General features: G+C 40.4%; 4 protein-coding genes across 4 annotated transcripts; all 4 read right to left on the reverse strand.

Moving 5' to 3' along the window:
• Positions 1-3,534: 3,534 nt before the first annotated feature.
• On the reverse strand, positions 3,535-55,422 carry antxr1c (ANTXR cell adhesion molecule 1c). Its single transcript, XM_074663937.1, has 18 exons — positions 54,819-55,422; positions 39,365-39,436; positions 36,348-36,419; positions 36,188-36,269; positions 36,068-36,098; positions 35,902-35,975; positions 35,691-35,759; positions 34,242-34,322; positions 32,534-32,594; positions 30,228-30,326; positions 29,920-29,989; positions 22,416-22,494; positions 18,893-18,988; positions 18,651-18,689; positions 17,212-17,310; positions 16,928-17,095; positions 15,533-15,613; positions 3,535-6,151 (listed from the first exon to the last, which is right to left on the reverse strand). Exons 1-18 carry the CDS (start codon positions 54,974-54,976, stop codon positions 5,897-5,899), a joined length of 1,686 nt encoding a protein of 561 aa, XP_074520038.1. The 5' UTR covers positions 54,977-55,422; the 3' UTR covers positions 3,535-5,896.
• A 1,378-nt stretch (positions 55,423-56,800) lies between these two features.
• Positions 56,801-59,975, reverse strand: rbp3 (retinol binding protein 3). Its single transcript, XM_074663692.1, has 4 exons — positions 58,708-59,975; positions 58,305-58,495; positions 57,907-58,049; positions 56,801-57,510 (listed from the first exon to the last, which is right to left on the reverse strand). The coding sequence occupies exons 1-4, from the start codon at positions 59,899-59,901 to the stop codon at positions 57,185-57,187; spliced, it is 1,854 nt and encodes a 617-aa protein (XP_074519793.1). The 5' UTR covers positions 59,902-59,975; the 3' UTR covers positions 56,801-57,184.
• Positions 59,976-61,409: 1,434 nt separating this feature from the next.
• On the reverse strand, positions 61,410-64,178 carry irbpl (interphotoreceptor retinoid-binding protein like). The gene has a single exon (XM_074663779.1). It carries the CDS (start codon positions 64,176-64,178, stop codon positions 61,410-61,412), a length of 2,769 nt encoding a protein of 922 aa, XP_074519880.1.
• A 3,771-nt stretch (positions 64,179-67,949) lies between these two features.
• Positions 67,950-78,615, reverse strand: LOC141785451 (uncharacterized). The gene is made up of 6 exons (XM_074663780.1): positions 78,195-78,615; positions 76,070-76,962; positions 75,537-75,714; positions 71,044-71,189; positions 70,654-70,975; positions 67,950-68,866 (listed from the first exon to the last, which is right to left on the reverse strand). The coding sequence occupies exons 1-6, from the start codon at positions 78,478-78,480 to the stop codon at positions 67,950-67,952; spliced, it is 2,742 nt and encodes a 913-aa protein (XP_074519881.1). The 5' UTR covers positions 78,481-78,615.
• Between the last annotated feature and the right edge of the window lie 65,564 nt (positions 78,616-144,179).

Consider the following 144,179-nt stretch of genomic DNA (forward strand, 5'->3'; position numbering starts at 1 on the left):
TAATTATTTACCCGCAGATGTCACTGGTGTTTCAGTGTAAAGTGTGACCCTGTTGACTGGTGACTCTCAGCCGTTAATCACCGATACTGTAGCCTGAGAGTCACCAGTTAGCATGGTCGCTATTAACTCCAAAACACCGGTTGCTCTGCGACAGTCAAAACTTGATAGACGTTGCCTCTGTTGTAAAGTGTCATTTCCAAAAACTGACCGCAGAATAACAACATTTTTATGTTGATGATAGGTTGAATTCAGTCTTTGAAAAAACGCTAACTCATCTGGATGAATGGAGCTAAATGCTGCTTCTGTGGCCAAGATGCATGTACACCTGTATGATGACGTAGACTGATAATCCCTCCATACAGCATCATTGGAATGTGGTCAACATTTTTTCTTTTTACCCCAGAAACATTCAAAAACAGTACAACCATTCAGCTTAATCAATGTAGATTTTCAAACAGCCACATATTCACATGTTGTCAAAATCCCTGAATCTATCTTAACACTGCTCCAAATGGTCTGTTCTAAAAGAAGTACATGATTTTTTCCGATCTTTGTAAGAAATGATGAAGTCATTGCTTAAGGATCTTCAAATGGGTCATGACACGTTGGAGGGGCGGGCCTCAAACACCAAGGTCTGCCCACAGCTTTGGTGTTTAACAGGCCTACAGAGGGCCGGCCAATCAGAGAGAAGGGCGGTTTGTGGAGTAAAGAGCCTTAAAGAGACAGCAGTGGAATTTTTTTTTAAGCGTAAATCCTGAGGAACTACTACTGTGGGATACCAAAGGGACAGTGTAGAGCTAAAGCCTCCAACTTGAGCCAAAAAGAAACAATCAAACATTTACATCACAATGTTTTATGAAGTTAGGTGTAGGTGTGTAAGAAGTGTATATTTTATCAATCCTGACTTTTTTTGCACAACATTTTGGAGCTTGGATAGACCATCCTCTTCTCGTCTGTAGAAGTATCACTTGTCGTACTTCATCATTCTTTGGAAACTATGAGTGAACATTCAAACAGTGTTGCTTTATGTAATCTCAATCCTTTTATCCTCGTTGCTTCTGTTCTTCTGTTGATACATCCTGACAACGCCATCAAAGAGAACCACAGTTATAAACAGCAGAGTACAGTAAACACAGTGTGGAGACATTATGTAAAATCATACTGTAAGAGTGGTTCAGCTTGTTTTTCTACAGTCATGCAGCACTGAGTCAGGATAAAGACAGAGAAGAAGCGTTGTTTTCAGAGTCCCAGCTGCTGTTTTTTGAATTGTTCAGCTCTCCCTACATCAGCATGTCGGTATGGAGGACTGACTGCCCGTCTGCCTCATTTTCTCCATTTTTCTGATTCAGCCCATCCCTTTCAACATCCCACATCCTCCTCTCCTCTGCATGCAGAGGGGAAAAACGCAGACTCCACAGTAATTATCCAGCTGGAACTGCTCACTGGGCTTTTCTAGCTGTATTAAATTCATTACCAACCAGAGAAACACACTTTGAATACTCTTTTGGCGCAGAGTGTGTGTTTGTACACATCTGACAACTTGATTATTGGATACACAATGGCATCCCTTGAGCTGAAATGGGATGCTCAGATACACTCCAGCACACTTCAGTGACAGTCCAACAGTGACTTTATTTCCTACCTCTTTGCTGTCTCCAGACAGCGTGGGAGGCGGAGGTCGAAAGGTTAGCATCTTGCTTTTGACCGGAAGGTAGCCAGCGGTGAACCCAGCGGTGGAAAGAAGTATGTGGGGGAATTCACTGGAAAGCACCGTTTGCCTCCATCAGCAAAAGAAGCCTCAGCAGGATTAAAGGATCAGGAAAATTTGTCTTAAGTGGAACTACTGTTTCTTGTTCTCTCCACCATAGGAGGCTAAGTGGAGCTAAGTGAGAAGAACTTAGTACAAGCAAAGTGCATCACTTGCTATCTTCATCTTTACAAAATATTTTTTTCTCGTTCCCTTCATTTGAAATGAGTCCTGTAAAATCAGTGATAGCCTTTTATATAACAGGAAAATCTGACATGTATCACTTGACTTGACTGTACAGCTCTGGTGTCAAAAGCAGTGCTAACAAACTAGCTAGCAGGTCTTACACCCTGTGTCCAGTATGTGTTTAGGCTTTATGGATTGAATGTGTGAATCTAGCAGAGGTTTTTTGAAAGTTAATCTGCAGAAAGCAAACAACTATTTGTCTTACTTTTTTCACTAAATGCTAATTCAAATAAACCACCTTACAAACATTGCTGGAAAACAACTGACCAACAAAACAACTCAAGATATGGCCATGATCCAACCCTAATCCAAAATAACCAACCAACAAACCATCCAGCCATCCAATCAACCAACCACATATGCTACATATTTTTTCCTACCTCATTTTTTGCGATATGGAAAAAAAATAAAAAAATAAAGAAAGAAAGTTACAATAAGCGCCATTTAGCCATTCAGAGGTTTCATTGTCCTGGCCTACCCCATATAGGCCCTTGTGATATCATGCATTGGCTTCTGCAATTCCCTCCTAGCAGGCCTCCCTGCGTGTATATTTAAACCTCTGCAGATTACCCAGAATGCTCTCTTCACTGGCTTCCAGAAGCACCTCGAATCAAATTAAAAGCTCTTCTTCTGGCTTACAAAACATTGACAAGAATGGCTCCTGCCTACCTGGGGTCCCTCATCCAAGTCTACACTCCGTCTGGTCCACTACACTCTGCTTGTGACAGACGCCTGGTGCTCCCAGCCCAGCGCAGCTCCAAATCTCTAGCCAGACTCTTCTTCTCTGTTGTTCCCAAATGGTGGAATGAATTACCTAACTCTATACGATCCACAGAGTCCCTTTCTACTTTAAAAGATGTCTGAAGACTCATCTGTTCAGGGAACACTTAGGCCCTTAAGCTGACCCTTCTCCTCTTTGTCCTCAAGGGTAGAATGAGTCAGAGGGTCTGAGACTCAGCTCATATGATTTTTCTTAGCACTATTACTGAATGTTGTTGAAGATTGAAGCATTCTGTTGCAGCAACTAAATGTAGTTTGTTAGCTTGTTGATAATTCTAGCTCCCCCCCCAAAATAGATAAATAAATAAATAAATAAATAAATAAATAAATGTAGCACAGTTGGCGCACTAACTAGGTTTTCCTTCCGTCTAAATTCTTGCTTGTGTTGTACATAGCTTTAGACAAAAGCGTCTGCAAAATAAGACTGTAAACTGTAATATTATGAGGTTATGACAGTATAAAGGTATTCTGGTTTAATTCTGACACAAATGTGGGCAGACCCATTTACAGGTGTTGCATTATTTTCATATACATTGGTTAAAAGCAGGAACTAACCAATCAAAAGGCAGTTAGCCAAACTTGTTTGTATGCTGATTTACACTATCTAACCTAGTAAAACTGGAACTGTGCTAGGACACTTGATAGGCATTTCAAACCCAGGTATATCACCTGGCTCTAACACAACTCACACACAGAAACTCTCAGGCAGAAACTTGAAAGTCAATCTTTATTGATACTGTTATAAAGTTTCATGTCAACCATCAGGTAAACACCATGGTCTTTAGTGTTTGCTTCAGCACTGCTGTTCAAAAGTGTAAAAACACAGATTATCATATTGCATCTGGCAGCTTCAAAATCTCATTCAACCTGCAGTATTGCTGCTTTTATTTTGAAAATCTGTACCTGGTAGCAACTTTGTAAAAATCAGAACCCCATCAGTCTGTCTCTGGGTTATCTTTCACACCAACATCTGTTTTCTCTGATCAGAGACGAATGGCAAAAAGTCCAAAGTAATTAGACTTTTATTACAATACAAGCGTTTACTTTTAATGTGTTGGTTTACAAAGACAAAATATGATCTCTTACAAAACCACTGCTGTAAAAGTACAGTGTGAAGTAGCTGGCATTTGGCTGAACAGATTTGGTAGGAATCAAAGATGACATTTATGTGTTAGTTTAAACTAAGTATCATCTTCTGAATTTCAACATCATTTCGTTTCGATGAGCCTTGAAGAAATACAAACTCAGGTAAAGAAGAGTTTGTCCAAGGAATAATCTAATTTTTGCTTATGAATAATAAAAAAAAATATCTTCAGTTTGATGTTTTACTCAATAGTTTCTTTTAAATGTGTATGGATGTAGTCATGTTAAAGGTATTTTGAATTTAATAAAAAATCATCATGGATTGTTTGAAACACGAGTGGAGCACCGTACGCACCTTTACTTAACCCAGCTCTAAGGCACTGAGATGACATGAATGCAGGAACTAACACAATAGTACACAATAAAGCGGAATGACACACTTCAAAATAAAAGCATAAAAAATCAAATGAGAAAAGAGAAAACAAACAAAAGGCAAAGGCTATAAAAAGAATACCAGCATCCTTTTCAAACTTAATTTCTACACCTAGAAGGAAAAACTCACTGCTTTCTCTCAACTGATGATGATGTGTACATGTAGCTGTCAGCATCTGCTCAGCTGCTGGTAAGAAGCTGTGGAGAGACAAAGGCACACCAAATTTGACTATTCAGAGTTTTTTTTTTTAAGACACCCAACTTTGAGTCTGACTAAGCGGAGCTGGGGGGTTTGAAGAAAGTTTTTGTGTCTAAATTCTGCGCACAGTGTCCGTCTTTGTGGTTGGACACCTTGTCGATATTCAAGTACTCTCCTCTGTTTCTCTCGGGGAGTAAAATAAATTAGATGCTCTTTGAACTGCCCTGCAGTTGCAATGTGACCGGTGATGATAAAGCTGAAGACATAAAACACACATATTAAAGTACAGTATCAGTATAAGATTGAGTATAAAGATCTTAGATGAGACATTAACCTGATTTCTGATTGCTCAACACTTTAAATGTTCAAATGCAAACAAAAAATAAAAACATACATACTGTAGTTGGCCAGCAGTCTATGTGCGCAGATACCAAAAAATAAAAACAAAAATATATATTGCTGTACTCTAAATTTGACTACATGAAAAGTGTTTACGGACAATATCAAAAGCCTCAAAGGTAACAACCATTGTAACATTCAAAGACCATCTCATACACATATTGTGGACATCCCTTTCATTTAACATCTACTATTCACACTGGATTAAAATGTAATAGAGCAGTTTTGTGCTGTTTCCCAAAACTTACATTTGTTTCTGGATCAAAGAAACATTTTGGCACGGAGAGCAAGTAACACAATCCAAAATTACACGGTACTCAAAGACTTCTCAAAAGTAACAGACATCAATTCCCAAATCTCTGACTCACCCTCACAGCAATGGAGAAATAAGTCAATTTCAAAGTTGCTTATAGTTTTAACTTCACTCAAAACCTTCCTTTCAACTCGACTCTTGACAAAATTGGCCTATCTCAGTAGTTGATAGAGACAACAAAGAACTTTCATCCAATTTGCTTCCACTTTGGTTCTGTGGACTTCATGTCCCTACATGCTTTGCTGTCCAGCAACAATCCTCTTTGATCTTACAACGCCAACACTAGGTGAAGCATTTCCCTAAGTCACCTCATTTCCTGTCTGTTTGAGCCTGAATGTGGAATAAAACTGCTCCTTCAAAAAGTTTTGTTGTTTTAGCAAGAATTTAAACTCTTTGGTAAATTACTCTCTCCAATTAAAAAAAAAATGGTTTTAGGTGTTGTAGTATTTCTCTGTGCTATGTAGGAGCATTTCAACAACAGACCTTCACATTTACAGTTTGACTCGACATTTCCCAGAACAAGAAGAGAATATAAAAATGACTGAGGTTCAAACACCGCTGGTCTTTGGCTTATAAAAGGATTTTTTTCTTCGACAGTGACGACTGGAAACTTTCAAACTGAAAGAACCGTTCTGAGCAACAAGTCTGTGACATCAAAGCTGGGGAAGTTGGGGTTGGAAAGGTTTGCTTTCATTATTCAAAGTCGTAGGGTGGGCGGGGGGCGCGATGGTGGTGGACAGGGTAACCCTGGGGGTGTGCGGGTCGGTGGCGGCCCTGGTGGGACCTGTCCTGATGGGGGTGATCTAGGGGGAGGGCAGTCAGGGGTGGGAGACTGCATAACAGATGGGTAGTCCGGTGGTGGGGGAGAGGGTGTGTGGATCGGGGTGCGAGGTTTGGCCTTGGCAGCTGCTGCTGACTCATCTTTCACTCTTGTGAAGTTGATGCATCGACCCTGAAAGAAAAGAAGAAAGAAAACATGAGAACAGGCTCAAACATGATCACCGTGTTTCAAAATAATCTATCACAGACACTGCTGTATTTAACCATGAAATATTCTCATCTTTCTTTGTTTTCAGAGGATAAAAATTTTCTGACATAACTCTTCCAGAAGCTTTGCATCATGTGAAAATTGAATTTTTCGACACAACAAATTTTGACCAAAGAGCTACTGTACTTTTCCCAACATTGGTTAAAGGTAGAGTCTGCAGGATTTTCTTTACAAACTTAAACTTTTACAAGAATAATCCTGCTCAATCGTCACTTCTGGTCCTCTACACATTTGTGTCAGTGTCTGTGTCTGCCTCAAACCCTTTCCTCAGCCCGTATGTTTATGTTTTAGTTGTTTTGGGACGTTGCTGGGCAAACAGTAAGTGTGTCGACCTCAGTCCATCACAGCACACCCAGTGCGCAAGTGACTTTGTGTGCTGATTAGTGAGTGGAAGCTATCTCAAGCAGCTATGGTGGTGGACGTAGCAAGAAGCAAGAAAAACAACCAAATGCCGAAGGAAAAAAGTTTTTTTCTAAGAGAGGGTGAAGCTTGGCTTGACTTTCACTTGCTTTCTGGCATTGGGGGAGCAGCACAGGACAAAGAAAGATGACAGTTGGACTCCTGCTAACCAGGTATGTGTCAAAAACCGTGATTAGCTTGTGCTAACATGCCAAGTCAGGTGCACAAGTCTCGAGTCTCTCCCATGTGAAAATGCGATGCTGCAGGTGATAGTTAATCTGGTGAGCCACACTCACAGTCAGAGGGTGTAGGTGTGTGCTGCTGCTGGCACTGAGCCAAGGGGGAGGAGCCCAGTTTGAATGTTGTGTTTACTAACAAGTAACAAAAAGACCTGCACACCCTACCTTTAAAGTCGAGTATTCTTAAATATTACTGTGCGTATGAAATGATATTCAATATGCCTGGAAGATGTTTCAGTATGGGGATGTTAGCACAAACCCTAGCACTTAGCTTAGAGCCCTTTTTACCATATGTTCAAGTGAACTGTGGATTTATCATCTTGCTTAAAATGCATTGTTACACATATAAAGCACCAAACATTAACATGAAAATGCAGCTAAGCTTTAGTGTTGGTGGTTCTGTTACTGTTTTTTTATTGTGTCTGCATCGTGTGTGTCCTGCTTACACTCCACTTCACACTTTAACTCAAGCTTTTATACCCCCACATCAATCTTCTCAGGGTATTCCATGATCTGTCTTGACCACTGTGACTTGTACCAAGGTTCCTCTAATTCATGAGACCAGAGGGGAGGTTAAAACTCTGAGAAAAGATTCAGGTGTGAGGGTTTCATGCGTGACTGGATGAGGTGTGGCCCAGGGGGTGAAAGGTTGCAGTTTATTTGAAAAATTTACCACCACAGAGCTGACTTATCAGACTGTAAAACAAATGAATTTGTTCCGGCAGAAATCCTAATTCTCTCCTGAACTACTCGTAAAATATTACAGAAACCACGAGGCACTGGATTTAACAGTGGACACTGTTACCTCAGTAACTTGACCCACTCTGGCAGACAGATTAGAGTGAAGTAATGTTAATCTGCTAAGAACCAGGGACAGTGTTCAGAGCAAGTGGTGCAGGGTACGGCTGTGTCCAGTGTTGTACAACTTTGAAAAGCATTTAACTTAAAGTAACTCAAATTATACAGACAGTAGGAAAAAACCTCACTTAGACCTACTCTGTTGATTCAAAGAAACATTATAAAAGACAGAGTACTTTACACTGCAAACTAAAACCATTGCAAGTGTTTGTCTTTTCATTAGTTATAAATTGTCTTTTAAGATTTCATATGAGCCACATTCACCTCACACATTTTTTTCAAGATATCAAATAACAAGATACCTGAATTGCTTGTAAAAGGTGGAAATCTACATATGTGGCTAGAAAAAAAACACCTGAATACTTGACAAGTTTTTTTTTCCTAACACAATGGCAAAGTGTTACTCCTTACAAGAGATATACTTAATACAATACATGAGCACAGCTCATAGCTACTGTGAGAGAAAACTCCACAAGTTTTAGAAAAACAGAGCAGACAGGACAGGAATCTAGTAGCGACTGACACACTGCGGTCTGGCAGCACTCACCAAGTCTGTTCATGGATGAAAAACACTTGAAGAAGGATGTTTCAGAGTTGGGAAATCCCACTAGATAAAGTTGCGCAAACAGCTTTCTTTGGACAAAAACACTCAAAACTTGGGCTGCACTTTGGCTCCGTCAGGTTGACTTAAAGAGAGTCAAATGGATGATCAATTTCTTACTTTTCAGCTGGAAATGTTTTCATGTCAAGACGTAAAACTACAGATTAACAAAATAAGATGCCCAAACATGTAGGAAATCTTAGGCTGAAGGTTTGAAGAAAAGTTGTTTTGGGACATAAACTACTTTGTATTCTTGTCCAGAATTAAAAGAGAAAATCAACTCTGCTTCCTTGTCTGCATTCAAAACATCAGCTGGCCAAATCTGAAAAGCAAAACAGCTGGAAACAGTGGCAGCAGAGCCGGAAATCAAATGTTTTTATGTACACTGCATAAAATGAAGCCCAAACACATGATAAAAAGACTCAATTTAAGCTAAATTTAAAGATCCCTTGCATTTAAGATTATTCTGTAAACACAAATTAGAAAACAAAAAAAACTAAAAAACTAAAAAAAAAAGTTTAATATTTTTTATATCTAAATCCAAGAATCCAAAAAAACATATCTTTGCCCCACAATTTGAAGTGTAAGGAAACAGAAGTAGTAAACCTAAAAATCAGTGTAAACTCGATTTAAGACAAAAGGCTTCAGCATGTTTTGAGTCCTTGTGCAATGCTAAGCTAGCTAGCTGTAAGCTCTTTGCTATAGATTCATGAGAACGGTTTCCTATCAGACTCTTAAAGATGCTATGAGGAAGATCTGTTTTGATTGCACTCCCTCGCCCCCTTGTGGCCCGGAGTCTCCGCACACTGTTGTAAATCACTTTTAGCGAGGCGTGTGTTTGTTTTGGAAATAAATGGAGATCAGATTGAAACAAATTTTCTTTGCTCAAGACAACTTTTTACTGGATACGATGCGTCAAGGTAAGGTATTTATCAGTAGAGTTACGTAGCGCTACTGTTTGAAATGTGACATCAAGCAAACGTTGTAGCAGCTTGCTATATGTAGTGCTATCGGCAGCCCAGTGCTCTGACATATCTGTAGGCCAAAGTGACAACAAGTAAAAACTGTCAGTTTGTAAGTAGTTTAGTAGCCTTTTCTATTTAACACAGCTGGCAGCTAAAGGCTAATTAGCCTTTAGCTCAGGCTCTATCTCTCTCCTGTTTATCTTCCTTCTTCTCTTCTCTCCTTTTTTGTCTGACAGTTAGGCTCCAGTGTCCACCATCACTACAAAATTAGTCATTAGTCTTCCCACTACTAAACTTCATCAGCCGGCGTGGTGTTGTCATAGAGACCTAGACGTGCCGTAAATCAATCTGGTCCTGGACGAACTGAACTGGAAGCTTAAAAGGAGCAATTTGAAATAAACTGTAACCAGGAATATTGGTGGTGATAATCTCATTTTAAAGTGTGGGTTACGATTAGGCATATACCTAGAAGAGAGACTTTTTCAAGATCACTTGAAGTTTAAGTAAAAAAAAAAAAAAGATACACATCTGAAAAAATTGCTCCATGTTGCTCTTTGCTTTTTTGAATTCACAGTAAGAGCAGGACTAAGGACTAATCTGCGATCTTTAACCAATCTGGTGACAGAGACTTTTTAAAACACCTTCATTGCTCTGTGCACACAGCTCTGTGGTTTGAACCCCCAAATATTTCCTTGGACCAAAAAAGGGCACCCGCTTGTTCTTTACCGCTGACCTCCTCCATGTCTACAGTCTCACCGAGGCCATTAAACTGTCTCAGCCTGGCATAACTCTGTGTGTGCGTGTGTGTAAGACATAATTGGTCAGTTGGTGGAGACAGCAGTCGTTGGCAGCTGTCTGCTTAGGTATGACCTCATGTCCTTTAGCCTCCACATCGCTCCTGGGGAGGTTTGTTAATGTAAATGAGATGGAGAGAGCAAGCGTGTGTGCAGGAGTGTGTGTGTGCCTGTGCCTCACACTGCTCACTCTGACGTCAGTGTAATTGGATGTGGTTTGGTGACACACTCTTTCATAATGGATAACTGCTGCATCAGATGTAGATAACTTCATCCCTGTGAGCCTGGCTGTGGTCAGTCGCTGGTAAATTATAGGGTTGGATGTGTGTATACATATATACAGTATGCACACACACACAAGCATAAGAGAGAACGGCAGAATCAAAGAAACCCACACACACACATTATGCTTCACATGGTACAGTATGGAGCCTATGCTACACAAGTATGAGGAGAGGTGACTGGGTTCACTGAAAGGAGACTGGGAAAGAGTGTGTGTGTATAAACACTGCAGAAGGAGACATCAGAAATAAGGAGGCTAACGACCAAACTGTACAGGGTTGACCCAGCCTGGTCTCAGGGGTGACATCTGTCTGTTTCTGTGCTATGGAAAACAACATGACTACAAATGAGCGATGAAACATCCACACTGCGCTTGGCAATCTCTGTCTCATATAAGAAGTCTAAGCAGCTGCCAGCTTTAGGGTGTGAGACTTTCCTCCATACGCTCTGTTTTGGGTGGGATTGTTATAGGAAATTTGACATCAAATATCTCTACGGGTAACAGCGTGAGAGAGGGAAAGGCACCTTCCTGGGCTTACTCCCACTCTTTTGTGTTTAAAATAAATTATTACACAACCTGGAGATGAGCTGTCCTGCTGGCCTGGGGCATGTTTCTGCCGCCTCATTACAAACCACAAATGACTTGAGGTGAAGACATCAATTGAGCAGAAAGACATGATTTCCCTCGTCATGGAGAGCGTATGTTTGCAGCCTTTGCTAAAAAGCTTACCCAACTTTAATATCTGTAGAATACATTGAATTCAAAACCCTTATTTGTTTAGACTACCAGTTAGCTGGAGCAAAGAACTGGGATCTTGAGCAGATCCAGCCATTAGCGATGAAAATATAATGTTTGTGCTAATGTTTTTTTTTTTTTTTTCATTTCTGTTTACGTGGGAGCGGCATGCACAATTTGAATTTGTTGGATAGTGGTTTTCCAGGTAGTTCCCTGGACATATGACGTTTTGCACCTGCCTAGCTTTTATTGTGTGATAAGTAGACAGGAACTCATCGCTCGGTGCCAATGTCCTCAATTTTGGAGGATCAGTGGTTGGCCCATCCTTACATATGAAACTGATCTTGTATACCTCTGGGAAGGTCTGACAGCCAGCCATTGTTGCTTTTTGCTCTAAGACCTAAAACTCAGGACACTTTATTGGTTGTTTAAGTTAAAACATAAAGATTTTATTGTGTCAGGTATTGTTCAATGATTTTCAATAAAATAAGATTGGAACATTTCAGTTATATGCTGTCAGTTATAAAAATAAAAAATCGGTATTGGCAGATCAGGCTTTTTAAAGATCAGTGATTGGCCAGAAAATTGTGATCGGTGCACCCCTAGTGACAAGTTAATAAGCCAATTTTTGGCAGTCGTGTAAGCAGCTAACATTATGGTCAAATGAGCCGCTCCATTATGGTAAGTTATGACTAATGGTCCTGTGTGTGTGTAATGACTGGACGTGTATATGGGCCTGATCCTACAACATGACGGGTAATGAGAAAAGGAAGCAGGACCAACATGCAGACACTCTAAAGAACAAAAAGGCAAAAAGCTTACTAAAGGGTCTGTGAGGTCTATCCAGAAAAGCTAGTGTATCTGGGATGAAGAATCTATTTCTCATGAGCACTTGCACCTACTGTTGTGAGGATGTGACTCTTTCTAAGGCATGCGTTTGTTTCAAAGCAAATGACTAGAGAGCAGATATTCTTTTTAACACTAATTTTATTTGTTTAAGGCAACTTCTTGCAAAGTGACAAGGTAATGAACTCATTGATAGTTACGTAGTGCTGCAGTCTGAAACGTGACAACAAGGAAACTTACTCAGTTTGTAGCTTAGTTTAGTTGCCAACTTTACTGAGCACAACTCACAGCCTAATGATCTAAGACATGTCTGTTGTGTGTAATGTTAGTGAAACTCTTTTACGTTGCTCCAGTGCTCATCCAACAACTCCGACCTCACCAAGCAGAGCTAACGTAACCTCACTCTTCATTTTACTGATTAACTCTCAAGTTTGAACAGACCACTGCAGAATAACTGCTGACTGCGGGTTGGAATGAACATTATCACAGATTAGCCCGTACTCTCACTATTTAGCTTTCTTCTGCTCTTCTGTCCTTTTTTTCTTTTCAACAGTCTAGTTCCAGTGTCCACCATCACTACAAAATAAATCTTATTCAGCAGAGAAAGACACGGATCTCTCCTCTCACTACTGATAAACTTTGTCATCTAGCTGGTGTTTTCATAGGGACTTTAAATGTAGACAGACAACTACTTAAAAAAAATGCATTACAAAACATAAAGAAACAAAAGGAGCGAAAGGAGTGGAAGCACAAAGAGCACTCCAGGCAGGAAACACACAGGAAAAGATGCAACGAGACAGAAACTAAATACACACTGGGTAACGAGAAACAGGTGTGAACACAGGTGTCACTAACGAGGTACAATCAAAGTGGAGAGAAACAAACAAACAAAGGCAGGAAGTAGAGCATAGCCTGAAACATAAAGAGCAGACTTTCAAAATAAAACAGTCAACATCTCATAGAGAAGGAAAACAAGAACATAAGGGTAGAGAATGACAACACAACAAAGGAAAAGACAACTGCTTGACACCTGAGGAACTAAGCAGGAAAGATTCTTAAGATAGCTTAATAAAAACATCACGACACCAGTGTTTTTTTCAATGTATTCCTCTCAGGGAAAGCTGTGCGCAAGTCTAGTTTCTGTTTCTTTTTTAGAGCCAACAGAAAGCTCTTAAATGTGGAATTCCTGTTTAAAGACATCATTGGAAATTTTGGGCTAATAGGGCATGGTTTTTAATGAGAGCTCGGGACGGGTCTGATCAGCAGGAGAAGCGGCTGCACAGCACAGGAAAAGGAAAGCGGAGGAAACAACGGGTAATAAAAGAAAAAATAGATTGGGGAAAGGTGGTGAAATGTGACGAAGTAAAAGGTGAATGAAGAAGTTGATAATGAGGAAGAAAAGCTAGCTAAAATAGCAGAATTAGCTGAGATTTTGTAACTGTTGTACCTCTGGGAGCTGTAGTTGCTAAATGCAAAACTAACAATGCTAACATGCTTACAGTGACGTTTCTCACATACTGATATTTTTATTGTTTGTTCTTAGATACTGGAAAGTTTAATGATGGCTAGTAAGCGCCAGGAGCAAAGTGCCAGCAGATTAATGAATTGGGAATCACTTAACAAAACTAACTTTGCTTTCTGTTACAGAAAGATTTAAAACATCCCCAGAGAGCAGTTTGTACTCAGTGAACTCTCATCCTCACCCCCTAGCTAACCCTTATCTGTGGTTTATTGATAGAAAGGCTCTGAGCAGTTAAAACTGAACCATGTGGCTGATTTGGGATAAAGCGAGAGAATTTTTATCACACCAAAAACCTCCTATCGAGCTAAAAGGATGTATCCGGGTGTGAGCTGCGGTTCTGCTTTCTATCCGATTTATGGCGTTTAATCTAAAGCAGGTGTGAGAGCGAGGCGGGCTGAACGGGAGGGAGACGAGCCAGCGGAGGTGTTAGCCAGCCCAGAAACACCAGAGGGGAATGAGACAGAGAGACAGACCAGGGGAAAAAGAGGGCGGGATGAGTAATGGTTACAGATGACTGAAGCATTTCAGTGCTGTAGACGCACAGGAAGGCTTTTCAACTGACGGCGTGGAACATAGTGTTGGGTTTCTGAAGATTTTCTATTTTAAGGATTTGATTGTCAAACAGGACAGGGCAGGTTTTTGATGGAGTCATGACAGCTTTGGCCTCATTTTGGCTGTTTGCCCCCCTCTTATAACACACACCCTGTGGTCATTGTGACCCTGATGCCCTGTCTATGCAACCACAGCTGGTGTGGCTGCGTAGAATTCTCCTTTGCTTCTATACTGTTGGTAAAGTTTGAGATAGGTTTTTAGGTAGGTTTTTATTAATTCAGAGTTCTATAGTAGAATACATTCACCGGCCACTTTATTAGATACACCTTGCTAGTACTGGGTTGGACCCCCTTTTTTCTTCAGAACTGCCTTAATCCTTTGTGGCATAGATTCAACAAGGTACTGGAACCATTCCTCTGAGAGTTTGCTCCATATTGACATGATATCATCACACAGTTGCTGCAGATTTGTCGGCTGAACATCCATGATGAGAATCTCCCGTTCCACCACATCCCAAAGGTGCTCTATTGGATTGAGATCTGGGGACTGTGGAGGACATTTGAGTACAGGGAACTCATTGTCATGTTGAAGAAACCAGTCTGAGATGATTCCAGCTTTATGACATGGAGCGTTATCCTGCTGGAAGTAGCCATCAGAAGATGGGTACACTATGCTCATAAAGGGATGGACACGGTCAGCAACAATACTCAGGTAGGCTGTGGACTTTAAATCATGCTCAGTTGGTACTAAGGGGCCCAAAGTGAGCCAAGAAAATATCCCCCACACCATTACACCAGCAGCAGCCTGAACCGTTGATACAAGGCAGGCTGGATCCATGCTTTCATGTTGTTGACGCCAAATTCTGACCCTACCATCTGAATGTGGAGCAGAAATCCAGACTCATCAGACCAGGAGACGTTTTTTCAATCTTCTATTATCTTCTATATATACAATCTTCTGTTACTTCCAGCAGGATAATGCTCCATGTCATAAAGCTGGAATCATCTCAGACCGGTTTCTTCAACATGACAATGAGTTCCCTGTACTCAAATGTCCTCCACAGTCCCCAGATCTCAATCCAATAGAGCACCTTTGGGATGTGGTGGGACAGGAGATTCTCATCATGGATGTTCAGCTGACAAATCTGCAGCAACTGTGTGATGCTATCATGTCAATATGGAGCAAACTCTCTGAGGAACGTTTCCAGGACCTTGTTGAATCTATGCCACCAAGGATTAAGGCAGTTCTGAAGGAAAAAGGGGGTCCAACCTGGTACTAGCAAGGTGTACCTAATAAAGTAGTAATTTTGTCATTACTCCCTTGTCTACTTATGTCAGCCACTGTAACAGAAGTATTACCCCTGTTAGGGAACAATCAAGCATTCTTCATCTTATCTTGTATTATGATATGACCTCTACACACATATGCAGTACAATTGAAAACATCAGTGTCACAAGTTTTACCACAGACATATGGAGTTCTGATACTCACATGGTCACCAGGCTGGGGTCTCATCAGGGAGACCTGGTCGTACCCTCGGCGAAACAGAGCCCAGATAGCATCTAGTTTACCCTGTGCAGGAGAGAGGAGAGGAAGGAGGGGTTAAACAGCTTGTTACATCTGGACACCAGACTCCTCCACACCGCTGTCCGTAACTTAATAAAATCCTATTAATACTGATTTTACTGTATCAGCAAACATTTGGTCTGTGGTCCTTCAAAGCCAAGAGTCATCAGGTTTTAATCCCAAACTAACACTCCAGCAGCTGACTCGCCTGATTGGTTCCTTCCTCTCTGGTTAAAGGTTGATTAGTCACTACGTCATGTTTTGCTTGGGATGTGATTAATTTAAGACATATGAACTTTAATTCTCTGTGAAGAAAGCATTTCTTATTAATAAAAACATCAACCTACCAGAGGGAAATCATAAAACTGCACAGGAACAAAGTAGCAGATTATTTCTAATGCAAAGGAAAACAATTGGGATCTTAGCAAAAACAGCTGTTTAATCTGGGGTACAAGCAGTTCAAGAACCTCAGTGATAGAAAGCTTCTTGAATTGAGAGGATGAGAGGATTTTTCTAAGACCTTGCATTTGCAGACTTATGAGAGGAAGAAATCTTGAATCAACCGACCAAAGTAACCAAACCATTTAGACATGTTTGTTTAAAGGCAGAACTTTAAAGAGATATGCTACAAGCCAAACACAGTTGTTAGTGTAAACCATCAACTTTTTTTCATACTAACAGTATGATTTTCTCTTTGAAACACTACAGTGCTCTACAAAGGCCAGACTCACACTCACAAACAGTATTTTAAGCAGTTAGGAACTACCTCCTAAAGATAACAGTAAGTGCAGCTACTGTATAGAAGACCAGTGTTGCTGCACAGAGCTGTATTATGCTGTAGATTTGAAGCACAAACAGCCCTGACGCCACTTTTAACAATGTCTCTCTGTCTGGACAAAATGTTATATTACTTTGGTTATGTGTGGACATTGAGAGTTGGGGTATTTTGTGCTCATGAAACTAATGATACACAAACACGGCCAGATCAGGCCTTATTGCTCCCTGCTGTCTTGTGAAAACTTTGCCATCCACTTCATGATGCTTTTCATGTTTTAACCTCTCTTGAAGGAGTCCGGGCCTCTCTGTGGGTTGAGAGAAATCTGCAGACCACAGTTATTTGAAACTCACTGGGCAAGAGCTCAAAAATGCTTGGCGGTCGAACTGTAAATAGGGATGAGTTTTAAATTCCTGAAAAGCAGATATTTGGTTACAGACTGTGGTCTGCCTTCTATAGGAGATATCACAGATAAGTCAACGTAAAGAAAATATTCTAAATATGCACAATCTGCTGGTCTGAAGTAGAACTGAGTGTGTGTTTACCCGGATGGGTGAGTACCACTTCCGGTTCTGAGGCGCCTTCTTGTTGTGAGCTTTCTTGGGTTTGGGCTCGAAAGGCTCGTACTCCTGCTCAGGCATTTTCACCACAGCGTTCTTTGGCTTCTCCAGCTTAGCCCCTTCCTCTGTGGAGCCTTTTCCTCCCCAACGCACCTACACAGAACAATCACACACATGAGTTTAAAACAGTTAAATGTAACCTGTTCAGGCCTTATGTTTCTAAGCTCTTTAGATTGTAGATTCAGTTTTGTCTGTGTTCATCTGGTCACCTCCATCCTCTTGATCCCTCCGATTCCTCTTCCTCCGTAATAAGAGGCATCCACAGTGGGCCACTTCTTCTTGGGTAGACCGTCTTCATCATCTGACTCCTGGAACAAAAACGTACTTTATCACTTTATTTCACATGTACATTTGATTAGGTAATGACTTTTTTTCTCCCATTCTTAATGATAGAAGGGTTAATATTAGGGATGTCCCAATAAGGTATTTTTGTCCCCGAGTCTGAATCATTTAACTTTGAGATTCTGCTGATATCAAGTCCCGATCCAATACTTCTATTCTGATACATGGCACCCCCCAGCAGCTTAAACCCCATGTTCTGCTCTACTTTATGGCATTCAACCAATAGTATCACTGTTGTGATGTCATGCCCTGTTTCTGTGTGGGGTTGAGACGGTCCGACTCACCACACAATGGCAGAAGTACTAAGACGTTATTTTTCCCATTTGTTTTCAACTATTATAGATATAGTAAACATGTGATATATATATGTATGTATGTATATATAGATAAATACAAACATACACACAACTGATCCTGATCGAGATGTAATGTCCGATTTCGATTGACCACGTGATCGGCCCCAATTTCAGATCATGTGATCTGATCTGGACATCCCTAGTTTGTATTATGATATTGATGGTATCTCCAAGTTACAGCAAAGTAAGTCAGTCATACAGAGTTAAACTTGATCAACTTTCAAACTATTTTCATCCTACTGATTGACTTTTTTGGTTGATCATTTTAGTATATTCTTTTTTGTTTTTCCCCTTGTCTGCATTGTCTTTCTAGCTGTTCACTGTGACTGATGACAGCGTTGAAAAGATCAATGCATTTTTTTTCATTTATTTTTGCAGTGAGAAATATTCAATACAATTTCGTTAAGTGTGATTCACTACCAGTGACCTTCACTGACCCTCCCTTGCTACTACATCGAATCAAACTTTATCAAACCCCCAATGTGAGCTGAAGGGTAGGGCTGTGTTAGCTCAGTGTAAAAAAAGGGGAAATGGGGGGGGGGGGGGGATTTAGAAAGGTGGTGATTGGAGATGGCTGTCCAAGTGCTGTGCTCGTCTAAGACCATATAGGAAATAAGGGCTGTAAGAAACCAGGGACACAATTGTGAGGTTTTGATAGTAGGGGGCCCATAAGGATTGAATGGGGTGGGGATGCATCACAGGATGTAAAAAGAAAGTGTGAGAATTTACAACTCAGCGTGTTCTGATGGAACAAATCACTTCTAGAGTAAGTCTCGACAGGAGCTTCACTATCTCTAGACATGCATGTGAGGTGATCACCGAGTACCGAGTACCCTGTGGAGATGCCTGTGCCCTAGGAAACCCCAGGAGGAGCCGACTCACTGCCTCAGTTTATTCTACAAACACTGGATTTCTTTCAGTTTTGTTGGGGTATAAATATTCTGACTTACCGGCTCAGGGGGAGGTGGTGGAGGAGGCTCTTTGATCACCTGTAGAAGAATAGCAGACACATCATTTTTAATTTTTTCCAAATCACATATATCACATCAGCGATTCATCTCTCAGGGGACCTCTTCTTGTGTTAAGACCTTATTAGGTGCTTCAGACAAACCCGTGTGAACTCTGAACAATTGCAATTCCAGTGTTGCTTTTTCAAATTGCCCACTTCCTGAATGTAGCTGAAGTTTCTTACCACAGTGCAGCAGAGAGGCCAGAACCACCACATGAAGAGCATGGCCAGCAGGAGGAACAACACCAGCAGCGTGATCAGGAGAATGGTGCCATCAAACTGGAGAGCAGACACAGCAGAGAGGGACCATATGATGAATTAATGCTACACATATAGAGAATAAAACAAACAAGGAAACACAATCAGAGAGTGGATTGGGTTTTCAAACGTTGTTCCCAGAGCAGCCGTGATGAAAGTAACAGAAGTAGGAGCGGCACTAAAAACCTAACTGGTATTACACAGAAGAGGAAGCAATATGCAGTAAAAGCAGCAATAAAAGCATGATCATAATTGTGTGCTGGATCTCCGTGTGACTTATTTTCCATCCTCTTCAACACTGTCATAATAAATATTCACGTTTTGTTTTTCTCGATGACAGGGGTTAGTGTAATGCGTAATATGTGATCCCTGAATGAATCCATCAGTTTATTCGCCCACTTTAAGGCAGGCAGACGTCCATGAGCCAAACATGGTTCCCATTACAGACCACAGATGAGGATCACATGTGGCCAGACTTTCCCCTATCTATCTTGTGGCAAAGACAGGGGGGGGTTGACTGATCTCAGCAGTGGGGTCTATCAGAAAGGGAGAACCAAATGTCTCTCTAAGAAAGCTCACCAATCAGCATTTCTTTATTTTTAACTTTAACCAGCTGACGTGGGATTTTTGAAGTAATGGTTCAGCAAATTGACAAAAAGACCAACACAGACCACATCTGCGTTTTGTCACTCTTGAATATACAATGAGTGTTTTTTCTCGTGCTATACGTGCAGATTTTGTCCACAAAGGCAGGACACTTCTTGGAACAGTGCTTTGAGGAGATTTGTTGCAGGGTTGTGGGTTTAGCTTATTGTTTAAAGCTCCAGGCCTTTCCATCTCACGTTAGCAATTTGTTAAGCCTCCTCAATCCTTAGGTGACCCCAGCCTATATGGTTTAGATTAGTGGCGAGATGGAGTTTTAATTACAATGCTTTGTCTAATTGAGCTCTGTATGTCCTGGACCACAACACAGCTGTTTGAATATACAATGTTCCCATGGATACCACGTCAGTACAGCTTTAAAGAGTGTGTTTTCTTTCAGCTGGGTGGGAGTTTTCTGTGGCTTCAGTCCATATGTTCCAGCATACGTGTTTTATTTAGTTAAATTGCTTTAAATTGTCTTAAATTGCATCGTGTTCAATCTTGGTTTTAAGGCACTGCAGCTCCACATGGCTTCACACCCTCACAGCGTTACACATTCACACACCTTAGAGCTACAGGAACTGCTCCAACTGGCCATTACAAGATTCTCCTCTTTCACTTTCTCAACCAAAACGTTGAGATTGAAGCATCAGTCTCTCGGTCATGAACCTGCTCCCCTAACCTTAGTCCCCTGCCCCCCCCACAGGGCTCAGAAGGCCTTTTTAGGGTGGATCGCCTCAAGAAACCCTGCGGTTTGGCTCCCAAAAAATGGGGGAGAATAACAAAATGGGAAAAGGGAAGATGAAAGAGAGTGGGAAAAGTAACTGCAGAGAACAAAACAGCAGACTTCTAGGAAAAGTGTGTGAGAGCAGAGGTTGGAGGAGACAGGAGGGGCAGATGCTGGAGAGGACGGCAGAAATGAAAACCTCTTTTATCATATTACACACTACATACATCTCTCATGAAAACCTTCAGTTGAGTTTTTAAATTGAAAAGCTTAAACATTTGAACTTCTTATACCGACAGTATGTGAGTGATTCTATAACTAGAGGTACATTTCATGTCCGTGGGACATACTTATCAACTTTATGGAGTATTAATTTCAAGTAATGACCAATTTTTCAGTGGGTCATTTGTGTGATGTTTCACTTTTATTTAATACCATCCATCCATCTTCTGCCGCTTATCCGGGGTCGGGTCGCGAGGGCAGCAGCCTAAGCAGGGAAGCCCAGACTTCCCTCTCCCTAGCCATTTTGTCCAGCTCTTCCGAGGGGATCCCGAGACGTTCCCAGGCCAGCCGAGAGATGTAGTCTCCCCAGCGTGTCCTGGGTCTGCCCGGGGTCTCCGGACGTGCCCTGAACACCTCACCAGGGAGGCGTCTGGGAGGCATACTCATCAGATGCCCGAGTCACCTCAACTGGTTCCTCTCAATGTGGAGGAGCAGCGGCTCTACTCCAAGCTACTCCCATAGAGCTGAGTTTCTCACCCTATCTCCAAGGGAGAGCCTGGCCACCCTACGGAGGAAGCTCATTTCAGGCGCTTGTACCCATGATCTTGTTCTTTTGGTCACTACCCAAAGCTCATGACCATAGGTGAGGGTGGGAACGAAGATCGACCGGCAAACTGAGAACTTTGCCTTCTGGCTCAGCTCCCTCTTCACCACGACAGACCTGTGCAAAGTCTGCATTACTGCGGACGCCGCCTGTCGATCTCTCGCTCCATCCTTCCCTCACTCGTGAACAAGACCCTGAGATACTTAAACTCCTCCACTTGGGGCAGGATCTCATCCCCGACCCAGAGAGGGCACTCCACCCTTTTCCGGCTGAGGACCATGGACTCGGATTTGGAGGTGCTGATTCTCATCCCAGCCACTTCACACTTAGCTCTGAACTGATCCAGAGAGAGCTGAAGGTCAGGACCACATCATCTGCAAAAAGCAGTGATCCAATCCTGAGGTCACCAAACTGGACCCCCTCGACACCCTGGCTGCGCCTAGAAATTCTGTCCATAAAAGTTATGAACAGAATCTGTGACAAAGGGCAGCCCTGGCGGAGTCCAACCCTCACTGGAAACAAGTCCGACTTACTGCCAGCAATGCGGACCAAGCTCTGGCACCGGTCGTACAGGGAACGGACGGCTCGTAACAAGCAGTCCGACACCCCATACTCCCGGAGAACCCCCCACAGGACTCCCTGTGGGACACGGTCGAATGCCTTCTCCAAGTCCACAAAACACATTTGGACAGGTTGGGCAAACTCTCATGCACCTTCGAGGACCCTGCTGAGGGTTTAGAGCTGGTCCACAGTTCCAAGGCCAGGACGAAAACCACATACTCCTCCTGAATCCAAGGTTCAACTATCATATGGACCCTCCTCTCCAGTACCCCTGAATAGACCTTACCAGGGAGACAGAGGAGTGTGATCCCCTGTAGTTGGAACACACCCTCCAGTCCCCCTTCTTAAAAAGAGGGACCACCATCCCAGTCTGCCAATCCAGAGGCACTGCCCCCAGTGTCCACTCGATGTTGCAAAGTCATGTCAAACACATCAGCCCCACAACATCCACCCTAATTTTTTTGTAACTTAAATATTTAAGAATTCATTAGATCTTAAGCTCGCTAACTAATGAATTAAATACATTCCAGTTTTATCATTTGCAATCAAATAGAAAATGAAACAAAAAAGCACATATTGTTTTCACTTTTTGTTGACCTAAACTGTTGAATTGTAGAATCACTCGTTTCCTTATGAGAAATAACAGGCAGTGCTGATGCAGGTTAAATCCATGAACATGGGCTTCCACTTACACACTCTGTTGTGGTGATGTGCACGTTGCTGCTGATGAAGGACAGGCCGTCGTTCATGCTCACCTGGAGGTAGATCACCCTGTAACAAAACAACAGGCACACAGGAACAGTCAGATCACAGTCTGCAACGAGCATAACATTAGCATTTGATAACATCTGCACACTTTCTTCCAAGAGCTCAGTTTGTCAGACCAAAATGATGTCATCTGAACTTCAGCTCACACTGATCGTCACTGGACCGCCTGCGATCTGTGAGTGGGTTTTTTAGAAGTGAATATGTAATTTGAAAAACCACAGAGCTCATGGGAGTATGAGCTGTACTAGATTATTTTGTGAACAACAAAGCGACATCTGGACTGATGCTTGCATTCAGCTTTTTGGTCTCAGGTTGCAGAACTTAAGAGAATAATATTGTGTCTGCCAAAATGGCTACCTCTCTCCATCCAGCAGAAGAGCTACTGGGTAAGTTGAGACGAGTGACTTCTATTTATGAGGCCTGTTTAACTTGTAATTGAGCAATTTGAACTCAAATGAACCAAGTACAAAAGTTTTCCATGGTGGTTAAAACAGGAGTGAGAAAACACAAACAAACTGTAGGTGTGATCTTTTTACCCGCTGAGCTGCACAGCAGCAAAGAGGTCGACTTGAGATAAATTAACTCGAAATGGAAACACAGAGAAAACACAACCTGCTGGTTGGAAATTTGTTTTTATGATTCTGGGCAAGTTGTGTATTTTTCCAAGACATGACACCATACTAATGGCACGCTGAGGAATGAGAACAATCCTCACCGAGAGCCATTTTCAACCCTGGTCGGTAATCCACACCTGATGCTTCTTAAATTCAAATTTCCTTTGCAGAATGTAAAAATAAAACCTATTTATTCCATCTAAAACAACAAGGAACAAACTCTGTCAAAACATGTTTTTTGCCAATTCTCCAGTCATGCATGACAGAACTCTAAGGGAGCTCTTTGCCTCGAGGAGTTTTTGGAAGTGCAAGAGACTTTCTTGATGGTCTGAATCCCTTCCTCCTCCGAGTGTGGAAAAACAATTCTGAGAATTTCATGTGACCTCCAATGGCCTCCTTGGAGCCAGTCCTCATTCAGACCTTCAAAACATGTAGATGAAAGGTATTCATTAGGAAGCCCCGCCCCTCACAAAAGCTCTTGTTTGGTGAAGGACCATGAGCTCGTGAATGAGGTCTAGAAGATGAAAAGCAGGCCACTACACTGATAAACTTGGCTTCACTCTGACTCAGGGAGCTGTCAGTCTAGTTCAGAGAAGCAGAGAGTGTGGGTGGAGGAGAAGGAGAGTGGGGTCAGTGAGTAAAGTTCAAACAACAGCTTACAGACCTTGCTGACAACACAAAAAGCTGGAAACCAAGGGGCTGAAACATCAAAACAAGCTTCAGGCCCCAGAAAGGGCGGTTTGTGTTTGTGTTTTGATCCATATCTGTGTGGTTAAATGTAGACGTTTGAGGACATACAGCTGCACACAGCACAGTTTGCTCTTTAAAGACTGGATGCAAAACAACGCAGAGATAAACATGAACAGGCTTGGTACAAAAGCCATAAATAAAATAGCAGTGACGGAGCAGGAAACCACAGAGAATTTAAACATTGTTGCAGAGTTTGCTGACCCAGGCATGATTGTTGTTTAACATCTCCTAAAACTTTTAAACCTCCTTTCCTGTCCTTGGCACTCAGCCTCAAGAGGATTTAACAAACACAAGACAAGAGTAGATATTTGAACTAGGTCACAAATATGATCTTGTACTTTGAGGGGCTTTACAAGAGAGCAATAATTCCTTGATGGAAAAAGGACTGGTTTTATGTAAGGTGATGAGGACAGTAAGATTCTCTGGTTAGCACTCATAAACAGGTGAATGTCGCAAAGTAGCATAACTCAAAGACAAAAAACTACAATAGAGGAGTAGGGCTGTGTTAGAGGATATATAAAAAAACAATTTCAGAATTGATTTGAGTGAAGTTTTGAGAAAAAAAAGTGAACAAGAAGATGAGATGAAACCAGACTATAACTTATAGAGATGTAGACTTTCTGATGTCACCCATTTGTTCTTGATGCAGAGTTTAGGAGCCCATAAAAGCTAACTCAACCTAAATCTGTCTGAGTTAGTATGAGGTGAAGAGGTGGGCTTCAAGCCTCTTCCCAGATGGCTACAATGTGCCTGTCAAGTCAGCCATGCCTTTATATGGGTCAACTTGTAAGTTAAATAAATTCAAAAAATAACAAGTTGAGGAAAAAATCTCTGATCTGAGGCCCCATTTACACGATGATGTTTCATCTTAAAAATGCAAAAACGCAGTGAAAAAAATCAGCTTTTACACAGAAAAGCCAAGGGACTGAAAACGCTGTATTAAGCATGCCAGGCCTGTAGGTGGTGCTATAACTGTCTCTTCCAGAAGCTGCTTTTGGGAGATCTCACCGAAGTAGAGTTGAGCTGATCATATGGTGGGGGATACTAAGTGCAAAAGTGGAGCAACAGATGCATATTTTGTTGAAAAACAGTCAGCAGATTCAGCAGATTGAGCAGCACAAGCACAACACCGTAGTTCACGAAGATTGTAACACCAGTACTGTTGTCCTGTTGTATGTACTCTCTCAAAGCGGAGTGTGATGTCAGCCTTTCCACTGAAAACACCGGCTAACTGTTTACATGGCAGCGGTGTTGGCAGTGTTTCAGAAAAATCTCACTCTGGAGGCCGTTTTCAAAAGTTGTTTTAGGTCAGCTGAAACGCCGTTTCCATGTAAACGCAAGGCTGAAACGCAACAAAACTTTTGCGTTTCACCCTAAAACCGTTGTCGCGTAAACGGCCCCTAAGCTAGAGAGATGAGCAAAATGACCAAAACTGCCTTTATGAACAGGTTTGTAAAAAAAAAAAAAAAAAAGAAAATCTTTTGAATGGGTGTGTATTTGGTTTCTGGTGCTTCTGGAGCCATCCCCAAGTGGATGCCTAATGAACTACAGTTTTCAGTACTTCCAAACCGGCTTCCTAGTCAAGACTACTGGTTGCAATTTGGGAAAAACTCTTAAATTTAATCTTATTTGAATAAATTTGTCGACTTAAAATGATGACGTAATACTTTTTTGAAGTCATAGTTGTACAATGTAACACTGGGCACAATCAGACTCAAATGGGGCCTGTGGATCAGCTTGTGACGTTGTCCTCATCAACTGAGGACGATGGTTGCAGCAAACTTGGTGTCATACAGTCTCTTCAGAATCCAAATTCTCATAACAATCTGATACTGATGTTCTAACAGACTGGGTTTTCAGGTTCAAAAATAACAGTGAAGCTAGCTGTAGTGAGGTTTTAACTTTTTTTTCACCTGAATTTAGGACTTGTACTTTTGTATTTCCATGATTTTACTTTTGTTAATATGATTTTTTTTAATTTTCATAATATGGCTTTATTCTAATATGTCTTTTTTGTCGGCCCTAGTACTGTACAGTGATAAACCCCAAAAACCTTCGAGAAAAATATGAGCGTCAGTATGACTTAACGTTAAGTGCTCCCTCCATAAGGTGGATCTGGATGGGTTGGCCTAGATTTGAGTTAAGCTTCACTGTCACCCTGTTTTCCTGCTCTACACTCATGACCTGTAACTTCAACCATAGAAATATAAGAAACAAAGAAATCACAAAGGAAAAAATGTGATACTACTCAGTCCAGCAAAGTCCAATCACCAGTAACTTGCAGACTGTAACTCCTAAGAGTCAATCGAATTTGACAAGTCTGTTTGTAACTGATGATGAAAATGAGGAAAACTGTGATTCTAAAATGGAAAATGGCACGAATATAATGACGTAAATAAACTACCACAGAAACTAGTAGGAATCTGTGGATGTGGGAGGAAATGTGGGTTGTAGGGCACACTGTCTGACAGCTGTGAAACAAGGAAACAAACCAGACACACACACACACACACACACACACACACACACACACACACACACACACACACACACACACACACACACACACACACACACACACTTGAACTGGACATGCAGATCGTCTGTTGTCTGCTGCTGTGGGTCAGTCTGCCTCGAAAGAGGACTCATCAGTCAAACTCTCAAAAGGGTAATGTGACATAACCTGCATGACTCTTTTCTTTACTTAACAGGCCAAACATAGCCTGCATGATGTCACGTCTAGGATGACAAATGTGTGAGTGCAAAATAAACCACAATGCAATGCAGCAAAGATGAAAGCAGGGTTTGGAGTTCAGTGAGGGAAGAGCAGCAACATTTTTCAACAAGCTACTAAATGCAGTTGATTGTCAAAGCTTTAATAGATGCTAAACAATCAGAAAGTATGACCTGGGTATTAAGAAAGAAGCTCAAGCACCTTCAGGTTTTCAGCCTGCAGACAAACATGTGGCCACAGACTTGAAAGGACCTGTCTGCTCGCTGCTTGCCTTTGATCAGCTAGAAATGGTCAGGCAGGCTGTTGAAAGAGAGTGGAAGACTGACAGGGGATGAAAAAACAGAGACAAATAAAGATGGATAGAAAGAAGTGAACGGGCTGGCAGACAGGGGAAGTAGGGGGCTGGAAAACAACCAGGAAGGCAAAACAGTGGGGGGAGAAGAGCCACCGTGGCACTGAAAGTCAAGGCAGAGGTGGAGAAGGAGGGGGAAGGGATGAAAGATCAGTGTGGGGTTGGGGGGATGAGATGGAAAGTTTGGGGAAGTAAGGAAAGAGAAGAATAAATATACAAAAGCAGGGGTGACCAGGCTTAAGGGGAAGTTTAAGAGAGGTAACAGGACAGCGTGTACCCTCAATTTTACAACCCTTCTGTCAGAATGTTAAGTAGCCTCTGGTCATCACTCAAGCTGTTTAAATCTTTCCCAAAAGTAGCTTTAATCAAATCCCTTTCCTTTCCACCTTACTGCCAATTTAAATGTTTAAAAAACTGTAAATCAGATTCATAACTAAGGACACTATAAAGTGAAGGAATCTGTGTCAAAGTTATACAACTGACACTATTTCTGTTAAAGAAAGTGTGTCATAAGTGTCATCTCCTCCCACTCTTTCTGTCTCCATGTAGTTTAGAGTTTATAACCACTGTCCGCTGAACCCTCTCCTTCGTGGCCTGTTGTACTTTTCTCCTCATAAAGACTTTGGTCAGAGAGGTTTGTGGATTGTTGATTTTGGAGGCTAGTGTGGCTCTAAATGGAGAACACGGCTGAAACAGAGTGACCCTGGTCACGACCAGAAAGTGAATGTTTGAATTTAGTAACCTCAGATCTCTTTGTGTTTTCAATCTGCCACCTGAGTCTTCTGCTTCAGACATCCAGAGGACACAGTAAAAAGACTGAGTCAGGCATGCTTTAGTCCCAGAGAGCATGTTAAATAACCTGACACTGAGGCAACAAATACAAATCAGTATTATCACCTCCCGGTGGTCAACGGTAGCTGAGGTCAGACCGTTTGTTTTCTGATAGGCAAACAATGAAGATTCTTCAAAATCATGAGCAGCAAAGATTTGAGAAGCTACAAAAACACCCAAGCACCTATACGTAAAAGTTATACGCTGCAGTTTTATGGAGTCAGAAGATTTGGTATTGAAAAAGAAATTTGGCATTGTAGAAAAAGTTGAATTGAATCTTAAAAAAGGAACTGAAAAACAAATACAGACATTAAAAAGGACACTATTTTTGAGGATTTTTTTATGTTAAGTATTTTTTAATGCCAATATTCAGATATGTTTTTACATTTTTGTTTATTTTTGAGCATCACTGGTTTTTAGTTACCATTCTCTTTTTTAAGTTTCAACCTACTGGCAGTGATTTGACATGGAGGAGTGGGGATTGGGGGCGGGGCTTGGGGCGCAAGAACACACTTCCAGGTTTTCAGGAGAGGAGAGCGGCCTCTGTCGGCTACCAGCAACTTCTTGTCCCTGCGGCTGTTATCACACCTTGGTCAGTAATGTGTGCAAGTTCACTTCGAACTCCTAAACTGCCAGTAAGTCTGTTTCTCTGGGTCGGTATTTTTAGGATCAGGCAATGACGCTATTTTCTATGCTGCTTTCCTGCTGTCGTTCCTCTCTATCTACTGCTCGGTGTCTGTCCCTTTAGTCGCGAACACTGGTCTTTGACTTTATTCTAGACATTTCCACTTCATTCTCTTCATTTCGACTTTAATCTCGATGTTACTCCATCAAAAATGAAATCTTGTCGAAATGATGAGAAAAAAAAGTCTAAATAACCTGCCCTGATGTTTACCAGTAGTACACCAGGTACAGTCAGCTCCTCAACAGCCACAGGGGTGACTGACAGACTGCCATACAGGAGCCTAGACGACAGTCTTCAGGATCCCTGTATGTGTGACAAGGTCGGTCTTTTACTTTTTTATTGCATGTGGTGTTTTATGACGTGTGTATTATCAGCTCATTGGACACCGGGGTGTGTGACTACAGGACAGACACCGAGCAGCCGATAGCAGAGAGGAATGACAGCAGGACGGCAGCGTGGAAAATAGCGCCCTCACCTGATCCTGAAAATTCTGACCCAGAGAAACAGACTTACTGGTGGTTTGGGAGTTTGAGGTGAACTTGCATTCCTCACTGTCCAGTGTACGATCACAGCCACAGTGGCAACAAGTTGCTGGTAGCTGACAGAGGCCGGTCTCCTCTCCTGAAAACCTGGAAGCGTTTCTTGCATCCCAAGCCCCGGTGTTTTGAATATGGCTTTGTAGGCTGCTGCATGCTTCACTAGCCAGTCCCTAACTTTGTTAATTGTTTGCTGAATTCTTTTTGTTTTTGAGCTGCAAAAAAAAAGTCAAAGGAATGTAAAACCAAAACCCGAAGAAGCCTAAAGCTGTATCTAAAAGTTTTTCGAAACAAGGCCTCCCTTGATGCAAGAAAAATTAACTCAATCCAATGATGATTGATGTTTACATATTCTGATAGTTGTTGCACCTCAACTCTGTCTTTGTCTTGAAACCACAGATTTATCAAATAATGGGTTGACCCTGCCTTTGAAAGCTGGGACAGACTCCAGTTCCCTGACCCACAAAGGGAAAGCAGCCCAATTGATGGATAGATGGATGGGTGGGAGGACTCCCTTTAAATTTCGAGGTTTCTTTCTTGCCTCACATATGTCCATAAATGTCAAACACCAATTGTTTCCAGTTGTTTTCGCTGTTCTAATTCAGGACAGAAGTAGGGCAAATGCATGAAGGGTGTACCACTGCATGTGCTGGCAGAGCTACACAGCCTCTTATATTTTGCTAAGCTGCACTGGGATTCAGAAGAGAGGAATGTGGCCTGAGATAGGGATCATAAAAAGAGCTAACGTATGGCAGGCTTCTCATGGGCTGTGCTTATACACGCTTGTATGCATACATGTGTTTCTCTGCGTTTGTGGCAAAGGCTGATTTAAGACCCAGCTGAAAGATGAGAGGCACATCGTTTGGCTCAAACCCCTGGAGAAATGTGATGTATTTCTATTAAAATACAGTTAAAGAAGCACTTACTTCCCAACTTCATCGATGACAGGAGCTGGACACAGTAAGAAAGTGTTTTCTACACCCGCTGGCTTCTCATCTAGAAGTAAAAGAGATTACATTAACTTCTTCAAATGAAGACTTTTTAGGTTTGAACTGATATGGTTCATTGAACATGTGTTACTGTGAATTACTGTGACACTTCAGAAGGTATTAAATACTGAGACACATATGCTACCAAAGACTACTCTTAGACTACTATAAAAGACTTATAAAAGCTCAAATAAAGGTTGTTACATGCTTGTTATAGATCAGTTTGCAAAAGCAAATGTACTCACTGATTGTTATAGTATCATTGATTTTGAAGCTGCAGAGCACCTGGTTGATGTTTCTGGCATGGAGAAAACCATTTCCTCTCACCACCACCTGGAAAGACTCTGGTTACACAAAAAAAGCAAAGAACAAATTATATTTCATGCTCATGTTAAACCAGAACGTGCTTGCATTTGGTCATACATAGATTTTCCCTGTGGTTAATTTAAAACAAAGATGGAAAAAGGTGTTAGGTTTGAAAATATTTTAACGTGAGGACAACTCACAAATGGGTTCTGTTTTAAAATATGGCCCAGAAAAACAAAACAAATGTAGAATGTTAAGCTTATTTAGCATATAACTAGACTACTTGTTTAACTCACTGAATGAATTGGACCCTGGACTTGATCCTGATTCCTATATCTGCCTTGATTGATTCATCTCCTTTCTCTCCCGCAGGAGTTTCTCTGTATCAGTTGGTCTGTACATGTCAGGGTTGGCTGCTCTTTCCTGTGGTGTTCCTCAGGGTTCTGTCTTGGGCCCTATTTTATTTGCTTTGTATTTGCTTCCTTTGAGCCACATCATTTGCAAATCCAAAAGGTGCTTCTTATCATTTTTATGCAGATGATATACAGCTGTATGTGTCATTTAAGCCTGATGACACAGACAAACTTATCGGTATTCCTTGAATGTTTGACCGCCAGTACAGACTGGATGGCTCATTACTTTCTGCAGCCAAATGGAGATCCTAATTATTGGCTCTGACTCTGTGGCCTCCAAGGTTTCTCAATGTACTGGTTCCCTCTCTTCTGCTGTCCAGTCTAAACTCAGAAATCTTGGTGCCATATTTGATCAGTCCATGTCCTTCAATCACCACGTAAAGCTGTTGTCCCGGTCATGTTTCTTTCGTTTATGAAACATTTTTAAACTCAGGTCTGTTGTATCTCATCTGAACTAGAAATGATCATTCACACCTATTGTAATTCACTTTTCACCTGCCTCAGTAAATCCCCCCTCCACCATCCTCAATTAGTCCAGAATACCTCTGCAAGGCTCCTGACTAAGACTAGTTGGACGACTCATATCATGGCAATTTTAGCTTTATATTAAGGTCCTGTAATAAGCATTAATAAGACCTTTGTAAATACTTATAAGATGCTTATTAACATTATTATTTGTGTATAAGACTAAATAACTACTTAATAAGTGTTGTATAAGGTCATTGTAATACTTAATGCAAGACAACTTAATCTATAAGCTATATGGAACCTAACCGTGACCCTAACCCTCTTTGTTTTTTGTCTTCTGCTTTTGTCTCTCATGAGCCCTACCCCAGCCCTTCTCCTAAACCTAACCATTCGGGGTCCCATGCCTAAACCTAACCTGTGGGGCCTAACGCCTAACCCTTACAATGACCTTATAAAACACTTATTAAGCAGTTATATAGTCTTATAAACTAACAATAATGTTAATAAGCATCGTATAAGTACTTACAAAGGTCTTATTAATGGTTATTACAGGACCTTAATATAAAGCGATATCTGATTATCTTTTTAATTGTTTGTAGTCCTTGCTGTTTGACTACATTTTTTATCATTTGTGTGTGTTGTTATGATCTTATGTTATATGTTATATTTTCTGCAAAGCACCTAGTGACTCTGTTCTATGAGAGGTGCTACACTAAATCAAATTTACTTCACTTACTTTATACTCAGCTGTGTATTAACAAATGTAACTGAGTCTGCAGACCTAAAGAGAACAGTTTATCTCTCACTATTGCAACAGACTGAAGACTAATGCTCTGTTCAAGTGAAATATTTTTCCTTGTCAAGAGTGAAAGTAATTCACTGCCTAATAAAAGGCAAAAGCAGATGTGAGGAGCTGTAAAAGTTCCCTCTGCTTTTTCCAACAGTGTTTAATTCAGCCCTGCTTTTATCTGTTCAGTGGTGTCTTTTAATGCTCATTTAATGTCGCTATAACTGTAATAATCTTCCTCTTGGCAGGACACTAAAGAGTGTTGTCTACTTGACATTTCAGTACGATTTCAGCACTGCCAGCCCCTCAAAGTCGATCCCTTTAATGATGCCTATAATATTATTCCCAATGTTGTACCCCGTCCCAGCAGATTTCCTGTGGGTGACCTGGATGCCCATATAAGGTCGACTCTTAGCCTGGGATTGTCATTACTGAAGGAGACACGGGGAAACTGGGCACTCAGTAATGAAATTAACAATCTCATAGAAGTGATTGGTGGCTGGTGCTGCTGAATGATTTAGGGACACCCACTTCAGTGTGTGTGATTGTGTGTAAGTGTGTGTATTCAGTGCCCCACCTCCTGCACACACACTGGAAGGCTCAGCTGCTAATATTTCAATGCAGGATTTCTTGATGATCTGGAGGGAAACAGAAAGAAATCAGGAATGATTTTTAAGCACTGATGGAGAGAAAGTATGAAACACACATGAGAATTCTGTTATCGTCATTTTCTTGTAATACTAATTAACATGCCTGTATTCTGAATCAGACCTGGAAATCAAGTTTCAGGAGCTCCTTCTGTTTCTCTTTTGGTCTCTCATGACAAGGCAGCTTGGGGAGTGGATATCCATTTTCTGTGCTTTTTTTTTTTTTTTTGATAAATTTGAGTTTCATTCAGTTGAAGAACTGTTTTTCCTGGTCAGTATTACCACAGTTACTTTGACAAAGTAATCAGATTACTTCTTTAAAAAGTAACTTAGTTACTTTACTGACTACTTGATTTTAAAAGTAACTAAGTTAGATTACAAGTTACTTTATTAGTTACTTTCAGCAGCTGCCGACAACACCTGCAGCTGCATAATTTGTAATTGTGCGAATGTGATTAAAATTAATAATATGATTCTACATGTTTTGTTTTAAAGTAACATGCAGACATTGATAGTTGTAAAACATGTCATGTATAATTAAAAAAAAAAAAAACATTTTATACATTTTGAATTTCAAAATACAGCAAGAGAAAGCTTTTACAGTACTATTTTGGTGCACTGCAGCACTGTTCAGTTAAATTTAGATCTAAATTATTTTCTTTCTAAATGCTTTGTTTTAGTCTAGTTTGGTTTTCATCAGTTTCATTTTTTAAAGCTGTAGTCTGTTGATCCTGTATTTGTAATACTTGTAATATGTAATATTTGTAATAAGCAAAAATACATGTTGCTGAAGTGTGGGCTCACATAATTCTTAGTACCCTGCTCGGGGCACCCCAGTCTAAAAAGTCTGGGCACGCCCCTGCTTGCCATTGGGTACCTTGTTGCAGCCCATGTCATGTTGCTTTGCTCCTAAACGGATGGATTTATGCTAAACAGAGGGTTCAGCTCTTCGAATAGAGGGAGTTACGGTGAAAGACAGGACTCACCTTTCCCCAGGTAAAAGTCACTTCTTAAGTTTTTAAGTCCGCAGAGCGCTGATCTCTCTCTGATTGGTTCCGAAATGTTTCAAATCTTAAGCAAACTGCCAGCACAGAGTGAATAATGAACCGTAATAAAACAGTCTCAAAACAGTGACTGTGTTTCCAGCTAGAAAACAGCATCTCTCCTCTCCCCCTTCTGTTTACCTTTGTGTGCTGGCTGCTATTACACCTGAGTTGTTCACATGCCGAAAACGTGATGAACACGTGACTCCCATTACTCCCCAAGACGCAAAAAAAAAGCAGATAGATTTTTTCACAAGAAAAATGAAATGCTTGTTCGAGCTGTACCTTTCAACTAAAAACTATTTCTTGGCTACAAATCAGAGCAACCTTTGAATTCTTGTTTTGTGAGAACCTTTGCAGTGAGGGAGTCCAGAGCCACACGCACGGCTGCTCCCAGCGTGTTCAACAGTTACAGTAACTGTGTGTTTTGCTCTCTTGACTCATGCTGACATCCAAGTCAGTATGAAAAGGTTACTGTGCTAATGCAGAAAAGATCAAATGTAAATAAAGGTATGTAGAAGTCTACACTGCATGTTGGTGACTGTACGCTTCAGGAAATCTACCCTGCACCCTGCACAAGGAAAAGTTTATTTACCGAATCAATGACTCCGCGGAGAGCGTGGAAGCCGCCCAGCACAGGAAACACGTGCTCGATGGTGTCTGCAATGGTGGCCAGCTACACCAGGAGAGGTAGAGAAGGGGTCGTGTCATTTCTTAAACAGCAAAGAATTCAATACTCAAGAACTAAACGTGAAATAACTCAAAAAAAAAAAAAAACTACAGCAACGCTCCGTCACTTTGCATTTCTGGACAAGCCAAGTCTAGCCAGTGCAAAACAACTTTTGGAACTACAGACAGACAGATATGCGTAAAAAGAGCCTGAAGTCTGTGAAGAAAGGAGCAAAGGAACTAACCAAAAAAACATTTAAGTTTTAATCATACATTGTATCATCTACAATCAGGTAACAGGGCCATTTACAATCAGTCAAATGGAGCCTCGCTCAGGGGTCTGCAACCTTTGCTTTCATAGGAGCCATTTTTCTTCAGCTCACCTGGATTAAAGTCATTCAGGAGCCACAAAATCTACTTTATCTTTACAATAAATACTATAGAATTCATAAATAAGTAAGATAAAAAAATAGATGAATATTTTTTTTAAATAAAGATGAAAAAAAGCCAAAATATATGAGAGTAAAGAAATCTTTCAAAAATTTGTAATTTCAAAAAAATGTCCAAAAAAAAATCAAAATATTCCAAGAATTTTTAAGGGTTTGCAAAAAGGTTTTTTTTTTCAAGTTTCAATCTATGCAAAAAAAAGTAAATCTAAAAAAATCGCTTAACTAAAAAAAAAACACTATTTTAATATTTTTTTTTTCCAAAATAATGGAATGTAAATGATAAGCAAAAAAAAAAAAAAATTTGTTTGAGTTTCAAAATTTTTAAAATCTTGAAAAAATAGATTTTTTTTCTAAATTTGAAAGAATGTCAAAAAAATTGAAATTCAAAACATACATATTTTTTAAATTGAAAGCTTTGTTGCAAGAGGTGATCTATGATTAGTTCAACAAAATGTTTAGTGTTACTGTCTTCAATCATCAATACCCTCTGTAACAAAAATAAAAATTCTTTATTTTTTCAATATTTTTAAAGCTACAAGGAGCCGCTGCAAAGGAGTCAAAGAGCTACATGAGGCTCCAGAGCTGCAGGTTGAAGACCCCTGGCCAAGTTGAACTTGAGAAAAACAATGTCTGGTCATTGGTGGTCCTCCAGCCCATTTCTATGTCAGCTCTTAAACATTTTTCATATTCATCACATGACCTTGAATCTAACTCCACATCATCATGATGAGGTGAAGTAATAAGTGTGATTCAGGGCTTTTCCCAAGCTGAGCCATGTGTGTGTGTTGGCCTGTGAGGCAGCTGGGGTAAAAATCACCTGTATTAGTTTTCAGGAAGTTTTAAAACATGGGTAAGACAAATTACACAAGAGTAACAGAGGAGGTAGAGGTAGGAGAAAGTTGGATGAGAACTGTTAAGATTGTTACCTGCGTCTCATTGAAATCTTTCACACCGACACAGTACACGATAGCGCCAAGAGACCTGGCTCTCTCTGCCTGTTGAGAGGAAAAAAAAATGGCTGAGCTTATTTCCTGAAGAGGTGAATTCAAGCAATCAAAGTATTTCTGCCTCTAAATGAGCCATGCTAACACTAAAAATGCAGCAGTTTCAGGAATTCAATCTCAGCCCAAGGCTCACCTCTTGCTGTGCGGTGATGAGCTGGTGTTCCTGTAGCTCTCCATCTGTCAGTGCAATAATCACGCTGGCTGGGCCTGGAGGGAGACACGCAGACATAATTTAACCTTGACATCGTTTAACCCTGACACGTGGAGATTTTTACTCAAATACCTTTTTTTATACTTACCAAAATTCTCTTGGTTAATCTGCTCATTTGCCTTGAAAAAATATATTTCCAGAAACATGATTGTTAGAGATTCAGTCCTTACTTGTGGTATAGAATTGAACAAACAGATCATATGCTCACTCTTTGCAATCCAAGGTGCATGAACGTGTCTCCACCAGGAATCTCTCTTTTCAAGGCGTTAAGTCCTTTTCTAATGTTCACCCTGTAGAAAAGGAAGACAGCTGTGGGTTTAGCAGCTGCTAATGAAAACACTAATCTACAGTATTATAGCAGTTTGTACCTGTTTTCTGTCAGTTTCATGATGGTGGATGCTCTGGAGGAGAATGTAATGAAGGACATCCTCAGCATTGGACTGGAAGAGAAAACAACATCAGCGCTGTCATTATGCAGATCACATGTTTGCACTGTTTGTTTCCAACTGTGTGTGTCAATGTGTTATCCATAACTGGTCCAGATAACATCCTGCCAAATACTGATTCAAAACATGTCAGAACAAATATTTTCATATTGTGTGACATCAATCACAAATATCAGGTTGAAGTTATTCTGAGACATGTTGTTTTCCTCAGAAACATGAAATAGATGACAGTCTCCATCAAAGTCTTCAAACATTGCTTAAACCATGAACTACTTGTGGATGAGCTATTGCACATTCTTTCAGTTGACTGGAAGAATGTTTCCATTTTGGATTCAGATCAACACTTCACCCAACAATAAGACAGCAGAGGACGCCGTGAAGGAGTTTGTCCTGTTGTGTGGAATTCTGTTTGCGTGACAATGACCTAAATGTTGACACTCAACCTGCGTCAACAATCCATTGATGTGGAAAACTTGTTATCTCTGTTTAGACATGACCAATTATATTTAGGAAGAAGTTAAACACACACAGCTGCCTGAAAATAATGTGTTGAGGAGTTTTTCAGAGAAGCAACTTCAGGTTTTCACGGCTCAAGACTTTCTCATGTTTGTTTAAAACAGCAAGTATGAGGAGTATGTGTTGTTTCTGTGTTATGGTGAAACCACAATGCTCCAGGTGTTGTTGTGGCTCTCAAACAGGACGGACAAAACAAAACCACCCAAGTGCAGAAGGGCAGTTTTTCAGTTTCCCTACACCAACCACCACTCCTAATCCTTTAAAGCTGAACCGCACAGCCCCTAAAGTGAAGACACTGTTGTAAAGTGATACTTCAAAACAAATTTTGATGGTTTGCCAAAAGTGTATACACATCAAATCAGTTACTGAAACTGAAGAATGTGATTGTTTTATGAAAAATGGATGATGATTTCATTTCACTGATTCTATTTGATACCAGCAACATGTTTGTAAAAGTTAGGACAGAGAAAACAAAACACTGAGAGAGCTGTGTAATGCTAAAAAAACAGCTGGAAGAACATCTGCCATCTAATGAGGTTAATTTTCAACACATTGTGACATGACTGGGTATAAAAGAGCATTCCAGGAAGACTGAGTCCCTCCAAAGTAAAGTTAGGTGGAAGATCATCACTGTGGGAGAGACTGCAAAAGCAAATAGTTCAACAGCTTCAGACTACATGATGTTCCTCAGTGACAGATTGCTTAGAATTTGGAAATTTTTACCATCTTCAGTACAGAACAGCATCTCAACATTTAGAAAATTTGGAGAAACCTGCACAAGAGAAAAGGTCAAAATCAAATACCAGAGGGTTGTGATCTTTGGGGTCTAGACTCTGTAGTGGAAATCACTGACTGAGCTTTAAAATCGCTTCCAAAAGCAATCAGTTATCCTGATGTTCACAAAGTGTACTATTCAATATGGGTGCACCAATCTTTAAAAAGCCTGACCTGCTGATACCGATTCCGGCCAATACCGATTTTTATTTTTTATAACTGACAGCATATACCTTCAGTGTTCCAATCTTATTTTATTGAAAATCATTGAACAATACCTGTGACACAATACAATTTCTATGTTTTAACTAAAACAACCAATAAAGTGTCCTGAGTTTTAGCAACAATGGCTAGCTGTCAGACCTTCCCGGAAGAATATAAGATTAGTTTTATATGTAAGGATGGGCCAATCACTGATCTCCCAAAACAAAGGAAATCGGCATTGATTGATTGGCCAACTGGTGCATGTCTACTATTCAAAGAATAAAACACATTTGTTTAGGTTCCATTTGTTAGGGACAGGTAAAGTTTACATGGCAGGCTTAAAAAAACCGCCATTCGATGCAAGCATCATATGATCTGTAGTGGATGCTAATTTGCTACAACCATTGCAAGGGTTATTGAGACAGGATAAGATTAAAACAGGGGTTCCCAAACTAGAGGTAATAAGAATAAAAATCTGATAACACTTTCATATTTTAATCACTATTCTAAACATAAATTTAAAATATAAGTATGTTTTTTTATTTATTTTTTTGTTTGTTTTAGCTGTTTTTTTAATTGTGTCTTTTTTTTACTCATATTATCATATACAGGTGATCAATGAATATCATACATGAACATATATGGCATACACCTTCAATAAGCATTTTTCTTATCAATGTCCATTCATAACTCGTTGCTGCCCCTTCTACATGAATAGTCTCTTGATGGATTTTAGACTAACAGAACTGGTCACTGTTGGTGAATTTCAGACTTTGTTAAGGGATCGGGAAAGAGCTAGCCTTGGACAATGCGACTGTTTTAATTCTTGACTGCTTCTTAGTTTGTTTTGAATTGGTGTTTCCAGAACGACTTGGCTTTGATGTGCTGATGTCTGAATGTATTTGTTATTTTTATTGTGTAACTGTCTGCTGCTGCCATGCTAGGTCCCTCTTCAAAATGAGATTTCAAATCTCAATGAGGCTTTTATCTGGTTAAATAAAGGCTTATAATAATAATCATTATTATTTTATTCCTATGACTCTCTTGTCCTGCACAAAAGTAACAACTCTTATATTATGTATTACACTTCAACCTCTATGAACAGAAATAACTTTAGTTCACACAAAGCAAGGCATTTCTCTTGGACCTGTAGTTACTGTCTGTAACCACACTGTGTCCAGACGTCAGCTTCATCACTGCAGGGACAGAGGGAAACACAGGCCTGGTTGCTGAATGAGTTAGCATATGGCCAGTTGTATCTGTAGAGACATATTTCTATTTTACCAGGGTGACTGCTGCATAAAGTATGTGTTTCTCTTCAGTGATCTACAACCCCAGGCTCCAGGAAGTTGAGGGCAGAAGCAACAGGACTTTACAGTGTTGAAACAGTTTCAAATGTTACAGTATCCACTTCACCAATGCACTTTCTCAACTAACTCACTTACCTTTTAAATTTCTCTGCTAAATTCTCCACAAAGTAGTAGATTTCTTCCCAGTGATTCTTGACACTGCCAGACCTGAAGAGAAGAAAAGGGAATGATCAAAAACAGCTCTTGCAGTTTGTGTACTGGGTCAGTATGTTAAATGACACTGCCAGCATATAATAATTAGCATTGGTGAAATGATAATACAGTGAATATCTTTAAGGTGTATTATCTGATAGATACACATTGTTCATTGAACTAAAACTCAATTCCATGACTGAAGCGTTGCTCAGGCACACACTAACTTACATATGGTGGATCAGTCACATTTAAAATACAGCTTTGTTTGCCAAAAACAACAGGGGGTAAAATCATCAGCTCCACAACCTGAAGAACAAGCTGTTCTTGGCAAAACACAACTGTTAATCCTGTTACAGCAACTTTACAATCTGCCGCAGCCATTTGTGACAAAAGTTATATACCCTCAAGTTCTATAACCCGCCTCCTGCACAGTCTTAATTGCTATTAGCTGCAAAGCCTCAACATTAAAGGAAGTTAAATGTAAATTTCACATTTGAAAATAGCCAGTCTTTTCTTCTCCATCTTTTGTTACATATTAACCCTTCAGGGAGATGTTTTTAACAATAACCTCCACCAGGTTACTAGAAGCCAGTGTATCTAGCCCCCTTGGACTGGATTTCAGAGGCAGAGGGAGTGATCCAGTGTGATATTTGGCATCCTCCTATACCCTGAATGAGACCCTGGAGGCTGAACACAGAGGTTCTGATCTCTCAAGGGAACATCCATAAAATTGGACCAACTCCCACTGAGCCACCTTCATTTCCCCAGGGCAGACTGTGAGCATCTGTGTGTTTGTGGTAATTTTATTATGTGTGTGCTTAAGGCGAGAGGGTTTCCGGCATAGTGTGACCAGTCAGCAGGTCAACAATTAGCTAATGAGCAGGCCAAAGAGATGACACATGGGAAATGAGCTAACTGGCTGTGGTTACATCCCAGGCCTCTCAAGAGGCTGAGGCTTACTTTGAACAAAAAAGTGTGAGGCTAACAGAATGTTGTTTTAGGTGTTGACTGATGTAACAGCGTTAGCAACACAAGAACCGGCCGGCTTGGCGTGTTGTTGTTTCATAATGAGGCAGAAAGTCAACCCCCATATTTATCCACAAAGTTTACATTGGTTACAGTTTCTGGAACAGCAGAGCGCTTTTAAATTGAGTACATACTGCACTTTTATAAAACTAACAAGCACTGCATGGAAGACAGAGAGAGTGTGCAGAGCTTTAAGGCCAATTTAAAGTGGACAAACTGGCAAGTTACAGCTTTCAGGCCGTAACATGATGCTAATTAGTCAAAAAGACAGCTGTAAATTCACATTGAAAGTCATTTTGCTCGATATTTTAGAGCCTTGGCAGATAAGTTAGCATGACTACATTGAGTTGATGCACCACTGAGTAAATTTTCGGGCAAAGACATTGTGCTTAATGTACTAAATATCTATCATGATCAAAACGCGACAGATCCAAATACTGAACCCTGTGAAACTCCATTACTAATCTTAATCATGCTTGTGATTTCACAGCATTTGATTCTCTACAATTGTTTAACTCAGGAGTTATGTGTGGTGGCCGTTTGTGTATGTGCCACTTGGCTTTCATTGTGATATATCAACGGATCAGACGGTTTATTTTATTCTGCTGTTGTGTGTAGTGTTTCCGTTGTGTGTGTCACCAATCAAAAATCTACAGAACAGGAGCCGTTTTTTTTTTTTTTTTTTTTAAATTACAAATGGATTACTGAACAACCAGCAGTGTGTCTAGCATAGATATATGTATAAGAACGCTAGATGTCTTAAGGCGGGGTCAGCAGCATCGTCACCGGCGGCCATCTTGGGACAGTGGACTGCTCTAGTGCGCTGTACTGCAGTCAGAGGTAAGGTGGGGGATTTACTCACTTGAACACTGTAACTTGCTGAATTCTTGACAGATTTAAAAATGGATTGGTTGATTACAAACTTTATTAGCATGGCTACCCATGGACTAGGGATAAGTACCGAAGTAGTTACTCTTATAGGCACCTACTGATTTCTGTCAAAAGTACCGAGTACCGGTTCACATAAAATCAAAAGGTATCATGTTAAGGAACCTAAATGCATCCTTGTGGCTGTGAGGGAGTTGAAGAGTCAGTGGTTTTCCATGGTGGACATGAACACAGCATTGCAAGGTTACACATTGAAGAATAAGTATGTTAAACTGATTTTTTTTTTATCTTTTATTGTAAAAAAAAGATATTTTTTAGCACATAAACACAAAAAACTCCTGAAAATTGGTACCGTTGAGTGCCGGTATTGATTGCCAGGTACCGGGCATCGGTACCGTATCCTTTCAAATGTGAAAGGTACCATCCCTACCATGGACTCAATAAAATGTATATTGAATTCAATGGTTTTAGTTATGTTTAAGTATGCAGTAAAATTAACTACATCTTTGATGTTTATAACAAACCAAGTCATTTGAAAATCTGTTGAAAATTGAGCAATTGACAGTTATTCCAAAGTCCATACTCCACTGACTTTAATGTTATGAGTGATTAAGCAGCCCTGTCCCTAGATGGCTGCCATTGTGACAAAGTTGCTTCCCATTGACTCACAGCCTCAGGAGCCATCTAGTGTTTGTATATATCTATAGTGTCTAGCAACATGTTCAGGGACAAATAGGCAAGCCTGGTCCCAAAAGAGTTGGACATCACAGATTGGTTATTTTGTTGCCTTTCCCAACTTCCATAACTGGAAACACTAACTATTGTGTCTTGTATTGTACCACTTGGTGGAAACAGTGAGATCGATCTATCCTTCTCTTCATGGCTCTCTCTTGGTCAAACTTTATTGACGGAGCCAGCAAATACAGATGGCCAGTGAATTTGGTGAGGCTTGAAGCTTTAGACGTGTGAGGGAAGTTTTTCCTTAGAACTGTCATGCTTGTACACTGTGGATTACAATGGGTTTCTGTAAATGTTATCACCGAGAGCATTGTCAAGATTTGGAAGATTTTATTGAGTGACATTATTTTGACTGTGATATGGTGTTATAGAAAGATATATTCATTTAAATGTACTCATCCATAGCTCTGGGATCCTGTGTATGAATGGGATTTGGTACAATCTGGAACGGGTGTCAATGGATACAAAACAAATAGGTGCAGGATAAGACCAAATTCGTTTTAATTTCCGTTAAGAGGTTAAAATTCTTCCAAACACTTCTACGTGTCAATGCAAGACAATCCATGCAATGGATTGTATTTTAACTAATAATTTAATTAATGTAACCTTTACATCACTGCATGACTCATCAGTTGAAAACAAACAGTATGGGAGTCGGTGGAAGTCAGTGAGAAGCTGGGAACCAGACTAAACACTGGCTCTGTTTTTCTAGCTTACCTTATATTTGTAATAGCTCCTTGAAAACACTCACATATCTGCTGGAGTTCCATCTAGACATAATAAACAGATTGAACCGCTTCATGCTGATGAGACTTCTCTCCTTCCGTGACCTGATAGTGTAATGTTTGCTCAGTAAATTAGATTAGATGTAGCAGAGTGAATTTCCTCATGTTTCAATAAGGATGTTTTGCCTGCGAACCTCATAATTTTCTTCAAACCCAGCACTTGAAATAGAAATGAATTGTGACTAATGTTATTTGTCTGCAGCTGACTCAAGGTTATACCCTTCTGTTTTGTCTTTGCCTGGCAGCAGTGGGAAAACCATTGTGCCAAACTGAGGAGAAAACATCGCCAAAGAATAGCAGGGGAATTCCCCATCGTGCATCTAAAAACTCTGTCCTGCCAAACAAGAGTCTAAATGCTGTTTGGTTAACTGGAAAATGTAAGTGTCATACAGTCAACTTCTCTTCCAAACAGAGATTTTCCACTTGATAAAACTTTTGTTATTGCACAACAGCAAAATAAGGATGTCAACCAGGAGTTATGTTTGCAGATGTAGAGCTTTTTTGGCGTTTAACCCTCAGAATAAATGAAAAACTACATTTGGATGCATTTTAAAAGGAATCAGAACAAAGAACAGTAGCGTCCCTGATGAAAAGGAAAGGCAGCACATGCTCAGATTTAATCAAACACAAATCTTAGGACAATAAACAGATTGATTGTTCAAAAGGAAGGCAACATTTCCAGTGGAGTTTTGAAGCATTAGCAGAGCAATGCACTGCTGGCTAAGTGTTAGCGCCCATCGCCACCCATCCTGGAAGAATCCAGCTCTAAATACAAAAGCAACACAGAACAATCATTATGTAAGATCCAAATGCAGAGAAACTAAACACCATAACTCAGTGATTTCTCTGTTAAATCCAGTGATAACTTGTTTCTCATCATCAGGCCTTAAATTCATGTGAGGCTGATTGCAACAAAAGGACAGGACCTTTCAAGGGATACAAAACTTTCCTGAAATATAAAAAAGCTTGGCTTGGAGTAGCAGCGATGTTTAGCTTGGATGTTCAATAAAATGTGCAGCGCAAACAGAAATAGTCACATACACAGACAGACTCTGACCCAAAGGAACAGCAGGAGACAATTTCTTTTTGTAAATTGTTCCATTACAGCAACAGAGTAGGGGGAAAAATTAATAAAAAAAGTCTGTTTCAACTTTCCATCAGCCCTTGTAGAGGTGTTGGGATCATTCTTGACTATTTATTTAACATGAGGGTGAATCTGAGGACTCCCACTCTTGGTTTTAAGCTGCTTATCTATACTCCTGAACCACGATGGTTCATGTTTTCTTTGGAGCTGTCCCGTTGTCTGAGGTAGCAGCAGTCGTGGGATCGAGGCCTAGCTTGCAGTTTCTCTCACCTGTCTAAACAGTGCTGGGAAAGGAAGTGGTCGATTTCTTTCTGTGATTCTAGGTGAAACTATTACATGCGGTGCTTTGACCTCCCTTGAAACGTTTGATCTAATTTTAATGATCTAAGTTAATCTCTGAAGTTGAGTGGTTTGAGGTTTGGACTCAGAGAACGCAGGTTTGTGAGAGGTGAGAGGCGTCAAATTTGCAGACAAAGTCATCAAACCCAACAGAGGTTAGCAGAGTTATGTCATAGAAATCACCAACGGCTGATGATTTGCTGATGGAGGGAGCAGGGAAAGGTAAAACTGACCAATAAGATTTTATTAGATGTGTTAGCTCTGGTGCAAACTTGTCTGCCTGGGGTAACATGCCAGTGGTTCGATGATAACTTAAAGTATAAGGCCAAGCTTTATCAGACAATGTTTTGCTTATTTGACATGAAAGACAGGAAATAGATAAAGATTATGCTGATTGTTCAAACAGCCATTGATACATCAAACAGTTTCTTTAGCTTCCAGCTAGTGAAGCTAAAGTAAAGATAGTGTAGATTCCTGTTGCTGCTACATGGCTGTATTAACATCAACACAAATTATCAACTGTTTCCATTCAGATCTTGGGTCCGCCAGGAAGTAATTCGCATCATAACTGCTCGGTGATGCTGAACAGAGGAAACACACAAGACAGAAAGTACCCCTCAGGATCCAAGAAAAGCAAAAGAATATAAACATCTTCAATCACTTTTCAGTAATGACTTTATCTGCTGACTAGGTCACTTTGCAACAACTGGGTTCGTAAAAAATGAGACAGACAGTGTGTGTCAGTTTGACAGTGTTTGTGTTGGAGAGTGAGTGGTGGCTGTGTGCCCAGAACCATATGATTGTTTCATTAAGCATGTTGACCAAGTGGCTGTTTCTGCATCGATGACATGGACTGTCTAATATATGGATGTAGTGCCCGTGATGTCACCCATTTGATACAGAGTGTTGACGTCTCTCTTGTCTTGTCTATATTGAAAATGCTGAACTCAACCAAACTTCGTACTGGTTAAGTTGATGTAAAGAGACAGGCTTTAGACTCTGCAGACAAGGTGCCCACCCAGTCAAGTTAGAAATGGCCTCACATGGGCAAAACTTGTGTTTAATCACTTCAAATTCATCCCTCTGCTTTGTGTGCTGCTATTTAGACCCAAGTTGTTTTACAAACAAGGCTGTAAACATGATTATTTTGGGAATAAAACCTCATTTTTGTCTTGGTGTGTATGTAGTTTCTGGTGTTTCTGCATCCAGCCTCTTGTGGAATCTCTAAGAACTTCAGTTTTTAACACTTCTGCTCCATTCATTCAGACCCTCTGACTACAGGTGCACTGATCACAATTTTCTGGCCGATCACCAATCACCGAACTCTGAAAAGCCTGATACCGATTTTTATTTTTTATTTTGTATAACTGACAGCATATACCTTCAATGTTCCAATCTTATTTTATTGAAAATCATTGAATAATACCAGTGAAACCATAAAATCTTTATGTTTCAACGTAAACAACCAACAAAGTGTCCTAAGTTTTAGGTCTCAGAGCAAAAAGCAACAATGGCTGGCTGTCAGACCTTCCTGGGGGTATATAAGATCAGTTTCATGTGTAAGGATGGGCTGATCACTGATCCTCCAAAATTAAGGAAATCTGCATTGATCGATCGCCCAAATGATCGATCGATGCATGTATACCTCTGTCTGATTGATGGTCTTCCATTTAGCTAAAAACTACATACATAAGATTTAACCTAATTTTAACATTAGATAACATGATCATACAATGAAGTATAACTGTTACAGACAACAGCTATCATAGTTTAAAGGACACTACCAACTGAGGGAATTATAATCTATTTTATCATGTTTCACAATGCTGTTGTGTATTATAGGTATCATTAAAATATTTGACCGTAGGATTACAACTGGCTACTGTTTTGATGGTGAATTTATCAGAAATTGGAGAGTGGTTCTTTAACGTTGCTGTTTTAAACTCAAAACAAACCACTCTTAATTCAAGCCATATTTTAGTCTTGGCTTTAAGAATAACCATTGTTAATGTCAGACGGGTGATTTTGTTTTGGAATGTAGTGAGGTTACTATAGTGACATGCTAAGAATTTGCTTCACCATTTGGTGGCGGGGGAGAAGAGAAAAAGAAATGAGGAGAGAAGAAGATAAAGTGCTCGTGGGGAAAGGTTTGAGGTAGAGTGGCTGGAAGTATTAGAGAAAAATCACACTGACTAAAGAAACAATTGGCCAATAACAGGGATGTTTTATTCATTTGTCATTCTAATGCTTCAATTTTCAATCTTTATTGAACAATCAATAATAAAAGATTAATTTTAAACCATAGTTGGTAGTATGTGATCTGTTATCAGGCAGAGAAGACAAAGAAGTTCAGCCACAGCAAGAATACAAATGCCTGAACATATGGATTTTTTCATTATAGTAGATTAAAAGAGCATTACTGCAAAACATGCAGCTTATATGCTGAGAGGAGACAAGAGGAGAGACAGATGTGATACCATCATTATCTAAGTACTGCGTAGCATTAAATGAGATCATATTGAGAGTTACCACCCATACAGGCCATAAAAGTTTGGTTTCCTGATTAATGAGCTGAGCTGTGACTGTGGTCAAGTCAGTCATCCCTTGTTTGGGAAGCTGGGGGTTAACTTGTTAAAAAAGCACAAGTGGCAGATGGCGTCTTATATCATGGCTTTGTTTGGAACATTTTAGAAAAGAGATAAATTGTATGAAAGCCGGTGTTTGGTTAACTTAACGGGAATGATGCTGAGCTAGGACAGGTGTGTGAATATTAGGAGGACTCTGCTTATTCTGCTGGTGTCAGTCACTTGAAGCAAACCCTCTAACCCTGCTTGCCTACAGACTGTCATCTCTGCGTTAGTTTAATGAATTTTGTTCAGTTGTGACTCTTTTTTTCTGAGTGTTTTCTTACCTTGATCTGTTGGGGGCAAAACTATGGGTAGACCTTGGTGTTTGGGGCCCACCACTGCAACTTGCCTGAGCCAGTTAGGAGGTCTTTGCATGATGACCTCATCACTTCAGCAAGCCTCATGGAGGTCTCACGCTATTTTAAGAACTGACTGTTTTAAGCAGGAGTTTTTACAACAAATGAGTTAGTAGCAGTTTGAAAGTATGCATGTTTACTATGGACACTCAGCATTGTCCCAAAACAGCACGTCACCCCGCTGTTAATCTCTCTTCAGTGGCTTCCAGTACCAGCTCGAATCAAATTCAAAGCTCTTCTTCTGGCTTACAAACATTGACAAGAACGGCTCCTGCCTACCTGGTGTCCCTCATCCAGGTCTACACTCCTTCTGGCCCAGTACACTCTTCTTGTGAAAGACACCTGCTGCTCCCAGCCCAGGGTGGCTCCAAATCTCTACCCAGACTCTTCTCTGTTGTTCCCAAATGGTGGAATGAATTACCTAACTCGATACGATCCACAGAGTCCCTTTCTACTTTAAGAGATGTCTGAAGACTCATCTGTTCAGGGAACACTTAAGGCCTTAATCTGACCCTTCTCCTCTTTGTCCTCAGAAGTAGAATGAGTCAGTAGGTCTAAGACTCAGCTCTTGTTGATTTTGTTAGCACTATTAATGAATGTTGTTCAAGGTTTCAGCAATTAAATGTGGTTTGTTGGCTTGATTATTCTACATTATTATTAAAAAAAATTCCTGTACTTAATGGCAGCATGTTCCATATAAAGTGCTTTCAAGTAAGACTGAAGCTTAAGTAAAAAAAATAAAAAGAACTTCAAAAAAGGGCCCTGCAATCCAGAAACATTACCAAAGGATATTACAGCTGAAGCATATCTGTTTGATATTAATCCATTTCCAAATAATCTCTGAAAAAAACTGTTTGTGTTTCGGTTATTTCTCACACAATAGCACTCTAAACTACCCAACATGCACTTCTGTCCTCAAGGGCAATGGCATGACGGCATGTGGGAAACAGCTCCATCAGTGTGAAGGGCTTAGCGGCTCTCAGCTTCGTTCTCACGGTTCAAAGTATCAAAGAAGGAAAACTTGAGGAAAAATCCCAACTCTGCTCAGGAGGCTGTCTGCATTTCCAGCTGGAGCTACCCACACCACCCCAGTCTGCAGCCAATGATGGTGCTCCAATTTAACTGACTGGGCACAAGGATCTGTTTGTTTAAAACCACTAACCTACTTTTACAGCCTCTGCAGAAGTCAAAAACTTTACTGGGTGATTGCTGAGCTAATGCTGCACGTCTATTCCACACTGGGAGGACTTTTTTAAGAAAAGTTTCCTTTTTCAGATTTTCTTTATATACTGTGTCCCTTTATTTTTGTAAGCACTTAGCATTGTCTCGTGTAGAATACTAACAGAAGGTTCGAATTAAGGCTGGAGCTGTATTCATCCACTCTAAAACCTCTTGTCTAGTTTTGGTCCCTGAGGGATTCAAGACAGCGTGATAACACTTAACAAGACGTTCCTTCCTGCTGAAAACGGCAAAGCAGCACGCTCCAAAAGACAAAATGACAAGACACAGAGCAAGTGTCATTCCACAGCTACAACGTATTCTCAAGCCAGCAGAGCTCAAATATTTATGGACTGCAGCTGCAGTTCAGATTTTCCACTGACTTGCCAGGATTCAGGCAGCATCACCCAACGCTCAACCGATGTGCCAACCTGTGACATCACCATCAACAACAACAAAGCACTGCAGCCGTGATTAGTGTAGTCTTCACTGTAAAGACTGAAATATGTGTATTTTGGTTGAGGTTTTTCTAATAAAGATCATTATGAAAATAATGTGACACTGATCTGTGGTGAGAATCTCCAGGTCTTGGAATTAAGACAAAGAAGACAATAAGGTGAAGCCACTGAATAGAGGAGTCTGTTGGAAACAAGACAAAGGCATGAAAGGAAACATCCAGTGGAAAATCTTTCAAGACTTCAGCACCAAGAGGACTGTCTTAAAGGCAACATGCTGTCTTCTAATTTGTTCCCAGTCAGCATGAAAATAATTATCAGCTTGAATCCTTTTTAAAGAGTTAACATTCGTGTTCTTTTCATAGTGTAGGTAAATTCCTTTCTGCTATCTGAACACACCCAAATCCCCTCCTTCAGCGCTGTCTTCCATATAAAACAGTGAGCTGCAGCTGCCGCCTGCTCTGAGTCAGCAAAAAATGCATCCTTGTGTGAACATAAGGAGCAGTATGAGGCTTAGACGTATATGCTTCAATGATAAATTATCCAACATGATGCGTGAGAAACTCATCAACTCCTGGCTGTCAAAATTTGGGTGGGTGATACACTTTAAATTAATGTTTTGAAACTGAATTTATTTGCTTTAAAACTGTAGTTAACTTGCCTGAAAATTCAACTTTGTATTACTTCCTTTCAGTTTGCACAATCCAGATTCAGTTTTACAATTTCATTACATTTCAGAGTGGCATGACCCTTTTGTCATCTACGTCTGTGTGGAAGAGTAATCAAGCAATGATTCACAGAAATCTTCTTTATGTATATGTCTAACATTAGTTTAATCGTATTTTCTTTTGACAGGGTTGTTTTTGTGTTACAAGACTTCAGGACTTAATAACTGGCAGTAGGCATCTGTGCTAAGGTGCTGGTATTTGTCGTTAGCTTTAGATACAATAAGCGAATTGACTGAAATTTAAATTTGTATTTTTAAATTCAAGGAACATAGAGATACATTTCCAAGTATGTTTAATGCAGTTTCAGAGCAACTGAATTTGGTTTAAAAACATTACATTCAATTTCAGATCATGCTAATCAAACTCTATATGGTTAACGTCTTTAGTCCAGACCATATGTCACAACAATATTCACCAACCCTCAAGGATTCATTTGGTAAATGTGACAGCACTGGTGAGGTGTTCAGGGCACGTCCCACCGAGAGGAGACCCAGGGCAGACCCAGGACACGCTGGGGAGACTACATCTCTCGGCTGGCCTGGGATCCCCCCGGGAAGAGCTGGACAAAGTAGCTAGGGAGAGGGAAGTCTGGGCTTCCCTGCTTAGGCTGCTGCCCCTGTGACCTGACCCCGGATAAGCGGAAGAAGATGGATGGATGGATGACAGCACTCTTACTTGTTTCAAGAACATCAATGGGGTAGAAAAAAAAAGTTGAGTAAAGAAGCCTTTACAAGTAGTTGTAGTTAAAAACTTGTTTCCTGTTCTGTATTAATACACATGCTAATAATTAGGCCGCTATAACATTATGATATGCATTAAAAGTGGTCACAGTTGCTTCTGGCCACAAGCTTTAATCCAACTAAAACGATGAAAGGCATTACTGTTTATTTCGACTGAAAACACTGAGAGCTGGTATACAACTGAATAACACATAGTCTGAACTTAAGAGACAGAATAATCCATTCTTCTGTTGCACTTGTATCATGGTCAAATCCATGGACAGGACAACAGCTACCAAAAGGAGAACCAAAACCTTTCAGAATTCCCCAGTGACTTTTTGCAGTGTCAGTTTCAAACTCACTTTCTGATAAGTTTAGTTTGATAAGTTTGATGCTTGAAAGATGATTAATCAAAAGCTCTGATGACATGTGGCCCCTTGTAGCGTCTTCACCAGATTATGCTGGAAGAATGTATTGTTAACTTAAGTCCAATAGCTCCAGCTGGTTCCCTTATGTCACTAAGGAAGTATTTTTGTTTTTTAATAAGGCGAGAAAAAGAGAAGAAAAAGGGTAGAGTTGGGCATTTAAACCAGTAATACTTTTTGATAGTCATTATTCGCAGACATGCAAACTGGGGATGAAAATCTTACATGAAACTAGGGTTGAAATATATTCTTCTTTCTGCTTAATATGAATTATGATATAAGTAGTCAGTACAAGACAATTGGAGTGTGCCTCTATGAAAATTAAGTCATACAATCAAAATATTATTATCGGTCTTTAAGTCTTTTTTTTTCTGTAGTAAAGTCACTCTACCTGAGTTTTGCAGTTAATCAACTACCACACACGTTATCAGTCACATAATTACACTCATGACTAAATTACATATTCTCAGTGTCTGTGTGTTAAAGACAAAGTTTGACACATTTATTTAGTTCCAGTTCTGCTGGATTGTGTTGCAGTTTCTCCACTCTGACGTGGTAACAGCTCCACTTTTTTTTAAGGTAATGACATGTAGGTCTGGAGGGCATTGAGGATACTTCGGCTCGCTACAGCCCAAATTTTCCAAACCCTGTCCCAGATGTCCCAGATTCAAACTGGCAAACATTCAGTCATTAGCCCCTTGACACTACAGAGTGGAGCCACCCATTTCCTTTCTGTCCTACATGTTGGAGCCATGACTTCACAACACAAACCTTTTCTTCTCATTACTGCTGAAATCACGACTCCTTTGGCCAAAATGTTTGCCATTCTCCATAAAAAGACCAATCCCGGCCCCATCAAGTCAACAATATGTTTATAGTTCTTTTCCAGCTAAACACTAATTTATGGTTTTACCACGGTGCAGATGTTTTCAGCAAACCTGGAACTGTGATCCAAGAAGATGGGAATATCAGTTTCTTGGTCTTCTACTACTTTGGCCCAGACAAAACCACCTCATAAAACACAGATGAGATTCATACCAGCTGTACTTGCTATTCCTGAGAGATAGGCATTTATGCATTTATACAATTACACAGTCACTGGGTGCTGTGTGATGATTAATCAGATAGCTACCACCTGTTCTGCAGGGTGCCTTGCTCACTGTGCTCACAGTTGTTGTGTACTTATGTTATGCTACTTACTGGAACCTAGCATGAATGCGTTCTTCTTCTGTTTTTAATTAGCAGTTAGCAAACAGCTTTCAGAGTGGCTACAGTAAGCATAAGCCAGTTGCAATGTTAGGCCCAGAAAAATAAAAAGAATGTATTTAAAAGGAAGGAAAGTAGTCACATGAACTATTCAACTCTTTATGAATCAACAAAAATCAAAATGTTGGACAATCATGACTCATCTCTATAACAATGTCAATAAGAAGCAATGTATCCTTGTCATGCTAGGAGTGTGGCTGTCTTCACAACCCACCATCACCTCTCAATGACAAGCCACAACCCAAATGTTTAATGTAGAGGTAGTTGTACTTGCGTTTCACCATGCTTGTTTTCCATGATAAACAATCTTACATTGATGATCTTCTTTACTATGAAACAAATGGTGTCACTTAACATTTCTGGGCATTATCGCTACCTACTGTTCTGGAGTATGAACAGATGGCACTAAGTGAAAAAAATCCCCTTGACAATGAAAGCACAGGAGCTGAAACAGAAGATAACTTTTTTTTGGTCTCAGGCAGAAGCCACTGAAAACAGGTCCAGGACCCACTTTTGGGTTGCAACCCACCAGTTGAGAAACTCTGGTTTATATCATTTGCCTACTAGCCGAGGTATCCCCTTGTCACATAGACACTTTTCTATAATATATTTTAAAAATTTAATCTTATGAACCAGATTTCATTTCTCTACTTGTCAGTTTATCTCCAATAAGAACTTTTCAACAAGCTAATGCATTACTGTTAAAAAATGGAACCTGAGGTTGTCTGTGTATAAAATCTTGTTGATGTTAAAGTTACAGTGGAATTAGGAGGGCAGGTTAAAATCTTTCCAGTTGGTTTCAATATATATTATTTTGGGGGGCTATGGGACATTAGCACGTATGTGTCAATCTATGGAAACAGCCCAAAGCTGAAACCTTGCTGTCTCTAAGAGCAGCATAGATGGTTGAAAGGGGGTCATCAGAGGGACATTTTGAAAACACAAATATCAGCTTGTGTAGAGAAAACAAAACTTTCCATCGGGTTGCAAACGTTTGTTTTAAAATAAACTGACGAAAGACTTACAATGTGAATTATTCTGTCTACCCTGTTCCACTGAGTGTGTTGTTAATGCTTTAAGACAGGACACATTGAGCACTTTGCAGGTCAGTGTCCTCTGCTCACCAATGTACTGAAACCTCTTCCCACACACTTTACGTCTTCCATATGGATCAGCTAGGGCAGAAAGTTAAGAATGTGTCTCATAAAACCCACTCAGGCCTGAGGGATGGGGTTGTGGGCTGGATAAGACAGGTCTCTAATGAGCTCCTTCTTGTTTGAAGTCCAGAACCAATGGCTAAACCTTGTTAGTCACCCTCAGAGAGGGCACCAAAACACCCAGACAACCTAACAATGGCATCTGACATTGGAAAAAAACATGTTGTGGCCTACTTTACATGTGTCAGTGTTCTCTGCTCACCACAAGTCAAATTCAGCCCCCCACACTATGCTTCGTCTCTACTTCTACAGGAGATATATCAGAGCTGCTAGTGTTTACATAAAGGTATGAACACAGATGATTATATGCAGTGATTTTTAGACGCGGCTTTCATTGTAATACATGCAAGACCACAACTAGAATGAGATATCAAAGAGTCAAAAGTGATGAAAATCTGTATCAACAACAGGCTTTTAAAGGTGCTGCGTGCAACATCTTGTTCGCCAAATTAAGACCACATTTTCCATAAATGTTGCTGCTTCCTGTCCTTTCTTGTTCCCCCCTCCTCATTCTTGGCATAGCTCCACCAGTGCAAGATGAAGGATAAGAGCTGAAACAGCAACATGCTTAAATCCAAATCGACCAACTTCTGATGAACAATGCATATAGAATAGTGCAAACCTGTTGCCCTAACTTTGTTCTTCCAAACATTTTTAACCTGTTGCTGTTACAACTGTGGTAAGTTGTTTGTTAAAGCTATTATGTTTTAGTGGTTTCTGACTTGTACACTGTGGATGGTCCCTGCATTGTGTGCAATGTAAGTTCATTTACAGTAATGACACAGAAAAGTAGAAACTCTTGAGGTTTTCTCCTACTTTTCTCTGGCTTCTTTTCTTCCAAGCTAAAGTCCAGGTCTAAGATGTCACACACAACCACAACATTTTTCCTATGTGGGCGTAAGGAGAGTGGAGATGAAGGAGGAACGGTAAGCAGCCACTGGGCAAGGAGAGGAAAAAGTCCTTTTAGCATAGCTAGGAGGGCAGGAAAAGCTTATTAGTCATTATTATTTATTTCTAATTTTAGGGAATAGAGGTTAGATGTAGGGAATGTGTCCATGTTTCAGTTCACGGCAAGAAACAATAAATGTATCATCCAAATATACTGCACTCTTTCTGCTTATTCAGCAAACTGTACTCTGCAAGTCAGCGTCACTGCACGCGCACGCACGCACGCGCACCAAAACAGATGCTGTTCTGCTAATGACCAATTCAGGAACCGTTTGCCCCCTTATATTTTCTTCTATTCACGGAAATTTATTACCAATACGGTAATTTTGGTGTCATTTACTTCGCGTTTAATGAATAAAAGGATTAATGAGATGATTCGTCTTCAAATTCAGACACAGACCACGCAAATAACCTGCAATACAACCCTATTAGAGGTCACAAGTAAATGCAGATGTTAGCTTATTTGTATATTTGGCTTACTTCTTTCACAAGCCAAACCCCTGCAAGCTAATACTCCAGTGCAGTCAATATCACGCCTTAAAAAATACATGACAGTTTAAAGATGTTTCACTTACTTGTCAAGCACAAAATACAGGTCAAAAGCGCCCTGACAGGAACTTTCCTCTTCCTCTTCGTCCTGCACCTCCGGCTCGGCTCTTGTGGATGGAGAGGAGAGCAGAACTAATCCGAATAAAACCACGATAACACGCATGTTGAAGAAAAAACGTGTCATGGCTGGTCCTTAGTGCTGAAAAAGATAATTCCCTTTATAAAGAAAAAAGTACAACAGGCAGTGCTTTAAAGTCTCCTCACATCCCAGAGACAGTTCTACTTCAGGAGGCAACGATGCAACAAAGACAAAAGAAAGGTTACAGGCGTCACGTCTCTCTTATCTAGAGTCTGAAACCATGGCCACCAGCATCCCGGTGGGACAGCTTTCTCTCAATTTAGATTGATTGGGGCAAAAAGGCGAACGCTTTACAGTCCATATGCGGGTTGCTGACGAAAAAGAAAAGTTTAAAAACACTTTGCAGACACTAGTCCAAGTAGAAGAAATTAATAAAATGAAGGAAATGAGGTCTGAAAAAGCTAAAAGAAGCTGGTAATGCAGAGCAACGTTTGCGCCGGAGGAACTGGGAGCCCGGGGGACAAAGTTGGCTGAAATGGACCAGGTTTCATATTTCAAACTGAGGAGGAGAGAGAAAGAGGGAAAATGGGTCAGGATGCCTTTTGCGCCTCCCTCACGTGGAAGACTGGCGCTTTTCGCGGGGAATTGGCGCATGGGAGGATGAATGTCACATTTAATGTTCCTCTGAAAACCTGTAGTCTTTTACATGCCACTTCTACCCACGTTTAACTGTGGCTGGTCCCTCATTTATTACTACAAGTTTGTTTACTTGTCTGTCCTGTAATCACAAGGGCCATGAGCAGCGCCATCCTGTGTAATTACAGCATCATTGAGGCGAAATGTAAGGGGAGTGTGGTACTCTGGTTAGCACATTTACAGGATACAACTAACATACTGATTAACAAAATGTGTTTTAGCTGTTCATCAAGGAGTTCATCCACACTGTTTTTAATTTGTACTGTAATTTCAGAGGATGTGGGAACTCAGTAGTTAAATAAAATGGTTTCTTTTTTTTCTCTTCTCTTTTTTCAATTATCAGTTAAGTAAACAAGTCTGCTGGTGCATCAGTTGGGGGGCATAGTGGACAACATAAACTTCTGTATTTCTCTGGAGCTTGCCGCTTGATTAAAAAAAAGTCCTTGCAATGTTACCATCAAATTCTTAAAAGATGTCAGTGTTGACAGGCAGAGATGAGGCCAAAACTTTTTGGCCTTCTGATTAACAGCCATTGCTTGCTTCTATGTCGATCAACCCAACTGTGTCCATGATGAAGCAAATATGTTACTGCAAGCCTAATAACTTCACAGCTGCATGAATAAAGCAACCCATTTTATAGTGTCTATGGTTATATAAAAGAGACACAAACCAAAGCTGTTTTTTTAACCAGGATGTAAACCTGTTTGGGTCTGTTCCCTCTCTATGGGCATAGGTTTTCAAGTGGACACACAAGGAAATGCAAATTTCGGCACTGACTCCATAAAATAACAGGGAAGGTTGCTGCTGGGTTTTGCCTCTGAACTCCTTTTATTTGCTTTTGATTTATGCTATACTTGCAGTCAAGTAATGACTTGTCACTCCTGTTATTGTGTATTTTCGGTTGTTCAACTTCAGTTGTAATTCAAAAGTGTATAAAGAGTGAAAGACTCAGTTTTGTTTACCAAGACTGTATGGTTCTTAAAACTAGAACACTTTTTACACTGGTGTATTCTTTTATGTCATGTGTTGACCACTAAAACTGTCAGCTGTCGTAAACAAATATATTCCTTCTTTATCCAATTTGACGGTTGCCCTCTGCCACAAAGTTATTGCCACTGATACACTGACACATATACATTAAAAGTAGCAAAGATGCACGACAAACACAGGCTTTAATTTAGTTTTATTTGTCTTTTTGTTATTGTGTTCCACATCTTGATTTGACAAGTACCAACAAGTGGATTACAACACAGAGGTCCAAATCAGAATTATCAAGCATGATAAATTTGTGACTTACCAAAAATTATATCATTGATCTTTGCAACAAACTCTCATGCAGAATAAGCCCATCAGTGCTATTCGTTTTCAAAATCTTTCACTGTTATTCTCAACAGAATTTGAAACTTAAAGTAAATCCTTCTGTTGAACCTTTGCTCTAGATTAAAAGCAGGCTTAAAAGGCCAAGGTCTGGAGATGATGAATGGCAGATTAAACTTTGCACCTTGTGCTTAATCTACATTCCTTTCTTCATAAACTTTTCTAGAATCTAAATCTTGTAACCATTTGGCTGCCGAAGCAAAAGTGACTGTTTCAAAATGCCCTGATGTAGTACAGGTTTTACTTCTGGCCTGCCAGGTGCTTATTGAAGATGCCCTTGGCTGTACCGAGAGCAGCATCAGCTGCCACAGGTATGTGAGGTGTGATTCCAGTTCCCTCCCAGGCTGGCCCAGTGGAAGTGTCAGAGTGGATCGTGGGGATGCTGAGGGAGACGCCTGTCTCACCAACACTGAAGATCTTGGGTGGGTGAGAGGACCCAGCTGTGGTCTCTCCAACAATCATGGCACGGCCGAGCTTCTTCATGATGTAAACAAACTCCTCTGCAGCACCAGCGGTTGCGCTGCTTGTCAGGATGATCAGGCTCTTCTTTGAGCCATACCTCACACCTGAGGATGAGTAGAAGATGGAGGTGGAATAGAGTAAATTATTACTTACACACTGAAGTAAGGAATGTTCAACTGGTAGGAAGGTCTTTGCTATCAGAACTTCTTTGTTTGGGGTGCAGAAATCAGACTAAGGTTGGGCCTAACTGCTGGGAAAAAAAGCCTTGCAAACTCAAAATAGATTTTAAATAACCCAGAAATTAACAACAATATCTAAACAACTGGCAAATTATGTTTTACATGAGGTTTTATTCCAGATCTGTTTTTTATCTCCACCACCTTTTTTGGATATGTCTGGCATCTCACCTGCTAAATGCACTTGCTAACTCTTTCCTCATCTTTAGTTTACTAGTCAAATGATCAAATACCAACTTAACAAGTGTTTTTGTTTGTAATTACCAGTGAGCTCAGACAGGGACAAGAGCTCCGTTGTGGTGCCGGATGGTCTGTCGTACAGCTTATCCAGAACAATCTGCTTGTCAGCATCAAAGAAGTAGGAGCAGAAGCCTGAGATGGCTGTTGTTGGGCCGCCAACATTGTTCCTGCAAAGCCAGTTAAAGAACAGTAATGAAACAAAACCCCACCAAAGTAGCTTTGTATTGATGCAGGCAATGAGGTGTAAGTAGACCAACCCTTAGAATAGAACTCCTAACTTATCCGGACTAAGTCAGACAGTCTAAGTCTTTTATTTATAGATGTGGACTGATGAGCTTTAGCAGATTTAACGGATGATTTGTTTTCCATAAAAAGGACAAAGTGAATTTTAACTTGCTCCATCCATGAGCAGGAACACTCACCTGAGGTCAATGATCATAGCATCAGTGTTCACGACTTTGTTCCAGACATGCTCGACGATAATCTGAGCAATGGCCTTGACCTCCTCAAAGTCTCCGAACATGTCGAAACGCAGGTAGCCAATGTTGTTTTCAAATACGTCAGTTTGAAATGAGACTTTGATCAGCTCAATGTACATCTCTGGGGTATAATCCTGTAGGGTGAGTGACAAGACAGCACAAACACAAATAGTTATTGCTCATTCTTATTGGCTGACTTCATGTTACAAACGTATTCTATAAATATATATAAAAAAATATTTCAAAGTTTGACACAATGGCAAAAAAAAATTGTAAAAGTGTAAACTTGAGCCAATTAAAGACACATTCAAATAACAGCCAGTACTCTTGTGTACAATGATCTCACCATGGGGGGCAGGACAGGTGTGTCACTGGTTGTCTTCAGGCTCTTGTCTCCTGACAGGGTCTTCAGGTCAGCTGATAGCTTGGCCTCCAGACTGGACTTGGACACAACCAAGCTGTACTCACCGTTTGCCAGAAGCCCCTTCAACTTCTCTGCCACTTCAGCCCCAACTTCTTCAAAGGCATAGTTGTCAGCAATCAAGGCTGCTGACCCCTCAATGATGGCAGGGACTTTGGCACGGAGGTTGACAATTTTGATAGCTGTTGCGAGCGCGTCTTCAGCACTCACTTCGACTTCAGGGGTCACACCTGTAACCTCCCAGGTGGAGCCAGTGATGGGATTGATGGTCTTTGCAGTTGGAATGGTTACATAAAAGTCAGTGTCGCTTACTTTGAATTTGTCCACTTTGACAGAGCCCCCGGCAGTCTTCTCACCAACAATAGTGGCCCTTTTAAGACTCTGGAGACTGTAGGCGACATCCTCAGCAATGCCCCTGGTGTTCTTGCTGGTGAGAATGATGAGAGGCTTGGTGACACCATATCTCTGTCCAAGAAGCGTTGTCATAGAAAGCAGCCTGGAGGTGCTGTCTGAGGGACGATCATACACACTCTCAATATGAATCTGAGGCTCAGCTGCGGTGAAGTAAGACACAATGTAGGGGATTCCTGAGATGTCCCCAGTGCCAGTGTAGCGCAAATCAAAGATGAGAGCTGAAGTTGGCAAGATTTTATTCCACACCAGTTCTACAAGCAAAGGGCCAACCTTTTCAGCCATCTCCTCACCAAGAATGTTATCAATCCTCAAGTAGCCGATATTCCCCTCCAGGATGTCCAGCTTGATTGAGTTCTGGAGGACAGCGATGAGGTGCTCAGGGGGCAAAGGCGGCATCTCAGGGGGCACTGCAGGGACATAGTTTGGCTCATAGGAGACCACCAAGCGTGGGTCGCTGATTGTGAGCTGAAATCCAGCACTGAGGACACGTGCCAAGGATTCCCCATCTGGGATGTTGAGAACCTCTGTGTTGCCTCCAGCTGCTTCAATCGCCTCCTTCATGCCTGCCAGCTTCTCTGGCGAGCAGTAATTGTCCATGACGATTTTTGCCATATCGATGATGACATTAGGAGGAAACGCAGCATGGCTAAAGAAAACATTTCCCAAAACTAATAGAGATGCCACCAGAAGGACAGACTTCACCATCTTTGTAGGTGTAGTCAGGAAAAAGCGACTAGATGGAAAGCTGAAGTAGCTGAGCCAAACCTCCTTCTCCCAGGAGGTTCTTTGTCAAGTGGCTCTGTTTTGGCTGGAAGGATTCTGTTAACACACACTTAAGAGGATTTGACCCACAATAAACCTCTAATCGTATTATCCTGAGTGCCTCTGTATGGCAATAATAACCTAGCCAAGTGGGTGTATTAGCAAGGAGTGCTTGCCAAAGATACTCAGTTTAAATTAACACAAAGTGTTTTAAGCACCTATTTAAAGCTAGCCTGGTTATGAAAATTCTACATTCAAGAAAAAAAATGTTTAACTGGTAAGAATACTCAATTAGTTTTATTATTCACTGTTGAGGTCATTTATTGATAACCTGAAAGTGTAAATACTTCACAGATTAAAGTGAAAACATTCAAAGAAAGCTACCAATTGACACTGGTGTCCCATGAATTTCTTTAATGGTACATTTTTTTTCCCATTATTGTTTATAGAAAAAATCAGAAATGATTAAAAAAAACACACAAAAACAAACAGAAGCTTTTACTATTCACAAATAGTACATATAAACATGCAGTGGTTGTCTTTCTGTGGGCTGCTGTTGAAGTGAACAGAGTCCACTTTTATATTGTTTGGGACTTGCTCCCTCTGCTGGATGTTTGGTAGCAAAGAAACAGAACCATTAGGCAAAAAAGAGAGAAAAAGTACCACATCACAATGTCAGATAAATAACAGCAACGACAACAACAACAACAACAAAAAAATAAATAAAAAAAAATCAAGAAATTCAGAAAAAAAAACAATTTAAAAACAAACAACTCAACAAAATTAAATACATCACCTCACACATACATAATGTTCAAATCAATTTAAGCATTAATACAGCAGAGAATATATTTTAAGAATAACATGTGGTCTTTAACCACATGCTAACCAAAAAAAAAAGAAAAAAAAAAAAGAAATCATGAAGCATAAAAAGCAACAGCTTAAGATTTTAAGTGTCATTACCAACACGAAAAAGGAATTCACTCTAAGCAGCAATTTCGTAATTAGTGAAGTAATTAATTGGAAGTTGTTTGCTCACAGGACTCACATGCTGTTCTCACTATAATTAGCCTGTTGTAATGTCAATGGGTTATCAGACATTATATCCTCTTAAGCTTTCCAGAGGTATTGGTTTAATCCACAGCTTATGCTATAAATTCCCTCCTGCAGTGAAACATTAAATCCTTATAAATACAGGACTAGTCTGTCTGGATGAATACATCAGCTAAAGCTTAAATGCAAAAGAAATCTGTTGGAAAATATCAATAGTCCTTAAATAAAAGATTTTTCACTAATAACATTACAGAATACCAATGAGATTATAGGTCCAGCAGTTTAAAGATATTAGCAGAACATTGACAGTATGGCTAGTTAGTATATGAGGACGCTGTTACCTTGAAACAAAGATTTGACATCACCTCTTATATAAAACGAGAACACAACATGAGGGATTACTTTCCCTGATCTCTCCTCAGGAGCTTTGCTGCTATGATTCTTTGTGCTGCAGAGAGAGCGTCACTGGCTTGGACACTGACGTGAGGCTCAACCCCTGAAATGCTCCACATTTTTCCGGTGATTGCACTCAACACAACCTGATTAGGGATGGAAGTGTACAGAACGCTCTCCTTGATCTGATAAGTTCCACTTGAAAGAGAGCCACCAATTGTTGCTTCCCCAATGATTGTGGCCCTTTTCAGATCTTTCATGACTTGTATGAACACTTCAGCTGCTGACCCTGTCATGTGACTGGTGAGAATGAAGACATCCTTGGCAGGGCGATACCTTTGACCTATTACTTTAGGTAATGTTGTTACCTCTGTTGTGTTATTTGTGGTCTGGTCAAAGACTGTGTAAAGATGGTGCACGGTTTTAGCATCAAAGAAATATGTGCACAAGAGGGGAATAGCTGTTGAATATCCACCAGTGTTGTACCTCATGTCAATTATGAGGGAATTTGTGTGTACTATCTTGCTCCACACTAGTTTGATCAGCTGAGGTCCAATGGCTTTTAACACTTCTACATCTGCCATCATGTCAAAACGCAAATAGCCAACATTACCTGGTAAGAGCTCAGTTTTAAACAAGGCCTCAATCATATAACCTGCTTCTTCAGCAGTTGGGATTTTTGGGGCATCATGATGTGTCTCAGGCTCGACACTGCAGTGGAAGACATGGAGGCGGTTATCACCTGTAGTCTCCTGGAGGTCTGCTGTTAACTGAGCCGCCAAAGATTCATAGTCAACCACTGACCAGTACAGCCCCTCATCCCATTTGTCCAAAAGTTCCTTGCCTACCTTCAGTCCGACTTCATGGATTGCATAGTACTTTTCAAACAGCTCTCCTGTCCTCTCTATGAGGGCCCTGAGCCCTTGGTGAAACTCTGCAATCTCATTGACTTGGTCCACAGCTTCCTCAGCCAGCACAATGGCATCAGGTACAACACCACCTCCCAGCCAGCATTCACCATCGTTGTCCAAAAAGTTAATGAAGGGTACAGTGATGATAATATCTGTCCTCTCTATTGGGAATGCCTTTGAGTGCATTAAGTTACCAGATGTAATTTCCCCAATGACTGTGCCACGATGTAAGGACTGTATCAGGTAAGCAAACTCCTCAGCAGCACCTGCTGTATGGTAGCTGGTCAAAACATAAACACCACGTTTAGAGCCATAAGTTGTACCTGTTATTTCAGGAAAAGTAAAATATTCCATTGATACATTCTGAACTCTGTCATAAATTGTGAAGAAGTGATGTTTCTCAGATCTATCTTGCAAGTAGGACAATATTAGGGATAGAGAGGTTGATGATCCACCAGTGTTAAAGCGCAGATCGATAATCAGATTATTCGTGTATTTAAGGGGCTCCCATACCTTTTTGGCCATGAGCCCTTCGAGTTGAGCCAAAGTAGACAATTTGACAAACTTGTCAAAGCGGAGGTAGCCTGTATTATGTGAAAGGATTTCCACTTTGAACATTGTGTTGACAAGTTCTTTCAATAATTCCAGTTGATCAGGTGCGTCATAAAGCTCAGGACCCTCCTCCACTTCGTCAGTATTGTCCTGAACCAGTTGGATGATAAGTCTTGGATCTTCAGACACTGGCTGGAGTTCCGTGTTGAGCCTTGCAGCTAGGTCCTCTTTCGATATCACAGAGAATAAGTCTGTTGACTGAAGACGTTGCTGAATGCTTGGAACCCTATCTGTGAAAGCGTAGAATCTCCCAATTATATCACAGATACTCTGAACAACTTTTGGAATTGTTCGCCTTATTGCGAGAAGGGACTTGGCTTTGGCAACAGCTTCCTTGTTGTTGGCATTGACAACTGGGGAAACTCCATGAACTTCCCAGCTTTGGCCTGTGATAGGACTTATCGATCTCGCCACAGGAACTGTAATGTAGAACTCTGTTTGAGCAATCCTTATCTTTTGGACTCTTATTGACCCACCAGCTGATGTTTCACCAACAATAATAGACCTTTTAAGGTTTTTCAAGATATATGCCACTGCCTCAGCAGCACCTACAGTACGCCTACTGATCAAAATAATCACATCCTTGGTCCCACCAAATCTTCTCCCTCTTACTGATGACCCAGTCCAAAGTTCCCTGGATGTATTTGAGGGCCTGTCATACACAGTGTCGATATGAATATGGCTCTCAGGGTCTGAAAAATAGGATATTAGAACGGGCACACCAGACAATTCTCCAGCTGTACTATACCTCAGGTCAAGGATCAGTGATGAAGTTTCGGCAGCTTTGTCCCAGATGTTGTCTCTCAACCGAGAGCCAAGTTTTGCCAGTGTCTCTTTACCAATGATCCGATCCATGCGCAAATACCCAACGTTATTGTCAAAGATGTCCAGCTTGACAGAGTTTCTCACCAGCCTGGACAGCTGATCTTTGGGGAGAGATGACAGGGCTGGTTGCATCGCTGGCACATAGTTTGGCTCATAAGAAACAGTCAGCCTTGGATCATTCAGTGCCCCTTGTACTCCAGCTGTGAGCACCGCGGCCAATGTCTTCTTGTCTGAAATCTGCAAGATTTCTCCACTGTTGATGGCTTGTTGGATGGCTTCCTGCATCCCAACCAGATTCTCAGGGAAGCAATAGTTATCCAAAAGAATCTTGGCCATTTCCAACACTAAAGCAGGCTGGAATGTTGAGCTTACGGTATTTAAGAAGAGCACCAATAACAGCAGTGGTGCCATTGCAAACGTCTTCATTGTTACCTGTGGAAAGAAAAATACACTGTCCTCTCATCACTGGTCTGTGATAGTTCATTTATCTGTGTCAACTTAAGAGATTCTGTGTTTTTTTTTTATTGTGGGAGGGAACACTGTCTTTGTCAGTTTTTTTTGCTTCAAGTCAACATAAGAGGCTTTTGTCCCAAACCTTTAATCGCATTATCTACTATGCTTCAACATGGAGACAATAGCAGACAATAGTAGTTGGTCTGTGAGTGGCTGTGCTGTCCTTCACTTTTTCCCACTGTCAATTTTTGAGTTGCTATGATTATTTAACCCTAATACAGCTGTTTTCTCTTTGTCCAGGATATAATGTACCTTACATGATTTACCTCAATTTTAAATAACAGTGTTTTACTCTGACATTAACTACTGACTTCAGCACTGTGAAATCCATGTTGTATTGTATTTGTCAGACTAACATCTCTTAAGATTTTGTTTGTTTCACATGATTAACTGAAAAACTTGTCGATGTGGACAGACTGACATGAAACTGAATCAAAAACTCTGACGCTGTTTCTCTGACTGTGTCTGTTATGAAAGCTGCTGCTGGTGTATTTTGGTACTGTTGGTAGCTTTAGAGGTCATGTCTGGGTCACTCCACTAGTGACATGATTACGGATTGTACAGTTTGTAGACACGTGGCACAGCCCTCTCAAAGCACATGCCAAACAGGGAAAAAAATTATAACCCTTTCTTTCTTATTGGCTTTTTCCTTTTTCCTGCACCTTCCTATTCTATTGACCTCAGATGTGATTTCTTGTCAATATTTCTTTTCACACACGTGTAGAAACGCAAAGGCTCAAAGGCACACCCTGGATATATGTGGTATGAGGACATAACCAAAATTTTTATTCAACCTTTCTCTTTGTTATTAACACACACATTATTATCTCACCAGCAGTGAAGAAGTTCATTCAACTCTTGCTGCTCAGCTGCTGGATTTTTTGTGAGTGAGAACATCCTAGAGATCTCTGTTTTACATTATAAGCTAATCAAACTTGTTTAACACGCCGGACACTAATCTGACAAAGTGATTTCCTAAGCATTTTATGACCGTAAACTTCTTCCTTGTCATAGTGAACAGATTTTGTATCTGCCTTCAATCCTGTCCCTTTGCAAAGGGTGATGGTTGTTAGAGAAACGATGCCCCCTGGCTGTATGCTCAAGCTACCACATCCCAGGTATCTGAAGCAAAAAGCACTTGCCCCTGTATTTGACAATTCAATCAGCCAGTGGTTGTGTTTTGCCTTTAGAAAATTTTTATAATTGAAAACAAACACTGCAATCTTATTCATGATGTTTTAGTCATGGTTTATGTCTTTGAGTGTCTTACAGAAGTACTAAGAAGCAAGAATGTGTGTTAGTAACTTTATTAAATATTTTGCAGAAATTCTGGTTGAACTTATAAATATATCAGCTTTATATACTGAAAAACTTATGAGATTTACAGTTCCTCTTATATGTAAAGCAACATCAGAAATGCTAAAAGATGAAAAAAGCAGGAAATTATATGGAGCTAGATACTGAATATATTCCATATTTATAATAATAATATATACACAGCTTCTACAGTAATTTACAAGTTTGTGTTAACAAAATTACTTGATCGACAACTCCAATTGAATGTCACTATACTAATGTTGGATTATCAGTTATCAGCAGGACTGAGGTTGAGTCATCAAACTGAGAAGTCAGGAGCCCTTACCAGATCTATTTATGGCACCCCCTAAAGGATCCTGGCAGTAACTGTCACTAGGGATGGGTACCGAATTAGGTACTTTTATAGGTACCGACCGAATTCTGTCAAAAGTATCGGGTGCAGATTCACGTAAAATTAAAAGATACCATGTTTAGGTACCTAAACACATCCTTGTGACTGGGATGGAGTGGAAGACTAGGTGATTTACCATGCTGAACATGAACACAGCATGGTAAGTTTACATATTGAAGAAAAAATATGTGAAATGCAAAGAATTTACATTTCATTATCAAACAAATTTTATTTTATTATCAAATAAACTGATATTTATTACAGCATAAACACACACAAAAATACCACAAATTGGTACCGATGAGTACCGGTACCGATTGCCAGGTACCTGGAATCGGTACCGTATTGTTTAAAATGTGGAAGGTACCCATCCCTAACTGTCACTGAACAAAACAGCACGAGTGCACATGCAGCCAACATTAGCTCCCTCTTGCCTGAAAAAGAATTGGTTATTTTGGGGAAAAATAGAGAAAAGAAAGTTTAATTAAAAAGTCCTAGTGCTCCTCTTCATCTTCTCAGTCTTATTTCAGTCAGTGCTCCAGTACAAAGTTCAGGTCTCAGTCCCAGTCATGACTATTTGTGGCAAGAGCTACAAGACCTTTCTTTCTAATGTATGACCTTTATGCATTTTTTCACCAGCCCTCTTGCTGTAGGGAACTATAAATACGAGTTGATCATCACCTTGTTCTGACAAAATTTAACAGCTAGCCATTCAAATTTGTACACAGAGTAATACATTCTAATACATTCTCTCTCTCTTTTTTTTGTTAAATGAAGCTCAAATCATAAGGAAATATTTAGTTTTGGTCTGTTTATCTTTTCTTTGTGTATAATACAAATACAGGACAATCCAATCTTGTTTAAATAGCAGGCTAACAAACTGTGGTTAAATCATAAATATGCTAAACATAAATTACAGGATAAAATATATAGTGTTACAAAATAAAATATCAACATGCTTTAATTATCACTGTGCACATGCCCATGATACTATATTACAACCAGCTAGCATGCTAACAGGAGTGTAAGGGTGTAAGCAAATGTGCGTTCATGCAATAAAAAACAACAAAAAAACCCCAAAACAAATAAAAGACAAACAAACAACAACAAAAAATAAGCAAGCACAAAAGAATCCAAGAATAAGACACTGTCTATCCATATTTCACCATTTCATAGCATGCTTACTTCCCCATCATACCAGCATATTTCAAGTTAACACACATATGAAGGTGCTGAGGTGAGAGCTACAGTGCTATTACACCTAGACTGCATTATAAATGTGGTTTGCTTATGATCAAGATCATTATGGGTGTACTTCTGATTGCATTTAGCGTAGCTTAGCTAACATGCAAACATGAATATCAAAGTGATTTCTATGAGCTAGCATGCCAGGGAGATCGTGAATATTACAAAGATCATAAGTGCATTAACAGTCCCTTTTCATGATAATGATAAAGCAGTATAGCTCAAAACATCACTGTTAGCCTATTCAGAGTTTCTTTTGAATGGTTTAATTAATGTTATTCTAAAGAAAGAAGAATAGGGATTTATGCTGCATTCCATTTGTACTTGGAAGTGGGAATTTCCGAGTTCCAAGAGGGGAGGCCCAGCTGGGACGCCCCTCGAGGTCAGAATTTCCGATCTGTAACTCAAGGACCCACACCAGCCCTGAGTTCCCAGTAGGAAATTCTGAATTCTGGGATAAACAGTAACTAAGCTCCTGTAAGATTTTTTTAATTTTAGAATTTCAGACCAGTGTTTGCCGCAATAAATCAGCCATATATATAGTATTATTCAATGTTTATATACAGAAATACTGCTGTTATGGCAAGTTTTTCCGACTTAGCAACTGAAACTCTGAACTCAGAAATGATGTCACTCTCACTCCCGACTTCCCAGTTCTGAGTACAAATGGAATGCAGCATTATTTGAAAGGACGCCATTATAATCACAAGATTAAGCCCCGTCCTTTCTTACTACCTACAACCACACTCTGCCACCTTCATCTCCTCATAAAGGTATCTTATAGTGAGGCGTCCATTCTCCTTATACATCACTGTGATGGGGTCCAGTTTGATGGGGACACAACAGGCCATGCTTGCCTTTTTAGGGTCCCTGATGTTCATCAGAGTCTGGATGAGGGCGTGTTTTGATGGAGTTGATTCATCCGTGAGTGGGTGGTAACACAGGCCTCGACATTCATAGGCGTCATATTCTGGAGGTGCAACAATCCAGCTGTCCCAACCAATGTCTCCAAAGTTGACTTTGAGGGATGTCCTCTGGCAGTATTGCCTCTCTGCTTTTCTTTTCTTACGGCCTGGATGTTGAGCTTCAGGGATGTGGTTAAAGAACTGATCTCCTCTGTTCCAATCAGCTCCAGAGTGTAAGATGGTTTCTTCTTCATGGAGGATCATCTCTCTCAGTTCCTTCTTTTTCTCCCTTCTTCGGCTGCTGAGATCGTCTGAGAAAACTATTAAAGCCGCTGAGGTGTTATCTCCGACAGTCATGCTGATGTTCAAACAGCCTTCCCCTTTCTCTTCACTTACAGAAGCCTTGCAGTCCTTCCTGTCAAACACCACATCAAAAAAGAATCCTCCATGGCCTGACTTGATCCAGTTTTGAATCGCTATCGTCACGTCAAAGGTCTCCCATGTGCTCTGTGAGCCTGTCACCTCTTTGCCCACCAGTAGCTGGTTTGTGGATGTGAAATTACCGTAATCCACTTCATAGACTTTGACCGTGGCCTTGGATCCGCTTGAGTTGACGTATGATTGAGGCTTTAAGAAGAAGAGCTGTAGTTCAGCCGTAGTGATCTTCTCATGCCTGGGTATGCTGATGTTGAAATGCAGTCTGTGTTTCATCTTGGTGCCGTTTGTCACAGAGTGAGTGATATCTGTTGAGGAAATACATAGAAGTTAGGTGGTGACCATATTTTGAATCAATGCCAATTTGAACAACAAGTTCAAGTTAGAAGTCATTTGCCTCACTGAAGTAAATCCCCAAAATGCTGCTTTTGTTTTACTTTCAAGTTTCTAATGTTGTTAACATCTGAGCCACAACATTGGGCATAATCATCACTGGATTCTAACTTAGACATATTTGTGTTTTATAGATGTTTGTTGTGTCTCGAGACAGAGCTTGAAATAAAAACTTTTTGTTGAAACCAGGATTTTTTGGACATCTGCTTGGAATCTAGCTAAGCTGTCACCTTACTTTAACAAAGGATGAGTGCTACCCTTGGTATTGCTAGTAAGAGCAGGTAATAAAAAAAGTCAACCAGCCAACCAAACAACTAATTAGCCAACCAGTTGATCTACTACAAACCAACTGATAGGGATGGGGATGGGTACCGAATAAGGTACTTTTATAGGTACTGACCAAATTCTGTCAAAAGTACTGGGTACTGATTCATGTGAAATCAAAAGGTACCATGTCTAAGTACTTAAATCCTTGTGAGGGAGTGGAAGAGTAGTTTTCCATGCTGGACATGAACACAGCATTTCAAAGTTATATATTGAGGAACAAATGTGTTAAATTGAAAAAAATAAATATATTTTATTATTAAACAAATTGATATTTTTTCCATATAAACACAAAAAAGTACCGAGGATTGGTACCATTGAGTACCGGTATCGATTGCCAGGTATGGGGCATCAGTACCGTATTGTTCCAATTGTGAAAGGTACCCACACCTACCAACTGACCATGCTAACTTTTGATACCAGCACAAATACTAGCTTGCCAGACAAATCAATGTCCCCATCAACCTCAAACAACTAAGCTAGCAATGCTAACATTGGAATTTAGCGCAACATTAGCAAGCAAAGCTGGTTACAGTTCTCTTGAAAATGACTTAGCCTGAATAGCACACGTTTAGAACAGAATAGAATAGAATAGAATAGAATAGAATAGAATAGAATAGAATAGAATAGAATAGAAAATACTTTATTTATCCCTGAGGGTAAATTCAGGAGTCACAGCAGCAATCAAGAAAACAAAAGTAAGAAAGTGTATAGAAAGTGCAAAAAGGTCCATAAGAAAATAGATGATGACAGCTTGGGTCTGATATGAACTTACGAATAGGAAAGAGTCTGGGTTTCAGAATCTTAAACAATGCTATAAGTGTTTCTTCTTTCTGAAGAAAAACTGTCCGATACCAATGTTTACTGGCTACAAGGCTGTGAACTACTCCAGGTTCAGCTTCAGTGCTAATTTTGAAAGCACTTCTCTTTGCCAACATCAGACCTCTTAGATGTTATTTACACAAACAAGTTGTATCAAATGAAAAGTATGAAATTCAAAGTCTGTTCTTTTTTTTTATCTTAAAAAGGTGGTCTTTTGAGGTAAAATAATACAGTCACAGCTGTAGAAGCAGTTGCGGTAGCTACACACAAGGAGATGCTATGGTTACTCTAGATCAGTGGTTTCTGATCCTGGAGGTTAGGTCTGTTATGAAGGGTCACATGCAAACTTTAATAAGTCTAACTTGTATATATTCTTACAACCTGTGTAAACATGAGACTAACCTAAACATACAACTAATCCATACATTTAGGATGCAATTTTTTATTACTACTATATAGATACTTCAGTTGAAAAGGTTAAAGGCTGTCTTGCGTTTCCCACCCATAAGCTTAAACAAACTATAACACATTGAATCTCTCCACCTTGTTTCTGTACCTTGCACTGTGAAGCTTCGTATGACATCAGACTGAGGGATTGTCGAGCTGCCTGAGGCGTACTTGTTGTAGAGCTCCATCATGAACTGAGGAGGCTGGATATTGCTGTGCTCTTGAGGAACATCCGATAAGTTTAGCTGCCTTAAAAAGCCTTCCTTCATGGTTCCTAAAAGGCTCTCCATCCTTGCTTCCTCGTCCTCTTCTTCCAGAAGGTCTTCCTCTGACAGCTGGGAGTAGAATCTCTCATCGTACTCGCTCTGGATGTCATTTTTGAGAGGTTTACATGTGCAGGACCCGATAGAGACCAGCAGACTCAAACACACCTGAAACAGAAATGATCTGGAGCTTGGCATTTTGAAATCAGATTCTGTCCACACCACTGAAATGTCACAAACTTTGTCTCTTTTCCAGCTTGAAAACAGACTTTGTGGTGGCAAGGATTGGAAATGGAGATCCCCAATGAAAGGACCACAGTTCTGATGTCCGCTCCCATGCTCCCAGAGTAAACATGGGGACTTGTGTCAACCAAAATAGTAGCTTGGACATGCTTATCACTGTAAGTGATGCCTTCTTTAAAGCTTTGTTATCATTATGGGGCTGGCTGCTAATGAAGACACTGTAAACACTTGACGGCGATAATGAGGGAGGAACTGGAAACTGCGAGGTTACGACCAGCAGACATTTCCATGAAATGAGTTTTCCCAGGTTTTGGGTGAAGTGTTTGGATTCAGTGAAAATAAAAGTTACAGAAGAACAAGACAACAAGCCCACATCTTCTTCTGAATGTTGTTTTTTTCACAGCCTCGTGGTTATTTTTATTTTTACCTTATCACGGTACATATCGGAACACACACATGTTCCTGATAAAGAAAGTTACAGGAATGTGCCAGAAAAATAATCAGTGACACATTGCGGAGCAGAGGGCAGAGTCAAAAATAGAAGTCACACATCGAACAAAAATTTGATGTTGAACTCTAAACACATTACTTGCTTGTTATGTCACTTATTGTGGAAAAGGATGCCATGCACAAATACAGATTTGAGGTTGTTGCTGCCAGTTTGTTTAGAGGTGTGCTGATATGCAAGGTATGTAGAATGGGGAACAACAGTTTAATGAAAAAAGTATCTGTTGAACTCTGACCTGACACTTGACCTATGTTGGCCTATCTTTTTCTTTCTTTTTTTTTTCTTAGCCAAATTGCTAAATGGCTTAACAGTAAGGGCTAAAATGACAACTTGCAACTTCCATTTCTGGCAGATTTACTAGTAACCACACTGCAGGTTATTGGCACCCAACCTCACGTTCTGATAAATGCGTTCATCAAGCATTATCTTGTTTATTATGAGAGACAACCTTTGTTCTATAAATACACCCACTGGCCACTTTATTAGGTACACCTTGCTAGTACTGGGTTGGGCCCCCTTTTGCCTTAAAAACTGCCTTAATCCTTGGTGGCATAGATTCAACAAGGTACTGGAAACATTCCTCAGAGAGTTTGGTCCATATTGACATGATAGCATCACACAGTTGAGGATCTCCTGTCCCACCACATCCCGAAGGTGCTCTATTGGATTGAGATCTGGGGACTGTGGAGGACATTTGAGTACAGGGTCATCAATGACCTTCTGGTGGCAGCAGCTACTGGTTCCCCATCTCTACTCATCCTTCTGCCCCTTACAGTTGCTTGTGACAAAGTTGACCACAACATTTTTCTTCATCACTTGTAATCCACAATTGGACAGTCTGAAACTGCACATACCTGGTTCATCCCCTACCTTACAAACAGAATTGAACTCGCTGCCCTGGGAAAAACACGGTCCCACACCCATAATGCTACATGTGGTGTCCCTCAGGGCTCTGTGTTGGGTCCCACCCTCTTCACTCTCTACCTGCTCCCTCTGGGTAAGCTCATCAGCAGTCACGGGGTTTCCTACCATTGCTATGCTGATGAAGCCCAGCTTAACATAAGGACCAACCCCATCTCCACTGTTCCTCTATCCATATTGACAACCTGCCTGGAGGAGATAGAGGCAAGGATGAAGCTCAACTTCTTCCAGTTGAACTGAAACAAAACAGAAGCCATTCTAGTTGGAACACCACATCAGTTCCACTCTTCCACCATCACCAAGACATCCCCCTCTCCACTTTTGTCACCAACTTGGGTATCAAAATTGACCCACAACTAACCTTTGACACCCACAACAAGCACATCTGTAAGACCTCATTCTACCACCTCCGGAACATCTCCAAACTCGTCCAACACACACCCTGGCAGATGCAGAAAAGCTCATCCACGTCTTTATCTCCTCCAGGCATGATTACTGTAATGCACTCCTCATAGGGATCTCCCGTAAAAGGCCACAAAACTGTCGCTCACTGGATATTTTCTCTTTTTGGGACCATTCTCTGTAAACCCTAGAGATGGTTGTGGGTTAAAATCCCAGTAGATCAGCAGTTTCTGAAATACTCAGACCAGCCCGTCTGGCACCAACAACCATGCCACGTTCAAAGTCTCTTAAATCACCTTTCTTCCCTATTCTGATGCCCGGGTTGAACTGCAGCAGATTGTCTTGACCATGTCTACATGCCTAAATGCATTGAGTTGCTGCCATGTGATTGGTTGATTAGAACTATGCATTGATGAGCAGTTGGTGTGCCTAATAAAATGTATGAGACATTGTAGAAATCCTGAAAACTGCAGTAGCTCAAGTGTCTGCTTTAGACTGGCTCTGGAAGTAACAGAAACCATGTTCACATCAAGCCAAAAAAGACAATTTTCACAGCAGAAATAAACATGTTAACAGCTAATCTCTACCAAAAATGACTAGATAAGATTATCTCTTTTGTTTCACTATCAGTTTCCTTCTGAATCACACCAGTGCTGCTTTCGTTTTACAAAGACCAAACACTTGGGAAGGTTTTCACGAGTAGATAGTGTTACTGTGATAATCTGTAAAATCTGAGGGACATGGGAGCAGAACACTACACAGCACTGCCAAGTAGAACAAAGACATGATGATGGTGGTCCTATCTGCAACATCCTGCATGTCACAGATGGATGGTGGGATCTGCTCTTCGTTTCTGTGGGGGGTTTGAGCCCCAAAGCAAAGTCAGTGTTTCTGGGGACATTGACATGAGTCTGGCATATTTAGGATTTTTTTTTGGGGGGGTCTTTCACGCTTCAGTCACTCAGCCAGAACTTGGTTTATGCCAAGTTTCATTAAAATGCTTCCCTTGTGGCCAACTCAAGAGTTCCTCTCTGTGGAGTCAAGCAGTTATGAAAGCATGAGTGGAGTAAATAATGAAGGCATCAGGAGAGAAACAAACAGAGCAAACATGCTCTGAGATCTGAGGACTTCTTTAATACAGGGCTTTACAAGACAGCCCTTTTCTTTTTCTGCATTCCTGGTTGTTCATCATAAAGATGGAAGAAACGTGCCTCGTTGCTCCTTCAAACTGGTCATGCAATACGCAGTCAGTAGTTACCAGTTAACTGAATTTGCCACATGTGGACTGAAATGATGTTGGTTTCACTTAACTGGAATGATATGAGACTGCATGTTATTTCTTTTCCTATTCAAGTCAAATTTATGAATCTGTGAGGCTGGAGCATAAATGGATCTGGTACTTGGGAAAGAGACTGTTGGCTGTGCCATGGGTGTGTGAATGGGATTAAATAAAATTGATGGTCACTTAACTCAGCATATTTTTCCATCACTTTATGAAAGCTGGAGTTAACACTAGTTATATTTCAATTTACTTTAGCCTCAGTTCTAGATATTGTCTTCTCATTTTTATGCAGGGCATTGGGAAAATATTAGTTATGTAAGAAGTATGTTTGCATTTTATTTACCACCTCAAAATAAAAGTGAGTCCCTGACAGTATTTACAATTTATTTTATTTCCTCACCAAGCATACAACATGTTACTTAACTATTCACTTCATTATATTAAACACATGATAATAAGAATTATTTATACATGAAACTGAATATTACAAACTGTACATGCCAACTCTGACAAACAGTGCTCGTGTGTGAAAGAAAAATACTGAACAGCCACAAGAAAATACTGGAGTTTTTCCTTTCAAAATGCCCAAGTCCCTTAACTTTCCCATGATGCACAGCAGGTGGCGGCAGAGCACTGCTTTTCCAGAAACAAGCCTCACTGTGCTTGTAGTACATAAATCTTATCTGGTGTTTAAGTACACACATCACACACAAGGTATAAACAAAGTATTAAATCTTAAGGAGATATAACCTTCCATGCATGGAAAACACCTCATGCTAGTGTAAGAAGAGGTGTTCAAAAACAACACGTTGTCACTTAATGTGACACATCTCTGAAGAGTCAGTACGTTTAGTTTGCATTAGTAGACACCGTAGATACAGTATTTACAAAACATGAGTTGATTAACTTGGTTTCCGTCATCCTTCTGGGTCTTTTACTCTGTGAGTGGTTTGTCAATTTGCAGTCCAATCCTAGACGCGCAGTCAGAGACAGATGGTTCAAAACGTTGTTGGACTCCAGATGTTGAGCTTATAAAAGGGTTTTAATTCTAAAACAGCCTAAATGTGCTGCAAAGGACTGCAATACTTCTCAAAGGATCAACAGTGCTGGTACAGTTTGTCTATTTATAGATATCTGGTACCATCACATACTTCAGCTTGTAGTAAGTGCACTTCGAGACTGCTTTTGGATTAGACAAAATACACATTCAGCATAAAGTTCTCAGACTGAGACTCAACTCAGATCAGTTCATCATCACTACAGTCCTCCTCCATGTGGAAATGCCCTCCTGTACAGTATGTCCAATGTCTTAATCTTCTTTGAGGAAAATGCCCCTCCTCCCATCCCCCAGTTCTGGCCTTATCGGCAGGAACAAGTGTCCACAGACATGCCGGGGTAAACCTTCAGCACCATATTCCTGTGTGGATCCAGGAAAAGAACGCTGAGCGGACTCATCTTCTCTGGTACACAGCACGGTTCGGGGACACCAGGGACGATTCCCACGGCTCGGACGATGCTCTGGATGGTGGCGTGATTGGATGGACGCACCACCTGGGGAGACAAGTCATCATGAGTTCAGAAAGAGGGGTGGTACAAACCAGATTTTAACTAGTGCTCAAAAGAATGGATAAATACTTCTTAGACATTTTTTTTTACTTTAGGTACTGAAAACACTTTGAATGGATTGATATTTTCAATTTCCCAGTCTTAATATTTAAAATCTGGTTTGATTTTTGCAGCTCTTTGCATCATTTTAGGATAAAGAAGCAAAAAATAAACCCTTTCTATACATAGGAAAGTGCAACTGTAACTTGAGAAGTTAACACCAGATGTGATTCAAACAGTGCGGCAGTCATTACATATTTTTAAATGTTGATAAATCTTATAAGAGGGATGTCTGGCTCACTTTTGGGATGGGGAATCCACAGGTCCCAGCACAGTAGAAGGCATCGAACGACTTCGGTGCCAAAACCCACTCGCTCCACCCGATATCTGCGAAGTCCACCCTGAGGTACCTCCTGGAGCAAACCCTGGGCTCACTCCACTGCCTCCTCCTCGCCTTTTTCATTGTCCTCTCGTCGAAGCTCAGCACCTGGGGTTTACTCAGGCCCTCGCTGCTGTCCTGACTTCCCTGCTTCCTTCCTGGTTTCACTGCAGCTTTGGCTTTGGCAGGGAAATATGTGTTCTGCCACAGTTCATGATTCTTCAGGGAGTTAAACTGGACCTCTGGGATGTCATTTGTTTGGATCTGGAGGTGAAGCTCTCTGCGGATCCTGGAGGCAGATGCTGAAGCTGCAGCTTCCCCTACAGGGAAGGAACCGTACCGCTGCAGAGACATGGCCACACTGTTGGGCTCATCTATCGCTTGATCATCAGCGTATATAATGATAAACGGCATATTAGCTGGAGAGAGGCGCTCTCTCTGCTGCACACGGGCTGCACCAGACCCCAAATCAAACTCCACTGTGAAAACAAGCTCCTTGGCTTCCCTGGTGTGTTTTACCACCGCTGTTACATCCTTTGTTTGCCAAGAGCCTTTCTTGAAAGGAGCCAGAGTTACGTTTCCCAGCGGTGTTGCAAAAGCAGAGTTTAGGGTCAGTCCGTGGAAGAGAAGCTTCTGGGAGGCAGGGTTAGGATGCTGGAGGCCACTGGACGGGTGGCGAGGCCTTCGGAAACGCCAGGGTCGCTGGTTTTGGCGGGGTCGCTTGTAGAAGTAATGGAAAGAGGCAGAAAGGATGAGCTCGGAGTCTTGGATGGAGGACAGGTTGAACTGGAACACCTCTTTGCCGTGTGAGAATCCTGGGAATTGGTGAAGAAACAGAAAGAAACAGGGATGATAAGAAAATAAAAGTTATTCACGTTGAAGTTTAAGACAAAGAAAAGTTATCATTTCTGCTGCTTTTCCTCGTATTCATATCGGCGTCAAAATGATGATGTGATGCTCATCCAACCCAACAGACGTCCTGTCAAACACACTTTGTGCTCATTCGCCCAAGAACATCAGCACAGATAACACAGGAGATCGAGTTGCTGCCTGGAGAGTTTCCCCCTCTTTATCATTTCATTCTGGCACATTTAACTGACACAAATAACCACACCGTATTCATCTTCCACAAAATGTTGCTCAACACATCTGACTGACATCTGCAGCAGCATGGAAAATATTAAGCGTGGCACGCTTAAGATCCTGCCTCATGCATGACCCTGAAGCCTCATCCTAGATCGCTGCACTCATGAAGTTCAAGCTTGTCTCTCACACTTCCACCGCCACAGCCTGAGAGACAAACACAGGACCGGTCCAGTCTGTTGCAGACATATGGAAATGCTTATAGCAGAAAGAGCTCCTCTGAGGCTTTTCCCTGCGCGGCCAGTGTCTGGGTGTGATAATAGGCTCTTGTCTAACACCTAGGTTGTTTAAGCTACTGGGTAACTAACAGCACTCTGGACTGAGAGTCCCCCAGGTTAGTAAATCACAACGCTGACAGAGTAGAGAGGTGAAGATGTTTCACCCAAAGGGAGCAAAGGCTGCTGGGTGATTGACTTAACACCTGCACTGAAGATGTTAAGATAATTCTACTAATAAGACAAATAAAAAAATATATATATATTATGAAAATAAAATTCTGTGGAGTCCGGGATCTGGGCAAAAACACATTCATCATGTTTTATTTGTAACATATTGTAAAAAAAAAAAAAAAAAAAAAAAAAAAAAAAAAAAAATCCACTTTCAAGCAAAAAAAAAAAAAAAAAAAAATTGAATAATAATAATAAAAAATCCTTATTCTTTTTATTTATTTTACACAGTTTGTCAATTATAATTAGGGTTAAATGTGGCAAAAATGTCAAAATAATAAGCAATCAAAATGTTCCAAAAGTAATAAACTCTTATCAGCCATTAAAATACAAGAAATTAAAGGATATGTTATTGTTTAAGTAGATAGTGATTTTAACACATGTAAGGAACATAAAACAGTGTTTTTTCATCTTGATTGGATAGATCGTGGAATTATTGCGCGCGTGCGTTCACTCACTCGGGACAGCCTTAAAACTCCTCACGGTGTTTCCATCCCTCTGACTCTGCGGCTCCTTGGTGTACTTGTCATACACTTTGAACATGCTGATGGAGACCATGTCCCGATGTGCGTTTTCGTGCGTAAAAACGCGCTGCTCCATACCCAGAGTCAACCCGGCATCTCGACCCGCTGCTTCACCGAGATCCTCGAACACTTTACCCCAGCTCAACTCCAGAATCAGTAGTAAAGACAAAGCGCGAAAAAGCCCGCTCGCCATTGTTGAAGTTCTTTGTAATGATTCCATTTGGAAGAAAAATGTAGAGTCGAGTCCTGAAGCGCGCGTGTGAATGCCCACCCACACTTGAAGCCAGTATCCAGGTAATCCGCGTCAGACCCACACTCCACGGTTCACGGTCCACAGCTGTTTCTACAATGGGAGGAGACCAGAGGAGGACGCATGCATGAAGCTCCGCTGCTGGATGACAGATGGTGACGCCTCGAAGCGCACAACCAACGAGAAAAACGTGCAGCTCATAACTGCACAAGTTTAGCATACCAAGAGAGAGAAAGAGAGAAAATTATTCTGATGCTGCAGTTTATAACTAAAAACTGATACATGAGGAAGATTTTATGGTCAGCAACTATGGACCATAATATTTCTGGGTTAGGATGAAAGACCAATTTATTAAAGCAAAGATATATCATATTTTTTTCTTTGTTCAAAAGGTGGCATATAATCCATCAAAAGTCTGATGTGTCTCTTTAGATCAGGGTTATCAGAGCATGCTGAAAGAATAGATTTGTCTTTCTTTAACCCTTTGCCCCACTGGCAACAACTGCTCCTGAAGTGTATCACTGTCATGTTCTACTCACAATAAAAACCTCAGCGTTGCTAATGCAACTTTTTCCATTTATGTGCCAGTAGACAACAAAGATTTTGGTTCATAAAAAAATAGTTTCCAAGTGGTTCCTGTCACATGACATGATCTGCTTCCTGCTCCTTCCGGTGGAAGACATGGCAGATACAAATCATCCTTGAAAGAGCCAATTTTCATAATTTTCGTATGTTTTTTTTCCCCAAAACATATTCATAATTATTTAATCATTTAAGTCTCTAGAGTCACCCTCCACCAAAAAATGTACCTGAGATAAATATTTTGTTGTTCATGGGCTTATTTCTGAGAGGCAAAGTTGTCACTGGACACAAAGCTAGTCGGAAACTAAAAGAAAACACGACCTGCAGCATAGCTCATAATTAACTTATTAGGTGCAAATTTCTTGACACACAAGTACTTATCATAGCCATTGACCTCACTTACCACCTTTAAAAAAAAAAAGTTTATTATACCAATATTATCATTTTTTTAAAATAACATTATTATAATTATTTCTATGTAGTTATTAGGTGACCTAGTGACAAGCTGTGGGACCACCGACAACAATTGTTGCCAGCCATAAAAATCCTATTTTCTTTAAAACAAAGAACAAAATGGAAAAAATAAATACAAAACATGATTCGGAGGGACACAACTGATAACATTATATGCCTTACAGCTCTGAAAAAATTATGTGCTATGTGAATAAATTTGCATTGCTCTTTGTGCTAGTTATCAGAATTGAGTGCCCAGCGGAAAAACACGTGCTATGAAAAATGCATTAGTTTTCTATAATTTATGAAAAGTAGACATTTAGTTGAAAATGTTTTCTATCCTAGACACCAAGTTAAAAACTGACTCAGGGGCTATTTACAAAAGTTTCAAAAGTTTTGCTGTATTTTTGGCCTTGCATCTACATGGAAACGGGGTTTCAGCCAATCCAACTTTTAAAAATGGCCTCAAGAGTGGGATTTTTCTGAAACGCTGCCAACACTGTTGCCGTGCAAACAGTAAAGCAGGCGTTTTTAGTGGCAACGCTGATGTCACAATCCACTTCACGCAAACGCGTACAACAGTACAACAGTACCGATCATTGTGGCCTGCCATGTTGTGCTTGCGCTGCTCAATCTGCTGAATCTGCTGACTGTCTTTCAACAAAATGTGCATCTGTTGCTCCACTTTTGCGCTTAGCATTCACCAAAACACAAGATGATCAGCTCAACTCTACTTGAGTTGGAGATCTGCGACTTCTGGACAAGACAGTTATAGCACCACCTACAGGCCTGGCATGCTTACTACAGTATTTTCAGTCCATCAGCATTTCCGTGTAAACGCAGATTTTTTTCACAGAGTTTTCACTGCGTCTTAATGTTTTTGGATGAAACATTGTTGTGCAAACGGGGCCTTAGTGTGGCTTTTCCTTGAAGAGGCAGTATAAAGTAACAATATTGAAGTCCATACTTACTGTTTGCTGATTTTCATACTTATACATATTCATAAAGTCCCTGAATCTGACAGTAAACTGCTCAAAATTTGTTTGTTCTCAAAATACTGCAAGTCCTTCAAAAGACTTGCTAAAATGGTGAAGTTTTCACTGTCATGTCCTGACTGGCTCATTACACGTTGAAGGGGTGAGCCTCAAACACCAAGGTCTGCCCATAGCTCTGCCCCTGACAGGCCTTCAGAGGGCTGGCCAATCAGAGGGAAGGGGTTTTTTGGGGAGTGGATCTTTAAAGAGACAGTGATCAAAACTAATTTCAGTCAAATGTAAATAACAGTTACATACATAATCAGTGATAAAAAATAGTTTTTTTTTTTTTTTTTTTTTTTTTTCTTCAGTTAAACCATAAAACTACTGTGGGAGTTCCAGGGAGACAGTTTAAAGCCTTTAGAGAAGTAAAACAGTTTTTTGTGTTATTGACCAATAAAAATACACAGAACGACGTGCTGACCAGAGACAGCATAAAACTCTTGGTGATGGTGATATTTTTTGGCCTTATATTCTATTGACTGATGGTAAAGCGAGGGACTCTGTCTGTGAGTAAGCTCTATTAAGACCAATTTAAGCACATTATGGCAGAAAAAGACTTGCTAACCTTATTTTAAAGGATCATCTCTGCTTTCCGTGCTCGCAGCTCTGCACAATAGTTCCCCTGTGTGTGACTGATGTCTGAGGACTGGAGCCGCCACAGGTCAGACAGCTATTAAAATACCTCCTACTGGCCTTAAGGGTGATCACAAGGGTCTCTTTGACACCACCGTGTCTTACATCAAAGATAAAGGACTCTGCTAGGTCTGGGATTCCCTTCAGTAAAACACTGTTGTGTTTAAAGGTCGTGATGCTTCAGTGAAAGAGACAGATAAGATCTGTCTCCAGCCAGGGAGCTTTCAGTCTCGGTTATCACTCAGTGTTTGGCTGTCTCATTGGTTTTGAGGATAAACTTATGTCGCTTTTGTGCTGCGTTTTTCATGGTTGATTTAAAACAAAGTGTTTCCTGCACAGAAATGTACATGCCATGTTTAATTGTCCAAACAATAAAACAAACAATCCTAAATACAGTGTTAAGTTTTAAAAAAGTTCAACCTGCTAAAGGAACTCGATCAGACAGGTATAGTGTTCGACAAAATCGCGTCACTACAGTGATTAGCTGCTACCTCAATGGTAATTTAAGCACTTATAAATACTTTTCACACCTCTCAAACTTCATAAAACCTCTCACTTAAAGGTTTTCCTGCATTAGAGCAGAGAAAATGTCAGTAGACATTGTAAATAACAAGGCTCATAAGTGGGAACTGTTTTTTCCAATGAGCATAAATTCTCAGTGTTGATGAAGTCACCTCGTCATGGAGGGTTTGCAGCCAGAGATCAGAGGAGCTCTGCGTCCCACACACGTCAGCCAATAAAGCAGAGTAGACAGAGACAGAACGAGTGGAGAAAAATCATAATTAGGTGTTGAACCACAAATATTAAAAGTAAACATGAGACTTAAGGTTCCATGACTTTTCCTTTTAATGCCACAGAGGATATGTAGAACAAAACTTTCAATATACCCTGTTTTTTCCTTTGTTTGCTGGTTTGCATTTGTTTTGGGACAAGGGATTTTTTTTTACTTCAGTTAATTTTTGGCTTCTTTGATGACAAACAAGTATCAACACCACTCTGATGCCTGTCCTTTATTATCAGAGCTTTATAGACACAGTTCACAATCATGCACATATTTGACCATCTAATGATGTCTGTTCACTGCTTAACCCACAGAAACTGAGGAGACAACGTGTGATTCCATGAGCTATGATGCAGTTTTCCTGAAAGTTCATCAGGGTGCTGTAGGTTTGCCGTTTTCTCATACTCAACCAGAAAGTTAAGCGTTTGACACTCTTGAGCTCTCTGATTTGGATGAGGACACATTCAAGAGATGTGTGCTTGTGGATTCTTCTGGGTTTTTCAGGTTTCATGCAAGGCAACTTGATTCATAAGCCCCGTTTCTACCAAGCAGTCCGGTTCGGTTCAGTACAGCTTGGCATGGTTTGGCTCGGTTAAGCCTGGTTCCGTTTGCTTTTCCACAGCAAACTGTGCCCCTCATGGTAGGCAGCATGTAAGCCGGCTGCCAACAGCCGCATCTGTTAGATAATAGCGTGATGCCATAGCAGCACAACATGGTGCGCCAAGCTAATAAATTCAATGAAGGAGAAAAACACAACACAGTAAACAAAGAGCATAGATGAAGACATGCAGCATTTCATCCTCTTTGTGATTGGCATGTGGCTATTTGATACAAAGTGCAATTAAGCTTTGTTTCAGAGAAGACTGTGTGACGCCAGGAGAAATACAGCCGCTGTCGCGTGGTAAGGGACAACTCTTTTGACCAATCAACTGTCTGCAGTATTGCAGCTCCACCTTCCGAGATGGGATACATTTTGTCTGGCACCCCTATGAAAGGGTAAGTCAGTGGAAACGCTGTAAAATGTGTGCTGTGCCGAGACAAACCAAACTGAACCGCTTGGTGGAAACAGAGCTATAGAAAGCTTGTTACTTTTCAACAAGTCTCATAATATGAAGGGCAGGGGTCACTGACAGGAAAACGAACAAGAAAAACTGCACCTTAGTTCAAAAACAAAAACAAGGCCTTTGGAGTGGAGGTTTCATGCTCTACAACCACCAACTAAATCTACCAAAGAGTGTACAAACAGAAAGAAAAAAGACCTTAAACAAAGGTGGAGTCATTTGGTGAGGAGATAAAAACTGTGCAAAAGAAAATCTTAGAAATCGACCCACTCAAATCTCTAATGAATATCCGCTTTCCCCCCAACACAGACACACACCCTTCCCAAAACACTCATCACACAAACCAAGAGAAACCAACTGAAGGTGTTGGAATCTTTGGTGTCACACACTAACTGAGGGAAAGATCCTCCCTTTATAAACTCCCCATGATGATGAGCAGCAGCTGGTGCACTGAGAACAGGTGAGCTGAATGAGAGCTCGTTAGGAGAGCAGGAGGTCACTGATTACCTCCACCTGTAACAAGGCTGTAGTTCGTGTTCTGTGTGACAAACCATGCTGACTCATTGTTTCAACCCACTCAAATGTACTTGGTTTCAGTGGCGTTTTCTCCCGGAGGCCAAGGGAAGCCATGCTTCCTCTCTTTTTTTTAGACTGTAGCTGTGATTTAATGAAAATATTCCTTTTTAACAGTTTCGATACTTCTTCTGTGTTTTGTCACTGTCATCTCTTCCTTATTCCTCTCCTCTACTTTTGAGCATTTTACAATGTGTAAAACAGCGCCCTCGTAAATGTTCTGTGGCAAATGAGTGGTGAAAATACGATACTGCACGCTGTTGTCCGCAAGGAAGCCAAGCAGAGTTGGCATCCCTTGGTGAAAAAAAACAAGAATGATTAAACAATCAGATGAGGCCGTGGTCATGACACTGCTCATCTGTGATTGGCTAAGACTGTGTCAAGGGAAGCCACCCCGTCTTTGGCCTCAAACCAATCAAATCACAGTATCGTCATCATCAAGCCACTGAATGAAATCAGGGAGATTAGCACATTAGCAGTGAGCATGAAGGGGCTGGTTGTGTGTTTAAGTGGGCGGTTGAATGATTTGATAAGATGTTTAAGCTAAGTCAAGAGGACAATGTACGTGTGTGAATGAGTGACTGAGGGTGGGAGAGCTAAAGGGCGTGTGTCGGTGTTCAAAGTAAGTAAAACGAGCGCTCTAACAGGTCATTCCGTTACATGAAATAGCGATACAAACTGCAACATAGCCTTTTATGTACCACACTCCCTAAAAAAATACAGATAAGAGGCTTTTGTCTCACTTGGCTTCCTCAAAAAAAATCTCCACGCCACGCCACTGCTTGGTTTGGTTTCATACTGTAAATAAAGTGTAGCTCTATTGTTTGAAGTGTAGAGTCTGATGAACCTGGCTGGCTCTAACTATAGGAGCACTAGCCAATCATGTCCCAGTTGGTCTGGACTAAGCTGTGCCGTTAAGGGAAAATTCCTCAATAGTTTTCCTAAGCTAGAGAAAAGGCAGGTCTTCAACACAGTATCTTTGATGCCTGATTTCGGCTCAAACTGGCTTTGTAAGCACACATCCTCAGTGTCTATCAATAAACCAAATGACACCATCTAGTTTATTTGATTAAGTTGGTGTTAGGATGGAGAGGAAGGTGAGCTTTCCTCTCTATCCACAGGTGATGCGTTGTTTCCTTGCTTATGTGTTTGTTGGTTGTGTGTTGTGTTGACTCTTGTAAAGAAAAAAAAAACTCTCTATCAACTGTGTGTTTCTTTCAGGTGAGCTGATTAAGCCCACCTGAACTGAGGACTCTGCAACCAGCAAAGCTGCAGCCTGATTGGCTACAAAGTCAGGCAGCCAGCTACATAAGCTCTGAGCCAGAGGGTTTCTGGTTGGCTGCATTATTGTGGGGCTAGAAGGAGCGCTTTTACTCCTGCTCCTGTGTAATTTTGGTCCAGTTGATGTTCTACACTGAGTATGTTTTATTTTCTCTGTGACTGAAAAAATAAAGAAAAAGAAGAATTACCTGCAAACCTGAATCCTGGTTGGGACAGTTTTGTTTTCTAATTTTCACTGCCTGCACCACAGGACACAACAGTGTCTCTCAGGAACCGTTTTGGCTTCGTCTTTGTACAGTGGGAAGAGGTGAAGACACATTGTCCACCTTTATATGCCGTCAATGTTACAGGATTAAAATCAAACCGTTTGATTTAACTCATGGTGAAATGGAGCAATATTTCAGTTTTTTTCTAACTGAGGTTTCAGCCATAACAACAAGAAAAAATGGCAGACAAATGAAATGTTTGTTGGATGGTTGTAAAGCTTGAGAGTGAAAGGTGCAATAACAGAGGTGCCAGTCTAAGAGGCAGGCCAACATCCTCTATTACATATACAGTGATTTCATTTTTTTTCTTTTTTGACATCATGGGTGAGTCACCTCTACACTACCTTCTTCTTCTTCTTGCGGTGAAATAGGAAGTGTAACCCCCCAAAATATGTTCTCATTCACATAATATTTGCCTGGGGTGCCCATCAGGACAGGGAAGACGACAGGCGAGCCCACCATGTTTCTGTTGGCCTGAGACCCCATCCTCCACCCCCCTCCTCTTCCTCCCCCCTCCTCTTCCTCCCTTTGATTTGTTTTCATACTGGTGACTGGAGCTGAGCGACCATTCATGCCTGATGCTGCTGGATATGGATGTTTATGTGTGTGTCTCTGAGACAGTGAGAGGAGCCCGGCATCCCCTGGTCAGATGTCTGCCAGCCCGCCACACACACACACGCACGCACACACACAAACACACACGTTGAGCTCTGTAGGAGATATCCAGTTATCTCCTGCATTAGTGCCTCAAGTATCAGCAGCGGTGCCAGTGTAGCCACAATTAGTTGCTCTTCACAGCATCTGGATGGTTCAATAATCTCTTCAACTCTGGGTTGTGTTTCCTAAAAAGACAAGGAGACAACTTTTCTGTCTGTATTTATCTGCCGCTGTTTATTGTCTAGACCATAGATTGTAAAAAAAAAGTGGACGTCATCTTGCTTGGCTCCAAATGAGATTGCCTCGAAAACTGCTCCTCCTGGTGGCTGGCTGCAGTATAGGTAAAAAAAAATCTGTCTCTCCAGTCATTCCAGAGGGGCTGTGGTCAAACTTTAAAAAAATTAATATACCTTGTAGAAATGCGCCTCACATCCGATTGTTGTGGTGATGATATGGTTGAGGATATCATTTGGCTGCCTTGTATTCAACTCCTCTTTCCTGAAAAGTTTTGTTTCATCAGTTATAAGTGGTTAAAAACAAGTTTTTACATTATGTTTAACAATGATTGACAACTAGCACAACACTACAGACGAGAGAAGCTAAGTAGCTACCTTGTTTGTTAACAATATTTTGCTGTATTGCCATGCTAATTCATACAGATGATACTCTGTAACGTCATAAGGGTTTACACACAAATCACAGTGTATCCTTGAAACCATGACATGCAATAAATCTGAACATCAATACACCAATATTGTCTGCAGTGCTATGTACAACAACTCACCATGGAATCGTCTCAGAGACTGGTAAAACATTACCCTTGTCCCTGGAGTATATGTGCTTTGACTGTAAGAAGGCGCCATTGAACCAAATGTAGAAATAGAATAAATCCTGTATCATGCAAGTAGAATAAGAAATTATTTAAACTCTGTTAAACCATCTACAGGAGGAATTAATTAAATCTAAACTGCTTATTTATCCAATGGCACATACTGCACTTGGCTGAATTTTCTTACAACTCAGTAACTTAGACAATATTAAGATTAGGAGTCTGCCCACTTGAAAACACAGCTGGCCTGACTGACAGGCAGGTGAAAAGGCAAAATGCCCACCTCCTTTTGCCTCTTACCACCTTGACTGAAGTCAGGTCAATCTTAGCATCTCCAGAATGGCTTCCCACAACGATAGGCTTCAAAACTCCAATCCAGAAACAAATGGGTGATGTCACGGAGACTGTGTCCATGTGTTATACAATCTATGGTTTAACTAATCCCATTCACACATTGATGGCACAACATCAGGAGCAGCTCAGGGTTAAGTGTGTTGCCCAAGGAAACTTCTCATTCTTGAAAACAGTGCAGAAGCAAGTGACAGAAAAGGGATAATGTTTACATTAGTCAGCTGGTGGTTACACCAACAGAGTGACAATACCCTAGTCACTGACACATATAAGAGACCTATGTGAAGAAAAAAAAAACCTACGTGAATGGCTATGCTGCTTTTTAATGATCTTGTTGGTCACAGATCTGATGTTATGGAGTAAAATCACCACTCTGCCTATTTTGGTCCGACAACAATGAAATTGTTTAAAAAGAAATAATGATAAAAAAAAAACAGTAACAATGAGGCTTTGGCTGAGTGATGATTCAGGCTGGGTCAGGTTGTAAACATGATTGTGTTTCCACTGTGTGGTGCTTTATCCAGGGGAAATAAACACAAGGTTGGCTGTAATGTTGCTAATAATCCTAAATTATACAACAAAACTGTATGTGCACAACTTCAGCAAATTGGTCCAAGCTGAAGCAGAAAGTCAGCCAGAGTTTACAGTTAGGGTAATGGTTTGAGACAATGCGCTGTTAACAGTGGGGTCAGCAACTATTGTTATCTTTCTTCAGATTTTACTTCCAAAAAACATGTTCAGTAAAGGGGTTTACAGCATTTTTCCTCATCTGACTTATGCACTTTCTTGCCCCTATAAGATAATTTAACCAAAGATGATGAGCTCTGGTTATTGGGAAGTTGGGAATCTTTTGCGAAGTCAGTGGATTTTGTTTTCAGTGAATTAGTTGTTTTCGAAACAATATCAAGTGATTGCACAGCTTCAGAAAGGAGCTGAACTGTGGCCACTGCGGCTGTGCTGGGATTCCCAGAAAGCCCTCATGTTCTCTGAAGTGTATCAGCGCCTTACTCGGCCTCCCCGCTGTCTGTGCCCCCCATAGATGTCTGCTTGACCCGGTGCCACGGGGCTGTCAGAGCCCCACATGAGGACCTGCTCATTCATCATCCTCCTGCAGACAGTGGGGCTGGTGACTAACCAAGGTAATGAGCTGCTCTCGGCCTTACGAGGGGCTTCCCTCCAGAGATCCAACTAGCATGTGCAGGATCCAAAACCACAAGAACCCCAACAAAACCCCACACAGAACCACCCCCATGTGGCTCCACGCAGACAAGACCAGCAATCAGCGTGATGGATTTCAGCCCTGACACGCTTTTCCTCAAGCGGCCCAATTAGGAAAATACTTTTGTGGGTTGTTGTTTTTTTACTTTCTTTTCAACAAAGTTAAGTCCTTATTGTGTAGAACCGTCTGATCCAGAGTTTGGTGTATTGAATTGTCAGCCTGAAGATGGATCGACTTCAAGACGGAAATTTTGTTTCATTATGGTTAAGTCTGAGGAGTTAGGGAAATCCCTTTGCACTAAAGGAAAGTGAGAAACCAGATCTTAGAACTCTTGCTGTGGACATCTCAGACGCTGAAGACAGCCCAGCGCAAAAGCTGAAAAACTTGTAGACAGACCAACTCATAATTTTGAAAAATGACTTTGCTGTGCCATCCAGCTGAAGATTTCCACCACTTACTTACTAATCATAAGAAAACATGTCATATGGAGCCTTCAAAGCTGAGGAAAAAACCTTCCACACTCTCTAATCCGTATGTCAGCCCACGACTGGGTGACGGATGAGTCCGAACGTCTCCCATGAGGAGAGCTTTCATTAGTAAATGGTGATCACTCTCCTCAAGTGTTTTTGAGACCGCAATTTTCTCCAAGCGAGATGTTTTGGCAAGTCCTCCTCTGAGGCCCCCGTCTGAGAACAATCATCCGCAATGTGTTTGTCAGTTATTTGAAAAATTGACAACAGTCTCAAATTGCACCGATTATTCACATCTCAGGCTCCTGGAGCAGCTGGACTCAGAGAGCCAGCCGTGATTGCGTTTCTCTCAGTGCCAGTCTGAGAAGTCGTAGGAGCAACATTTGGAGCAACACGGCTCCAGCTGACTTCACACTCCAAAAACAGACCCAGCCATCACCGTATGGACTTCCTCTTTGCTAAGTGACTCCAAGCTGTGCTGTTGCTTTGTCAGACTGAAAGAGCAGGCAAGTTGAGAGCTCCAGTTTTGGAGTCCTTTTCCGACAGTACAGTGAAAAGTTTAATAATGCTGCATGATTTCTACATATCCTTTTACTAAACACTTTCTAGCGAGCAAAATAAACTTGCTAATCTGATCAATAACACAACAAAATCAGGTCTGAATGTAGATGACCAACACAAATACAGAAAAGATAGGTCGCTAACGTAAAAATGGAAGAAAAACCTGTACTGCCCTGTAAATTCGGATGACTAGACTAGATCTCTATGAATCAGCTGACAGACAATTTTACAACAACATATGACTTTTCTGAGGAAGACTGCAGGAAGTTTGCGATCAAAGATGTTGAGGTAAACATCAGTCTAGTTGGCGCGTGGCACTTTAAATTGCACAGCTCCAGTTGCACCTTGTATTTTCTGTTCCTCATTTTTATCATTTTGTTTTTCTGTAACTATTCATACTTTTGATCTATTTTATTGTTTTATATATATATATATATATATATATATATATATATATATATATATATATATATATATATGTATATATATATATATATATGTTATATATATATAACATATATATATATATATATATATATATATATATATATATATATATATATATATATATATATATATATATATGTTATATTTGTATATTTTAAATCTTTATTTTTTCAATTTCTTATCTTGCATTTTGATTATTTTCAGAATCAGAATCAGAATGCTTTCTTGATCCCCGAGTGGAAATTACATTTCAGTTACATCCCATCCAAAACATGTAGGAACATTCAGTGACACAGGGATAAAGGAAGTGGGAGGAACCTTGGAGCTGCTAGCGTGCCCAGCACCCCATTATAATAGATATGAAATAAAAACAATGGGAGAAGAGAGGGGAATAAAGGTTAATTCCAGACTATGCCCCAAAGAAGGGCATAGTTTGAGATTGAGGGTGTATTCACACCTGTGGCTCGTTTCCTTTGTTCTGATTCAGGGGCAAAAACCATACAATTGTAGCGGTTGTCACTTGGTTTGTGTTCACGGGGCAAAAGTGTGTTGCAGTCCAAAGTTGTAAACAAATGTCATGTGTGATCAACTTTTTTCTCTCATTGGTCAGAAATCATACCTGGAAGGCGGGAAGTTATCTCCTTTCATTCATTCATGTCCTTAGCCCCCATGGAGCATCAAGAACATGTGTGGCTAGTTTGCGTTATAGCGTTTATCTGGCTAACAGTATTCGCTATATGAACAACATGTGCAGTTTTTCAATGAGGTGTTTTATTTCCTCATTTTTTCTGTTCTTCAGGCTTCTCTACTTCTTCTCCTGCCATTGTTGAGTCTTCTACTCATTCTTCTTCTGCTGTTTTGACTGTGCAGTTGTCAACCAGGCTCATTGCTGCCCCCATCACTACAGTGTGAGCCACAGTTATGAGTCAGTTGTGCTGGTTTCTGAGGCGTTTGTGTTCTCACTGCACGCAAACCGCTACAGGGCTCGAATGGAAGCGAGCCAAGACCTCCTATTTTAGGTGATCTCAACCCGCTTGTAGTGCATCTGAGCGCGATTGCTGTGCCCACATATGCCCAAACAAACCGGACTTTCGGGGGGGCTGCTCACTGTTTTGGACCAACTGCTCCAAATGATCCAGGTGTGAATACACCTCAAGATAAAAACACCTCAGCATATAAGCACATGATAACAAACAAAAACTCAAAGACTTGCACAAATGTCACCGCACAGACACCGAGGGGCACGCATGCAGTCTTACATGCACCTCAACCCTCAGTGACTGCGCTGTAAAGAGTCAAAGAAGGCGTTGAATCTGAGGTTGTGTGTGTGTGTTGTGTGTCTTCTTGTGTGTGTATGTGTAAGCCTGTGGACTTCACCTCCATTTAGACTCAACAGTGTCCCTACAGTCTGATGATGACGCCACGACCAAAGCTGTTGTTAATTGTTAGCACCAACACACCAAGACAGGGCTGCACTCCGGCTTCCTCCTACGGTCCAAAAACATACTCATCAGGTTTACACGTAGGTGTGAGAGTGTGTGTGTAAGGTTGTCTGTCTGTCTGTGTCAGCCCTGTGATTGACTGGCGACCAGTCCAGGGTGTACCCCGCCTCTCGCCCAATGACAGCTGGGATAGGCTCCAGCCACTCGCGTCCCTGAACAGGATAAGCAGTTTGGAAAATGAGTTGAACACACCAAGACAAATTCCTTGTATGTGCAAATTTACTTGGCAATAAAACTTGATTCTGATTCTGTTTGTCCAATCTGTGCTACTGTTGAAACATGGCCATGCAGGACGGTGGCCTTTGTTGAAGGGCACCTGCTCCTCTGTAGATATAAACTCATAAGAATGTAAGCACAGTTTCCTTAACTGAAGTCTGAAGGTAGGAAAAAGCAAACAGCAGCAGCACTAAGAGTTTTCACTGGCTGTGTTTTGTGTGTGTGCCCTCTCTGTGCGGAGAGGCCCTCCTGTTGTTTATGCCTGTGATGAGATGAGGAAGGAGGACTCCACCATCAGGCGCGCTGCTCCGTCCTCGCTGCTATACATCACTTCAAGAGCTACCCTAAAGGGAGAAACATTTTCCCATCATCCCTCAGTCAGCGAGGCCGTTACTCTGCACATTAATGGACCAAATGGACTGACGACTGGCACCGAGCGCTCTCCGTCTCCCTTTCTCCCCCTCACTTTATGGCTTTGTCTTTGTTTACTTTCTCCTCTTTTTTAAAAAAGTTTGCTCATTTCTCTGTCTTTCTTTGCAGCAAGCTGGCTTAGCTATCTATAACTCACTTGTCATATCACTTTGACACACTCCTCCCCTACTGTGACGGCCTGTGGTGCGATTTAGCCTCAAGTTGATTTTCGTGCAGAGTGATACCCTGTACGTCAGTCGCACACAATTCAGAAACAGCCAGATCTCCAGCCAGCCCTGAACTTTTTATTCTCTTTTCATGCGAGAGAATGGAATTAAGTCGGTGCATAACAGACTTGAGTTTTTCTGGCCAGGCTCATTGTTTTCCTTGGCTGCTGTACTTAAAGTCTGCTGAAACAGGCTTTTTTCATGTCTATAAATGGGCTCTTTTCATGAATCCATGAGGGAACGCTCTCTTTTTGAAGGAGTTTAAGAGGATACAGTACTGCGCTCGGCCAGGGGGCCCAGATTTGTGCTTCACGTTTAACACTCCATCATATTGAGGCTAATATGGTATGGCTGGGCTTGCTGTATATGAATCGTCATGGTATTTATCAAAAACGGCTTGCCAAAGCGTTGCAGACGAGAACAACTGGAGCGGTGATGAGAGAGGTTAGTGAATTGCTTCCTGTCTCCGAGAGCTGATGAGTGAAAAAGAGAAGGAGGCAGCCGGCGCTGAGAGAGCAGATAGCAGAGAGCCAGCACAGCAACGGAAGAAAGCTTGCATTAAAGGCGCATTTCATTTTTCTTACATTTAGATTACTGTTATTCTGCAAAGATAGATAGAGATTCAGTTAATAACATTTTTAGATATTACTATTTGCAGTAACAGCCTAGAATGTCCCTAAAGAATGATGTTTGTCCGTTTCTTGTAATTTTTTTCATCTCTTTTTCATCTCTTTTTCATCATTTTTGCATTTGGAGTGGATCATTACTTTGTATGGTTCATTTGTTGGTCATGGACACTGAACTGTTTTTTTCTTCAGTGATATTTTTACTACTTTTTCTCCTGTGTTTGTCTGGAGATCCTACATGTAACCATGGCTGCATTGTTTACATGTAAAATCAGCTGTTAGAAGCCTGTAGCATGTCAATGCTAACTGGTGCAAGGCCTGATGTCTCCCCACAAGGTGAGGAGAAGGAGGTGAAGACGACGTGCTGGTACTGAGGTGTGATTTAAGATTTAAGATTTAAGAAGTGACGACATCGACTTGTCCATCCATCCATCGTTATTGAGAAAGCAAGATCTATTTTCAATAAGATGGACAAGCTAGCAGTGCTAACCCCACAACAGAGGGAATACCAGAAGGCAGAGTAGCATCATGCTATTCACAGACATGGCTAATGGAGCTAACATTGGACATGACATCATGTTGGAAGAGCCTCACCTGCTGTGAGCAGACAGGATCCAGGAGACAGAGACTGAACAGACTGCTGAAGAAGCTCAGTCCTGGACCCTGTGGAGGTGGAGGCTGGCTGAACTGGACAATGATGGACAAGCTGTCATCATCTATTTTCTTATGGACCTTTTTGCACTTTCTCTACACTTTCTTACTTTTGTTTTCTTGGTTGCTTCTGTGACTCCTGAATTTCCCCTCGGAGATAAATGAAGTATATTCTATTCTATTCTTTAATAGTAAAGTTTTATCTTGCCTGATTTTTGTTCAAGTCTTTATTATGCAGGTAAATTTACTTCTAGATCTTTGTCTTAACTTAAAACTCAGTTAAGAAACGTGGGTTTCAACTGCTGTTTATACCACAATAACGTATTGAAGATGGAATGGTGAGGAAAAAAAGAAACAGGATGTTAAAATGCACGCAGTGATCTGACCAAGATCATAGCTCAATCATAAAGTCACAACAGAGGATCTTGTCTGTGTAATCATGCAGAGAGGAAATCAGACTTCTGGCTGATAAAGTCTCACTCAGTGACGTGAAGCTGCGTGCTTATCAAACTAGTTTAAACAGATCAGTATTGAGTGTTTTTCTCCAATCTCTGAATTTCAGAGTGGTCAGTTCCTTGAGCTGTGTTAGAAAGAAGGTGGTTTCCTCCTCGCTCCAGAAATGTGACTTATTGCTCTCTTTTGCCACAACATTTTTATGTTGTGTTGGAACACAGCAACCCTATCGATCATGCTCATCTACTTCCTTCTGGTGAAATTCACTTGTGCTGAATGCCAAGGTGTGCCGAATCCTGTCAAATCTGTATGAATTGACTTCCAGTTAAATCATCTACTGTTGTTGATCAAGCTACGCTCAGCATGCCCTCAGCCTGCCTTTGACGTTTACAAATATTTAAATAGTCTGATCTCGTGCTGATTATGCTCAGTCTAATTTCTTAAGCTGCATGTAACTGCACTGACTAAGACGAGCCATGAAGCTTTCCACAAGAATCTGTTCTGCTGTGGACTCCACTGACCTAAAGCGTCTTTGACATTTTTCTCTGTTATTGAATTGTGTGATTTGGTTTGTGGACGGGGTGTGACACCACAGCCCACAGCCCCTCCACCCAGGGCTTCCTCCAAAATACGTCAGCAGTGCAATAATAGCACCCACCCAGGGCGTTTATTTATTTATTTATTTATTTTTTTACTTCTCTTTCTTTTTGCATTTATTACACTGAGGGAAAGTAGACGCACTTTCCATATTAATAATAATAATAAAAAACAGCTGAATATGCTTTTGTGATATTTTGCTTTGTTTAATTCTATGGGATCAAACTGTAAAACAGCAGTGTCTGGTGAGTCCTGTAGTTGGATCAAGAGTTTTACATTTACACAACAGGGCAAACATCTGAAACAACTTTAATTTTCAGTAACACTTTATTTCAACTTCACCTTTTAAGCATTAGTTAAACATTAGTTAAGCATTAGTTAACACTCAACTCATCATCCGTAAAGCGTTGTTTCCACATTAATACTCATTTGTACATCATGTATAAACACAGTTATAAATGTTTTATTACTGATTAATATAAACCTCTATTATATGTTCCGTAACTATTTGTTCATACTTTAACATAATTGAATAAACAATTACAAAAGAGCTTTTATGGTCATGATGAACCAGTTATAAACCATTTACAGATTGTAATTCTATCATTCAGTAAGGGAAATTACAGCTAAAATCATAATTAATTAAGGTAGTTACAAACACTTTATAAGCTTTTTGTTCATTGTTTTGTGAGCTTAATATTCTACAACTAAAAAGTGTTGACAGGGATTGTCTAGGTTTTTGATACTGTTCGATTGAATCCATTGTTTATAAAGTATGAACAAAGAGTTAGTGAACACATTACAGAGGGTCATATTAATCAGTAATAAAACATTTATAACTGTTTTTACGCGATGTACAATTGAGTATTAATGTAACATTACTTAACAGATGACGAGTTAAGTATTAACTAATGCTTAACTAATGCTAAAAGGGTGTACATAATATAAAGTGTGTCCCAAATTTCTTTACACTATGCCTTTCTTTAAAACTAGAATGATTTGTCTGTATTTTGGAATGTATTTACTTCATGAGCAGACTTTACTTTCATTGATAAGTACTAGGTGTGCATTGATATTACCAGACCACTACTGCATAAATGTAATTTATATATATATATATATATATATATATATATATATATATATATATATATATATAAATATATATATATATATATATATATATATATATATATATATATATATATATATATATATATATATATATATATATATAAAGGGCTTAGTTTCAAAATTTGAGTTTTAGAGAGAAAATTTGCCCGTGTCACAACTTCAGTGTAAAAGTAAATTAAAAAAAAAAAAAAATCAGTTTGCAAGAGTTCACTCTGACTCATTCACTTTTGAGAGTCTGCAAACCAAAAAAACACTATAAAATATCTAGCTACCACAAAAATGGGTTGAAAGAAACAACATTTAGGAAAGAAGGCCAGGCTGAGAAATTTCAAAAAACTTAATGGTGTGCAGCAAAGGAATTCACTATACTGAAAGTTATGATGACAGAAAAGCCTGGAAGAAAGTGTAACTACAAAAGCAGAGGATAAACATTGTCACCAGTAAGCAGGGGCGTAAAGATTCATTGATCTGGATCGATATATTGATTGTTTGACCAATGATTCAGTCAAATCAGTTAAAAGTATTAATATTGATATCCATTGCCATTTTTACCTTACGCTTTTATTTTGAAAGACCCCTCTACAAGCTTGGTTACGACAGTTTCAGCCCAGCCATGAGTCACAACATGGATAGCAGGTAGCGGCTAACAGAAATCAATAAAAACAAAACTCTACAACTAGTCTACTTTTTTTTCTGGTCTGAGCCATCAGGTGTTGAAATAATAATGGACAAAAATGAAAATCACTCTGAAACAAGTGGCTCAAAATACATGCAAAAACTCTCCCACTGGAGGGCAGTACATTGCTCGATAGCTACACGACAGCTAACAAAAGAACAGTTTCACAGTGTCTGAGAGCATTTTGGCTGGGGGCAGTGACCACACTTTGGATTTCACTTACTGTTAGAAGAATAGGTTAGCTGTATCCCACTGTTTCAGGTCTTTTATTTAAATAATGCTATGCTATTACGCTAATCCACTTTGCTATGGAGCCATAAGCATGAATTCAATTTTCTCATCTTCTTGTTGACAGTGAGTGTGTATTTCCCTCTAATTTGAAATCATTTGTTTGAGGTTCTTCTGGTTCAAAGGTTCTTCTGCTGATGATGTGTTATGCTGCATATGTCTGTTTTAATGTCAGAACAATTGCATAAAAGTTATTCATCCACTGGACACTGACGCCAACTCAGTCTACCACATTTGGCTGCAGCCTCCGTCCTGGGAAAAACCAACTTAATACATCAAATGGTCTGATCCTGCTGGGAGAGCTCAAACTGAAAATGTCCGTTCTCATGGAACTGGAGCCCTCAGTGCAAACATTTCTAAAATTGATGTTTTATTAAGGTTGTTTAATGGTAAGTTGATCAGTTTTTTCAGTCTGAGCAGTTTTTGTGGTTTTGGGAGTACAAAGTGTGAGGTGAGATCGTGTTACTCAGCCTTTTGTTTTGGGCTCAAGCCACAAACGTTCCACAGCTTAAGATTTCTGAGCTCAGTGATATTTGTGAAATCACATTTTCATCCCGCTATTATATGCGGGATGTGCATACTTTTACTTTAAGTCATAATATCCTTCATGTTAGCAGTGATCCGTTAAACCACTGTCTGGTTAATCTGGTGAGAATGTTCCATCCCGTGTTCGTTTTCTTCTGTTGTTATGTTTGTCTCTTAGCTGCTGTGTCATTTTCTGATGAAGGAAACCTCAGTGTGTTTTTTTCTGTGGTTTCTCTTGATGGACTGAGAGTCTTTCTTTTCATTTGAGCTCTCAATCAATAGTTTCACTTAATCCATGGCACTAACCCTGTCCACAAACTAACTCTTAAGTCCTCCTCTTAATGAGTGTCTAAACATGATGACTGTTTGAATTAGAGCATAAACCACAGTTTGGATGGAGATGCTTCCCCAGTGTATAAATTAGAATAAAATAAAGGGCTATTATGTGCACTTAAACTTCTCTTGTAAACTACTTTCTCTCCATGTTTTATTTCTTTATTGATTCATTAATTCTTTTTGTGTTGCATTATTTATATCCACGTTTCAGGTCAAAAGTTTTCTTATGTTGGACCTGTACAGATGTGATATCTTTTCTGTGTATGAACCTGGCTTGTCATGAATTTTCCACACACTCCACACACCCTTCCTTCACACTTCCTCTCTGTTTTAGCAGAATTGTATTGAGAGTCATTGTTGAAATCCATGAATTTGAATGTAAAGGGATCAGTTTTTTGAATTTCCCTTCAGGGATTAAAAAAGAAAATTTTATTCTATTCTATTGGATTCTATTTTATTCTAAGGGTCCACTTTAAATTTAGCATGAAATCTACATAATACTTGCTAAAGGTGAGTACACATTACAGGATAATGGGGCTGATTTTTGATCTTCTGATCTTCTTCATTATTCACTGAACACAAGCTATAAACCGTTCTGTAGTATGACCAACACAACAAAAGTTACTGTCAACATATAAACAATACTTTCTTGTAAGCCAGGCCTACATTTTGTGATGAAATGAGATGAATTGATGTGAATAACACATCTGAATTTAAGTGTTGAATTTACAGTATAATATTTACTTATTGATTTAACTTCAAGCCATGTAGATGTGTAATGAAATTATCATAACTTACTTTGAACAAAATCAGAGAAAGGAACAACACACTGCAGAACAACAGGCGTGGTATGAAAAATAATATAAAAAAATAAATATAAATCCTCTCTTGTATGAATCTCACACAAAATAAAGTGCAGAAATTTGAATAAGACCAAATCTCTGACTCAACCACTGAACCATGTCAACATGTGGAGTTCACTTTTTTATAAAATGAAAAAGAAACACTGTGTGAACATAAATGTAAATATCAAATGTATAAAAATCTTACTGATCTTTTATCAGTAACAAAACACAAACTAAAGTAAATGTACTCAAAAATTTGTCTTTTTTTTTTTTAAATCGCAGCCTTTGCAATTTGAAAATTGCATTCTATTACATTGCGATGTCGATTTGACTTTGATTAATTGCTCAGCCCTACTCTGTGGAGACAGATCTTGTGCGATCTGTCTTTTATTTTCAGTGAGTGTGTGCTTTCTTGATGTGTGAAGGTTTGAAGAATCCTGTGATGTGAGCCAGCGTTAAGATGAGGTCATCATTTCTGAACCTCCAAATTGGTTCATGACCGCTTGGGTGTGGGCCTCAAACACCAAGGTCTTGGTGACTGGTGACCCTTACATGTTCAGTCCCTTTAAATGGGTTTACATTAACTTGATACTTATCGGATGTGTATATTTTGACACTGTAAAAGAACAATACTAGGATAGATCTTCCAGGACTCTTTCTGTATACAATGGCTGTTGTAAACTTGACAACCACTGACACTTCCATCTGATAGTCTCCAGTTTGCTGGGTCACACTTCAAACTGTAACACCAGGAGATTCATCCCATCATACAGGCCCAGGGAATAAAACTGTTTTAAATAAAACACGTCAGCAATTTTTACCAGCATCTAGATTTATAATCTAAATGGAATACACTTAATGATCTTCTCTTTCACGGACATTTGAAGCCCTTTTCCACTAGCACGCCTTGGCCCTACCTGATTTGCAACGTGTTTCCACTGACCTGGTATCTCCCAAAACAAGACAATTTTGGTACCTACTCTGCTCTGGTTCTAGTGAGCTGAGTCGATACTAAAAGATGACGTCACCGACTGCCGGCTACTGTGTGGTCAGACAATGTCCTCATCGAAGAGTCATGAGCACGACACCCAAAACAAGACGGTACATAAGAAGACGAGAGCCACCTGCCATTTTAAAACAACAATTGCAAGAATGGTGTCCCGACAAGTTTCTCTGTGGTCCAAAGGGTCCAGACCTTTTTGGGTTTGGTGGCCGAGGACAGGATCCAACGGGAGGAGCATGGCTACCACGGGACTTCCCAACAGTTGTGGGATAAATTGAAAAACTTGTGACGCTGACCCCAAAAAGATGGCCGATAGTCCGGTGCTTAGATCCAGTAGCAAGCTTCCACACAGGGATCACCACCCTCTTCTTCAGGGGCACACATCTGCAGAAAGAAGTGTCTTGCCACTCCATCCGGACATAGTCTGCTCGAGATGAAATTAAAGGTTTCTTCGGACATCCTAAAGTTTTCGACCCACTGTGCACTCGTGAAACCGGGAACAATTTCCTCCCACCACATAGATGCTCTGGCGAACGTCCAAACCAACGGTTTATGGCGAAAACTTTGTGATGAGAGACCCATTGGAACACAATGCAGTATATACATTTTGTTACTTCCAATAACTTATTACCATTAGAATACGTCACACTGGACTTCATTATGAGCTAGCACGCTAGCAGTAGAAACCTTGAGCTAACCATCATACGTCTCTTCTTTACAGCTCGATTGCTCTCGTCCTCAGCTTCATAATGTTGTATAGCTTCCAAAACTCTCTGTACTTTTCAACGGTATTTCTTTTTGCCGCCTGCAGCATTCTTCTGCTTTCTTTTTTAATTCGGTTTGTGACAAAAAGCCACAGACCGTGCAACAAGTACACTATGGCCTCCAAGTCCTCCATTGTTTGCAATTGTTGTAGCTTCAAACCAGCGTCTAAGCTTTTTGGAGCTCATTGCTTGGGTTTGACCTTCTCTCTCTTTTTGTTGTGAGCTCTTCTTGTTTCTGGAAGGATTGTGAAAACTTTCACAAAACTAACCTGTTACCTCACAGTTTTGGTTTGCAGTATCTCTTACATTCACATGGACCAATAAAAATCTTTGGATATGAAATCCTCTCGGTGACACCTTCACCACCATTAAGGCGTGCAGCTGTTTCTTTTATAAACTTCACTGCAATCAAACTGACAAAATCCAGACAGAATCAGCCTCTGAGGTAAAATTACTGAAGTAGTGTTATTACAGACCCTGCAGTAATGACACTTCACAACCTATATTTTCATCTGAAAAGACTAAATGGCGTGTAGACTCATTCTGCATAATCTTGTCAGTGAGCCAGCGTTGACCTGAGTGGAGCTAATTTCTGGTTCCGACTGAATTATTTCTATAATGATACACTTCCACCACACACACACACAGGCTCTCAGGTTCCTGTTAATAAACATATAACCCAGTCATGAACCTGTGACATCAAATACTGCAAATGGAGTGCGATGTGATTGTCTGGCTTGGTCTGCCACGTTTATCAAAGCGCCCTGAACTCTCCCCCTCTCTGTTTCCCCGTCATCAGATAGCACAGAGGAACTCCCAGTTCACAGATCGCTTTCTTTGCTTTCGTGCTTCCTGTCAGTCAGTCTCTTTCTGTGCGTCAGACCGCTGTTTAGAAGGGAAGTCAGTCGCTGCTCTCTGCCAAACACCTCTCAGAAAGATATTTGATACCCCTGATTAATTTTTCTGCTGGTTTAAACAAGCAGGACTCAGGAGTCTTTTTAGGACTGTGTCTCCTGTCACATGCTCAATATGACCCACTTATGACTGAAAAAACAGTTCTGAAGTGCAGTATAGGTAGGGTGGTATTCAGCAGCGTTGAAAATTTTCAAATGGCTGAAATCGGAACTCAACTATGACCACACAGTCATTAAAAAAAGTGCATGAATCTCTCATGCTCTTGAAACGGATCTTTGTGAGCCCCGAAACTTTCACCAGTCAGCTGATCTCAGGCGTCTCCTTTTGCTGTCTTCATGGAGGCTGGTTCGATAAGATGCCGGTGTTTTAGATATATGCCTGAAGGAAAGCCCCTTGAGATGTACCATCTCATTTTTGAGGGGGTCCTTACAACATAAACACAGTCATTGATAATAAAAGATCATGATAAAACAAAATCTTACACAAAATCAAAGATACAAACACCACACACGCAATTATTCACACTTCAAGCCCTTACCAACCCGCCAGTAATATACAATACATGTGAAAACGTATACACGTAAATCCTATACAGTGTATACCCACAAGGTGTTTACGCTATTGTGACGCAAAATAAGGTACAAGAATTATAGGTACAAGCAACAAAAGAGCCCAAACAGAATCCAACAGAAAAAGAAATTTAGAGCAAGAACAGGACGTTTGACAAAAAATTTGTAAAGATGATCTAAAGATATGCAGAGAGGTGAAGGGTCTGATTGGAGTCTGTCTGATGGAGCTTTAAACTGGAATGACCAATTTCTTTCTGGATTCTTGGAGTAATAAAAATTAACTGATCGGTATACCTCAGTCTGTACTGTGAGCTAAGTGTTTCCCTAGGATGTATTAAAATTTCCCATGAGTACTTGCGCCCACTGTTGTAAGGATGTGACTCTTACCAAGGCGTGTGTTTGGAGCAGTTTACAGCTTTATTGTTTGGTGGGAATTATACAGGGGTGAGATGGGAAAGCAAAGTTCACGCCTATTTTCTTCTGGACCTTTTTGCACTTCCTATACACTTTCTTACTTTTGTTTTCTTAAATGCTGCTGTGACTCCCCCTGAATTCCCCCTCGGGGATAAATCAAGTATTTTCTATTTTATTTCTATTCTTTCTATCTGCTTTTTTCTTAATTTTGCTGGATGCTGGATCAGTGACACATCAATTTAGAAAGAACAGATTTAGCAGGACAGGAAGTTGTGGACAGAAACCACCGAAAAACACAGTGTTACTTCCAAAATAAACCAAACTGTATCAAAACTAGATCAAATTTAACTTGTCTACAACAACAGACGGACTGCAGCCAGGCCAGGAGTCAAACAGGTTTGAGGTTTTACTGCCCAACATGGACGAGGGGAGGCTGTGATCTTTCTATCAGGTTTCATTTTTTGCCGGTTTAATTTTGATAGATCCATTTAACCATGTCATGCTGTTACCTTCTGACAAAGTTATCAGCTCAGAGACAATTGTGTTCATCATCAACTGATATTTGTCATTCACTTGATAAGATTTCAGTTTTTTGCAGTGTGTCCCTTATTCTTGTCCAGGTTGATCTCTTCAGTCTTATTCTGGTTGATAGACTCAAAAAAAAAAAAAATAGATACTTTGGTTCAACTGTCTCTATAATGTGATTTTTAAGACTACAAACCAGATTCAGCAACCTTGCCATGAAACATACCGCGTCACCAAAACAAAGATCAGTGAGAAAAATGTGGTGACAGGAACACCAGCAGCCATCAGTGTCTGCTGAGGCCCGGTTAAGTCCACAGCTTATCCTTATTTATGAGTGAGCAGGTAGAGGGGGCTTAGAAAAACAGCAGCAATGACAGAATATGAATATCAGATATCCACGTCAAAGCAGCACTATGCAGGCAAAACCAACATCCGCCTGGAAGTGACCCAGACGTACTCCTTCATCAGACATCCAGAATGACTCCAAAAAAGGCCTGACATCAGAGGAGACCTGAGCCAGTGTGTGTGTGTGTTCATGTGTGTGTGCGTATGTGCAGAGACAGAATGATACAGATAACAGAAGTGTTTCTGATTTGTCAGCAAGATTGATTTTTAGGTTTGCAGGCCAACAAAAAGTCCAGGTAATTGAGTCTAAATGAATGAGAAAAAAAAAGTGTAGCAGGAAAAGAAAGTTTAGAGAGTCAAGAGAAACATGAATAACCAGGAAGGGAAAATGAAGAATTAAGACACCAATCTAATAAGATACACAGACTGAAAGAAGCAATCTAAAGCAGAAAGAGACAGAGATCTCGTCGTGAGTGGCAGCAGCCAAAGGCGAGCTGCTCTGTCCCTGCTGCCGTGCACTCTCTGCTTTATTTCATCATAAAAGTTTTACGCGTGGAAAAATAAGATGCAGAGCCAAGCGGCTCCAAAGCCCAGAGAAAGAAAGGAAAAAACTCGAGCCCTCTGAGACAAAAGGCTTCTGTTGTTTCTAAATCAACGCTAATTTGCGACTTGGCGGACCCCTGCCTGGGGTAGGCTTGTGGTAAAATCGAGAAAATGAGTCAGGTTATTTCGATCACATTGGCCATCTGAGATCCAGTCTTATTTTTTCATTTTCAAACCTTGTGGTTCAGTCTTAAAGTTCAGGTTTCACCTCTGCCCTCCGTCATACCCACATCCTTTGAAACCTAAATTACTTTTTGACCAAACGGGAATTGTGATTATAATGAAACAGGGATTAGACCACATCACTACAAAAGCTGTTATAGAAGTCTATGCCCTGAATTTGTCCTCAAAATAATACATTTTTTTTTATTTGAAAATACAAAGAACAAATAGAAATTTGTGTTGTAGCTCTTTAAAATTCAACCAGCTTACACATCCTCCAAATCAAAGAGGTGAACAGAGCTAAAGTGCAGAGGTGAAGAAGAATCTGGGATTCATTCAGGAACAGAACATTAAAGTTCATGGTTCCCTGGAGGTTTCACTGCAGTTTCAATAACAAAGCAAAGTTAAAGAAGTAGAAAGAAAACACAAAAGTTACGTTTGTGTGCTTTTCCTCTCTTTGACTCCATTGTCTTAGTAACACCAAGAAACAACACACCAATTAAAAAAAGAACAGAATTTTGCATCAAAAAAATAAACATATGTACAGCTTGGAAATGTCTTGTGAGAAGTCATTTCTCAAGCAATACTGGTTTACGTCAAGCCTTTCAATGTGGCACCATCGATGGGCTTCAAAATTCTTTACAGAAAACAAAAGGGTGGTGTCACATCACACGAGGGACACAGGCTCCCCCACCATGTCTCCCTTCAGTGAGTAGTGTTAGAAGGAAGCTGGAAAAAACAGGCTGACCTTCACGACACCATCACCTGTAAAACAAATCCATCATCACCATCACTCCCCCTTTCTGTTTCTCCTTTCCTCTGTCTTCTTCTCACACTTTACTTAACTGTTTCATCAACCTTTGAACCCTTTAACTTCAATTTGTTAAATGCAAAGAGATATCAAGTTTATTTCAATTGTCAATTAAAATAATAATAAAAAAACTTTCTTTATCCCTGAGGAGCAATTAAAGGCACATAGAGCATTAAACAATGTAAACAACTGTTGACAAAGATGAGAAAAAAAACACACAAAAACATCAGAGTTCAGTCTTGTGCACTGAGTTGAGTTCAGACCACTGTAAAAAAACAAAACAAAACAAAAAAAACAAACAAACAAAAAAAACCCCTTCAATATGGAAGAGGAGTAGGGCCACTGATAAAATAAAAACTTAAACCTCCTTTTTTTGATACAATTTTCAGAAAAAAAAAAGTCGAAATTCTGAGATTGAAGTTTGAATGTATTTTTTGTTGTTGTTGATGTTGTTGTTTCAGAAAAATGGTAATTATAAAAAATTTTTTGGACATATTTGTTTTTCTTTTCAGTGGTCCTAATTATCTTCTGTACTTTAACATTCCACCCAATAAAGAAATGAATGAATGAACGAATAAATAAATAAATAAATAAATAAATAAATAAATAATAAATAAATAAATAAATACATAAATAATAAACAACTGAATAAATTAATAAATAAATGAACAAACAAACAAACAAATAAATCAATAATAAATAAATTATAAATAAATAAATAATAAACAAACAAATAAATGAATAACTAAATTAACAAACAAATAACTAAATGAACAAATCAATAAATAAACGATAAATAAATATATGTATAAATTAATAATTGAATAAATAAATGAATACTTTTTTTTTTGTTTTATTATTATTGTTGTTTGAGCACCAAAACCAAGTTCAACATACTTTCCATGAGATATAGAAATAAAAAAATGCTCCATCAAACAGTTGAGCAGCAAGCTAAAGGGGTTAAAAACAGGAAAAAAACCCCAAAAAAATCAGATGACAAAATTACATAACATTTTCTTTATAAGCACAATGGAAAACAGGGACCGTACTGTAGACTGGAGTCACTGATCGAAAACAAAAGGATCTCCATAGTTATAAAATGTCTGTATCTTGTACCACAATGAGTTTTGATGGACTACAGAGAACTGCTCATGGCTTTCATCTCCTGATTGTCTCAATAAGAACATGTGGAGACGAAGATCACATCTTAAATCGTATAACTAAATCATGAGAATATGGTGCAGATCAAAATCCAAAGCATGTTACTGTATAGATACTTTCTGGACATAAAACGTCAGCAGCTCCAGCTCCAGCTCCATGTCATATTGCAAACCAAACAAAGAGTGTATGAATGAGAAGGCCAAAGATAGAAAAGAAGATAGAGAGACAATAACAGAGAGGAAAGGTCAGAGGAAATAACATGAAAGAAAGGATTCTGTTGCCCCGTGTTCAGCTCTGGATTCACCAAGGGGCAAAGCATTCCTGCATATTCTCCCAGCTTAAAGTCATGAAATGAGAAAATTCCATCCATCACCGACGATAAAGACAGTGTTATTGCAAGACTGAAAGTGTTGGGTTACATGATGTTTGTCTCCCTGGAAACAAGCCCATTGGAGAGGCAGCAGGGTTAGAAACTGAGTCGAGATCAGAAACAGGTGAAGGCTCTCACTCAGTCTCTCTATTGTAAACTGCGCGAGGTGGGAGGATGGTGATACCTTCAACTCGATCCAGTATGACAATTTTCTTGTCATAAAGAGAAGTATTCTGTGTGTGTTCTCGTTCCAAAAGTCTCTGTGAAAGCATTTTAGCAACCAGGAGACACTAAAACTCTCAAGTGATACAGCTCTTTGACTCCAAGCAGCTCTTAAGTCCATATGGCAGAGGCCGAGTGCTGAGTGTAAGACTGAGCCAAGGGACTGTGAGCTTCACCTGAGCGCCATCGATCTCCATTTGGAGGAACTGAGCATACACAAAGGCCAGGTCTGGACTTGATTGGGAGGTAAGCGAGGAGACGGCTGATTTGTCATCATTTGGGTGACAACATGTCTAACTGACACGCTCCCTCGCTGACCTTCTCTGAGCTTTGAACTGATAACAGAACTGTATGTGTGACGAGGCCAGAGGGGGTGAAAAATGACAATGAGACTACAGGCGGGGTAGAAGAGGAAAGCTGGTTTTCTGGGCTGAATGTTACAGCCTCAAACCATTTCTGAGCTTTTTGTATTCAAAGGTGTTGAATTCTGAAAGGCTTGTGTTGATACTTTCCAGACTTGTAAGAGCTCCATGAAATATCTCAAAAAATTCTGGTTTATGCTTTTCATAACTGAAAGGAAACAGAAGACTGTAAAATTTAAAGTTGACTTAAGTCCAAGACTCTAAATGGATGGACGTAAAAACTTGGCATTGTGTGTCCAGCTAGTTTACATGCCGTTGTTCAGTATTGTAAAGATTTTGAATTAAATGGAGATCAGATCAAAACAAATTTTCTTTGTTCCGGACAACTTTTTTACTAGATAAAACACGCCGAGGTAAGGTATTTATCAGTACAGTTACGCAGCGCTATGTTTTGAAACATGACATCAAGCCAGCTATATGTAGTGCTATCGGCAGCCCGGTGGTCTTACGTATCTGTAGGCTAACGTGAGAACGAGTAAACACTGTCAGTTTGTAAGTAGTTTAGCAGCTGTTTATATTTAGCGTCGCTGGCAGCCCAGTGCTCTAAGACATGTCTGTAATGTGTAACATTAGTGAATCCTGGTTATGTTCTGCCAGTCATCTACCAATCAGAGCTAACGTAACCTCACTCTTCATTTTATTGATAGACTCTCAAGTTTGAACAGACCACTGCAGAATAACTGCTGACTGTGGGTCAACATTAGCACAAACAAGCTAAAGCTAAGCCCAAGCTAAAGGCTAACAGTTAGGCTCCTGTGTCCACCATCACTACAAAATGAATCACAGTAATCGTTTTAAGCAGAGAAAAACACAGATCTCTCTTCTCACTTCTAAACTTCATCAGCCGGTGTGGTGTTGTCATAGAGACCTCAATTTGGTCCTGGTCGACCCAATCAGGGAGCTAAGAAGTAGCAACTTAAAATAACCTGTAAGCAGCAATATTGGTGCTGATAATCTCATTTTAAAGTGTGAATTACGATCAAGCATATATCTAGAGGCGAGACTTTTCAACTTCACTTTCAAACTCCTCACAGCCCCTTTAAAGCACAAGACTGAAATAAAGACAGGGATAGGCTCCAACTCCACAGACCGTGATTAGGATGCAGCTATAGAGGGATTATCATATAGTCATCATATGGATTTTATAGATGTTTTATAGATTTTGAATGCAGAAGTGGTGTTTAGCTCCATTCATTCAGATGAGTTAGCGTTCTTTAAACACTAAATTCAAACTGTTAGCAGCATGAAAATGTCTGGCCAGTTGTCAGAAACAATACTATACAACAGAGTCAATGCCTACCTAGTTTTGATTGTTCCAGAGCAACCAGTGTTTTGGAGTTAATAGCGACCATGCTAACTTGTGACTCTCAGCTGATTAACCATAGACTGTATAAAACATGGACGTAGTCTCCGTGACGTCACCCATCTGTTCCTGAAACAGTGAAATGAAGCCAAACTATGGACGCAGCCATATTCGATACGATGCCAGCTGTGAGTTTCCTTTTGAACAGCTACAGGGCACCCACCAGTCACGTGACCTGAGCTGTGTCTCTGATTGGACAATCAAACAATCCTGATAACTTCTAAACCGCCAAGTTAGAAAAAAATTCACTCACCGTACAATGTGTGCTGATAGTGAAATCAGCGTTTTAGACCCAAGCTGTTTTTTTTTGAACAATATGTTTTTTTTTAATGCCATAAAAGTCTGTTTTTAAAGCTGGGTGTGTACGTGACTTCTGGTCTTTCTGTAGCCAGCCTCAAGCAGATTCTCGATGAACAGCATCTTTTTAGCACTTCAGCACTGGCTTCATTTTTACTAGCCGGATGTTGCCCCTCGTAATTAACGTCTGAGAGTCACCACTTACCAGGGTCACACTTTACACTGAAACACCAGCAACGTCTGCGGCTGTGTTATTAAATGTGCTGTCGTTATCCAACCTCAGTTCACAAGGTTTGACCGCAATGAAACAATATTAAGTGCTGATGTTCTTAATGAAGTTTTTTATTTTGTGAAAAGTTGGTTGAAAAAGTTGGTCTGAGGTGAGGTTATGACTCAAGCCGTCCCGTTACAAATGGGTGTGATATAGGTTTTGTAGAAGTGGTGCTAAAATCAGGTTTAATTACCAGGTGTTGTTTTTAACCTACTGTTATTAAACCAGATTCCTGCATTTTGTCTTAATACATCAATAACAGTGAAATTTTCCAAAAGAAATACAGGTTCAGATAAGTGATATACAGAGTTTAATTATCATCAGGTAATGAAAAACGTGTGTATAGAATGTAATGCATGGACTTGGCTGCACTAAGCAATATTGGCAAACTAAAATAAATTATTGAATAAAAGTTCAATTACTACAAAGACTTGGTAGTTTCTGCCAGGTGAATTTGCAAACACACATACTCACACTGGTTCCTCTGTTCTTCCTTCAGACCTCAGCGACACAGTCACTTATTTCATTACTATGTCTACAAAGTTGTGTCACAGTCTTTGTGAACTTCTAAAACAGAACCAAGACTCTTAACTATGAAGCTGATCAGAGTCGATGGCTTCATTTCAAAACAAAACATTGTTTCTCATAGAAAAATAGTGAGTTTTCCTGCTGTAAAAACAAGGTTAAAGGTTAAACTGACTTGTTAAATATAAAGAGAAAAGCAGGAAAATAGTGATGTTCTAATGTGGTCGGTGTTTTTTTTTTTAGATGCATTTCTTTTTATATTATATATTAGATTAAAATATGGCAGACACCAACATTTTTTTATGTTCCAGGGAATTTAATTGTTCCTTTTTCCTGTTTAACTTCTTTTGGAAAGGGTAAGGAAACAACATTAGTCCATGAATGGAGCAATTCTGAACATAATTACGAGAAGTAATGATTTGGTCTGTTTCAGAAGCGGCCTTTTCATTTAAAAATAATAATAATAATAAAAAAAACTTTTTATAGGCAATTGGTAGCTGAGCAAATAACCCTGCTCAGGGATCCAGCCAGGTACACATGCAGGAGGAGGCTGCAGCTGCCGTAAATGCTGAATAATTACATCAACCTAAATGTTCTTTTGGCTTTAAGCAAAGAATGGGAGATTAACTTCCCATAGAGCCGATTTAAAACATACAACTCCTCTAACTTCGCTGGACAAGGGTCAACTTCTAAAGCAGACAAGATGTTTGTTCTTTTCTTTGGATTTTTATTTGTTTTATTTTTTTAAATGGATGAACAATCTAAGGAAACAGGTAAACAAGCTGCAGCTTTGCCCCTCAACAAGTTTCAAGCGCTAACTACCTTATGAATTAGACAACTGTTGACTTCTGTCTGTAATGATCATGTGGAAGAAAAGCCACTTTATTAGGTACATCTTGCTAGTACTGGGTTGGACCCTCTTTTGCCTTCAGAACTGCCTTAATCCTTGGTGGCATAGATTCAACAAGTTACTGGAAACATTCCTCAGAGAGTTTGGTCCATATTGACATGATAGCATCACACAGTTGCTGCAGATTTGTCGTCTGAACATCCATGATGAGAATCTCCCGTTCCACCACATCCCAAAGGTGCTCTATTGGATTGAGATCTGGGGACTGTGGAGGCCATTTGAGTACAGGGAACTCATTGTCATGTTGAAGAAACCAGTCTGAGATGATTCCAGCTTTATGACATGGAGCGTTATCCTGCTGGAAGTAGCCATCAGAAGATGGGTACACTGTGCTCATAAAGGGATGGACATGGTCAGCAACAATACTCAGGTAGGCTGCGGACTTTAAACCATGCTCAGTTGGTACTAAGGGGCCCAAAGTGAGCCAAGAAAATATCCCCCACACCATTACACCAGCAGCAGCAGCTTGAACTGCTGATACCAGGCAGGATGGATCCATGCTTTCATGTTGTTGACACCAAATTCTGACCCTACCATCTGAATGTGGAGCAGAAATCCAGACTCATCAGACCAGGCAACATTTTTCCAATCTTCTGTTGTCCAGTTTTGGTGTTGCTGTGTGAATTGTAGCCTCAGTTTCCTTTTCTCAGCTGACAGGAGGGTCACCAGGTGTGGTCTTCTGCTGCTGTAGCCCATCTGCCTCAAGGTTGGACGTGTTGTGTGTTCAGAGATGCTCTTCTGCAGACCTCGGTTGTAACCAGTGGTTATTTGAGTTACTGTTGCCTTTCTATCAGCTCCAACCAGTCTGTCCATTCTCCTCTGACCTCTGGCATCAACAAGGCATTTTGGCCCACAGAACTGCTGCTCACTGGATATTTTCTCTTTTTGGGACCATTCTCTGTAAACCCTAGAGATGGTTGTGGGTTAAAATCCCAGTAGATCAGCAGTTTCGGAAATGCTCAGACCAGCCCGTCTGTCACCAAAGTTCAAAGTCTCTTAAATCACCTTTCTTCCTCATTCTGATGGTCGCTTTGAACTGATCATCTTCACCATGTCTACATGCCTAAATGCATTGAGTTGCTGCCATGTGATTGGCTGATTAGAGATTTGGGTTAACGAGCAGTCAGACAGTTGTGCCTAAGTGGTGCAACATCTGGCATAAGAGAGCATGGCTGCCATTTTCACAGGGAAATGTCCAGTTACTTCTGTTCCCACATTGTGCCCATGTACATTCAGGACACACAGGCATCTCAAAGAAACCCTGTGATGTGAAAGCTGAGGTTAGCTGCATTCCTTCACTCTCTTCTGTTTCAGTTGGGGTTTATTCAGGGCCACTTGAAATTTGATTTAAGAAACTGTGCTTGTTTCCTCTCTAATAGAGTGTCTTGTTGAATGAATTCAATAAATGCTTTTTGGTTTTAGGTAATTTTTTTTTAAATGGTCTGTTTTGGATCAGGTTCACAGTTTCTGCCTTGTGAGGTCAACTACACTGAGGTCATTTCCTCACTGTTTCCTGAGAATTTAGAGGTCACATTAAGTCTGTGGAGGGGCAGTAAAAGCACTGATGGTCCTCAGGCTCATTCAGACATGCTCCAAAGCCAAAGTCACACTTCGGTTTGGCCACAATCCGAGGACAGGATCTGTACATAAGGATCAAAACACACTGTCCCTGATCACTCATGTATTTGGTTTTCTGATCTGATGAGAGCTTGTGTAAGATCTGTGAGAAGCTTCTCTGCCTCTCTGTGTGTTATGGTAACATGTTGAACAGTGGTTCTTTGTTGGCAGGCCGAAACACTCCCTGTGTGATCACCGCAGGATGCAGGTCTCATAGAAAGCACACACACGCATGTACACACACATAAACTTAGAGAACTTATACATCGGAATTCACCCTCCTGTGAATGTTTAATAAGCGAGGAGAGGGGCCAGTCAAAATTCACACACACACACACACACACACACACACACACACACACACACACACACACACACACACACACACACACACACACACACACACACACACACAAACTTAATGAGGGGTGTCTCACATGTAGAGCTTCAACTGACGCCAGGAATGGTGGGAGAAAGAAAAAGGTGTGTGTGTGTGTGTGTGTGAGTGTGTGTACGTGTGCACTTATACTGTATAGAGGTGGTGTGAAGGTGTGAATCAAACACTTAACTTAGTTGCTCCACTCATTTTTTCCCAAAGACTTATAGACACATTACGTTGCTTGTCATTCACTTTTAGCGGACGCTAACTGTGTGATGAAGTAAATGTTTAATATTCTGCAGCGTGTCAGATTCAGTAGGCTGGAATCCTCAAGATCAGCTGTGCAAGGCTTCAACTTTTGCCTAAGCAACAGTCAGCGATGGCTACCGAATAGGTTCTTTTATAGGTACCAACAGAATTCTGTCAAAAGTATGGGGTACTGATTCACGTAAAATCAAAAGGTACCATGTTTAGGTACCTAAATGCATCCTTGTGACTGTGAGGGAGTGGAAGAGTAGGAGATTTTCCATGCTGGACATGAACACAGCATTGCAAGGTTATATATTGAAGAATAAATATGGTTAATCAAAAAAAAAAATGCTTTACTATTAAACAAGTTAATATTTTTTTCACCACATAATCACAAAAAAGTACCAAAAAGTGGTACTGTTAAGTACCGGTAACGATTGCCAGGTACTGGGCATCAGTTCTGTGTTGTTTCAAATGTGAAAGGTACCCATGCCTAAGCAACAATGCTTCAATTTGCACAGCGCATATCGAGCAAGACAGGAAGTCCACAGCTGAAAAAACATCAAAATATCTGTTTAACTTTCAAATCAAAACTCTGCAATACCAAATTGTACTGACTGTACTACAACAACAATCTGACAGGACATGCAAAGCCAGGCTAGGAGTCAATAAGTTTGAGGCTTTACAGTCAAATAAAGATGACATGAATGAGGAGAGGCTCATCATTTGGGTGGAAAGTGTGGGAAATTTTCTGTCTTGACCTCCATCTGTCTGGCGTTCCTGCTCACGTGCTGGACTGAACACGCAGCCAGTGTGACAGCAAAAATTCAGCAAAGGCATCCCCAGTAGTTCCACCCTGATCACAGCTCTGTAGTTTAGCTGTAGCTCTGCTCTGGCTGGTGGCAGCAGATATAGAATAGAACTTTATTTGTCGTTGCAACACGTACAACGAAATTGCAAACAACAAAATTGCAAGACCATCGTCCTATTGCATTTTTTAAACATATGCAAGTCTCTCAAATTTGCCAAATGCTGGAGCAGCGATGCCTCAATTTACAAAAAGCAGATCAAGCCCCACCGCAAGTTGTGCACAGAAACCATCTAAAAATTCCTGTCAACTTTTAAAGTACAACAAACTGTGTCAAAACCATAGACTGTATTTAGACCGGACAGCGTGGCTCCACCAGTTACCATTGTACGGTTTTGAAGCTAAAATTCCCCCATCACAGGCGCAGCCATTGGTAGCACTTGTGCAGCCAGAGTCTGCACAGTAGAGACTGTGAGGGATTCTGGGAGAAACTGAGTGAAGCCGGGTGACAAAAAAAAAAAAAAAAGAAAATACATACATATATATATATATATATATATATATATATATATATATATATATATATATATATATATATTTTTTTTTTCCTATTGAGAATCACTACTTGACTCTACCCCCCGATATATTTTACAATCCCTGAAAAAAATACACAAGCATGGCAGCTGTCAATCATCATTAGACGTGATGTAAAGCCTTGTTTCTAACTTCTTTTAACTAATGAAAACGAAACTTCAGAAAAGAGAGGACTTGAATACAAAGCAGCCTAATGAAACCTTCAAATCACCACAACAATCAGACGTGGGAAACATTTCTACCAGGCATATTAATTTTTTATAGTTTGACCTCAGCCCATCTGGAATGACTGGAGAGACAGATTTTTTGGCTAGTACTGCAGCCAGCCACCAGGGGGAGCAGTTTTTGTGGCAACCTCACTTTGAGCTGAGCAAGATGACGTCTATTTTTTTACAGTCTATGGTCAAAAGCAGATCCTACTTAACTTGACAACAACAACAACAAACCTAATCACAACACAATGAGCGCAGCCAGGCCAAGGTCAACAGGTTTGAGGTTTTACAGCCCAACATGAACGAAGACAGGCTAGTTCAAGCAGCAACCTCTGGTCTGGGAATATGAGACAATGCCGAAGTGCTAAAATCTGATGTTTCTCCAGTGTCCACTTGAGGTTGGCTCCAGAAGTACCGGAAGTCACATACACACCAAGCCAAAAAAAGCTGTTTTCAAAGCAGAATTAACCCATTTACAGCCTGGTTCAAAAAATGTCTCCTGTCTGAATTGCTAATTTCACTATCAGCACACACTGTTACAGAGGGTGATTTTTTTCTAACTCAGCAGCATATTAGCACAGAAAGCATGCTAGTTTTTCAGGTTGAATGTTTTACATTTAACCAGAGATAATGTGGGCTAATCCACTTTTTTTATGAAGCTTTGACATTAGTGAACTTGCACACAATGTAAAAATGGGCAGAAATGGCTGTATTAATATTTTAACCTTTTTACATAGCATCATCAGAAGAGGCTACCCGTTATGTTTTTGATGGTTGAAAAATGTCTGTCAGATGGAAAAACTGTGTACATAAAAGCCTGTTTTTCTTTTATTTAAAACCAAAAAAATGGAGAAATGTAAATCTATCAAGTGGGAATGGAGATGAAGACTGTTTCTCTCTTTTTGTTTATTGGAAACCTTTTAACACCGTGCTAACCCTGATTGGTGTTTGAATGTTGGCATAAACTGTGGAGAAGCCTGAAGGAGTTAATTCAAACACAAAGCAGCGGAAAATTAGTGAACCAATCATTTGATTCTAAATAATGTGATGATTTTAGATTAAAGTCAGTCAGCATCTCAGTGTTTACTCTGCAATGGGCTGTGGTCTAATTTCAATGAACTCTTATTACCAGAAATCAGGGATGGAGAGTTTACTGTGACAAAAGATCAGGAAAAAGTGGACTTATCCTAATGACATAGACATGGATGGGATATAGTTTTAGAAATGTTACATTTGATTCAATTAATTTTTCTGTCTCTTTTTCATCATCTTTGTATTTGGAGTGGATCATTACTTTGTATGGCTCATTTGTCGGTCACTGACACCAAACTTGTTTTTGCCTTCAGTGTTGGTCTGGAGATCCTATATGTAACCATGGCTGCATTCTTTACATGTGAAATCAGGTGTTAGCAGCCTGTAGCATGTCAGTGCTAACTGGTGCAAGGCCTGATGTTTTCCCACAGCGCGAGGAGAAAGAGGTGAGGACAACGTGCTGGTTCTCAGGTGTGAGCTAAGAAGTGACGACATTAACCTGTCCTTCCATTCATCGTTATTGGGAACGTAAGATCTATCTCCAATAAGATGGACGAGCTAGCCATGCTAACCTAGCAACAGAGGGAATACCAGAGGGCAGAGTAGCATCATGCTATTCACACATATGGCTAACAGAGCTAACACCAGACACCAACACCACATTGGAAGAGCTTCACCTGCTGTGAGCAGACAGGATCCAGGAGACAGAGACTGAACAGACTGCTGAAGAAGCTCAGTCCTGGACCCTGTGGAGGTGGAGGCTGGCTGAACTGGACAATGATGGACAAGCACTTTCTATACACTTTCTTGCTTTTGTTTTCTTGATTGCTGCTGTGATTCCTCCTGAATTTCCCCTCGGGGATAAATAAAGTATATTCAATTCAGTTCAATTCAATTCTATTCTATTCTATTCTATTCTATTCTATTCTATTCTATTCTATTCTTTTCTTTTCTATTCTATTCTATTCTATTCTATTCTATTCTATTCTATTCTGAAGCAGTAACAGTCTTAAAATTCTCATCCACTGTGTTTGTTTAATCTCTCAGTACACGTCACTGCTGCTCAGTGCATGACTACAACGACTCTTCAAAGACTTGTGGTCAGATCTTCTCATCACACTTTTAGAAAAGTAGTAGCTTAATCTGCCCTGAAGCATCTTCTCCAGTCCCATTATCCAACAAGTGTGTGCTTCCATGGAGCCTGAGCTGTCTCAGCAGCTCTCAGGATGTGTTTGTTGTTCTTTTTGCTGGCGCACACCAGATGAGGTTAATGTGACAGACGTGTGTGAAGCACACCAAAGTGTTTGAGGTTTCTTAAAAAAATGCTTGAGTGGAGAGGTACTCCGTATAGGTATGTGTTTGCGTGAATGTTTGTGAGATGGTACACATGGCTCCTCAGGCAAAGGTTGTAAAATGCTAGTGTTGTCTGCAGAAGAGCTGTGCATTTGATTTACGTGCTGGAGATTCAAAAATTGGTGTATTGATTTGTCAAGCTTCGTTTAACTAAATCATTGAAGCAAATCTTCCAGTCTCCATTTTCTCCCCCTTATGTCCTGCCAGTGCTCATCTACCGAGCAGAGCCTCAGCCTGTGCTCTATCTCTCTCCTGTTTATCTTTCTTCTGCTCTTCTGTCCTTTTTCTGTCTGACAGTTAGGCTCCAGTGTCCACCATCACGACAAAATTAATCACAGAAATCATTTTCAGCAGAGAAAAACACAGATCTCTCCTCTGACTCCCAACTTCCTCTGTTTGCGTGGTGTTGTCATATAGACTTCTATCACCGTCAAATACAGTGTTGTAAGCTCTTGAGAACACAAACAGGAGAAAAGCCTTCTGGATATATTTGAAGCTTAGAAACTAGCCACTTAAAAAGCCCTGCGCATGAAAGAGCAGTAAACCACAACTTTAATGACGAATGGACTGAAAAGTTATGCCTGACTTTAAGAAATGCTGTACTTCTGTGCCTCATTGGATCAAAACTGTTGCTGCTGCTAGATTATATGATCTGAGTTGACACCACAACACAAATCATGCAAGCTTCTAAAGTTCTACAGTTTCAGTTAGCAGACACTTTTGTCCAAAGCGATGTACAACACAAGAAAGAATTTCGACAGAAGGAAAACCTAGTTAGTGCGACAACAGTGCTACAAGTTATTTATCTGAAGATGCTGCCATTAAGTGCAGGATTTTTTTCTTTAAAATAAAAAATAAAAAGTAGAATAATCTAGCCAACAAACCACGTTTAATTGACTAAGAGCTGAGGATGAGACCTTTTGACTCATTTTACCCCTGAGGACAAAGAAGAGAAGAGTCAAATTAAGGGCCTAAGTGTTCCCTGAACAGATGAGTCTTCAGACATCTCTTAAAGTAGAAAGGGACTCTGTGGATTGTATAGAGTTAGGTAATTCATTCCACCATTTGAAACAACAGAGGAGAAGAGTCCGGCTAGAGATTCAGAGCCACTCTGGGCTGGGAGTACCAGGGCCCTTATGCACGTCTAGCCATTAAACAAACAGGACCATTAGTCCTAACGTGCTATGATGGAAGTCCCGTTTGGCCACAGCGTTAGCTGCATATGCACAACTGCAAATAATTGTCCAGTTAACTAATTACACCATGGAAAACACAGAGGTGCAGATTACGTCATAATTCAGAGGAACCTCCTGGAAAACCCAATCAAAAAATTCCAACTGTGCATGTCTACCACTCATAAACAGCAATAAACCTGGAGCGTTAACGGTGTGACTGAGAGAAGATCAAGAAAAACAGTTTTTAGCCGGAGAAATGGAGAATATATTTCAAGAATACACAAACAGCTGTTATCCATGAGTCAATCAGGTAAACAAAGAGAAAGAGAAAGTTTGGCGATCTTGAACAGAGTAAGTGTGTGTGGTGTTTCTAAGCGCACAGTAGTAAGCCTCAGTAATAAAATTAGTAATATTAAAGCTGCTTTGAGGAACAAGCCCTGCAGCAATGCCCCAGTACCTCAATGAGCAACTCTTGAAGCAGTTTATGAACTCCAACATGTCATTACACGTCTCTTGGAAGGGCCTAGACGTACAAAAGCAAAGGGCAAATCAAACTTGTAAAACTGATGGCAGGGAGCCTCGCCAGTTTGTCTCTCTTATTTCATCTGTTCACTGAAAGAATGTGTCTCCTAAATCCAAATTTATTGCATGGCTACACATCGCCACCTTACCAAAGGATTGTCCACTGTCTGCGCATATATCATCTAAAACAATCACACATTGCGCTATGTCCGCCTTTAAACAGCCAAACAGGCGCTGTAATCCTGACGTTAGCGCCTGTCATGGTGGGGTCTACCTCCATTAAACTTAACGCTCTTTTGGCCCATAAACCTGGCTCAAGCATACCACAAAACAATTTTTCTTTCGCCATTAGCACAAACGGTCTGTTTTCTCCGCTAATGGCCTGTCATGCATACGGGCCCAGGCGCCTTTCTAAAGCAGAGCGTAGTGGGCTGGAAGGAGTGTAGACCTGGATGAGGGACCCCAGGTAGGCAGGAGTTGTTCTTGTCAATGTTTTGTGAGCCAGAAGAAGAGCTTTGAATTTGATTGGAGCTTCTACTGGAAGCCTTAATGAGAGATTAACAGCTGGGTGACGTGCTGTTTTGGGGCTGGTTGAAGACCAGACATGCTGCTGCATTCTGGGTAATCTGCACCAGAAGGTTGAAGACCAGACATGCTGCTGCATTCTGGGTAATCTGCACCAGAAGTTTAAATGTGCAAGCAGGGGGCATGCGGAATGACTAACCCAACCTTAACCAAACAAGAAAGGGCAGCAAGTGCGTCCACTGGCTGACTTCCTGCTCTGCACTCTCTGCTTTGCGCTTTGTGATGCAGCTAGCAAAAAGAGGAATGGAGCTAATCAAAGTTAACACACTGACTAAGACCAGGACATGTCTGCATAATGTTGTGATGGAGAGGAGACAGACCAGATAAGAATGTGGTTAGGAAGTCTTTTAAATATCTAAACCCTCATGCCAATGTTAAGAATTGTCTACAATGTTCTTTTGCAGATTCAGAGTCAGTGAAATTTCTGTCCTCTTCGTTCATTAAAGGCAGGATATCAACGCTTTGCCAGCAGACATGGGGAAACATGAATATCATTTGGTGTCATGTTTATGTTTGTCTTTGTACTGTGTAGCTTAGCTCCCGAGGGGAATATTTGGCCCACTCTGCTGAATCTTGCAGAGCATTCACCAGCTCATCAGCTCCGACATTTCCGCTAACATGACAGTCTGTGTAACTTCTTGGTCACCATGCTTTCCATGTTTCCACCATGAGCTCATCCCTAGGGTTTTTTTTTCAAAGCACACAACACAGACTGACTACACATCCAGAGGAACGGTGGTCCATGGGATGATGAACTGCAGCGCCCTGTGGGAAAGTGATTCCTACAATGTGTGGAGGAGGTTCAGAAGTAATCCAACTTCTCACCTATTTAAATGAAACAGATCACCACCTCAAAGAGATGGCAAAACCCCCAATATTAGCGGTTGAAGGCCTGTGGCAGACGCGTGCACTTACACACACAGGGAAGAGACAGGCAGTGATGAATTAGAATGGGAAAGTCCCTGCTGTACAGATCCTTCAAAGACAAAAAAAAAAAAAACTCTGTAAAGCTCTTCAAGGCAGATCTTCACTGAAACAGGGCTCACTTTCCCTCAGTGAAGAGAATTAGGGTGAATAAAAGCACTGGAAAGTCATTCAGACACTCTATTAAGATCTCAAGCCATAAAGCCGTTGGGAAGCCATCTGATCCACGTCTATTTGGGCGACTCGTCCAATGGACAGCAATCAAGTAGCTGATGCATGGTTTACATCTGGGATAGCGCTTCATTGCTCGGCTCAGGAGAAAGCACTTGCAGGGTTGAGTTGCACGTAGAGCTGTTCCCCATGAGCCAACACTTTTGGACCCTGGAGGTTTCTCCTACAGCTGCTGGGACCTGCAAACTTTTCCATATCACTGAAAAGAACTCAAGGGAACATTGGACACATTAGGATTTGAGTTTGAATCAGGCCTAAGAAGTATTGGCTGCTTCAAACGTAAGAAGTCGCCAGATTGTTATACAGTGTCAAAATTGTGTGTTAGTTTGTGTGGATTGGCCAAGATTTGCAGGTACATTTGAATAGAATTTATTCATTTAAAAGCAGGAAACTTACAAGAGTTTAGTTTTTAGTTTTAATACATTGGAGAACTCCAGACTTAACAACAAAAGGCACAGTCTTCAGCAGATGCACTATTTGTAGCATGGAAGAATCTAGAGAAGACGCTGTGTATGTAAATATAAAGAATAATGAGAAAAATCATGTTTCCATATTCTAAGCAAACAACACACATGGTCAACCATTGACTGTCTATAGAGCACACAGCGTGGCTCCACCGTCTACCACTGTACAGTTTTGAAGCCAAAATACCCCTGTCACAGGCACAGCCATTGGCAGCAGTTATGGAGCCAGGTGACTAAAAGTAATATATAAATTTTTTTCTTTCGAGAGTTTAATCTCTTCTTGACTCTACCTCCCAACATATTTTACAATCCCTGAAAAAAAAATCACAAAAATGGCAGCTGTCAATCATCGTTAAACTTGCCATAAAACCTCATTTTAAACCTCTTTTAACTAATGAGAACAAAACTTTTCAGAACAAAGAGGACTTGAATACAAGGCAGCCAAATGATATCTTCAAGTCACCACAACAATCCAGCGTGAGAAACATTTCTACGAGGTGTAATAATTTTTTTGAGTTTGACCCCAGCCCATTTGGAATAACTGGGGAGATGGATTTTTTGACCTTAACTGCAACCAGCCACCAGGGGGAGCATAATGACTATCATTATTTTTTTACAGTCTATGGTCAATCTAAGAAACCGTCTGAGATGTCAACGAGATCAGCATGGGACTTTCTAAGATAATGAAGTCATTGCATAGTGGTTCATGACACATTGAAGGGTTGGGCCTCAAACACCAAGGTCTGCCCCAGACAAGCCCGTTTGTTTTTGTGTTGGCTGCAGAAGCAGCTCAATCGTGTTCTTCCACAAGCGGCATACAGATCATCTAATCTGATCAATGATGCACGTATCAGAGACATTTTTGTACATCAGTTTTAGTTCATGTTTAAGTTTACATGATGGACATATAAAGCTGAGCACAAACACTTTTAACCCCTGAATATTCAAAACCCACTTATGAATTCACATCTTATGGACGTCTACACAACGTTCACATTAGATCTGCTATTTGGTCGTCTAACCACAACTCTACTTGGAGGTCAAAATGCAGCACAACGTTTTAACATTAGGTTTTTGGACATCAAGTGGATGTCTATGCAGGAGTGAGTGAGTGAGCAAAGAAACGTTCAAAGGACATCCTTTCACCATCATTTTTGGATGTCTAATTTTAAACATTAGTTTTGAATAATCTGATAAGGACTTAGCTTTGAAACTGGAGGGACGCGGTTCAAGACCCGGCATGGACAAAGATTCTGATTGTCTCTTTGTGCATTGGTAGCCCTTATATCGAGGTACTATTTATGTCATAAATAGACGTTCTGGGAAAGACGTCATCTGGAGTAACAGTTGGCCCCTTCAGGAGACCAAAGTAGATGTTCAGAAATGACTGTGAAAGGACGTCCTTTAACTCTTTGTTTGGTGGAGAAGGCAAGAACGTACATGTGAAGTGTGTGCATTTTGTCCCAGAGCAAAGTGTTTGTGTCTGTTGTAACTCAAATCTCACGAAACATCCCCCATAATGGCCAAAAACACGATAACCAAGTTGTTGATGATGCCAGTGCTTCATAAAAGTAACGAAAAAATTACTTTCCCTGGTACCTAATGACATTTATGAAGGCGTAATACAGTTACTAATTCAATTCCACTTTGTACAGCTGCACCACATGCTAGCTTGGTATGTCTCCTGATCTTAAAACATTTTTTTCTGTGATTTAAACAGTTGCTCTCTGTGTGTGATGAACAAAAAGGTGTTTTAACACTGGACTGCATCTGTCGATGGTAAACAAAAACAGCAACCAACACTCAGTTTTTTACATCCTCTGTAAATGAAACAGCTTTTACATAATTACAGTAATTAGAATACTTCAAATTAGAGCGTCCCCCTCCTACAGGGTGACGAACATTTTTATGGTTTCAATCATGTCTGCTATGCAAAATAGGAATCTTGTAAATTTATGGTATTTTGTGGTTAAGCGCTCAACTAGGCAGGCAGGAACTAGTGCTGTCTTTAAAAGAAGCACACACACACACACTGACACATACACACAGAGTGAGAAGACACACTGCTTTTACAGCCATTTGACTCCACAGTCACAAAGCAGCAGTGATATTTTTACAAGCTGCACACACAGGGAGACGTTCCCGCTTCAGATCATTTCATCGTATTGAGCAACAGAAACAACATAACCTGAAAGCAACAGTAGATCCAGAAAGAGTCTGAAAGCTTCCTTTATAGAAAGACCTCTCCATGCAAAGCTGTGATTTATTTAGTATTGTGTGCACACCAACTTTCAGAAAAGTCTCACAAATGTCAGTGATAAAGAGGTCACCTGCTGCTCCTCTACAAAATGTGACCACAACAGTGAGGACCCAGTAGCATCTTCAGCACTTCCTCCTGCCCTCTTGGGTTACACAGCTGTCCCATAAAGCCATCCTCTTCCTATCTGTGTATAAAGCCTCTCTTTCACAGTGTCGCTCCGTCTGTGTCTCTTACCCTTGTAAAGATGTACTTTTACCAGATGCCCTCTGCCTTGTTAACTGCAGCCCATTTGTCCCATTGTAGCTCAGCTCATTTAATAAGATTTGCATGGCTGAACAAGAAGTCAACAATTCAAGATGCTACCCACAGCAATGTGAGGTGAATTCACTCAGGACTTTTACACACCACAGCTCCACAGCCTGTGTCTTCCTCTCCTGTATGGACTTTCCTTTTGTTATATCTGAAGGATTTTTCCCACAATTTGACACTTGGATGGGGTAAAAGAAGCTGAGATGCAACAGATTTTTCTTTGAAACATGGCAAAACAAGAAATGCGCATTAGCTTGAATAATGAATGTAGATTTCACATTTCTCTTTGCACTTTTTAATGATAATAAAAAAAGGAAAGAAAATATTTGCTGATGGAAATTTGCATGAATATCACATCCTTTATTACAACCCTATCATTTGTAAAAAAATAAATAAATAAAAAAATAAATAAAAAAATAAAGAGATACTGATGCACAAACATAAAAACATCAACAGAATTTCATGGTTTTTAAGGTTTTTAGACGATAGTTTGACAACAGAGGTCCGTAAATTTCATCACACTAAGGTAATAATTCAAAAAAGTTTTTTTTTCTCATTTCTTTGAAATTAGCACATTACTTCTTTAAATGATGTCCAAATTTATTGTCACAAGTCACAATTGGTAGGTTACTGTTTTTTTTTTCCAGTTTCTTTCAAAATTTACTCCAAATCGCAAGGTAAGAAGGTGACAATTAGCAAATAATTTATTTAAAATTAAATCACAACCCACCACAAAATGTTTTTAGACGTATCCCAACGTTTCTGCTATTTCCAGTAATTAATGATGCAGGTCATAAATGGCTGTTTAGTTCTTGAAAACAGAAGTTAGGTTCATTGTTTCCTCTGATAATTACCTTTGAAATGTTAAGTGAATAATTCATTAATTAATTTATCCAATAAGCAGTGGTGTTTTCTCCCAGAGTTTTTGATAATTCTTCTGTGTTTCGTCACTGTCATCTCTTCCTTATTTCTCTCCTCTGCTTATTGAGCATTTCACGATGTGTAAAACAGCGCCCTCCTAAGTGTTATGTGGTGAATGAGTGGTGAAAATACGATATTGCACACTGTCGTCCTCAAGGAGGCCAAGCCGAGTTGGCGTCCCTTTGTTAAAAAACAAACAAACATGAATGATTAACCAATCAGATGAGGCTGCGGTCATGACACTGCTCACCTGTGATTGGCCAAGACTGTGTCAAGGGAAGCCACCCCGTCTTTGGCCTCAAACCAATCAAATCACAGTATCGTTATCATTAAGCCACCGAATGAAATCAGGGAGATTAGCACGTTAGCACTAGTGCGGCTAGTTGTGCATTTGAGTGGGCGGTTGAGTAAATTAATAAGATTTTTAAGCTAAGTCAAGAGGACAATGTACATGTGAATGAGTGACTGAGGGTGGGAGAGTGAAAAGGTGTGTGTCAGTGTTCAAAGTAAGTAAAATGAGCACTCTCTGGGCGCTCTAACAGGTCATTCTGTTACATGAAATAGCGATATACGAGCTGCAACATAGTCTTTTATGCACCACACTCCCTAAAAATCATATAGATTAGAGGTTTTATCTCACTTGGCTTCCTCAAAAAATCCCCATGCCACACCACTGCCAATAAGCAGTTGATAATTAGCTATTTATTTTTTAATGTCACCAAATTCTTTAGTACCGAATTTATTGATACACATGATTGAGATCACATGCAAAACAATAAACCTTTATGGTTAGGCCTAAAATGTTTTACATGATACAACTGAAGGCTTCAGATGTGATATTCACCAAGAGTGGAGTTGTAAATTGGCCTTACCTGATTGTGATAGACACTGCAAGTGCGGGTTCACTGCAAAACAGAATCTGGCTAGAAGTTATGTGCTAATTTTCACCAAATTCTCATAAAATTTTGGGGGTAATTTCAAAGAAATAGAAAAAACTTCGTCCAATTCTTACCTAAGTGCGATGAAATTTGCAGACCTACCTGGAAGTAAAGTGTTACAGATAGTTTCATTTTTTCTCAAGTCTATGCTAACTTTTATACTTGGTTCCAGCAACTCATAATAAGACTAAAATGGCTTTGTCCAATTTGCTTCAAATGATTCTCCATATTTTGTGGGTGTAGCATTTCCTTTTTCCCTCACGTGGTCTCTCACAGAGTGTTGAACCGCTTTTACTTGTGAAAGTTACCATCCCGTCCTTTCAGGTTGTTTACTATAAACATCAGTCCATTTGACTTTTGGTCATCTCTGAGCCCTCTAACATTCCTCAGCTCTTCACAGCCCGTCTTGGTGTTGTCTCCCTCTTTCCTGACTCCTGGGGCCAGCCGGCTGGAGTGAAGGGAGGGTGAGTGCTGCCGTTCTCGTTAGCATTTCACCCGTTTAAAGCTGATTATATGGAGCTGGCTGTGCCATAAAGCTTCCCTTCATGAGAGATCACCCAGACAAACTGCACGTCTGACTGTCAATATGACGGCTGTTGCCCGGCAGGCCAAACACAGTGTGCTGGAATGTGAGTGTTTAATCAGAAGACAAATACCATATTTTGAGCAGTTTGTTTTTACGGCCCAGTGGGGTGTGTGAGTGAATGAATAACGATGAGAGGCTGTGTGTGTGTGTGTATATGTGTGTGTGCCTTCTTAAATTTTCACTGAGGTTATACAAACATGTATGAAGCAAACTTCTCATGTTTTTGCAGATTAACTTCATTTATGTTATGAGAATTTGTTTAGCAGAGAATTGTGTGTATTTGTTGTGTTCATAACATACATTTCTCTCTTTCATATAAGTATGAGTGAGTGTGTGGGAGTGTGAGAGGTCATACTGTATACAACAGAGTAAGCATGTGTGTTTGCGTGCTGTGCCAAAGGCCCAGTGTGGCCACCCATGATGTCTGTGGCGCCTCAGAGTAACTCAGTTTGAATTAACAGCAAAACAAAACACATCTGAACCCTGCTGAGTTTCTCTGTGAGGGGCCAGTAAATGGTCACGTCTTGGAAATACAAACAGCATACAATCGTGGAGCTCAACACACAGTAGCAACCATTGTGTCTGCCTTGCATCTATTTCGCTTTGACACTTTCAGCTTCAATTCATAAAAACGCTGGTATACAAAAACTGATGCTGAAAAGACAGAAAAATAAATAGTCTCTGTGGGAAAATTGACCTCCGTGTTAGTAACTTGTGATCCGGGGTCCTGACCTGGATCTGTAATATAAGTCCCTCCATCCATCACTTTGTTTACAAGGGAGAGAAGACTGTGTCTCTTTTATGAACAGTACTTTTTCAGTAGGAGGTTTTAACGGTCAGCTAACCCTTAAAAAAAAAAAAAAAAAAAAAAAAAAAAGCTTTTATTTTTGTATGTTAGGGTGTTAGGAGACTTCTTATTGATATATGGGTATGGGCCACTGGTGCAGTACCACCAGAAACTGTTGGTGCACTGTTGCTGTTATTCCCCAATACGTAGCTTTAGTGAGACAAAGAGAAGAAATAACAATGGCGGAATTTTTTGAAGAAAAACTTTGTGAGTGGTGAAGAACTTCTGCCTCTGATCTTGTCTTTTTTGCAAGAGATATATTACCCATACCTCCTCTACAGCCGCCAGGTTTGCTTTTGAGTTTGCTGTTGTTGTTGTTGTAAACTGCTGCTCCCCCTGGTGGATGTATTGGTTAACAGCAAATCCAATGTGAAGGATGCATGGAAGTATGTGAGCAGTGACCGTAACATTGTTTACATTTTCTTTCATAAAGGGGGTATAAATGGGCCTTAAGAGGTGTTTCTTATCATCTCTTTACTCTATCAACTTTATTTTCATGTTTTGTTCCATGGACTGTATAAAAGAATGGTCAGCACAACGGCTTCCCAAAAGTGAAACTCAAATGAGGAAAAACTTTCACCTGCAACTTGGTGCAGGACTGGCCACAGGAGAACCCACCTCTTCCATTGTAACAGATGGGACATGTGGCAATTAAAAACAAAATAATAATGCATGTAAACTATCAGTTACTTCATCTTCTTCTCCTTAGTTCATGGGGAACACTGGGCCTAGCAACGGTTAGCATTGACTATAGGCTGTAAAAAAAAAAAAATAAGGACGTCATTTTGCTCGGCTTGACTCAAAGTGGGGTCACCACAAAAAGTGCTCCCCCTGTTGACTGGCTGCAGTATAGGTTAAAAAAAATCTGTCTCTCCAGTCATTACAGATGGACTGTTGTTAAACTTTAAAAACTAATACACCTCATAGAAAGGTTTCTCACATCCGATTGTTGGTGTGATTTTAAGATATCATTTGGTTGCCTTGTATTCAAGTCCTCTTTTTTTCTGAAAAGTTTCATTTTCATTAGTTATTAAAGGTTAAAAACAAGACTTTATGTCACGATTAGCAATGATTGACAGCTGCCGTTTCTTGTGTATTTTTTTTCGGGGATTGTAAAATATGTCAGGATGGGGAGCCAAGAACGGATTAGACTCTCGAAAGAAAAAAATTGTTATTTTTGTCACCTGGCTTCACCCAGATTCTCCCAGAATCCCTCACAGTCTCTATTGCACAGATGCTGTCCACTCCGTATACAGCCAATGGCGTTGATGTTCAACAGGCTGCTTATGGCTGATCTTGAGAATAAAACAATGGTAGAACAAAAATAGTAAAAAAAAAAAAACTGTCAGTTTGGTGTTCACAGTAAACAAAATAGTCATAAAAGTAATTACAGGAACAAATAGAAGTAGGAAAATATAAGACAAGAAATAGGGCGCTACCGCAACAAGTGGTCACTTAGCAGCGCCTCCGTACATGATAAACCATCGTGGCACCACTTCCACTGCTACTATGGCAACCTTGCGTCCTTGAATGTTAAAAACTAATGAAAATACTGCACTGCAAGACTCTCCAATACATCTGTAAATTCCTCACGGTTCAAGGCTACAACACAAGCACTAGAAAACGGCTACCACATACAACAGCACAGACAGCACCTTCAAATATGGCTCAAACTCCCAAAGTGTGCTGTTCCTGCCAAACCACAGGACCATTAGGCAAAATCCAAACACTTTCTAATGCAGTTTTTGTGCCTAGTTTTCCGACTTGATGAAATAGTGTATATATTTTCTCTTAAAAGCTGAATAAGAAAAGGAAAGAGCTCACAAAAGGTTTTTGTGGGATTATTTTAAACAAAGGATGAATGTGAAAGACCATATGCACGTAAAATAAACTGACATGTTGTAAACAGGAGTCGATTTGCAGTGGATTGAAATCAGATTTGACTGCGACTAATCAGTGTGTAACAGTAGGGCTCTTGACAGTGAGATTTGTGGGTGACTGTATTTTTTGTTCCAGTGCTAATGAAAGATGTAGGACAAATAAATGTATGAAGGATTCATGGCAGTTTTCTTTAAACACATGTAAGGGTCTGAGGTTCTGGTGCCAGGTAGCCTGGGTCGGATCCTGTAGATTAAGAAGGCTTGTTTTGTCTTACATACGTACATGTATGGCTGTATTTTCCTCTATAACTGATTGCTGATTGGTTTGATTTGATACAGGCTTGCAGTGACAGCCTGGAGAAATAAATAACCTTGAATTCATCCAGCATTTCAACAACAGCTATCACTACTGCAGCCAGGGACTTAGAGAAAATATGCATTTAAATCAGTCCTGCTCTGAACATGTAAACATGATTTAGCATGATTAGATACACCAATATGTGGAATGAATGTGTATAATACTTGGCTTTGTCCTCTGAGGTTGTTCTCTGTTGTTCCAAACCACAAACTGCACAGTTGATGTTTTTCTACACCCTGATAAGCCTGACTCTAACTCACGCATGATTTCCACTCAAGCATCTTCACTGCTGGTCTGAGATACTGGCTCACATCTCTTACATGGCCCGTATCTGGAACTCATGGTCCATAAGTTCAACTCTTTTTACTGGAATGCTCCTTAAGCCTTCCAGGCAGACCTGAGCAAACCTCTGTTTGCGTGTTTTCTGCACATGTGCGTGTGTCTTTGTGCATAATTGCGATGATTTCAGTGACTGTTGAATATGTCCAAACCCCTGGCTGAAGATGGAGTTGTTCCAAGCTGTTAAAGCATAAATCTAGACCACAAGAGTTCAGCCAGATAACCAACAACAGTGACCATAAATATTGAGAACACTCTTCCAAAAACACATGGGATAGTCTTGGTTTGTGGGTGCAGCTTTTTAAAAAGAATAATACATTCATGAAACAGAAAACAAAAAACTTCTTGTCCTGCTTTGATTTGGCTAATCGCCAGTATAGATGGATATCCATTTTGGTTGGCACCACCATCACCGCTAACACAACACTCATATTATCCGTAACAATAACTGTAAAGAGAGCTTGTTTATTCTCAAATCACAAAGCTGTGCTGAGCTGTGTTTTCATATCAGTGCTGCATGACGATAAGCACTGCTGCCTTCCACCCACATGATGCCCACAGGAAGAAACAGAAGCTCTGCAGGAAATGATCCACTGAGAACATGTACCTTTATGGACTTTGGCACACAAATGATCCAAAGGTATGATTTTGCTTTACTGGAGAGAGTCTGTAAATGCTATCAAGTTATTTAAACATGAGCACTGGCCACAGATGCTGCAGTTCATGCAAGAGCTTGTCCTGGTTTTAGAGTCTTCTACTAAGACGAATACATTTGACTTGATGGTGTGAATTGGAAGAACTTCTGTGGCGCGTGCTCTGGTGTATCAAAACCAGGACTTTTCAGCAGATTCATGACTGGTCACCACTCAACCAACAGTAACTGCAACAGACCTGAGCAGTTCACTATTGGTCAGTGTGTCATTCAGTGTCAGACAATTGTACAAGTCCATTTGATCCGAGCCCCAAGCAAGTAGCAAGTCATTTGGCACAAAGTCTCAAGCTAGTCTCAAGTTGTTCTGTCGTGAGCAAGTCAAGTCTAGTCCATTCGAAAACGTTGTCAAGTCAAGCCAAGTCACAAAGGTTGTCAAGTCAAGCCGAGTCACAAAAGTTGTCAAGTCGAGTCAAGCCAAAAAGGTTGTCAAGTCAAGTGGAGTCACAAAGGTTGTCAAGTCAAGCCGAGTCACAAAAGTTGTCAAGTCGAGGCGAGTCATAAAGGTTGTCAAGTCAAGCCAAGTCACAAAGGTTGTAAAGTCAAGCTGAGTCACAAAAGTTGTCAAGTCGAGTCAATTCACAAAGGTTGTTAAGTCGAGTGGAGTCATAAAGGTTGTCAAGTCAAGCCAAGCCACAAAGGTTGTCAAGTCAAGCCGAGTCATAAAGGTTGTCAAGTCAAGCCAAGCCACAAAGGTTGTCAAGTCAAGCCGAGTCACAAAAGTTGTCAAGTCGAGTCAGGTCAAAAAGGTTGTCAAGTCAAGTGGAGTCACAAAGGTTGTCAAGTTAAGTCAAGTCATGTCACAAAGGTTGTTAAGTCGAGTCGAGTCATAAAGGTTGTAAAGTCGAGTTGTGTCAAAAAGGTTGTCAAGTGAAGTGGAGTCACAAAGTTGTCAAGTCAAGTCACAAAGGTTGTCAAGTCAAGCCGAGTCACAAAAGTTGTCAAGTCGAGTCAGGTCAAAAAGGTTGTCAAGTGAAGTGGAGTCACAAAAGTTGTCAAGTCGAGTTGTGTCAAAAAGGTTGTCAAGTCAAGTGGAGTCAGAAAGGTTGTCAAGTCAAGTCAAGTCACAAAGGTTGTTAAGTCGAGTCGAGTCATAAAGGTTGTCAAGTGAAGTGGAGTCACAAAGGTTGTCAAGTCGAGTTGAGTCAAAAAGGTTGTAAAGTCGAGTTGTGTCAAAAAGGTTGTCAAGTGAAGTGGAGTCACAAAGTTGTCAAGTCAAGTCACAAAGGTTGTCAAGTCAAGCCGAGTCACAAAAGTTGTCAAGTCGAGTCAGGTCAAAAAGGTTGTTAAGTCGAGTCGAGTCATAAAGGTTGTAAAGTCGAGTTGTGTCAAAAAGGTTGTCAAGTGAAGTGGAGTCACAAAGTTGTCAAGTCAAGTCACAAAGGTTGTCAAGTCAAGCCGAGTCACAAAAGTTGTCAAGTCGAGTCAGGTCAAAAAGGTTGTCAAGTGAAGTGGAGTCACAAAAGTTGTCAAGTCGAGTTGTGTCAAAAAGGTTGTCAAGTCAAGTGGAGTCAGAAAGGTTGTCAAGTCAAGTCAAGTCACAAAGGTTGTTAAGTCGAGTCGAGTCATAAAGGTTGTCAAGTGAAGTGGAGTCACAAAGGTTGTCAAGTCGAGTTGAGTCAAAAAGGTTGTCAAGTCGAGTCAAGTCACAAAGGTTGTCAACTCAAGGCACAAGGTTTCAATTCAAGTCAACTCAAGTCACAAGGTTGTCGAGTCAAGTCGACTCGACTCAAGTCACAACGTTTCAATTTAAGTCAACTCAAGTCACAAGGTTGTTGAGTCAAGTCACAGGTTTAATCTCAGTTTTATATCTTGAAGACAGAAACCTTATCTTCTTAAAGTGAATGTCAAAAAGCCACCAGATTAGTCTGCAACTCCGTATGAGGGCAGTCACCATTATAAGCTCACAACCGCGCTGTGTTGTGTGTGCCCATTGGTTGCTTGCGTGCACATAATCTCGCTACACGCCTGTCTCCAATCCATCAATCAGTCAATCAATAAAAGTTTGAACCTACAGAGTGGTGAACATGCAACGAGTCGTCCAACTTAGCTTGTCTCAAGTTGAGTCAAGTATGAAGTCATTGTCTTTCAAGTCAAGTCAAGTCTCGATTTTTTTACTCTCAAGTCGAGTCAAGTTGCAAGTTGTCAAATTTGCGACTCGAGTCCGACTCAATATCTATGACTTGAGTACAATTGTCTGCTATTAAGTCATTGAAACACAGATGCTGCAGTTTATGCAAGAGGGTGTTCTTATTGTAGAGTCTTCCACTAAGATGAATATATTTGACTTGAAAACATTTCACTGAAAACTCAAGAACTTCTCTGATGCATGCTCTGGTGTACCAAAACCAGGACTTTTTTTTTTACCAGATTCATGTCTGGTCACCACTCCGCCAATGCAACAGACCTGAGTTGTTTACCTCTGGTCAGTGTGTCATTATTCATTGTCAGTAAAAGAGAACGGAAGAAAGATAATGGACAAACCAAAGACAATAATCATGGACTATCAGCCTTCAGTGACCTTTACCTTTGGGAAAACAGGTAATATGAGAAGCCAGATCTTCTCTCTAGAAATATTCAAGATGATGCAAGAGGAAAATCAAGCCAAGCCAAGACTGGAAAGGAAGGAAGCCTTGCCGGCTCATAACAGCATGAAAGCTCATGAACTCACAAGATGCAAACCTGGAGCGACATAAGTTGGAGGATTTTCTGAGTCTACGTCGGTTCCATATTTCTATTTATTCATTGACATTATTGAAATAAGAGATTTTGATAGTTTCAACTTTCTAAAAAAGCCTACCACTACTCAAGCTGTAATATATTTTCTTTAGATGGGACAAAACCATAATTTTAATCTTGTTGGGATCCATCGACTATTATGTTGAGTTTACACTGAAAACAATCAGGCAAATGAATATTGTGTCAAATAAATGTTAAGACATGTATTCTTCTTGTGAAGGCGTGGAAATGGTGGGCAAGTGCTGGTGTCATATTTGCAAGCGTCAGTGTTAGAAAAAATTGCTAGATTATTTGCCAGTCGCTGTTTTGTTTGAAGGTGAGGTCTGCAGATAATTTTGTCATCTCAGAGTAAACACAACATTTAAACACAGCCTCTTACCATGACTATGTGAACACACTCACTAGCCTATAGTAACCACCTTCAGCATTGTGTTTCTATTAGTGCTGGGCAAGTTAAGGCGTTATTTTTCTCGTTAACCCGTCAATCTATTAACGCCGTTGAATATTTTATCGCACATTAGTGCATGTTGCTCACATGCTTTTATTTTGTAAATGTCTGTTGCTGACTGCGGTGGAACGGGAAGTGAAATTGGCTGAAAAACAATGAGTAAAAATGAGTAACCAAAACAAGCATGGAGAAGAGGGGCAACGCCCGAAACTTAAAGGCGCTCGCCGCTTAGTGTATCAGTCCGCGCGCGGCGTGCCAGATATAAACAAACGCAGGTAGTCTGCCAGGACCAAGAGACACGATGAGAACTAGAGCCTTATTTAGCGGTGTTTTTGTGTGAAAGTAACGCGCTGAAAATTCTCTAAATAAAGCGTGAATGCAGACCGATATCAGGGTTTTTCGGTGGGAGTCCGTTTATTTGTGTTTTTGGTGAAGTAAAATATGGCCCCGTCTGAGTGCAGAGGAAACCGGCAGAGGAGCAGGGAGGGGGTGTTTGGTGCGAGCGCCCTGGGCTTCTGCTGCACAAAATCACTGCTGTAGGGGTAATTTCTGCCCTAAACCTTGTGATAGGACCCAATTTGTTCCATCCTGGAGTATCACTTTACTGCCCTGAGAGTGGCAATAAGCTTTAATTTAGTATTTACATTTTGTAAATTTGATTTGCACTAAATATGTGATTTAACTATTACTGTATAACAAGTACTGATATAGTGTTTGCATGACAGATGTTGTGGCACTTTCACAATGTGATTAATTATGATTAATCAGGGAAATCATGCGATTAATTACAATTAAAAGTTTTAATCGTTGCCCAGCCCTAGTTTCTATGTGAGAGAGACCCGCGAGCCGTGCACCGGACTTAACATGTTAGCACAAGCTAATCACAGGTATTTGACACTACCCTGCACAGCAGAAAGCCAACCCTCCAAACATTGGACGGCAGAAAGACATGCAGATCATGTCAGTATTGGGTCGGTCTGTCGAAGACCATATCTAGACGTCAGAGCAACATGCAAAATAGGTACAAATTTTGACATCTAAATCGGATTTTTTTTGGACGTTCTAATGACGTTCAGCATTTGGATGTTATTTGCAGACCAAATCCAGATGTCAAAAAGACGTTCAAAATGGATCTTAACATTTTTTTGACATTAATCTGACCTCCATACGATGACCTGATTTGGACGTCGAAAATTACGTTAAATATACGTCATTTCAACGTCATATTGCTCAGTTAACTCACACTGCTCTTCGTCCCAAGCTGCTTTCCAAGAGCCCAAAGCGTGTGAAAGCTGAGCCAATCTTTTTGGTGCTTTATTTCACTTTGGTTGTGTTTGTCTTTCTTTGTGCTATGTCCACGATCGTAGCCGCTCAGGATAGCTTCCACTCATGATCGTCAACACCCCAAGTCTTTTGCCTGCTCTGTGACTGGCAGAAGGTAACCACGCATACCATTTGCTTAGAAACATGCCAGAACAACAAAAACATCAACATACAGGCTGAGGAGAGGGTTTGAGGCAGACACAGACACTGACACACATATCTAGAGGCCTGTAGGAGATGATTGAGAAGGATTATTACTGGAATACTTGACATTGTATTTGTTTAGGGAAATCCTACAGACTCTACCTTCAAGAGTCACTACTGGTTACAAATGGGGCAATGAGTTTATCACGAGGTAGTCTTAATTTAACCTTTTAAATCTGACTGATCTAATCTAAAGCTGCCAGGGTCAAGCTTTGTCTCCATTCTGGTTTCTCAATTAAATTTTTTATTTATTTTCTTTGTCATAACATCTTACTTTGGCCAGGACAGCAACGTAGTCCAAGGTCCGTAAACTGCAGGTTTCAAAACGATGAAATATAAGTCAGCAGACAAAAATCTGTGAGTGCGTTTCAGAATCTAACTCAGAAAAGCAGAAGTTGAGTAAATGGGCTGTATCCCTCCCTGATACTGATACCCTTCAGCGGTGTAAAATAAATGGCCTCTGTAATGTCTATTCAACATTTCTCTTCCTCTCCCTCCTGCATTAGGACCAAGCCAGGAAAACCACATGTACACCCTATACGATCTAGCCCATATCTAAAGACAATACAGGCTAGCCTGCTGGATGCTGTGCCAGTTTGGCTTTTTGAGCAGGAGTCATGTTGGATCCCATTTAGTGGTTTTGGAGAGGAAAGACGCTGAAATCAAAGTTGTATCTTCAGAAAAACAAAGATCATCTGTCTTTGCGCTTTGACGGGAAGGGGAATGTTGAAGGGTTGTGATTGATGACATTACAGAGGAGGTGCAGTTGGTCTGGAAACACGCAAACACTTGCACACTTTCACACGCAGTCAAACAGAGCCTGGCACCTGGAGGAGGCATGGATAAAATAACCATAACAGTGAGAAAACATGACACATTTCTGCTGTGAAACATTAACCCCCCTCCACAAGCCAGTTCAGCTCGGCTGTGTATCCTTGGGCCTTTGTCTCTGGTAGGGAAACACACACGCACAGACACACACTTACACTCACAGGCTCTCCAAAGCTGGAGGGGCTTCAACTGTCATCAGAAAACTAAGCATGGAATCTTCGTTAGTGAGAATAAAAGAGGTATTATTACAGTGAGGTCATGGCAGATGGAGGAGCCAGTGCTACACACACACTAACACACAAAGCAGCTATACACCTGTTCATAGACGTCTATACACAAGCCAGAAAACATCGCATTCTCTCACCTGACTATTTATTTTCAAGTCACCGCACACAGCTGTAGAGACGCAACCACTCAAGGCCGTGATGGAAATAACAGTTCAAACACCACATGATAGCTAGCAAACCAAACAGCGTGCACTGAGCGCGCTCAGAACCACACACCGCTGGTCACATCCTGCGGGTTTGGAAAAGTGCTGCACTCCCCTCCAGGAAGCAGAATAAGTGTAAATGTGACAGCTGCTGAGTTGCTTTCACCACCCCGTCTTTACTGTCGACATTATTGGTGTTGATTTTGGATGAATTTAGAGCTCAAAAGCCGCTCGCAAGCCGCAAATAATCACATTAGTTCAGCTGAATTTCAGAGGGGGTGGAGTTAGAGGGCCACAGTCTGTCTGCTGTCCTGTCTGCAGATGTGCAACATGTTGATAGTGGAAAACTGATGAAATGAAGGAAAAGGAAACCAGAAAGAAAGATTTACAGTGAATCTTTATTAGCCTAAGATGAAACTCTAAACTCCTATCTTTAAACTTACGAGATAAAAATGTTTACACAAGGTTTCATGTACAACAGCTTTTAATACTCATCCACTTTCTCCACTGCCTCTGCTAGGCACCGCCTTGTAATTTTTTTGTCTCTTTGTCGTCATCTTTGTATTTGGAGTGGGTCATTACTTTCTATGGTTCATTTGTTGGTCATGGACACCAAACTGTTTTGTCCTCTGATATTTTTACTACTTTTCTCCTGTGTTTGTCCGGAGATCCTACATGTAACCTTGGCTGCATTGTTTACACGTGAAATCAGCTGTTAGCAGCCCGTAGCATGTAAATGCTAACTGGTGCAAGGCCGGATGTTTCCCCACAAGGTGAGGAGAAGCAGGTGAGGACGACGTGCTAGTTCTCAGGAGAGAGCTAAGAAGAGACGACATCAACCTGTCCTTCCATCCATCGTTATTGGGAACGTAAGATCTATCTCCAATAAGATGGACAAGCTAGCTGTGCTAACCCAGCAACAGAGGGAATACCAGAGGGCAGAGTAGCATCATGCTATTCACAGACATGGCTAACGGAGCTAACATCAGACACCAACGCCACATTGGAAGAGCTTCACCTGCTGTGAGCAGACAGGATCCAGGAGACAGAGACTGAACAGACTGCTGAAGAAGCTCAGTCCTGGACCCTGTGGAGATGGAGGCTGGCTGAACTGGACAATGATGGACAAGCTGTGATCATCTATTTTCCTATGGACCTTTTTGCACTTTCTATACACTTTCCTATTTTTATTTTCTTGATTGCTGCTGTGGCTCTTGAATCCCCCTCTGGGATAAGCAAAGTATATTCTATTCCCTTATATTCTGTTTTATACTATTCTATTCTATTCTATTCTATTCTATTCTATTCTATTCTATTCTAAGTGGTGTAGTTCTGCTCTTACCAGACTGAGGGATCCAGTTCTACTTCAGAGTGTGCAGCACCAGAGGACAGAGCTCTAATAATGACAAACATACAGCCACTGATGTACAGATGCATGTCCATACATTCAGATGTACACTCTTAGAACAAAACACACTAACAGGATACATTTTGGCAATCTGATGGTCTGTCTGCTCTGGTAATAGCCAAGTAAACACACACCTGGACTGACAAGACACACACACACAGACACAAACAGGAAGAGAAGCAAAAAGTGTGTAAAACTTGGAGAACAGATGATCTGTTTAACACAAATGTACTTATGCAGTGTCTGCTTACAGTATATATGTGTGTGCCTTGTGTATACGTTTGTGATTTATAGCCTGCTGAGAAGCTCTGATCTGCTTAAAGCTGGGAGACAAGTTTGAATGACAGGCTGTTAAAAAACATCAACTGAAGCTCTGCACTGCCATCTTCTGGCTCTGCACAAACTGTGAAAACAGATCTATCTCACAGACCCATCAGCTACACATACATACAACTAAGGTGAAACTGATAAATGTCAATTAGTGTAACTAATGTTCCTCATAAAAAATGATATTGCACAAAAACGTAACTATGGACATGATTTTACCAGTTTATTACACTGTAAAAATGAAATTCAAAGTTATTAAATAAAGTGACCCAAAAATAGACAAAAAAGATTTCTACAGCATACTGACTTGCTCAGTACAACAAAAGCCAAGATAATCAAGTTTATAAATGAAATATTTTAAATACACTTTGAGATGGTATTTCACAAATAACATTTTTTTTCATCAATGCACTTGGGCAACTAGAAGGTGAATTGTTTAATACTTGTCTTGTTTTTGTGATTACACCGTTTGACAATAAATTGGGACTGAGTTTTTAATTGGTTAAAAATGGTAGAAATGTCATATAAAATACTATAACACCAACAGAATTGCAAACTGCACTTTCAAACAAACATCTAAAATGTTGTTTTAACAAGTTAAAACACATATTTTATACCAACCCTTATTCGTTGCTATCCATCGTGCAAGAATATCACCACCCACATGATGAATAACTTTAAATCAATCTTTCTTCTCTAGGAAAGTAAGGGTGTGTAGAGTACAACCTATCCAAGCAGGGTGACTTCCATCACTAAAAGGCGTCTTACCCCTGCTCTGCCTCCCCTGCATTCTTTCTCACATCTCTCTACTTGTTTTTATCTTCTTGTGTGCATGCTGGTGTGGTGGTAGGTGAAAGCTAACATGGAGGAGGGTGGTTTCAGGACACAGGAGCTAAATGTTGAGCCTCCTCTGTGTTGTGGGCTTAACCTGGCAGAAGTGATTGCGGAAGGAAGAAGTGATTAAATTTTGGTGGCGAGCCGGAACACCGTCTGAATCCAGGATTTTTTTAAAGGATTCTTTATCGTTGTGAGATAGGGCCGTTTTCACCATATGTGTATATAACTATGATAAATGGTCGGATTGCTTTGCAAAACAATATGAGACAAAGTCACCGTCATTTCTGACAGATGTAAAAGTACGATCCAGATCCTGGCAATATTCTGGATACTAAGATCTGGAATATGAAATATGTGCTGGTTCATCATAATTTTCAACACTTTCAGGTAACAAGTTATCATACAAACCTGCATCTAACACCAAATTGTAGCAGACAGTCTGCTGAAAGGGAGTATAACATTAAAGTAAGACTAAAGAGTTGGTGAAAATCACAATATGTTTGGTAGAGGTCTGCGCTCTCTGAGTGCTTCTCTGTCAATAGTATTATAGAGTTGTGCTTTTGGCAACATAATTGCTGTAAGTATTAACTTTTGTTTCTCAAAAAAACAAAACAAATTTTTTTTTTCTCTTTAAAAGGGTTATACTGGTATAATCTTTTAAATCAGTGTCGGAAAATTATTTCTAGCCCAAGTTTGGTGATTCCTGTTAATGTGCCAGCATTCGCACTTTCTGGGAATTGTAGTTTGATTTCTTTCTTTCTTTCTTTCTTTCTTTCTTTCTTTCTTACTTTCTTTCTTTCTTTCTTTCTTTCTTTCTTTCTTTCTTTCTTTCTTTCTTTCTTTCTTTCTTTCTTTCTTTCTTTCAAGTCTTTTTGTGATGGAACTACTGTTCCCTGTGTCAGCAAGAGCAACTGAAGGGCGTCCCTTAGGCCTGTCTCCCATGATGAAGACTGACTTGCTGTCAGTTAAAGCAACTGACCACCTGCCTATAGTGTGCTGACAGGAAAATGAAGTAGTAAGTTAAAAGAACTAACCTGTTAATTTCAGGCCTTAATCACATCACAATTAACTATATTTAACCACTTCTTTGATGTGTCATGTTCTTACAGAGCATATTTCTTGGTCTTCCATCCAGGTTCTTTGAATGCTACATCTATGATGTCCGTGTTGACCTCAGACATATCATAAATGATTCACAAGATGCTAAGAAGACTCGTTTGAACCTTTGTAAGGCAACAGGAGACAAAATAACAGGTGGAGACAATTTGACCTGTAGGTTGGGATGCATTATGCATACACAGTCTTCTTTTCTTACATGCGTGCATCCATCCCTGATTCCAGCTCCAGTCCGCCTTGTAACAATCTGTGCATGCTGTGCATCAAATCATCCGTTCCAAGCAGTGATTGAAACAAGATGGATACTGCGCTTGGAGGATGATTTGTAAAATACATGGCAACAAATTATTTACAGGGATCCCTGCCACCCATCCCCCCAAGAAGCTGAAGTCTTCACTGGGAGAAACAAGAGTTTTATAGGATGTGATGGACAGATACAGAGCTGAGCTTTATGGCTCTGGTGTGGTCTGTTTGTCTTCAGGGAGGAGATGGGAAGATAGAAGTGGAGGTGAAAAGAAAGGAAAGGAAATAAAATTCAGAAATTCAGAGTGAAGTGATGAGAAGTGGTTGGATTGCATCCCTTTGCAGATGGAACTGGGAGTCCCAAACCAGAGGTGAATAGATACTTCGAAGCATCTTCAGTTTGCACTGGCCAGAGCACTTGACCCTGACGGAGCCCTCAGAGTTTTGAAGCACAACCTTGAACTATTTCCCAGATTCTCAAAAAGTTATTGGACCCCTGCTCTTTTTTCTTTTGCACATCTCTGCAGATGATGATAAGGAATGTGGATGTCTGTCCATTTTGAGACAAACACTCAACACTCGAGATTTCAACAGTTTTATTCAACCAGGGTCATTCCAAGGTCACTGATGATATACCTTGTTGAATCTTGGTAGGTGAAGCTTTGTGGGTTGTCACAACAATATGACTGAGTTACAAGTCAGGTCTGCAGGAATTGTTTATCACTGCTTGGTAAGCACAACATTCAAACTGGGTTCCTCCTTGGCTCAGTGCCAGCGGCAGCACACACCCAGACAGTCTCTGACCATAACTACATGAACACACTCACTAGCCCAGCAACCACCTGTAGCATCATGTTTCTACTTGGGAGAGACTCCAGAGCTGTGCACCTGACTTAGCATGATAGCACAAGCTAGCCAGATCGCGTCACTCCCTATCCCATACTGCTCTCCAAGAGCCTGAAAGCGAGTGAAAGTCAAGGCAAGCTTCACCATTGTTTAGTTAAAATCTTTATCTGTTTGGCATTTCAATTCACTTTGGTACCATAGCTACCCTGAATAGCTTCTTCCACTTTTTATCAACACACAAAGTCACTTGCGCACTGAGTGCTCTGTGATTGGCTGATGTAACCACACTTAATCTCCCCATACAACCAAAACATCAACATACTGGCTGGGGAGAGGGTTTCAGGCAGACACAGACACTGACACATGTATAGAGGGCTGGAGGAGACGACTGAGCAGGATTACTCCTGTAAAAGTTGGAATTTTTTTTTCAGGAAAATTCTGCAGACTCTACCTTTAAGGTACTAAGCTAGACTACAAGTTTGCAGGCTTAGTGAAAGAGTTGCAGTTATTGTAAATGTCCTACTTTGATAATCAAGACCAGTTTCTTGAAGGCTCCACAATTACTCACTCAGATTAATCACTCAGAGTACAGAAGTTAGACACATCAAAGTATATATCATTTTTGCATTGTTCCATCTCTTAAATAATAAAATCTTAGGAAAATAAATGGATTTAAAGAGGACATGGTTGTTTCTCCTTTTCACTATGCCAGACTAGGATGCCTGTAAAGCATTTCTGCCCTCAGTACAAGTCGTTTAGTTCCTTCATTGCCCCACAATAGCGTTCTCAATATCCTCAGTTTAGGCCATTCTGAAGATCTCGTTGAAATTTCCAGAATGACCTCCAGTAACCTCGCAACGTCACAGCCCTTTGTGCTCTGATTGGTCAGTTCTATCAGAGGGGCGGAGGGGGTAGAGTCAGGGGGCGGTTGGATGGGGTAGACCGAGCAAGTTTGCTGTTTGCCAAAACTTCACCGTAAGGCATTGATGGCACTAATAAAATGGCAGAGTGTAGGATACGTCCTTTTGTATTGGACCCCGAGTCAGACCCCGACGGTTCTGCAGCTCAGGAGGAAGAAAATCCACCTGGACACAGATCATCTCAGGACGCTTCAGTGTGGTGAGTCAAACCGGTACTGTAACATGGATAGTTTATACGTTTATACTCGGCTCTTGGTGGGTGTATCCCTCGGTGGCGGTTGTGTGACTAACTGACATCACAGAGGAGGAGCTGCTTGATCAGATTACTCCAATAAAAAGAAAGGATCCTCTATCGTCACGAAGGTCGAAATCTCGCGGCCAAATGGCAATGACCTATTTTCAGAGGCATCAAATCTCGTTCTAGGATATCAGAAAAAATACAATATCTCATTTTTTGAAAATTCAGGGGGTGAAAGGTCTTGTTTTCAAATGTATTATATTATATGTAAGTATTAAATCAGGCACCAGCATGATTTACCCACACCCTATCCTACATAGTATAGTACATCCATACACTTATGATCCAATCAGGGCTCATCATCACCTTCACACACGCTTACACTGGAAGCTTTTTGTTCAGGGGTTCTGAATCTGAGGAGGGGGATTTGGATTGATTTGGCAAACATTATAATACTATGGATGGCATGCCTTCTTACCCACACATTTTAAGAAGTGAGGCCAAAACACCATCCGAACCAGCACAGTCATACTAGGCAAGTGATGCAAGTCTGAATCGTGACAAACAGAGGTGATCTGTGTGGTTTATTTCCTGTTACTATGACTGCAGAAACAGGAACCCCCTTTTTTCCCCTATTTTACCAGAATAAGAATGAAAAAGTGTGCCACAACCAACAGACCCATGACCACTGAGGCTTTTCAGGGGGTAAAAATGAAAGAAAGCCTCAAACCTATGCTGTGGTTCTTCATTGGTTTATATTTAGCTTTCACCAAAGCAAAGACTCTTCAATTCCTGCCGACTGAAATGATTTCTGTCTTTAGAGCAGCTGTGACTGAGAGAACGTTTTCACAAAGTCAAACCTCAACCTTAGAGTGCTAATGGGGCCTGGGGGAGTGGTCTGGAAAGGGGAATGAGGCCTTTGGGGTAAAAGGGGCGGGCTGAACCAGGCCAGGATGGAGAGCACTGGGCTTGTAAAACCTCTCTGGAGCTGATGCGGTCTTGCTGCGTTTCATGGTGGTTGAAGTTAACTGCTCTGGCGAGGTGGAGGGTCTGATCCCAGTGTGTTTATCCTGGACAAGAAGGTAGCAGGGTGCACAGAGAGGGATGAATCCCAGTGATCCAGGCTCTGAACGCAGATGGGTGGGCTTTAAGGTACTTATGAGAGCTGTATCGCAAGTTTTACCACTTCACAGGATGCAACTCTGCTCTTGCACTATCATACCCATCATTCCCTACTGTGGCTTTTGCATCCCACCGTTTCTTTCATTTTCAAGGTATGAAGGTACAAGACGTCTTAGGCCTGAAGCATGATTGAGCCAAAGAAAGAGATTTGTTTGTTTGAGATTTTATCCAATGAGAGTCACCTTATTTATGTTCAGGAGAACAGGGTTTAACTGCATTTCAAAATATCTGCAGTACTTGGATTTCTGTAGTGGGCTAGAATCTTGGTGGATTTGTTGAACAAAAGTTATTAAAAGATTTCTAGATCTTTAATCTTCCAACCAGAAACCACGGACATACCCATTCAAAAATACTCAATATTCACGGCAAAAATAAAGATGTTTAAAGCCTCAAAATACAAATTTGTGTTATTTTTCTAGACACACACTGTATTGGGATTGAATTTGTTTGTAATTTGTATATTTTGAAGTGATTGAACTTGCAGGTTTGACCTGATTAAGGGCATGGCGGACTTGACTTACAGGCAGCAAAACTGTTTGAAAAAAAGCTTCAAGCCTGCCTGGACTCCACCTTTTTACCTAATCCTAACTCCAAATTAAGGCGATCCAGCTTCATATTAACAGCAGAAATCCATAGATCTGCCTGTACGAGAGCAGAGTGAGAGCTCAAACGCCAAGGTTTCTCCATGGCTCTGCCCTTGGAAGGTTTTCAGAGGACTGGCCAATCAGAGCGACGGGGTTTGAGGAGAGGGGAGCCTTAAAGAGACAGCAGCTTAAATTAATGCTTCAGACAGAAGCTGAAATGAGGCTTTTTTAAAACAGCAGTGTGAGACAGATATCTGAGATATATTAGAGATTTTTTTTTACTTGTACGTCAGGTAAAGCTATGACATAATATACCAGAATTACAGTATACAGCCTTAAAAAAACACAATACCCCTCTTTAAAAGTGTCATAAATATGGTTTGATAAAACTTTAATCATTTAAAATAAATGAGTTTTGATGAATTTACACAGATACCAGAACCCAAGACCCAGCACAAGCCCTGTTCTGGTTTATACACTGTTCCCCCTTAAGTTATTTTTTTTTTATTGTCTCTTCTCAAGAAATGAATATGTCACTCTTTATGTGTTTATCTTCTCAAAAGTATATTGACCAATGCCCCCCAAACATATCACAGTAAAAAGGAACCACATTTAACTTTTGCAAATCAAGATCATTTTATGAAATAGTTAGAAAATATGTGATTCCAACTTAATGGGTAACAGAGTATTTGATAACTTAAACCCAGATTGGTGTCTTGTGCAATTGCATTACAAGCTAGATATCCTCATTCTTTTCTCGTCATATTTTTACACACTCAGTATAGATTTGATATTCTGGTTGTCATTGTTTGGGATTAAAGAGGATTCAACATGATATTTGTTTATTTTTTGGAGGGGTTTTCCCCTCTAAAAAAGGCTCTTAAAGTGACCTCAGGCTTGCTGGACAACTTCTTGCACTGAAAAACAGGAGAAAAGATGAAAATCCATGATTACAGATAGAATTTTAAAAACATGGATTATTCTGAGCCGTATTAGTGTGTAATAACTGGGTCCTAGAGCTCAGCTCGGCTTACAGTGTCTACATGCTACAAATCTTTGCAGTGTGCAGAAAAAGTAAACACAGTTTTCATCCTCCCGCCGTAAAGCAGTGACCCTCACTTGATTTATTTCCTTCATTCATTTCTCATTCAGATTTAGGAGGTGCACTACATCAAGTTTCGAACCATAAAGTTTTTAAACGAAGCGTGTCTCATTCAACAACACAGAACATTTGGGCTGTTAACACACCCAGCTCTGTGTCCCTATGCAGGGCCAGCCTGTGAGGGGGATTTCTGATTTCCTGTGGAGAATCAACTCTCCAAACCCACACCTGAGTGAAAAACACACAAATGTGTTAACTG

This window comes from Halichoeres trimaculatus, unplaced genomic scaffold (genome assembly GCF_033239565.1).
Source record: "Halichoeres trimaculatus isolate MK-OKI-2021-1 unplaced genomic scaffold, fHalTri1.1 fHalTri1_scaffold_23, whole genome shotgun sequence".
In the NCBI taxonomy this organism is placed as follows: Eukaryota; Metazoa; Chordata; class Actinopteri; order Labriformes; family Labridae; genus Halichoeres; species Halichoeres trimaculatus.

Bases quoted from the DNA above. Each gene is read 5' to 3' on its own strand.
- LOC141785451 (XM_074663780.1), bottom strand. From the start codon at position 78,480: ATGGAATCATTACAAAGAACTTCAACAATGGCGAGCGGGCTTTTTCGC. The intron at 75,715-76,069 runs GTGAGCCAGACA...TTGTCTCCCCAG, and splicing joins GTGGATTCCCCATCCCAAAA to GTGGTGCGTCCATCCAATCA. The intron at 70,976-71,043 runs GTGACATTTCAG...TTTCTGTTTCAG, and splicing joins CTGGAAAAGAGACAAAGTTT to GTGTGTTTGAGTCTGCTGGT.
- irbpl (XM_074663779.1), bottom strand. From the start codon at position 64,178: ATGAAGACGTTTGCAATGGCACCACTGCTGTTATTGGTGCTCTTCTTA.
- antxr1c (XM_074663937.1), bottom strand. From the start codon at position 54,976: ATGACACGTTTTTTCTTCAACATGCGTGTTATCGTGGTTTTATTCGGA. The intron at 36,099-36,187 runs GTGAGCATATGA...TATTTTTTCAAG, and splicing joins TGCACCTTGGATTGCAAAGA to GCAAATGAGCAGATTAACCA. The intron at 35,976-36,067 runs GTAAGTATAAAA...GTCTCCCTCCAG, and splicing joins GATTAACCAAGAGAATTTTG to GCCCAGCCAGCGTGATTATT.
- rbp3 (XM_074663692.1), bottom strand. From the start codon at position 59,901: ATGGTGAAGTCTGTCCTTCTGGTGGCATCTCTATTAGTTTTGGGAAAT. The intron at 58,496-58,707 runs GTGAGATCATTG...CTCACCCTACAG, and splicing joins CACCTGTCCTGCCCCCCATG to GATTATACCCCAGAGATGTA. The intron at 57,511-57,906 runs GTAATTACAAAC...ACTCATCCTCAG, and splicing joins GTCCCTGTCTGAGCTCACTG to GTGTGAGGTATGGCTCAAAG.